Genomic DNA, 144,179 nt, shown 5'->3' with positions numbered 1-144,179 from the left:
GAATAGTGACAGAGGCTGGGAAGCGATGGGTTGGTTGGGGTGTGGAGGGACGACAGGCAGATGGAAGAGGGGAGAGTGGGTTAGTGATTTTAATATGAAGAAAAGAATAGGATAGATGCAGATATGTTTTTTTTTCCTTCTTGTTGTGTATCAAACTGTAGGTCATATAAAATAGCGTTCAATAAGTCTACCCGGAGACATTGGGAGAACCGGAGGAAAGTGGAACTTACTCCACATAGTTGGTTTCTGGGCTTCTTCCCCCTTCCTTTCCAGTCCTGATGAAGGGTCTCAGCCTGAAACAGCCACTGTTTATTCCTCTCCATTGATGCTGCCTGTCTGCTGAGTTCCAGACCTGTGAGTTGCTCTGGATTTCTCCAGCATCTGCAGAACCTCTCATGTTTATGTGGTGTGGAACTTACTGAAACAATGAGTAGTTAAGTCAGAAGGGATAGACAGTGCACCATTAACACAATGAGCTTGCGTAATGCTCAAATAAATGTCCCAAACCCATGACCTCTACAAGGACAAGGACAGCAGTTGTATAGGAACACCACCAATTGCAGGTTTCCCTCGAGGCCACCCACTTGGGTACGGACCCTTGCTAGGAGCTATCTCATTGAAACCTAACTAATATTGATAGACCTAGATAGGATGGATGATGACAAGATGTTTCCTATAATGGGGGAATCTGGGATCAAAAGGCACAGAATCAGAATAGAGAGATGTCCATTTAGAACGGAGATGAAGAGGAATTTCTTTAGCTAGAGCGTGGGGAATTTCATTGCCACAGATGGCTGTGGACGCCAAATTATTGGGTATACTTAAAGAGGAGGTTGATAAATTCTTAATTAGTAAGGATGTTAAGGTTACAGGGAGAAGGTAGTAGAATGGAGTTGAGAGGGATAATAAATCAGCCATGATGGAATGGGGAGAAGACCCAATAGGCTGAATGGTCTAATTTTACTCCTATGTTTTATGGTCTTATGAATCTACAGGTATATAGTGGTTCCCTTCCCTCAAACTGCTGTACCTTCAGCAAGAGGTCTGCAATGGTTCAAGGAGGGATTTCACCACTGGCTTATAGGGGATGGTGAGTCCTGGGTATGTGCAAGAGTCACAAAGGCCCCCCAACTCATGCCATCAGGCCAGAGGTCCAAGCAAGTCCAGAAGTTGAAGCCTGAAAGTCAAACCCACAATTGGCAAATCCAGACATTGCGCAGTTTGGAAGGCAAAGCCAAAGCTCAAAGTCTAGCGCTCAGTGAATCCAGAGGTTGAAGGCTGAAGATAGAATACCAAAGGAGCTACGAGGGTCCGGGTCAGTGGCGTTGGAGGTCCGTGTGAGTCTGGATGTCAAGGGAGTTATGGACCTGGACCCTGAGATCCCCCTGCTCAACAGCAGTGTTAAGTGTCTTGCTATTAACAGCGTGCTGTCTCTTTGCATTTGATCTCCCACAGAGCAATGCTTCAGGTTTGGCCAGGTTAAACTCCATTTGCCATTTCTCCGCCATTATCTGCAACTGATCTATGCTGCCTATCAACACCACCAATATTCATATCGTCTGCAAACATACTAACCAACCCATTAACACTTTCATCCAGGTTTCTTATATGTATCATAAACAGCAGAGGCTCCAGTACGGGTCCCTGCAGAACACCACAAGTCACAGATCTACAGGCAGTAAAAGTCCCATCAGCAACCAGCCTTTGTTTTCTATGGGCAAGCCAATTCTGAACCCAACTCCCAATTCACTATGAATCCCCTGTATCTTAATCTTTAGGGTTAGCCTCCCGTCAGGGACCTTGTCAAAGACCTTACTAAAATCCATGTAGACAACATCCACAGGTCTACCTTCATCAGTAACCTTTGTTACCTCCTTGGAAAACTCAATCAAATTTGTAAGAAACTAATCTCCTGCAACTTCTGCCATCTCCCAAGGGATCCCATCATGTAACACATCTTTATCTCCTTCCTTCCACTTTCCGCAGGGATCGCTTGTCCATTTGTCTCTCCCCAATAATCTCCCTCATGGCACTTATCCTTGCCCATTCACCTCCATTCAGGGCCCCAAACAGTCCTTCCAGGTGAACCAACACTTCACCTACGAATCTGCTGGAGTCTATTGTGTCCGGTGCTCCCGATGCAGCCTACATTGGTGATACCCTCATAAACTGGGGAACTGCATCGTCAAACTCCATTCCCTTTGCCAAAAGCAAAAATTCCTGGTGCTAAATATTTTAATTCAGATTCCCATTCCCATTCCAACATTACAGTGCATAGCCTCCTCTTTTGCCAAGATGAGGCCACTCTCAGGGTGGAGGAGCAACAACTTATATTCCATCTGGGTAGCCTCCAACTTGATGGCATGAATATCCATTTTCCCTTCTGGTAAAAAAAATTTCCTCACCTTCCCCTCTTCTATTCCCCCACTCTGTCCTTTTACTTCTTCTCACCTGCCTATTACCCTAGTGCCCCTCCTCCTTCCCTTTCTCCTATGGTCCACCCTCCTTTCCTATGAGGATCCTTCTACTCCAGACCTTTACCTTTCACTTATCACCTTCCAGTTTTCCTCCCTCCCCTCCCCCCACCTTTTTATTCTGGCAGCTTCCCCCCTTCCTTTCCAGTCCTGAAGAAGGGTCTTGGCCGGAAATGTTGACCATCTATTCATTCCCATAGATGCTCCCTGGCCTGCAGAGTTCCTCCAGCTGTTTGTGTGTGTTGCAGAAAGATATAAATCCCCCACACTAAGCCATGGTAGGCAAACACAGCAGGGATGAGTGCCCCGTTTCATCAACACACTTCTTGCCATTTTGTAGTGTGATTAAGAGGAGGGCAGGACATTCACATATCAGTTTGTAGTCGTTGCAGGCATGAACCATCCATGAGAAACAAAGGGTGAAAAAATCGATCAAGGTTAGTTCAGAATATGCAATTGTGTTAACACTCAGATCAACCATGAACCTGTTGAATGAGAGGAAAAGGTCTGAAACACTAAATGGCCCACTTGTACACCTGGTTCAGACACAAAAACAGGAGTCAACCTGAACTTAGTGAAGGGAAATTATGTCTGAGAATTCCGTGGTAACTTTTAATGTTGAGGCAGATTCAAGGATCCAATGAGTAAAATGAGGACACAGATTACAAATGGGCACATTAACTATATATTTATAAATGAACAGTGAAACACTAAACCAGGTGTCTAGCTAAATAAGTGTTCAACTAAACTACAGTACCCTAGACTACACTGAGCTACAATACCAAACATTCACTCACCCTTTAACTGAACGGGTACCCCATTAAATCTCCCCAAGCTGTAAGACTGAAGAACTACACATACTACAAATGAATAATTATCTAAACAAATGCGGTGGGCCTGTCTATGTCCGAAATGCCCTTTCCCAATGGTCCTTCAGCACTGGTCGCGACCTCAGCCTGAAGATGGCCCTGGAGATAAAGGAAAGAGACCAAGTCTCTCGCATGTGCTATTCTTATACCCCCTGAGGCACTCGGAAGCCAACCGATTGGAAAGTGCGGCCACTACTTTTAAAATGGTCCAATCAACGACAGATGGAGCAGAAGTGATTTTCCACTGGCAAATAAGACAACCACCACCCCCCACATTCTAGCAGAACAGAGGAGGGTGGACTTGTCAATGTGCAGTGGGTCTTCAATGAGAAGCTGAATCAGAAACTGCAGAACAAATGCAGAATGCGCAATACTTGGAGTAATATCTTGGCACTGAGTGAGGCCTCCATCAGTCAGGATCCACTATGGATGTTGCGTCCTAGCTGTGTAGATATGCAAGCCTGGGCAGTACAATATGGAGAGCAAGCTGTTGCCCGTGTAGTAAGCTCCCTCTCTCCAGTCGTCTGATGAAACCAAAGGAACGGCAGACATTGATACAGCTTGGCACCAGCAGCATCGTAGGATTTGCCAGTCAGTGTTGAACTCAATGTAGGGACTCCAGCTCTGGACTTTTCCCTCAGGGTATAACCACAAGGCAGTGGAAGCTTGAGATCAGTGTTTTCCTTCTCGATGATGATGAGCCCCCACCTGCCTGAAGTGACTAGTTTTAAGGCACCAATAATCCATCTTTGCCCCTACTCCTGTCAGCAGCGTATATGGCAATTGCGCTCCTGAATATGCACGCGTCAGCTAATTATTATTTCATTTTGGTAGCATTTAACTCCATTTATTCTGTCTAGCTGGTTCTCTGTAGATCTGTTTAATTTGTTACATGAAAGCTCAGTTTTCTCAGTCTGTACCATGACTTTTATCGAGAGGTTAAAAATACTGGTACTCTCGATAGGGTTACATTACTTGTGTATTTGCACACTCCAGCCAGGGATCAGCTTTTGGAGTAGAATTTAAAATATTAACTTGATTGATGATATGTTCAATCAATTGATAAGCTTGTGTGAAGCGCTCATTTGTTATGAAGACCTGAGTCACTGGACCACAAAGCTGGGAACCTGGGTGCTTGTGACTTGAAAAGCTTGGAATGGATACCGGAGAAACTCAATGTGGACTGGAGAAGCTCAGTAGGTAGACTCAGGGTTCTCAGAATGTAGAGGCAGGAAATGCACTGAGAATAGAAGGCCCCCTTTCCTCAAGCCACCAATGTCAAAATGTCACTGTTCAAACTTCACAGGGTCCATTACTTGCAAAGGTCCTTCTGTCACGATGGAGACAGAAATATGAGTTTGTACATAGGAATTCCAACGGAACATTGTTGCCTCAGTGAATCACTCTGACCAATGAATTTCATGGCCAAGGTCATTCAAGATTATTGAGAAAGTAAGGAGGCATGGGGTCCAAGGGGATGTTGCTTTGTGGATCCAGAACTGGCTTGCCCACAGAAGGCAAAGAGTGGTTGTAGAAGGGTCATATTCTGCATGGAGGTCAGTGACCAGTGGTGTGCCTCAGGGATCTGTTCTGTGACCCCTACTCTTCGTGATTTTTATAAATGACCTGGATGAGGAAGCGGAGGGATGTGTTAGTAAATTTGCTGATGACACAAAGGTTGGGGGTGTTGGGGATTGTGTGGAGGGCTGTCAGAGGTGACAACAGGACATTGATAGGATGCAAAACTGGCTGAGAAGTGGCAGATGGAGTTCAAACCCGGATAAGTGTGAAGTTGTTCATTTTGGTAGGTTAAATATGATGGCAGAATATAGTACTAATGGTAAAACTCTTGGCAATGTGGAGGATCAGTGGGATCTTGGGGTCTGAGTCCATAGGATGCTCAAAGCAGCTGCGCAGGTTGACTCTGTGGTTAACAAGTCATACGGTGTTTTGGCCTTCATCAATCATGGAATTGAATTTAGAAGCCGAGAGGTAATGTTGCAGCTATATAGGACCCTGGTCAGACCCCACTTGGAGTACTGTGCTCAGTTCTGGTCGCCTCACTACAGGAAGGATGTGGAAGCCATAGAAAGGGTGCAGAGGAGATTTACAAGGATGTTGCCTGGATTGGGGAGCATGCCTTATGAGAATAGGTTGAGTGAACTCGGCCTTTTCTCCTTGTAGCGACAGAGGATGAGAGGTGACCTGGTAGAGGTGTATAAGATAATGAGATGCATTGATCGTGTGGATAGTCAGAGGCTTTTTCCCAGGGCTGAAATGGCCAGCATGAAAGGGCACAGTTTTAAGGTGCTTGGAAATAGGTAAAGAGGAGATGTCAGGAGTAAGTTTTTTATGCAGAGAGTGCTGACTGCATGGAATGGGCTGCTGGCGACAGTAATGGAGGCAGATACAATAGGGTCTTTTAAGAGACTCCTGGATAGATACCTGGAGCTTAGAAAAAAAGGCTATGGGTAACTCTAGGTAATTTCTAAGGTAAGGACGTGTTCGGCACAGCTTTGTGGGCCAAAGGGCCTGTACTGTACCGTAGGTTTTCTCTGTTTTTATGTTTCTATGTCAGCTGCTCTCTCTCTCTGCTGGATCCATCTATGTGTTGTCAAGACTTGCTGTCAATGGAGTTCGGACATGGCCCAAGCGCGGAGTGAGGGAGACTGAAGTAGGTCGATAGATCACAGACTTCAATGCGAACAAGTGTTAAAGTGAAAAGAAAACAATAAACGCTAGGCCAAGCAGGGACATTAACTAAAACTCACAAATGGAAAACGAAACCTACACTGCGGCTGAAAAGAACAACTAAGAATAAATGAATACCCCTTGTCTTCAGTCAGTCGACTCAACAGTCCAATTTTGCAGGCCAGGCAGAATGGAAGCAGGCAGCTGTGTCCAAGTCTCAACCAATACTACAGTGGAATGAATGGAGTTAAATACTATTGTTACGTACCCCGTAACTGGGTGTCAGACCAGCAGAGAAAGAAGAATCCGTTGGAGTCTGGTGGTACCAAACTAAAGGTGTTTATTAGTAAACTACACAATACAGTATCAAAAATGCAAATATACATATAAAACAAGTTAGCAGTAATAAACCTAAAAGTGTAGGAATAATAATAATCAATAATAAACAAGCTCTATCGATGTCTAGGGGTAAATGAATTGTCAGAGAAAAGTATATAAGTTCAGTTCATAAATGCTGAGGTGGTTATAGTTGTTGTGTTGAAATCGTTGGAGAGAGAGAGAGAGAGTGAGCGAGAGGTAACAGCTACAGCAAGCAAACCTTCCTTTGCTTTCTTAATCCGTCGTATCGTTGTGGTCATTCAGTTATGACCCCTCCGTCCTTCTGCTAGACCGTTCTCCTGTGGTGGACTCGTCACTCTGGCATGAGTGGACACACACACAAGTCCCCACCGGCCCTGCTGTAACACTGTGAGCTTTACTGACCAATCTCCTGGTTCGGTCTCCGAAGCCCCCACCTTTCTGTGGGTTCCCAACACTCAGTCAGTGTCCACTGGTGTGTCTGAAGGGTGTCTCTCCAGACCTGTCTTTTATCCCCACTCACGGGGTCTCAGCTATCCATCAACTCTGAATGATCGTGTCCATCAAATCAGGCCACTCCTGCTATCTCCTGAGGAATGTTCACGTACAAAGTAAAGTCCTTGTAGTGGAAGGTAAATAATCCAGGAAGAGTCAAAATACAGTAAATCAACAGCCTCTCTCCCCCTCTTATCTGTAGATGTTCTTGCCTGTGTTTCATCTCGCTCTCTCTCATGAGCAGCATAGCAACAGCAATAGTTCATAGTTCTCAGGAGGGGGGTTGGGAATGGTTAACTCTGCACTGCATTGACCATCAGGTCTGTTCATCACTCATAACACCCCCATCCTTCTGGAAATTTTCACCAGAGTGAAAATTAACTAATAAAGCATATTATTGAATTACAGAGTTTAACAAAATACAGAAGTGGTCTTAACTACAAGATACATTTTCAAATTAACATCTAGATAAACAATCAGCAATTACATTGTCACTCCTCTTTACATGTTGTATTTTAATATTGAATTCCTGTAACAACAGACTCCAACTTAATAACCTCCTGTTTTTATTTTTCATGTTAGCCAAGTATACCAAGGGATTGTGTTCTTAGCTTAGGTGTATATTACAAAGTGCGAACCAATACATGTGTGATTATACTGTGGTACATTACAGAAGTTTGTGCAAATACTAATCTCTATTTTAGTTTTAAACTTAACATTCAATCTTCCATGATGTTGTCTTTATTATTCACATGCTTTGTTCAAAAAAAAATCAAATTCCCGTAAAACCAGATCCTGTTATTCAAAGTGGCATTTGGTCAACCCTTGCCTCTCTTCCACTTAACTGTCACGTGGTTAGCTTGCTCACCAGCTTGGAACAGGCCTTCACAGCCTCCTTTCACAGGAGCTATCCTATCACCAGTGTTTTCCAAACTAAGCCCATTTGCTGAACTTCCAAACCACTCATTAATTTTAAGCAGGTCATTAATTTCATCTTCAGGATCTTTAATTCTGTTAGTTTCTCATTTAACATCTGCAGGTGATCCCTCTTGGTCAAAACAACACTTTAAGTTCGTCCTCTCCAAATCACATCCTTGAACAACATCACCAAGTTGTTTATCCTTAAATTCTAAAACAAACTGTAATTGACTCACAGGCACCTTGTTAACAAGCCACTGTTTAGTTAACGGTCCCTTCACTTTTGTCAACAGTTCTGACACCAAACTCGACTTTAAATTTTCTTTATTCAAAAGTTTAGGAACAATACTTTTCCCTTTCCCTTCAATAATATTCACAACACCAACTTTCATCTCATTACTAACTTTTAACACAAGTGACTGAGAATTCTCACTTTCTACCGGTGCCAAGGTTAACCCTTTCTTCACTGAACTAAGTCCATCTGACCCAAAAGAACTGCATTCCTTTTCAACTAAATCAGATACCTCTTTTCAAATAGATCAGACTTTTCCTGAGCTTCAACATAAGGTTCAGTATCCTGTGACTCCACATCCTTCACATCCTGAACACAAGCAAACGGGACATCTGCCTCTCCTAGGCTTTCAATACCAGTCCCTTTTTCAAATTCTAAGTTCCCCTGATCCTCCCAGTTACTCTCTGGGCAACTCCCCTTCAGAGTAAACTCAACCCTGCAGGTTAAAACAACCTCATCTGCTAACCCAGCAGACTCCCTCAAGGTAGCGGCATCCTTTTCATCTAGGACTGTTCTCATATCATCGGGAACACACTTAACTTCTTCAACTGAAAACAGCTCTGTCAAGCCAGACAGATCATCCGTGTCCAACGCTGGACCTTCTAACTGCCCCATCTGTTTCTCATCTTTACTCTGTGCCTCCATAACCTCCTTCCTCACTCCTAAGTGTCCACCTAGGGGTATCTTATGAGCCAGGTTCAAAATTTCATTCCGATAAACCTTCGGAACCACCACCGGGTGTACCACCACCCAGTCCTCATCGACTGGCACCGTGGTCGGCCTCCATTTCCTCATTAACACTCCCTCCTTCAGATAGTATCCCCCTGGTTTCTTATCAATTTCTACTTCAGAAAGGGCTGATTCTTTCAACGCCACAAGCTCCTCATCACGACTCTGTTCCTTTATAAAGTCCCTCCTTGCTAATGGTAGATCTACCTCCTCTCCTTTACTCTCCTTAAACCCACTATCCTCTGTTTTACCATCCTCTAACCCCTCCAGGTACAGGGTCAGTAAAAACGTCTCTGCTATATCAATACTGGACTCATTTAAACTGGTTCCTGTTTCAGCCGTCTTTCTAGACATGCTGCGAGTTATTGCGCATGCGGGATAAATCTTAGAATCTATGGGCGGGTCCTCAGCAATTACAGGCTTACTTGTTAATTTCACTGCTGAATACACGTCACCACCTGCCAGATCGTTACCAAGTAGGACGTCCATGCCGTCCATCGGTAGTTTCGACCACACCCCTATTTCGACTGGTCCAGATACCAGGTCACATTTCAGAAACATCCTGTGCAAAGGTACGGCCTCGGTCCCTTTTCCGATACCTCTTAACACAACCTCCCCAGTCTCAGTCTCAGGACCAAAGTCTAACATCTTGCTTAGAATCAATGACTGATCAGCCCCAGTATCTCTCCAGATCCGCACTGGAACTGGGGTTTCTCCTTCCTTCACAGATACTGTCCCTTCCGAGATAAACTTCTCACGCCCCTCTTGTGCTCTATCTACCTTTGCCTTCCTCATCGATCTGTTGACCGACTCAATGCAACCAGTTGGGACTGCCGTTTTCCCTCTTCCTGTCTCCTTCTTCGGAACAAAGCACTTAGATGCTATATGACCAGCTTTCCCACAATTATAACACGTAAAGTTGGGAACCTTCCTGCCAGCCTGTTTTCCCTCCTCCTTACCTTTTCCACTAGCTCCCGGCTTACTCTCTGTCTTAGCCGGTGGGCTTTCTCTGCCATCCTTACTGCCTCTCTGGTAGCTGTTATTTAGGGAAAACTTGGTCTTGTGGGTTAAAGCATACTCGTCTGCTAATTTGGCAGTTGCAGACAGAATCTCTGTCTCCTTCTCATCCAAATATGTCTTCATACTCTCAGGGATACAACCTTTGAACTGCTCCATCAGTATTAACTGTAATAATTTATCATAATCTCCAACAACCCCTTTTGAGGTGCGCCAACGCTCACAATACGTTTGCATCTCACGGACAAACTCTAAATATGTGTGGTTCCACAGCTTTCTCAAGTTCCGGAACTTCTGCCAGTATGCCTCTGGCACCAACTCGTAACTCCTCAATACAGCCCTTTTTACTTCCTCGTAATCCTTAGACTCATTCATAGACAATGCCAAATACGCTTGTTGAGCCTTTCCCCCTAAGTACGCTCTGTAACAGAACAGCCCATTTCCCCTTAGGCCAGTTCTGATTCACAGCCACTTTCTCAAAATGAAGGAAGAACTTATCGACATCCATCTCCTCGAATGGAGGTACCAACTGGATCTCCTGACCAATCTTGAACCCCTCATTTGGGTTTGCAACCCAGTCTCTTCCCTGCGATGCCTTTAACCTCTCCATTTCCAGCGCAAACTGCCTCTCTTTCTCTCTGTCCTCCCTCTGCCCATCAGCTTCTTCTCTCTGCCTTGCAGCTTCTATCTCCTTTATCTGGAGTATCTGGAGCTCATGCTCCCTTTCCTCCTTCTCCGCAACCAACCTTAATCTTTCTATCTGTATCTGAAGCTCACCCTCGACTAGTTTTTTCTCAGGGAACAGGTCCAATACATCCGACGTGAACACACCCTCGGATACGTAATGCATAGCTATTGCTCTCTGTATATCCAACTTGCTCATCGACGATTTAACTACCGAGAGATTTAATCGTTTTGCAATGCTCACCAATTCCGCCTTCCTGGCATCCTCTATTGCCCCCAAAGTTGGGTCTTTTAAAAATTTGTCAATTTCCATCTCTGCTGGTTTCCCATCTGGTTATCCACACAACCAGATCAGATAAGGGACTTTTATCCCGATTCACTGGTCCCCCAATTTGGTAATCAAATCTCAGATGAGCCCCCAATTTGTTATGTACCCCGTAACTGGGTGTCAGACCAGCAGAGAAAGAAGAATCCATTGGAGTCTGGTGGTACCAAACTAAAGGTGTTTATTAGTAAACTACACAATACAATATCAAAAATGCAAATATACATATAAAACAAGTTAGCAGTAATAAACCTAAAAGTGTAGGAATAATAATAAGCAATAATAAACAAGCTCTATCAATGTCTAGGGGTAAATGAATTGTCATAGAAAAGTATAAAGTTCAGTTCATAAAAGCTGAGGTGGATATGGTTGTTGTGTTAACATCGTTGGAGAGAGGGAGAGAGAGAGAGTGAGCGAGAGGTAACAGCTACAACAAGCAAACCTTCCTTTGCTTTCTTAATCCGTTGTATCATTGTGGTCATTCAGTTATGACCCCTCCGTCCTTCTGCTAGACCGTTCTCCTGTGGTGGACTCATCACTCTGGCATGAGTGGACACACACACAAGTCCCCACCGGCCCTGCTGTAACACTGTGAGCTTTACTGACCGATCTCCTGGTTCGGTCTCCGAAGCCCCCACCTTTCTGTGGGTTCCCAACACTCAGTCAGTGTCCACTGGTGTGTCTGAAGGGTGTCTCTCCAGACCTGTCTTTTATCCCCACTCACGGGGTCTCAGCTATCCATCAACTCTGAATGACCGTGTCCATCAAATCAGGCCATTCCTGCTATCTCCTGAGGAATGTTAACGAGCAAAGTAAAGTCCTTGTAGTGGAAGGTAAATAATCCAGGAAGAGTCAAAATACAGTAAGTCAACAGTCTCTCTCCCCCTCTTATCTGTAGCAGATGTTCTTGCCTGTGTTTCATCTCTCTCTCTCATGAGCAGCATAGCAATAGCAATAGCTCGTAGTTCTCAGGAGGGGGGTTGGGAATGGTTAACTCTGCATCGCATTGACCATCAGGTCTGTTCATCACTCATAACACTATCACAATGAAGTAATAATTAGCTGACACGTGCATATTCACAAGTGCAATTGCTGCTGTGGCTCCCTAATATCTGCTGCGCTTTCGTGGCTGTGACAGGGCCCCCCTCTCCAGGCGCGACCCCTGAGGTGCCACAGACCTGTGTCTGCTGGAAGTCCCAAATGAGGGACTTGTCCAATATGTCCTTCAGTGATGCTGGTAGATAAGTGCCGTGGTGTGCATTGCCAATATCGGAGCTAAAGACCTCCATGTAGAGACAGAAACAAGAACTTTTACAGAGGTAGTTCAACCAAGTGGCACTGTGAGATGGATCATTCTCAAAATGAGGACCCTCCAATTGCAGCTAATCGGGCACCTGCTTCAACAATAAAACTAACACAGAACCCCTCAGCCTATCAAAATAGACTTAACAAGCTGAAACAGAAAGCACCAGGGCTGAGAGGGAGGCTTGGGAGTCCTTGAGATGGGAAGGATATTGAAAAACCCTAAACACATTGAACAAGCCTTGGGAGCATAGAAAAAAAGTCCTCAGGAAAACTTTGAAAACATGAAACTTCAAACCTTGAGAAGGAACCTTTTCAAATCCTGTTTACAGTGTTTATCTTTCACAATTTTCTCGAAGCAATTAGGATATACTCTCAATTTTACAGATCAAGACAGCGTAGACAGGTTTCTTTCATCGCAAAGCTAGCTGGTTTTCTGTAGATCTATTTAATTTGCTACGCGAAAGTTCAGTTTTCCTAGTCTGTACCATGACTTTCATTAAGAGGTTAAAAATACTCTTGATAGGGTTACTTCACTTGTGTATTGGCACACACCAGCCAGCGATCAGCTTTTGGAGTAGGGCTCTTCCAGAATTTACACTGTTGACTTGAATGATGATTTATTGAATCAATTGATAAGTTTGCTTGAAAGGCTCATTTGTTATGCAGACCTGAGTCATGGGACCACAAAGCTGGGAACCTGGGTACTTGTGACTTGAAAAGCTTGGAATGGATACCGGAGAAACTCAATGTGGACTCGGGACTCACGGAATGTAGGGTCAGGACAAGTACTGAGAATAGAAGGCACCCTTTCCTCAAGCCACCAATGTCAAAACATCACTGTTCAAACTTTGCTGAGTCCATTACTTGGCACAATCATTCTGTCACAATGGAGACAGAAAGAAGTGTTTATACAAGAGGAATTCCAACGGAACATTGCTGCCTCGACGAATCACTCTGACCAATGAATCTCATGGCCAAGGTTAGCTGCTCTCTCTCTGCTGGGTCCTTCTTTGTGTGGCTGAAACTTGCTGTCACCAGGTGCGGATATGCCCCAAGTGTAGAGTGAGAGACAGTGAAGCAGGTCAATAGATCACAGACTTTAATACGAACAATGTTAAAAGGAAAACAATAAACGCTAGGCCAAACAGGGCCCTTGACTAAAACTCTCATCTGGAAAACAAAGCCTACACTGCGGCTGAAAAGAACAATGAAGGATAAAACGAATACCGCTAGTCTTCAGTCAATTGACTCGACAGTCCAATTTCGCAGGCAAGGCAGAATGCAAGCGGGCAGCTGTGTCAAAGTCTCAACCAATACTACAACGAAATGAATGGAGTTAAATACTATCACAATGAAATAATAATTAGCTGACACGTGCATATTCACAAGCGCAATTGCCGTATCTGCTGCACTGCCAAATCTGTGGTTGTGACACCCAAGCCTCCCTCTCGGCCCCACCTGAGGTTTCTTGATCTCAGTCTGTTGGGGTCCCCAGATCTTTCAGTCTCTCTGGATCTCCGTCTCCCTGCCTCTCAAGTTCCCCAGGTCTCTCAAGTCATCTCTGGATCTTGAGTTTTCAAGTCTTCCTGGGCCATCCGGTGCCAGCTCTGGGGGGGGGCCTGTAGTGACTTCTTCAGGCCTGTGCAGGGCATCAGAGAGCATTGGGCTCCGAGGTTTTGAGAGCACCTGAATTGGTTAATTATAGCTTAACAACAGTTATTAATGGTTTCAGAGTTCCTTGTGTTTTTCTCGAGCAACTCGCTCTTTGTAATGCGGTTTCCTAGTGCTTTCTGTTTAAGCTTGTTAAGTCTATTTTGATAGGCTCAGAGATTCTCTGTTAGTTTTATTTTTTAAAGCAGATGACTGATTAGCTTCAATCGGAGGGTCCTCATTTTGAGAATGATTCGTCTCACGGTGTCACTTGGTTGAACTACCTCTGTAAAATTTCTTGTTTCTGTCTCTACGTGGAAGTCTTTGGCTCTGATATTGGCAGTGCACACCATGGCACTTATCTACCAGCATCACTGAAGGACATCTTGGACAAGTCCCTCATCTGGGACTTCCAGCGGACACAGGTCTGTAGTGTCTCGGGCTGCACCTAGAGAGGGAGGCCCTGTCACAGCCACAGTTGATACGACAATTGCACTCATGAATATGTGTCAGCAAATTATTATTTAATTGTGATAGTATTTAACTCCATTCATATCATTGTAGTATTTGTCGAGACTTGCTTCGCTACCCGCATTCTGCCTTGCCTGAGAAAATGGCCTGTCGAGTCAACCGACTCGGAAGACTAGCGGTATTCATTTATTCTTTGTAGTTCTTTTCAGCCATAGTGTAGGTTTCGTTTTCCATTTGTGAGTTTTAGTTAATGTCCCTGCTTGGCCTAGCATTTATTGTTTTCTTTTCTCTTTAACACTGTTCGCATTAAAGTCTGTGATCTATCGACCTGCTTCAGTCTCTCTCACTCTGCACTTGGGTCATGTCCAAACCCCATTGACAGCAGCAACTTTCAGAGAAAGTTTCTCCAGTGTATCTTGCTCTAATGGTTATCTCACCATTCGGATACAGTGTAGCTCCCTCTACAATATCCCATCACATACTCCAAGGGTCAGACACAGAGTGAAGGTCCCTCTACACTGTCCCAACACATTCCCAGGGTCAGACACAGAGTGAAGCTCCCTCTCCACTGTCTGATCACAAACTCTGTCAAACACAGAGTGAATTACCCTCTATACTGTCCCATCACACTCTCCCACGGTTAGACATACGAGTTAATCTTCCTCTTCACTATCACATCACACACCCCAAGGTCAGATGCAGAAAAAGCTCCCTCTACACTGTCCCATCACACACTGCCAGGGTCAGATACAGTGAAGTTCCCTCTACACTGTCCCACCACTCACTCACAGGGTCCCACCACACTGTCCCATCACACACTCATATGGTCAGACACAGAGTGAAGCACCCTCCACACTGTCCCATCACACACTCCCATGTCAGATATAGTGATTCTCCCTCTACACTGTCCCATCACACACTCCCAGAGTCAGATATGGAGTGAAACTCCTTCTACACCGTCCCATCACATACTCCCAGGGTCAGATACACAGTGAAACACCCTCTACCCTGTCCCATCACGTACTCCCAGGATCAGATACACAGTGAAACACCCTCTACTCTGTTCCATCACATACTCCCAGGGTCAGATACACAGTGAAACACCCTCTACCCTGTTCCATCACGTACTCCCAGGGTCAGATACACAGTGAAACACCCTCTACCCTGTCCCATCACGTACTCCCAGGATCAGATACACAGTGAAACACCCTCTACTCTGTTCCATCACGTACTCCCAGGGTCAGATACACAGTGAAACACCCTCTACTCTGTTCCATCACGTATTCCCAGGGTCAGATACACAGTGAAACACCCTCTACTCTGTCCCATCACGTACTCCCAGGGTCAGATACACAGTGAAACACCCTCTACTCTGTCCCATCACGTACTCCCAGGATCAGATACACAGTGAAACACCCTCTACTCTGTCCCATCACGTACTCCCAGGGTCAGATACACAGTGAAAGACCCTCTACTCTGTCCCATCACGTACTCCCAGGGTCAGATACACAGTGAAACACCCTCTATCCTGTCCCATCACGTACTCCCAGGGTCAGATACACAGTGAAACACCCTCTACTCTGTTCCATCACGTACTCCCAGGGTCAGATACACAGTGAAACACCCTCTACCCTGTCCCATCACATACTCCCAGGGTCAGATACACAGTGAAACACCCTCTACTCTGTTCCATCATGTACTCCCAGGGTCAGATACACAGTGAAACACCCTCTACCCTGTCCCATCACGTACTCCCAGGGTCAGATACACAGTGAAGCACCCTCTACTCCAAACCCACCAGATACTCCCAGGGTCAGGGAGTAGATGGAGGTACTTACACTCTATGCTGAGTTTGCTCTGCATTCTGTAGAGTCACATTGTACAGTTCCCAAAGGTGGTGCCGAGCACTGTCAATCTCCCCCGAGCCTACCGACCTGCTGGAGCAGGCACCTGGGCACGGCCTGGATGACCAGCCCTCCTTCATCCATTGGACCTCAGCTGCCTCACTGTTTACCTCCACTTCGGAGATTGCGACCTGCAACGCCTCCACCGCCACACTCACCATCTTCTTGATGAACAGGATCTGGGCCTCTGCAGACAGATTGAGACAGACATAAATATGACTTGCATATGCCTACAAACAACACTCAAAGTATTGAACACAGGAGTCGTGATGTTGTGTTGAAGTTGTATAAGACATTGGTGAGGCTTAATTTGAAGTATTGTGTGCAGTTTTGGTCACCTACCTACAGGAAAGATGCCAATAAGATTGAAAGAAGTTAGAGAAAATTTATGAAACCCCTCTTTCCGGGCATCTCTATAGAGGTGACTCATTAGTCCATCGCAAACAGTCACCAGACTCAGGGGTGAGAAAACCATCTTTCTCAGACTCCGTATGTCTAGGGTCAATATGACTTGGGTCCCGCCAAGCCAGTGAGGTTGGGACGTCTCACCCACCCGAACCCCAAGTTATGTGAATACTGTGTAACTTAATGCTCCCATGCAATTTCCTGGTGGCAAGAAATAACAGGCCATACACCGCATACAATTATAAAGAAAGTATATTTATGAATGTTAACTTAAAACAGTTATTAAAAGAAAGAAAGAAAAAAACAAAATGGCTCATCATAATTAAACAGTCAAATGTGCACAGATTAGAGCTGAAATCTTCCAAAAACGATTATGTCCGATGTACTCATGACGCCAACTCATATTCACCAATCCCCAGTAGAATTCCCCTTGGGCTCCATCTGCACACACATTCCTGAATACTACTGCTGATCCTCTCAAGCTTCCTTTTTCTCCCTCTCTTGCTGAAAAAGACCTCAAAACCACTTCAGTGTCCATCACAAAACTGCTCCCCCAGTGTTCTCTAGAACCTATCCCAGTTCCACCCTCCTGATTGGATGACACAACATTCCTAAGCATTCCTTGTCTTTAACAGTAACCCAAACACTACCATCAAAACACACTGCTTCTACAGAACACTATTCCATTAAATACCTTACATTAATAGTAAAACCTGTATCAGGGCATTACATTCCTCCCCCCACTAAAAATAGCCATGTCCTCATGACTTTGAAATTTATCAACCTGTCGTTAATAACACAGTTTTCAAAGAAATGTTGTGATGTCAAGACCTCCAATCCATTTGTAAATGGTACTGACATATCTCGCCAGGGGGATAGATGCAACACTCTGTTCCCCCGGTGCATCATAGGCCAGACTATCTGGTGGTTTCCTGACTCTTTGAGACCTCCTTATCCCATTATCCTCTTCTTCAGCCTCTGACACTCCTTGGGATCTTTCCCATCTACTTGGAGAGACCTCCCCCAATCCATTACTAGTGCCTTCCGGCAACACAGGTCTCCCGGTCATTTAACTGAGCTCAGCTTCATCCCCAGTTACTTGGGAGCCCGGTTTACCCTCACTATCCAGCCGCAAGCCTGCCTGTCCATTGCTAGTTCCCCCTCCCCCCACCCACATCTACATTAGCATGGGGAGGTTTGGGAACCTCTTCATCAATTATTGGGAAGTTTGCAGAAGGTAACATGTAACACAACACCATTTCCTCATCCCCTGAGTCCGTACAGAATTCAGAGGTTAGGTTCCCTTCAGGTTTCTCAACTGATTGTCTTTCTGTTCTTCCACTTCACCGCAGAGTCCTCCTATTAGGTGTAGGGTCCATGACAGACTCTGGGTCAGCACGTACCTTTTTTCCTAAAGGCAAATGTGGTTCTGATGGATAATTTTGACAGGCCCATTCCCGTCTACTGGCTTCACTCAGAAAACTGGCACATTTGGTATCTGGCTCTCCATTACAGAAGGTGTAGCCACCCAGCAGTCAGCAAACTTATGCCTGGTATCCCCAAATTCCTTCTTAGAATTCTGTCTCCAGGCAACAGTTGGGAGATCCTAATCTTTTGATCATATTTCCTCGTTTCCTTGATTCTGCCAGGTAGCAGAGACCTCTGCTAGTTCATAAACCTTTTGCAATTCCTTCCTCACGTCAGACACATGCTTAAGATCGGTCTTCTGTGGCAAGCCTTCCCCAAAACAGAGGTCTGCAGGCAATCTCACTTCACATCCAAACATCAAATAATACGGTGAGTATCCAGTAGCTCATATATGTCAAACTCAAGGCCCGCAGGCCAAATCCGGCCCGCGGTGGAATTATCTTTGGCCCGCGAGATAATATCTAATTACTATTAAAGCTGGCCCCAGTAATCAAAGCGCCTATGGCGTATGATATGGCTAATGCTGAGTTTATTCAGGTACCAGGTTTTCAGGGTTTTTAGTGTTTATTCGGCAGTCTTGCTCGGCAGTCTTCTTCATAAGAAACGGAATTTGTAAAGTGAAACACTTTGTAGTTATAGCAGAGACTGAGACACATGAGAGCAGGCTGAAAAAACAGAGGCAACAAAAGCTGCGTTCGCACGCGTCCGACTGATTCGGCCCGCATGAAGCGGCATTTTGCTCAATCCGGCCCGTGACCTAAAATGAGTTTGACACCCCTGCTGTGTATAGTTGTAGCAGTGGACCAGATGCCCAATATGCTGACTCCATTTGCTCTTCTTGCTGATATCCAGGGTTCGGTTCCAAGCGTGTCAAGCAATGCCTGGTTGAACCTCTCGGGCTGGGGATCACCCTGAGGGTGATAGTGGTAGAGGCAGGTTCAATTTTGTCATTTAAAAAAAAATTAGATAGGTATATGGACAGGAAAGGAATGGAGGGTTATGGGCTGAGAGCAGGTAGGTGGGACTAGGTGAGAGTAAGCGTTCAGCACAGACTAGAAGGGCCGAGATGCCCTGCTTCTGTGCTGTAATTGTTATACGGTTAAGTCTTTGACTTCTTGACTCAAGCACGCTCAGTAGTTCATGTATGAGCCTACTCTCAAAATCCTTTCCCTGATCACCATGTATCCATCTGGAAAGACCATAATGAATGAAATACTTTTCCCACAACACCATGGCCATGGTGGATACCCTTTGTAGGGAAGGCTTGAACATATCTGATACAGTGATCAGTAATAACCAAGACATTCATAGTGTTGCTGGAATCAGGCTCTATGGAGAGGAAATCCAGATGTACTAGATCAAGTGGCCCACACTCTGCAAATGGGATAACAGAATGGCCCTTGTAGGCAGCTTCTTTCTCTGAGTACACTGAATGCATGATTTATAGTACTCTTCGACCTCAGGCTTCATTCGGGGCCAATAGAACAGATCTTGGATCAATCCATAGGCCTTGTCAAAATTACCTCAATCATCATGAAGTGACTTCAACACAATCCTCCAAGGCTTCTCAGGCAAAACCAAATGGGAATGCCAGGGCCTGTCTGGAAGAGATGTGACCCAGATTAGAACCTGGTTCCTCAATTCCAGTTTGTTCCAGTCTCTCAGCAGTAGAAGTATGCAAGGGTGTTTCGTCTTTTCTGCCATATCCCCCTTTGCAACAGCTGACCAAACAGTACCAAGACCAGGGCTATCTCCGGAGCGGAGACCAACTCATATTCACCAATCCCTGGTAGAATTCTCCCTCTTGGGCTTCATTGGAATGCTTATTCCTGCCAGATCAATTCACACGGCCAGTTCTCTTGAGCTTCTTCTGTCTCCATCTCCCACTGAAAAAGATCTCGATCCACCTCGGTCTCACAAATCCTCTCCCCCAGTGTTCTTTAGAACCTTCTCCCAGTTCCACCATCCTGATTGGATGACACAACATTCCTAAGCAACCCTTATCTTTACCAGCAACCCAAACACTACCAGCAGAATATAGTACACTGCTTCTATAGAAATACCCTACTACATTAGCAGTAAAATCTTTACTCGGGCATTACATTTACAAGGATGGTGCCAAGAGATTGTTAGGCAGGTGATTGGGGCTAGGAGGGAAATGGATCAGCTATGGTGAAATGGCTGAACAGTCTCAATGGGCTAAATGGCCTAATTCTGCTCCTATATCTTGTGGCCTTATTGTCAAGGACCTGAGTTATAGGGAAAGATTGAATAAGTTAGGACTTTAGAAGATTGAAGCATAGATTTGATCAAGGTATACAAAATTATGAGGGGTATAGTTAGGGGTAAATGCATGCGGGGTTTTTGCACTGAGGTTGGGTGAGACTAGAACTAGAGGTCATGGGTTAAGGGTGAAAGGTAAAACACTTAAGGCTGTGGTCCCCAACCACCGGGCTGCACACCGGTACTGGTCCGCGGCCCGGTGGTTGGGGACCACTGATTTAAGGGGAACATGAGGGGGAATTTCTTCACTCAGTTGGTGGTGAGAGCATGGAATGAGTGAATGAACTACCACTGGTTGTCCATTGGACTAGTGGTGGACAAGTTTCATTTCAATATTTAAGAGATATTTATATAGGTACATGGACAGGAGGGGAATGGAGAGCTATGGTCCAGGTGCTGGTCATTGGAATTAGGCAGATTAATAGTTTGGTATGGATTAGATGGGCCAAAAGGCCTGCTCCTGTGCTGTAGTGTTCTATGATTCTATGATGTCTCCCCGCCAATCCATGTCTCATTACCACAGTCCCACCAAGCACCCTATAGTTCCTCCCCTTCTTTACAACTTAAGCCACACCCAGTGTTTGACAGGTTTGATTTTATGCCCAGGCTGAGACTTTATTTCTTCCAGTAAACTAATTCTTAATAAAAACTGAATGAGATATTAGAGTGTCTGATACTAGGATGGCTCTGGGCTTGAATTCACTGGAATTCAGAAGAATGAGTTTCTCATTGGAACCAATTGAACATTGAAAGACCTCAATACAGAGTAAGTGGAGAGGATGTTTCCTATAGTGGGAGAGTCTAAGCCCAGAGGACACAGCCTCAGAATAGAGGGGTGTCCTTTTAGAACAGAGATGAAGAGGAATTTCTTTAGTCAGAGAGTGGTGAATCTGTGGAATTCATTGCCACAGGCAGCTGTGGAGGCCAAATCATTGGGTATATTTAAGGCAGAAGTTGATAGATTCTTGATTAGTCAGGGCATGAAGGAATGTGGGGAGAAGGCAGGAGACTGGGGCTGAGAGGGAATATGGATCGGCCATGATGAAATGGCGGAGCAGACTCGTTGGGCCAAAAGGTCTAATTCTGTTTCTATATTTAATGGTCTTACGGTCTATATCATCTGTCCTATCAAGTGGATAATTTTAAAGGATCCTATGGCCACTATTTCAAAGATGTATATTTGGAATGTTGAAGCTAATGTACTTCCACAGTCAAAATAAAAACAGATACTATGGTCACCTAGAAATTTGCGGCGTTTGCTGTACGCATTCTGACAGTGACAACACTTCAACACAACCTCTGTCATTCTCAGAGATTACATCAATAAAATACTTCTGTGGCCACTTTATTAGATACCTTCTATACCTCATAAAGAGGCCACTGAACACATGCTGTGTGCTCGGGGGCAGAAGTGCACGCAATTGCTTATTACTGGGGAGAAGGTGCTTGGGAAGCTGAAAGGTCTGAAGGTGGATACCTGGACCAGATGGACTAGAGTCCTGGGTTCTGAAAAAGGTGTAACACACACAAAATGCTGGAGGAACTCAGCATCTATGGAAAAAAGTAAACAAGGTTTGGGGGGGGGGGGGTAAACAATATTTCAGGTTGATACCCTTCATCAGGACTGGAAAAAAGAGACTATAAGTCAGAATAAGAAGGTGGGGGAGGAGAGGAAGAAGTACAAGGTACAAAGTAGTAGGTGATAGGTGATAGCAGAGGGAGAGGGGTGAAGTAAAGAGCTGGGAAGTTGGAATTCATTGCCACAGACAGCTGCGGCAGCCAAACCATTGGGTATATTTAAAGTGGAGGTTGCTAGGTTCTTGATTAGTCAGGGCATGAAATGTTATGGGGAGAAGGCAGGAGATTTGGGCTGAGCAGAAAAATGGATCAGCCATGTTGAAAAGGTGGGACAGACGATGAGCCAAATGGCCTAATTCTACTTCTACACCTTATGGTCTTATTGTCATATGGACTTCTGCTGCTGCAGCCTATCCACTTCAAAGTTTGATGTGTTGTGCATTCAGAGATGCTCCTATGCAGGCCACTGTTGTAACACGTGGTTATGTGAGTTACTGTTGTCTTCCTGTCAGCTTGGACCAGTCTGGCCATTCTCTTCTGACCTCTCATTAAGAAGGCATTTTCACCCACAGAACTGCCACTCACTAGATTTTTTTTTGTTTTTTGCATCATTCTCTAAACTCTACACACTGTTGTGCATGAAAATCCCAGGAGATCAGCAGTTTCTGAGATTCTCAAATCACCCCATCTGGAACCAACAAATCATTCCACAGTTGAAGTAAATTAGATCACCTTTCTTCCCTATTCTGATATTTCATCTGAACAACCGAACCTCTTGCCCGTGTCTGCAGGCTTTTATGCATTGAGATGCTGGCACATGATTGGCCAATTAGATATTTGCACTAGCAAGCAGGTGTACAGGTGTATATGCCCAGGTTCAGACAAAAACTAAGTGCAGAAGTATGACAAGTACCTAGTAAGGACAACATGGTACCGTAAGGTTAGCATAATGCTCGCCATTACAGCGCCAGTTGTAAGATTGAGGTTCAATTTGCACTGCTGTCTGCAAGGAGTTTGCACGTTCTCTCCATGAGACTCCAAAGTCATATACTTTGCATTAGTCAGTTGAAAGAATTCCATGCTGGCGCCAGAAGTGTGGTAACACTTGCAGGATTCCCCCAGCTGATTTTCGCTGCTCCTCACACATTTGATTTGACTTAAATGATGCATTTCATCATCAACGTTACGTGCCATGTTGTATGGCATAGGTGATCATGGTCTTTCCATGACTGTGATTGCCCTTGGCAAATTTTTCTACAGAAGTAGTTTGCCATTGCCTTCACCTGGGCAGTGTCTAGGTGACCCCACCCGTTATTAACACTCTTCAGAGATTTTCTGCCTGGCATCAGTGGTTGCATAACCGGGACTTGTGATGTGTACCAGCTGCTCATATGACCATCCACCACCTGCTGTCGTGGCTTCACATGACCCGACATAAATAGAGCCAGATTACACAGCGTTACTCTGGGGCCAAGGTGCAAGACACAGTACTAACTGTCACACACAGCACAAAGCACGCATAGCACATAAAGATAGCAAGCACGTATACCAGTAAAATATAACCTTCCAAATAATAACACAGATCTCACAACTGCTGCCTCCAAGGACAAGAGCATCAGAAAGAGGATTGCCACCACTTGTATTTTCTTTGCTAAATTGTGCATTACCCTGACCTATTGTTGTCAGGTCTAAATTCTGGAACTCCCCTCTCAACAGCACTGTGGGAGCACCTTCACCAGAAGGACTATGGCAGTTCATCTTAAGTTGTCTTAAATGATTTAAGGTAATTGTGTCAGGTTCAGGAAAAGCTCCTACAACCTTCAAGTGTTATTTTGGATCAATAAATCATAAACGATTAGATGTACAGAATTCTGGCATGTCAAGCTTAACAGCAAACACTCTTGTTGACACCAACACATCAGATCTTTTTTTAAGGACACTTTCACAAATGCTCCAGATTTAAACTTCAGTTTCATCTGAGATTTGGAATATGACAGCAAATGTCAAAATGACTAAACCAGCTCACACACAAGTTTTCTTTCTCCCTGGCCAAACATACACTCAGTGGCCACTTTATTAGGTACATCTATATACCGGCTGGTTAATGCAAAGAGAATGGTGTGAAAAACAAAAAATAAATCCAGTGAGTGGCAGTTCTGTGAGCAGAAATTCCTTGTATAAAAGCATGTAGACATGGTCAAGTGGTTCAGATGTTAGACATGGAACGGGACTGAGAACGATGAACTCAGATGACAGGGAAACCTAAAGCCCCTCGTGCCCCCTCAACATCTCCCAAAACACCAGCCTCAAAGTGCCCAGAGACATAACCTTCACTCAGCATAACCACGAGATCCTGCAGATGCTGGAAATCCGGACACCACACACAGAAAATGCCGGAGGTCATTTGTTGTCCAGACCAAAATCAGAATGGGGAAGAAATGTGACCTAAATGACTTTTATCATGGCATGATTGTTGGTGCCAGACAGAGTGGATTGAGTATCTCAAAATCTGCTGATCACCTAGGACTTTCACACACAACAGTCTCTGGAGTTTACAGAGAAGGGCGTGAAAAATGGAAAAAAAAACACCCACAGATTGGCAGCTCCGAGAATAAAAATGCCTGGTTAATGAGAGAGGTCAGAGTGGTTCAAGCTGACTGGAAGGTGACTGGAACTCAAATAACCACACATTAGGACAGTGATGTGCAGAAGAGCATCTTGAATGCACATGTTGAACTTTGAATTTGACGGGCTACAGCAGCAGAAGACCACAAACATACACTTAATGGCCTCTTTATTAAATACAGGAAGTAGCTAGTATAGTGGCCACTAAGTCTATGTACCTGAGCACATGACAATAAACTCTGACTGCATATGAGAAGATACACACTTTCTAAACCTTTTCTTCACCAATAAGTTTCAAGGTTCAGAGTAATTTATTGAATGCATGCTGAAGTTTGTCTTCCCCATCGTCACCAAGCAAGGAAACACCAGGGAAGCAAACCATTGAAAAAAATATCAAATGCCCCTCCCCCTCATGCAAAAAAACTCAAACAGCAACAATAAAAGAGCAAAAACACAGAGTCATATTTCAATACATTTCTGCTAAGTGTTCATTATCCCCAGGAAAACTGCCCAAAGGTAGGAACAAACAAGAGTGACCTTAACTAGGAGAACATCATAAACCTAAATTAGACCCGAAATCTACAATCCTTATCGATTACACCTTGTATTTTGCATTTTTTCTATTTAATACCACTAATAAACTTGCAAATCAGGTAATACTTGAATGTATAAATGTGCAGAATGGTCTATAGGTCGCATCCAATGTTGTTTGGTCACCTCCAACCAAATTCAAAGCCCAGACCGTAGCAATATGGCGGCGGTGCGTCGAGCATATGCTTTATCATCTCCGGCAAGGGGCGCGACCCACCATCCAATCAGCTCCGGCCATCGTAACACGTGGTACGCAGCCTGATCACGTGCTCCTTAGGGCCGCGTGGTCCTTCGCCCCGCGCCACGTGGTGGAAGCGGCCGCAGCCCCCGTGTCACGTGGGCGCGTGCACTAGGGTCGGACCATCCGCAAAAGCGGAGGGGGTGTCCGTAATATATTTCTCCTTCTTGACATGAACGCTCACCCTAGCAACTCTGACAAGGAGACATTTGACGCTAATATAAGTAATTATTCTTATTAAAGACTAAAACGGGACGCTCCGGGTACTCTGTGCGGGTAGTAGTACTGAAGGAAACACAGAAACATCCCTCCCCGCTGCGGGTAGATACCTGGGCCCGGCCCGGCGCGTGAGACCCGCCGGGATATTTTTGAATGAACCCATCCATCGGCCGCGTTGCCACCGGAGCCGGTCGCCGCCGCCAACCGACCCAGGTGGGATATGGGAAGGCTACGCCGGGGCGGCGAGCGAGGATGAAGGCTGGCTGGGTGGGGGGGAGGGGGATGGTGGTGGGTGGAGAGAGGCGGAGGTAGTGATCGGGGATGTCGCCCGCAGCGTCGAAGGGAATAGGCCTCAGGCTTAGGGTGCTGGTGGGTGGTATTCGGGGCGGGGGGGTGGCGACCTCTGGGGTTGGGCGATAGCGGTTGATGTCCGGAGCCCCGACCACAGGCTGGAGGTGAGGACGTGCCCCCCCCCCCCCCGATTACCTGGGAGGGTGGTGGGTCCTGGTAGTGAGATCTTGATCACCGATCACAGGTAGGGGTAGGGTAGAGTCGAGGGCTCCGATTTCCTGATCAGAGGATATTGGCGTTTCCTGGGCATGCAATTAAACCCCCTTCCCTCACTAGTTTTCACTTCCCAGCCTTGCCCCCCCCCCCCACCACCAAGGCCGAGGGCAGCGGAGAGGGGGTGGGATGCCACCTCTCTCAGGGTTTCCCTTCAAACCATACAGCACCCCTACCAGGAAACTCGTGACTGGGTCTCTCCTGGTATCTGTGGTCAAATCAGGTCAGGTTTATTGGAATTTAACTAAATACATGTATACCGTTAAAGGATGCAATGTTTCTCCTGAACAGGGTGTAAAGCACTGTAGTTCATATGACACCCATATAACACACAATAACAATTAAATCTACAAATGAATTGCACATAAATAATAAACAAATTAATGTGCATAATTAAATATTGTAGGGTACAGTAAAAATTATCCAGTGCCACTTCAAACTAAATGCTGCAGGGAGTCCAGAAGCCTAATGGCCTGAAGGAAGAAACTGTTTCCCACCCTGACCATTCTTGTCTTTATGGATCAGAGTCTCCTGCCTGATGGTAGATGGTCAAAAATGATGCTGGATGAATGGATGGGATCCTTTATAATGTTAAGGGTCCTGCATACACAGCGCTCCTGATAATGGCTCTTGGTACCACAGCTGTTCAATAAAAGCTGCCCAACCAAGGGACAAGTCAGGAAATAGGAAAACTTGCCCCTTGCTTCGCCTTTACACTTCCCTCCTCTAACCTTATAATCTTGTCTTCTCGTGGTTGACATTTCTACTCTGGGGAAACAATTAAGATTGTCTACCCTATCTATGCCTCTCACGGTTAACCTCATTTCCTTGTTTGAATAAGCAGTTACGAAAGTCCGACTTACGGACAACTCGTACTTACGAATAGAGGAAGGAGAATGCCGTCCGCCATTTTAAGTTGGATTGCTACGCCGTCCACCATTTTAAGTCATTGCCGTTGTCACTGTTGAGTGTTTAACTTTGTATTTGGCTTAAACTTTTCTTAGTAAGACTCACCCTGACCCCGCCCGCCCCCCCCCCCCCCCCTGTTCTGATCGGCTGGAGGCACAGTGAGATCAGCGCCGGGCTGGAGAATGGAGTTTCCCGACTTCGATCTTGTGATAGACTGTTCCAGTGCCAGGTTGATGTTCATCCAGTGACTCCTGTACCATCCGTGCTGCATTGATGTCGAGCTCGCAACTCGACCTCATAAAAAAAAACACTGCCACCTCCGGTTTAAATTCCCACACGGAATATTGTGGAGGATCAAATACCCAAACCCAGCACAGCCCCCACTCGTCCCATTTAACCTGTCTCAGTGCGGTGCTCCTTAGGACCCAGCGGACCTTGGGAGTCGCCGCCCGCAGTGTTTCTGTTCCATTGACGGGAAGCAATCGCGATTGAAAATAAAGTGGAAATAATAAAGCGTTTGGAAAGAGGTGAAATGCCACTGGAAAAGCGTTAGGCTACAGTCAGTCAATGATCGGAACAATTTTAAAGGATAACGGATAAAGTGAGAATAATGGCGTGTGTGAAAGGCCCTGCCCCGATGAAAGCTACAGTTATTACTAAGCAATACAGTGGTTTATTATTGGAATACATAAGTTTCTTAAGTGTTTTATATGCATAGAAAGGTAAAATGTATGCTATATACTAAGACAAACGTTTGACTGACGCTAAATAATACCGGATGTACTTGTTCCGACTTCCGTACAAATCCAACTTAAAGACGGACTCAGGAACAGAACTCGTACGTAACCCGGGGACTGCCTGTAATCATTGAACCCCACACCTTAGCTAGGATGAACACCAGATTTGCTCTTACACTGTCAAACCTTTCCCAAGTTTGTCATTTTTATCAAATGCTGGCCTTGGCATTGAGGTATTTTGCACCTTGGCCTCAGAGGAATGGTGTTTCATTCAGCTGTATACATGTGTATGGTTGAATGACAAGAAACTTGAACTGGAACGTTGAGACATTTTAAATGAACTGGGAAGTTTTAGACTGAAATTAACAGAAACTCATTAAATGAGGGATACAAGATAAGTTTATATTTAATTTCTTTTGTAATATTTGGTATTCTCATGCTGAATTCAGTTAAGTGTCAACCATGTGTAGGATCATAAAGTGACATTTTACCAATCCTGATTTTCAAGTGTTAGATCCTAGAATAACATGAGGACATCTTGTTCTTTGTTCATTGTTATTCCCTATATTTTAATAGAAAATGCTCACACCATCCAAGAATGTGCTCTCATTGAGCCACACCTCCCAGCAATCCATCGATTTTAATCCTAGCCTAATCATTCACAATGACCAATTAACCTATCAACTGATATGTCTTTGGACTATGGGAGGAAACCAGAGCACCCAGAGGAAACCCACACGATCACAGGGAGAACGTACAAACTCCTTTCAGGTAGTAGTGGGAAGTGAGTCTGGGTCACCTGTTCTGTTCCAATAACTACTACACAACCTTACCACCCCCTCTTAACAGTTTTTATGCCCTGGACCCATTTGGCTGTCTGGTGAAGCTTGTGGACCCCTTCTCTGAATAATGTATTTAAATACATAAACTAGTGTATAAAACATAGGATTTCAAAAGAAACCAATTATATTGAAGTACAGTTACCAAAATATTAAAAAAAAACTAGTATTTTGAACCTTAATATATGTGCTTTATTAATGCACAAATAACTACTGTAATTTTGAAGTAATGGTGAGTGTGCTGTAAATGATATTTTAAAATATTTGTAACAGCTGTAATGTGATGAGAAAATATCTGTGATTTCTATTGGTGACAAAGTCACAGGGTCTGTTAATCCTACTGTGGTTTGTTGCCTACATCATTAAAGGATATAAATTTCCGTTAGAAGTTAGTTAAAATAAAGGTCTAATTTTTTCCCATCCTAGTTCATGGATCCCCTGGAATCTATCCACAGACCCCGGTTAAGAACCCCTGATTTAAAATATATATAACTGCATGTAACATATGCCTCTTTCCTCAATAAATCTTTCACCATTCAGCAACAAAGTGAAGCACTGACAAACCATCAATAATAATCCCTATTGTTTTCTAACAAATACAATGGAAGTGAGCACCGAGATTAAATGGACACCAGTAGTACCAATTTCTTGTTAAATTATCAGTTAGGGAGATATACAGCTACATCAGTTATGTCACAATTAGCCTCTAACATGGAAAAGTATAGCACAGGAACAAACCCTTCAATTGACTGTGTCTGCATCAACCGTGATGTTAATCCAGTTAAACCCATCTGCTAACCAGGGGTTCCCAATCTGGTGTCCATGGACCCCTTGCTTAATGGTATTGGTCCAAGGTATAGAACAGGTTGGGAAACCCTGGACTTTCAGCTTCTATTCCCTGCCTGTCAATGTGTCTGTCTAAGTGCATCTTTAAATACATTGAACACAGTAAAAGTTAAACCTTATCCTACTGCCCATTATACCATGGGCGTTTGGGGCAGCAATGGAGGTCCTCCATCTCCAGTGGTGTTCAGAGCTTCCTTCATTGTGTCAGTAGCTTCCTCTTGGTTTTCACTGCTGTCAGTCATGCATGCCTTGCGTAGAGTCTACTGTCGCAGTAGAGGGATTCTTCATTGCTGTTTCTGTAACAATTCTCTTTTACCAGTCAGGGTTGTTAGCCCTGAGCTGAACATCCAAACCTGGAGGACCAGTGGGCCACTCTCAGTCTGGCCTCTACCCTTTGACCTGTTTGGCATGAGTGACCCTACCAAGAGCCAAAGTACAAAGCCCTGACTCCAGCCAGCTACGCTCTCTGGATCATTGAGTCATGCAAACCTCCAAACCACAACAGAGGAAAAGTTAAATGTATCCTTGTAATTTAGTGGGGCATTTTTATGCCATGGATCAATACCGTTAAGCAAGGGGTCTGTGGAGCCCCAGGTTGGGAACCCCTGGTTTGGATTGAAGCTGATGGGGTTGCACATGGAGATACTTAAGGTGAAATGGTGTAAAAATGTAGGTCTTGGTAATCTGAAATTAAAACAAGAAACTGTGAAAGTCAGCCAGCATCTGTGGAAAAGGAAGCAATTAAAGTTTAAGGACCATACATGAGAATCGAAACATTAGAAGTTGCAGAGAATGGAAAGGTAGACAGATGAGAAGGAACATCTGTGGTAAGGTGGAGCTCAAGAGAAACAGAGTGACACCCTGTGAAAGTGATGGTGCTCATTGGGAGGAGATGGTGAAGGTTTGTTAATGCTGCTCTGGAGGAGATTTAAATGGAGGGAGATGGATGAGTACAGAAGGAAGAGATTTAAAAAAAAAGACAATTTTGGACCTGCTAAGATACAAACACAGCAGTTGCTGGAAATCTACACTAATAGAGAATACTGGTTATGCCGTGCAGGCATCAACAGCTGAGCTAGAACTGGCCACTTGTGGTATTGATTACATTTTTATTATATTGTTGCTGAGAACCATAACATGCCTAGCTGGAACTCAAGATGCTTGGGTTTTGTCCATGCTGGAATGAGGTGTCCTGGGGTATCCCTGGTATCTAGTCCCAGTCACCTGGGGTATGATATACCAGCATACACCTGGGAATGCAGGTGTCCCATTCCATTCATTCAGCATACTCCTGGGGAATGCAGATGTCTTGTTCCATTCATCCAGCATACACCTGGGGAATGCAGGTGTCCAGTTACATTCATCCAGCATACACCTGGGAATGCAGGTGTCCCGTTCCATTCATCCAGCATACACCTGGGAATACAGGTGTCCCGTTCCATTCATTCAGCATACACCTGGGAATGCAGGTGTCCCGTTCCATTCATCCAGCATACACCTGGGAATGCAGGTGTCCTGTTCCATTCATCCAGCATACACCTGGGAATGCAGGTGTCCAGTTCCATTCATCCAGCATACACCTGGGAATGCAGGTGTCCTGTTCCATTCATCCAGCATACACCTGGGAATGCAGGTGTCCAGTTCCATTCATTCAGCATACACCTGGGAATGCAGGTGTCCTGTTCCATTCATCCAGCATACACCTGGGAATGCAGGTGTCCCGTTCCATTCATCCAGCATACACCTGGGAATGCAGGTGTCCCGTTCCATTCATCCAGCATACACCTGGGAATGCAGGTGTCCTGTTCCATTCATCCAGCATACACCTGGGAATGCAGGTGTCCCATTCCATTCATTCAGCATACACCTGGGAATGCAGGTGTCTTGTTCCATTCATCCAGCATACACCTGGGAATGCAGATGTCCCGTTCCATTCATCCAGCATACACCTGGGAATGCAGGTGTCCCGTTCCATTCATCCAGCATACACCTGGGGAATGCAGGTGTCCAGTACCATTCATCCAGCATACACCTGGGAATGCAGGTGTCCCATTCCAATCATACATTTGTGTCTGTGTGTAGTCAGTGGATAATCCATTCCAGCAAGGAAATTATGGCCGGATTTGTGTCAACACTTGGGAACCCTGACCAATAGTGTCACAGATCTCTGTGGCTAACCGGATTCTGCTGGTGGCGGAGCTCAGATTTCTGCTGGACTTTGAGGACGTATAGACACTTCAGCAGATTACTTACCTATAGCTAGTAGGAAGTGATTATGACCCTGGGCTATTTGCGTCCCCATCACTGCCGCTCCAGTGTGGCTGTTAACAGTGTTAACAGGCTGGACTGTGTTAGGCTGGGCCATCCAGTGTTGCTTGACCTAACTCTTCAAGGCTCTCAGTGGGTGACCTGGTTGTAGCATGGAGCACTGAGAAGAAGCAATGAGACAAACGATGGTGGGCAAGAAGGGAATCCATATAACAGATTAGTCTGCAACTGTAAATGTGGCCTTGACTGGATCAATTACATTTTTGGCATATTGATATTTCCTGGTTTCGTTTTATGCATTTTGTTGGTCACTAATTGAGGGATGGTTCTCTTGTCTCTAAAGACTCCATTCCCCACTTTGCTCCACTTTGAACTCGTTTTTATACCTGGTCTTCCATTATTGAAACTCAGTCAATCCTGGACCCACTATACAACTGTAATTGCAAAGAAAGCACAATGACACCTCTACTTTCCTAGGAGTCTGCGGAGATACAACATGACATCAAAAACCTTGGCAAACCTCTATCGATGTGTAGTGGAAGGTTTATTGACTGGCTGTGTTACGGCCTGGTATGGGAACAGCAATGCCTTTGAGCAGAAAGTCTTTCAAAAGGTAAAAGATTCATCCCACTACAGCATGTTAAAGCTCCTCCAACCATTGAGCATATCTACATGAAATGCTGTTGCAGGAAAGCAGCATCCATCATCAAAGGTCCTCACCACCCTGGCCATGCTGCCATCAGGCAGAAGGTACAAGAGCCTCAGGGCTCGTACCACCAGGTTGAACAGTTACTACGCCTCAACCATCAGGCTCTTGAACAAAAGAGGATAACTACACTCTTCTATTGAGATGTTCCCACGATAATGATCTCACTTTAAGGACACTATCTTGTTAACTCATGTTCTTGTGATTTATTGTTATTTGTTTATAGTTGCAGTTTAACAGTATGTTTTCGTCTATGCTCTTGATCCTGTTTACAGTTACTGTTATAGATTTGCTGAGTATGCCTGCAGGATAAAGAATCTCAGTGTTGTATGTGATGAAGTGTATGTACTCTGATAATAAATTTTATTTTGAACTTTGAAATCTCAGTGTCTAGCCATCTCTCCAATCCCCGTCTTCACCCTCCTTCACACACCAGTCTTGAAATATGGTCAATTCTACGGTGTTCTCAAGGTGATAGGTAAATAGAGCACTTTACCCATGGTATTCTGAATCAACTGTTAATTTTTTTCTGGCTGGAGTTCATCCCTGTCAGCGTCTGACCTCTGACAGCATTTTATAGGGGTAGATATAATTCTAGGTACTCATCATGTGGGTAATTGTGAATTTGAACATTTTGTTTTAAAGTCTGCAAGTCTGCCAGTGTAATTAGTGGAGTTCTGCAGGGATCTGTGCTGGGACCTCTGCGGTTTGTGATTACCTGGATGAAAATGTAGATGCAACGCACACAAAATGCTGGTGGAGCACAGCAGGCCAGGCAGCATCTATAGGAAGAAGTACAGTCGATGTTTCGGGCCAAGAGAAGGGTCTCGGCCTGAAACGTCAACTGTACTTCTTCCTGTAGATGCTGCCTGGCCTGCTGTGTTTCACCAGTATTTTGTGTGTGTTGCTTGAATTTCTAGCATCTGCAGATTTCCTCATGTTTGTGAAAATGTAGATGAGTGGGTTAGTAAGTTTGTGGATGATTGATGGAGTTCTGAATTGTGTAGAAGGCTGGCAAAGAATACAGTGCAATATAGTGGAAAAGAAATAGCAGTGGAGTTTTAACTCAGATAAATGTGAGGTGTTGCACCTTGGTAGAGAAAATGCAAGAAAACAGTATACTGTTAACTGCAAGACCCTTAACAGTGTTGCTGAGCAAATAGATCTTGGGGGGCCCAAGTTCATAGCTCTTTGAAAGTGGCTACAAAGGTCGATAGGTGGTTAAGAAGGCTTATGGAATGCTTGCTTTTATTAGTCGAGGCATTGAGTTCAAAAGTCAAGAGGTTATGTTGCAACTTTATAAAACTGATAAGGACACAACTGGAGTATTGCATACAGTTCTGGTCACCCCACTACAGGAAGGACTCTGGAGAGGGTGCAGAAGAGGTTTACCAGGATGCTGCCTGGTTTAGGGGGCATGTGCTCTCAGGAGAGGCTGGATAAACTTGGGTTGTTTTCTCTGGAGCAGTGGAGGCTGAGGGGAGATCTGTTTATGAGAGACGTAGATAGAATAGACAGGGAGTATCTGTTTCCCAGGGTTGAATTGAGAGTGGTGGATGCTGGTATGCGCTGCCTGGTATGGAGGTAAAGACAAATACATTAGAGGCTTTTAGGACATGTTTAGATAGGCACATGAATGTGAGGAAGGTGGAGGATATGGATATTGTGTAGGTAGGAGGGATTATTTTTTGGGAGATATTGATTTACTTTTTAGCTAGGTTGGCACAACTTTGGGCCGAAGTCTAAGTACAATGTTTAAATACATTTAGTTCCTGAGTTGTACTGGTCTGTGTTCTCTGTTCTATAAATGATTACTATTATATTCTACAGATTTATTTAAAAGTGTTGTTTCTGGAGATTTAATTAATCAATGAAGTGTACGTTTAGGTGCAATAATTTGAAATTCAAAGCCAATTTTCTAATTATGGTGCCAGATAGGATTATAACTGGTTAATTTTACTAAGTTAGGCAAGACCGTCATCAATAGGATAGAAACATAGAAAACCTACAGCACAATACAGGCCCTACCTTAGAAATTACTAGGCTTACCCATAGCCCTCTATTTTTCTAAGCTCCATGTACCTATCCAAAAGTCTCTTAAAAAGACCCTATCGTATCTGCCTTTACCACCGTTTGCCAGCAGCCCATTCCATGCACTCACCACTCTGAGTAAAAAAACTTACCCCTGACATCTCCTCTGTACCTACTCCCCAGCACCTGAAACCTGTGTCCTCTTGTGGCAGCCATTTCAGCCCTGGGAAAAAGCCTCTGACTATCCACAAGATCAATGCCTCTCATCATCTGGTACACCTCTATCAGATCACCTCTCATCCTCCGTTGCTCCAAGGAGAAAAGGCGAGTTCACTCAACCTATCCTCATAAGACATGCTCCCCAATCCAGGCAACATCCTTGTAAATCTCCTCTGCACCCTTTATATAGTTTCCACATTCTTCCTGTAGTGAGGCGACCAGAACTGAGCACAGTACTCCAAGTGGGGTCTGACCAGGGTCCTATATAGCTGCAACATTACCTCTCGGCTCCTAGATTCAGTTCCACAAATGATGAAGGCCAAGACACCGTATGCCTTCTTAACCACGGAGTCAATCTGTGCAGCTGCTTTGAGCGTTCTATGGACTCGGACCCCAAGATCCCTCTGATCCTCCACACTGCCAAGAGTCTTACCATTAATACTATATTCTACCATCATATTTGACTTACCAAAATGAACCACACTTATCTGAGTTGAACTCCCATCTGCCACTTCTCAGCCCAGTTTTGCATCCTATCAATGCCCCACTGTAACCTCTGACAGCCCTCCACACTATCCACAACACCTCCAACCTTTGTGTCATCAGCAAACTTACCCGCTACTTCCTCATCCAGTTCATTTATGAAAATCATAAAGAGTAAGGGTCCCAGAACAGATCCCTGAGGCACTCCACTGGTGACCGACCTCCATGCAGAATATGACCCGTTTACAACCACTCTTTGCCTTCTGTGGGCAAGCCAATTCTGGATCCACAAAGCAATGTCCCTTTGGATCCCATGCCTCCTTACTTTCTCAATAAGCCTTGCATGGGGTACCTTATCAAATGCCTTGCTGAAACCCATATACACTACATCTACTGCTCTTCCTTCATCAATGTGTTTAGTCACATCCTCAAAAAATTCAATCAGGCTTGTAAGGCACGACCTGCCCTTGACAAAGCCATGCTGACTATTCCTAACCATATACCTCTCCAAATGTTCATAAATCCTGCCTCTCAGGATCTTCTCCATCAGCTTACCAACCACTGAGGTAAGACTCACTGGTCTATAATTTCCTGGGCTATCTCTACTCCCTTTCTTGAATAAGGGAGCAACATTCGCAACCCTCCAATCCTCTGGAACCTCTCCCGTCCTCATTGATGATGCAAAGATCATTGCCAGAGGCTTAGCAATCTCCTCTCTTACCTCCCACTGTAGCCTGGGGTGCATCTCATCTGGTTCCAGCGACTTATTCAACTTGATGCTTTCCAAAAGCTCCAGTACATCCTCTTTCTTAATATCTACATGCTCAAGCTTTTCAGTCTGCTGCAAGTCATCACTACAATCACCAAGATCCTTTTCCAGAGTGAATATTGAAGTAAAGTATTCATTAAGTACCACCGCTGTTTCCTCCAGTTCCATACACACTTTCCCATTGTCACACTTGATAGGTCTTATTATTTCATGTCTTATACTCTTGCTCTTCACATACTTGTAGAATGCCTTGGGATTTTCCTTAATCCTGCCTGCCAAGGCCTTCTCATGGCCCCTTCTGGCTCTCCTAATTTCCTTCTTAAGATCCTTCCTATTAGTCTTATAATCTTCTAACATTACCTAGCTCTCTGAACCTTTTGTAAGCTTTTCTTTTCTTCTTGACTGGATTTATTACAGCCTTTGTACACCACGGTTCCTGTACCCTACCATAACTTCCCTGTCTCATTTTAACGTATCTATGCAGAACTCCACACAAATATTCCCTGAACATTTGCCACATTTCTTCCATACTTTTCCCTGAGAACATCTGTTTCCAATTTAAGATTCCAAATTACTGCCTGATAGCCTCATAATTCCCCTTACTCCAATTTCTAACTTGTCTGTTCCTATCTCTCTCCAACGTTATTGTAAAGGAGATAGAATTATGATCACTCTCTCCAAAATGCTCTCCCACTGAGAGATCTGACACTTGACCAGGTTCATTTCCCAATACCAAATCTCCTCTTTTAGACTTATCTACATATTGTGTCAAGGAACCTTCCTGAACACACCTAACAAACTCTACCCCATCTAAACCCTTGCTCTAGGGAGATGCCAATCAATATTTGGGAAATTAAAATCTCTCATCACGACAACTCTTATTATTACAACTTTCCAGGATCTGTTTCCCTATCTGCTCCTCGATATCCCTGTTACTATTGGGCAGCCTATAAAAAAACACCCAGTAAAATTATTTTTTTTAAAAATTAACTTTTAGAAATTACAAGGAATAAATGTAATAATAAAATAGTAAGAAAAATAATATTGCGCCTCCCCCCTCCCCTTAACCCTCCCCCCCTTAACCCTTATCTAAAGAAAGAAAAAAAAAGAAAGTAGAGAAAGATTGCCTGGATATCGGAGGACCCCACATGCTCCATGGAGTTCAAAATAATTTTGATATTTATTTTTACTTTCCCCAATTACTATAATTTTATTTTCAAAGGACCTGTGTATTTAATCCTATCTTTTGTAAGTATGGGAGCCAAATTTTCAAAAATATATCATATTAATTTCTTAGATTATACATAATTTTTTCAACTAATCTCTCTTTAATTTCTTGTGTTCTGTTTCTGTTAAATGTGTTTCTTGTAAAAAAGCTATATCTCCTTTCATTTTCTTAATATATGTTAAAACTTTTTCTTTTCACAGGTCCATTAATTCCATTAACATTAAAACTTAAAAAAATATGTAAATTAATCATTCATAGTACCTTGGGAATTCTTTAAAATTCTCCATGTTGCTATGAGTTTCTCCCCAATCATCCAGGCAAAGAAGAAGAAAAATAGAAGAAAGATAACTAATATATAAGAAAAAAAACACAAAATACCCCCCCACTAATGTTGCGAATAAAAAGAACACAACATTACCCCCCTCCCCCCCCCATTTTTCGGGTCATGGCAATCGCCATGATTGTACACGTGAAACTCGCAGCTATCGATCAGGAGCTCCTCCAGCTCCCCCCGCAAAAAAAAAGAAGAAAATATATTAATAAAGGAAAAAATAACTAATGTCTCTACTCCCAGTTAATACTCCTCGACCATTTTTTTTTCTCTTATAATTGTCCATCAAGTCCAACCTTGTTCCAGTTTTCATCATTAGTCCATTTCATTTCTATAATTCTTTAGTCCTCTTCATGGACATCAGGTAGTTCTTGTACAAATTTCTCCGCTTTCTGGTAGTCAACGAAGAATCTTCTTTCTCCATTATCCAGGAAAATTATCAATTTTGCTGGATAGCTCAATAAAAATTTATAGCCCTTTTCCCATAAAGATTTTTTCACTGGATTAAATTCCTTCCGCCTCTTCAACAGATCGTAGCTTATGTCTGGATAAAAAAAAACTCTCTTCCCTTCTATTATCAATGGCCCTTTTCTCTTTATAGCACCTTGAGCAGCTGCCTTCAAGATAATTTTTTTTTTATCTTAGTACCTTAAACATTTTATCAAAATTGATCTCGGATTTTGATCTTGTTGCGATCTTGGTCTTAAAGCTCTGTGTGCTCTTTCAATTTCAATTACTTGACTTCCTTCTTTCATTTCCAAAATTTTCGGAATCCATTCTTGAAAGAATTTTATTGGATTTTCTCCCTCTGTACCTTCCATAAGACCAACAATTTTAATATTATTTCGTCTACTAAAGTTCTCAAGTGCATCCATTTTTCTCAACATCCGTTTTCTTTCTGTTGTCCAGGCAAGATTATCGTATTCTACCTTATCTATTCTTTCCGTGTTTTCTTCTATTTTTACTTCCATCTCTTTGACTTTATTATCCATCTTCTTTTGTTTTTCCACCACATTATCAAGTGTATTCTGCATCCTTCTTATATCTGTTCTTATAACTTCAAATTCATTCGTCATATCTGTTTTTATAACTTTTAATTCATTCGTTATATACATCAGGATATCTTTTATGTCTCCTTTAATCTCTTCTTTCTTTTCCTCTTCTTCTTCCTCTGAATTTCCCAAAGAGTCTGTTTCTACTTCCGATCCACTTCCAATTTCACTTCCAGCCGTATTTGAGGTTTGTAGTTTTAATATCTGTTCATGCATACTTTTGCGCATGCGTTGTTCTTGCCATTTCTTCTTAGAGACCGCCAACATTGCTGCAACTTCTTTTCCCGCATCATCAAAAATGCCATGTACTTCATCGGAAGGAGATCCAACTTGAGTCGGGGGCTTCGCCGAGGCGGCTAGGCCTTTTTCCCCGCTGATTTGCGCCGTCTTTGAAGTAGCAGCTTTCTTTTGTTTCAGTTTAGGAGCCATATCAAAAGATAATCCTGAGTTGCTTATAGTTAGTTTCTAATAGATATTTAATAACTCTTCTTCATTTAAACCCTATTTCATTACTTTTTGCGAGGGAGCTGGAATCCCAACGTCTCGACCCTACGTCATTACGTGACGCCCCCCCCCCCCAGTAAAATTATTGACCCCTTCCTGTTCCTAACCTCCACTCACAGAAACTTTGTAGTCAATTCCTCCATGGTGTCCACCTTTACTGCAGCCTATCTCTGATCAACAGTGCCACGCCCCCACCTCTTTTGCCTCCATCCCTGTCCCTTCTGAAACATCTAAAACCTGGCACTTGAAGTAACCATTCCTGTCTCTGAGCTATCCAAGTCTCTAATAGCCCCCATATCATATCCCCAGGTACTGATCCACGCTTTAAGCTCATCTGCTTTGTTCACAACACTCCTTGTGTTAAAATGGTAAAAGGATGATAAAATTATAGCCCTGTTCTTCACATGCTCCACAATTTCACCCATCTTCTCAGCAAACATGGGAGATAGAGCAGAAATAAGGCAGACTTCTGCTTTGCAGGAGGCAGGAAGTTGTGGGGCAGGTGTTGGGTGTTATTGAACTCCCAATTAATACACTGTTAAGTATTTTAAAGTGTGCATTTTGGTTTCTTAGCTGGAGAAAGATTTTATTTCAAGCACAGCATGGACTAGATCCTTCCAGCCCATCGAGGCATGCTGCCCAGCAACCCCGATTTAACCCGAGCCTAATCATGGGACAATTTACAATGGCCAAGTTAGCCTGCTAGTCAGTACATCTTTGGATTATGGAAGGAAAACGGGGCACCTAGAGGAACCCCACACATTCCATGGAGAGGACGTGCAAACTCCTTACAAAAGGCACCAGAATTGAGCTCCTAACTCCCAACACTCCAAGCTGTAATAGTGTTATGCTAACCGTAATGTGGTCCCTGTAGGAATCTGTGTAGAAAATATTAAGTATCTAATGGAGAATTGTAGTTGAAAATTAGAAATTTATTTGTGTATGTAGCACTCTTAATTACCTACAAAGTTTCTGGAAATCCAATCTACCACTAAATTCTCTTGTATTTTAATTTTGCAGCGATACTCCAGGAGTAAAGACGCCTTTGATCAAGATCATACTGTGAAAATTTATTGCTTGCTGCTCACTTCTACAGAGAGTCTTTGGTGCCAAAGCAAGAGCAATGGATTGCTATAGCTTCACTGATGAAAGCTCTCTCCAAACCAAATTGCACCTGCCCTTGCCATCAGACAGTGAGTTGCCCATTGCAAGTAATATCCAGAGACAAGAGTTCATCCCAGAGCCCGATGATATTATTTATGCGGGAATGAGAAATATAGACCTTGATTGTAACCTGGAGGCTGCAGAAATTCCTGGCGATCTGTTTGCTGACAGTTTAGATCTCTCCCTGTATACTGTAGATAAGGGATGTGATTCCCTAAAGATTCCCAGTGACTCCACGGACACAGATTCTCCACCCGTGCTGCTAGGTACTTGAATGTGCATACATAGTTTCTCGTTAAGTCCAGCGGTACTATTTAACTATTATGCTTTTGTTCTGGTTCAAAGGGAACTCCCCAGCCAAAATGACTGTTGCAAAACTTGATGAAATCTCATTAAAATTAATGTTAAGAGCGCCCCGTTGACCTGTTTTAACTATTAGACCCGAGGTTCAGAAGAAGGGAATCAGATGTCAAGTTAGACCCTCACCATCAGGAAAGAGCATTTCTCTAGGCACCATCAAAATGTTTTAGAATGTAAGATACAGGAGCAGAATTGGGCCGATTGGGTCCATTGAGTCAACTCTGCCATTCCATCGTGGCTGATCCATTTCTCTCTTAGTCACAATCTTCTGCCTTCTTCCTTGGCTAATCAAGAATCTATCAATTTCTGCCCTAAATATACCTAATGACTTGTCCTCCACAAATTCATCACTGTGACTAAAGATATTCCTCCTCATTTTTTTAATCCTATTTTGTCTATTTTACTCTCCTAATTTGATTTTTACCAAACCAGGTATTTAAATAATAGGTTTTAATTAATTTTTAGCAACTTAAATGATTTGCCTCACCTTCCTTTAGATCCAGGGTTCCTAACCTTTTTTTAATGCCATGGACCTTTACCATTAATCGAGGGATCCGTTGTCCTAAGTTGGGAACCCCTGCCTTAGAGGAAGCATCTTGTTTAGAGAATGTCATTCTTGGTCTAATATATTTTAAAGCATAGATAGGTCACTTCTCCTGGCCAGGAGTTTCCTGATGGTTTCTTATAATCAGTATGCTGATGCTGAAATTGTTATACTTACTGCCTCTTATGCTGCTGGTATTTAGGGCAGCAGTGAAGGTCCCCTATCTCTGGTGTTGTTCAGGGCTTCCTTCATTTCGTTTGCACGACTGTCAGTCACACAAGTCCCAAATGGAGAGTTAGGAATACCGTCACACTCAGATGTAGAAGGATTCTTTATTGCTGTTTCCATAACAATTTTGTTTGACCAGTCAGGGTTGTTAGACCTAAGCTGAACCCCGGAACCTGGAGGACCAGTGGACCACTCTTAGTCTTGCCTCTACCCTTTGACCTGTTTGGCGTGGGTGACCCTACCGAGAGCCAAAGCATAAAGCCCTGACTCCAACCAACATAGTTCTCTGGGTCATTGAGGCATGCAAGCCTCCAAACCCAACAATGAGTTTGTGGTCCACTTGGAGGTATCCTCCCTACCTCTTGTATTTTTGTTACACAAACAGACAACAGACATTTTGTGGCAGAATTTGTAGTGCCGCTGCTAAACAGTGTGAGAATTTCTTCTTGCTATCGCATGCCCAGCATTTTATAAATACAACTAAAGTATTTGTAGCAAAATCAATGTTCCAGTTAGTGTAACAAAAATAGATACACGGCTCCTAAAGTATGCATGTGGATAATAATTGAATATGATTTGTTAATGCTTTCACAGAACACAGTTTATGCCTTTTCTAGTTCACAAAGTTCATGGCACAAGAGTTAGTTGCTGGTGGGGCTTCACCGATGTTGATTTTCTTTATAAGTTGCTTGTTGGAAGTTCTTTATACTGGACCTAGGTCTGACTCTGTCCCATCTCACGCTGCTGTATCATGGACATAGTGGGTGGCAATCGCTAACTTTTCAATAGAAGCAGGAGAAGGTATGAAGATTAGAAGACATAAGAGCAGAATTAAGCCATTCAACCCACTGAGTCTACTCCACCATTCCATCATGGCTGATTTATTTTCTCTCTCAACTTTGTCTCCTACCTTCTCCCCGTAACCTTTGACACCCTAGCTAATCAAGAATACATTGACCTCTGCTTTAAATATACCCAATGGCTTGACCGCCACATCTGTGACAATGAATTCCACAGATTCACCATTCTCTGGCTAAAGAAATTCCTCTGCAACTCTGTTCTAAATGGATGTCCTTTGATTCTGAGGTTGTGCCATAAGATAACATAACATAAGAGATAGGAGCAGGAGTAGGCCAATCGGCCCCTCAAGCCTGTTCCGCCATTCAACAAGATCATGGCTGATCCAATCTTAACTCTAGTTTTCACCGAATCCCACAAGGCAACAGTGCCAACCAACAGGGCACCATGCCGTCCATTTTATTTTATTATTCATCCCGCCCAAACCCATGTTATCACCCGGGGAAAAAAAAACGAGTTGCCAATTGAGAAAAAATCTGGAAAATTCCTCTCCGACCCATCCAGGCTATGGAAAACTGGTCCAGGAGATCACATGGCTGATCTAAACCTAGCCTCATGTCCACTTACCTGCTCGCTCACCGTATCCCCTAATGCCATTTTTATCCAGGAAAATGTCTTATCTCCGTTTTGAATTTATTGAGTGTAGTAGCTTCCACAGCTCTCTGGGGCAGTAAATTCCACAGCCCCACAACCCTCTGAGTGAAGAAATTTCTCTGCATCTCAGACCTGGAACAGCATCCCCTTATTTTAAGATTATGCCCCCTAGTCCTAGTTTCACCCATCATTGGGAACATTCTCCCCTCATCCACCCGATCAAGCCCCTTCACAACCTTATATTGCCCCTCTGGTCCTAGACTCTCCCACTATTCTAAACAGTCTCTCCACATCCATTCTTATCTAGACCTTTTAATACTTGGTAGGTTTCAATGAGATTCCTTCTAATTCTTCTAGACTCCAGTGAGTACAGGCCCAAAGCCACAAAACACTCCTCACACATTAACCCTTTCATTTCCAGGTAATCCTCCTATACCTCCTCTGTACCCTCTCCAGTACCAGTGTATCCTTTCTTAGATAAGGGGCCCAAAATTGCTTACAATACTCCAAATGTGGTCGGCTCAATGCCTTATGAAGCCTCAGCATTATATCCTTACTTTTCTATTCTGATCCTCTCAAAATGAATGCTAACATTGCATTTGCCTTCCTTACCAGTGACTCAACTTGCAAGTCTCACTGCACTTTTGATTTCTAATTCAATCCCCATTTAGAAAATTGTCTAGAACTCTATTCCTTACACCTGCCACTTCTTTGTCTATTTTTCTAATCTGTTCAAGTGCTGAAAATTAAAGTTTTAGGAACAGCTTCTTCCCCTTTGCCATCAGATTTCTGAATGGACGATGAACCCATGAACACCACCTCACTATTCTCCCCCCCCCCCCTCTTTTTGTAGTACTTACTTAATTTCGTATTTAATATATACTTAGTGTAATTTATAGTTTTTTCTTCTTATGTATTGCAATGTCCTACGGCCACAATACAACAAATTTCACAACATATGCCAGTGATATTAAACCTGATTTTGATTCCTTCTGCAGACACCCTGCATTGTTCAAAACTACTTGCTCCTCCACCTAGCTTTGTATCATCTGCAAACTTGGTCACAAAGCCATCAATTCCATCAACCAGGTCATTAACATATGTAACCCCCTGGGTCGCCTCAGGCTCGCTCAGCTCATTCTCGTCTAGGGGGAGCAGGCTTCGGCCCCGCCAAACTGGGTAATCAGCCCCGCCTCGCCCAAAAACAGACAGTACACCATATGCGATTAAATGAGTACTATAAAGGTTACTATAACTAAGTGATTAATAACGATACAGTGTATATGAAGGAAAAAAAATAAAGAAAAGGCGCCAAACTTATCAAAGTCCAAACCACTTCGTGCACAACCGTTGGAGCTCAATTACTGAAGTCTTCTGGCCACCATTCGATCCCCTCCGAACTTCTCGACCCGCCGCCTGGGACCAACCATGGTGGTCAACCAGACGCTCCACACGAATCTGTCTTCGTCTTCTCTCCTCACCGAAAACCTTGGGCCTCGGACCCCCACTTGGGGTCCGTTCCGTCGCCCAGCTTCCAGCATCACGTCCTCTCTCTCTCACCCCCTCGCGCCGACTCCCCAAAATGCCCGCCAACAATCAGTTTACAGACCCACAAGAAAGAATAACATTAATCCCAATTGGTTAACAAACAAATACAATTCACGATCAGTAATTTTAACCCAAACAAACTTCCAGCACTTATAACAAAGAAGCATTCCTACTTTTAACAAAACAAAGATGCCATTTTGATTACATACACAGTAACAAAGAAAAAGAAGAAACCCCCTTTACACATATAACGTGAAAAGAGCCGGGCCCAACACCGACTCCCACAGAACACCACTAGTCACCAGCAGCCAACCAAAAATCACCTCCCCTTTATTCCCATTCTTTGCTTCCTGCTAGTTGGTTAATCTTCTATCCATGCTGGTATATTTTCTGCAATACAATGGGCTTGTTAAGCAGCCTTATGTGCAGCACCTTGGCAAAGGCCTTCTGAAAATCCAAATAAACAACATCCACTGACTCCCCTTTGTTTATCCTGCCTGATCTTTCCTCAAAGAAATCCTGCAGATTTCTTAGATAAGATTTCCCTTAAGAAAACCATGCTAACTTTGGTCTATCTAATCATGTGCTCCTAAGTACCCCCGAAACCTCATCCTTAATAAAGGACTCTAGCATCTTCCCAACCACTGAAGTCAGGCTAACTGGCCTATGATTTCCTGTCTTTTGCCTGCCTCCCCTTTTAAAAGTGGAGCGACGTTTGCAATTTTCCAATCCTCTGGAACCATTCCATAATTTAGTAATTCTTGAAAGAACATTATTAATGCCTGCTCAATCTATTCAGCTATCTCCTACACTTGGGGTGTAGACCATGAGGTCCAGGTGACTTATCTACCTTCAGGTCTTTCAGCTTCCCAAGCACCTTCTCCTTAGTAATAGCAATGACTCTCACTTCTGCCCTCTGACACTTGAATTTCTGGCATTCTGCTTGTCTTCCACAGTGAAGGTTGACACAGAATACTTAATAAGTTTGTCTGCCATTTCTTCCTCTAAGTTATTTCCCCATTACTGCCATTATTGTCATTTTGCAGTATATTGGTTGTGTCTCTCACAGCTACGTTGCTCAATAAAACCACGTAATGGGCAGTCCAGCATCAATAAGGATGGGAATTTTGGATTTCTCCCCTCCTTCCTCTAACCCCCCACCACCACCAGAGCTCTTGAAATTGGGCAAAGTTTGAAAAGTACATTTTGGTGAAAAAATAATGTTTAAAAAGATGGCTCATGTTTCCATGGCATTGATTACACTGAATGATGCTGTCCCAAGCCCAGGGTTTGTTTGTTTATTTATTTATTTATTGAGATTCAGCGTGGAATAGGCCCTTTGAGCCAGCAACCCAGCAACCCCCTGATTATTTTTAACCCTACCATAATCACAGGACAATTTACAATGACTAATTAACCTATCAGTCTTTGGACTGTGGGAGGAAACTGGAGCACCTGGTCGCAGAAGAATGTACAAACTCCTAACAGGCAGTGGCAGAAATCAAACCCAGGTTGCTGGTACCATACATTGTTGTGCTAACCACTGTGTTATCATGCAGCCCCAAATCTGTGACCCCTGGACTAAACCGGCTGATTGGATGCAATCTATAGAACTCTGTCTGTTAAACTCAAAAACTAAGAGCAAATCCCACAAAAGTTGGCAAAGGGGGTGAACAAACAGCTGCCAAACATGACATCCAATCCCAGCCACTGCAAGAGTTCAGTTCGAATGCATAACCTTCATTGTGTGTTCCCTGATTGGTCACAGATGCTGCCGTGTCTGCCAGACTGATCAGCTTGTACCTTGGGACCATGCAAGTTCAAGTTTAATATCATTCACCCATACAGCTAAATGAAACAGCGTTCCTCCAGGGCTGCTGTTTTGATACATTATTGATCTGAAATAGTCAGTCGGTGGTGTAGTCACATCAGCACCGGACTGTGAGGCTTGTTGTCCCAGGTTCGAATCTGGACAGCTCTTTCTGCGCTTTCCATCCATGCTGAGTTGAGTGTCAAGTTAGCAACTCAGATTGGTAAAAAAACAGACAGCATGCTAAAGAAACGACAAAGAATTCACCACAAGGCATGGAGAGGAATAACAACATTGATTTGAAAGGGTTGTGGGGAGGAGGTGCACAAAGAGAGAGCGAGAGGAATCACTCAAGTACAGAGGCCTTCTTCCAACAGCAGCACACACAGCCTGCTCTTTCGATGTTTCAGTGTCCTACAGTTGGTGAAATCAGCAAGGAAATGGGTCGTCTAAGGGGCTGCTACTCAAAGGTGCATGTCTTGCAGGTCATTCCTGGAGATAGTGAAGCACCAGGCTGCACAGCTTGTCCGAAAACCGTAGTTTGGACTGTAGATCATGGACTTCGACAGAATCCCGACCACCTAGAAAAGAAAAGGAAGCCTTAAGAAGAATAAGCTGCTTCATGGACAAGCTGGAAGAAGTCACCTGGGTCTACAAAAACCGCTGGCACTATTTTTCCTATCTCCTCCTCCATTTCCTAGTACCATTTCTTTGTAAATATTGCACAATGCAAAATTAGTGTGGTAGCCAAGTGTGCTGGGGTTTCACCTTGGAGGACTATCTGTTCTCATCCTCCAGACTCCAAAAATGATATCATTAGTGAGCGCTGGGAGTCTATTTTCTGAGTCCCAGTATTTGTCAATTCCTGGAGCATTGGGCAGAGGAAATAAGATTTACAAGCTGACACATATATCCTGGTTGGGATATTCCAACTAGTAACAGATGAGAGCATTAAACACCACTCCTGCTCTTCTGGGGATTCTGCAGAAGCCTACTTGGAAAACATTCCATGCAAAATGTGGATTAAAGGTTACAGAGCTTCCACTTTTTTTGATATTTCTTCATGGCATTTCAGTCCACAGAGAATCTGGAACAGGTTTAATATCATCGGCATATGTCATGAAATTTGTTAGCTTTGCGACAGCAACATGATGCAATATATGATAATAATTTAGACAGATGAGCTGAGGTGTAATGAAAATATATACACAAGTATATATAAAATAGTGAAAATTAAATAAAAGAGTAGTGAGGTAGTGTTCATGGGTTCAATGTCCATTCAGAAATTGGATGGCAGAGGAGAAGAAGCTGTTCCTGAATTATCGAGTATGTGTCTTTAGGCTTCTGTACCACCTTCCTGATAGTAACAACGAGAACAAGGCCTGACCTGGTTGATAGGGCTCCTTAATGATGGATGTTGGCACCGCTCCTTGAAGATATCCTGGATACTGTGGAGGCGAGTTCCCATGATGGAGCTGACTAAGTTCCCCCCCCCCCCCCCCCCATACCAGATGGTGATGCAGCCAGTTAGTAAGCTGGGAACTGGGGTTGAGGAGGAGATTTTAAAAAAAGGATCAGCCATGATTGAATGGTGGGGCAGACTCGATGGACCAGATAGCCTAATTCTGCTCCTCTGTCTTACAGTCTTGTGTCACCTAAAACACTGTACATCTGGAGAAATTTGCTAGTGTTTTAGGTGACATAAGACCATAAAACATAGAAGCAGAATTAGGCCATCTGGCCCATCGAATCTGCTCCACCATTCAATCATGGCTGATCCTTTTTTTAAATCTCCTCCTTAACCCCAGTTTCCAGCCTTCTCCCCGTAACCCTTGATGCTGTGTCCAGTCAAGAACCTATCAGTCTCTGCCTTAAATACACCCAATGACCTAGGCTCCGCAGCTGCATGTGGTAACAAATTCCACAAATTCATCACCCTTTGGCTAAAGAAATTCTCCGCATCTTTGTTTTGAAACGGCTCCCCTCTATCCTGAGGCTGTGCTCTCTTGTCCTGGACTCTCCCACCATGAGAAACATCCTTTCCACATCTACTCTGTCTAGGCCTTTCAACATTTGAAAGGTTTCAATGAGGTCCCCCCCTCATCCTTCTGAATTCCAGCGAGTACAGACCCAGAGCCATCAATTGTGCTTCATATGATAACCCTTTCATTCCTGGAATCATCTTTGTGAACCTCCTCTGGACCTTCTCCAATACCAGCACATCTTTTCTAAGATGGGGGGCTCAAAACTGTTCATAATTCTCAAGGTGAAGCCTCACCAGTGCCTTATAATGCCTTAGCATCACATCCTTGCTCTTGTATTCTAGACTTCTTGAAATGAATGCTAACATGGCATTTGCCTTCCTCACCACCAACTCAACCTGCAAGTTAACCTTCACGGTGTTCTGCACAAGGACTCCCAAGTCACTCTGCATCTCAGATTCCTGGATTTTCTCCCCATTTAGAAAATAGTCCTCAAATTTATTTCTACTACCAAAGTGCATGACCATGCATTTTCCAATATTGTATTTAATTTGCCACTTCCTTGCCTATTCTCCTAATCTGTCTAAGTTCTTCTGCATCCTACCTGTTTCCTCAACACTACCTGCCCCTCCACCAATCTTTGTATCATCTGCAAACTTGGCACCAAAGCCATCTATTCCATTATCTAAGTCATTTATATACAGCATAAAAAGAAGCGGTCCCAACACCAACCCCCGCGGAACAGCCATGTCACTGGCAGCCAACCAGAAAAGGATCCTTTTATTCCTACTCTCTGCCTCCTACCAATTAGCCAATGCTCTAACAATGTTAGTAACTTTCTTAACTTGGTAAGCAGCCTCATGTGTGGTACCTTGTCAAAGGCCTTCTGAAAGTCCAAATATACAACATCTACCACATCCCCTTTATTTATCCTACTTGTAATTTCCTCAAAGAATATCAACAGGCTTGTCAGGTAGGATTTTCCCTTAAGGAACCCATGCTGACTTTGTCCTATGTCACCAAGTACTCCATCACCTCATCCTTGACAATTGACTCTTAACATCTTCCCAACCACTGAGGTCAGGCTAACTGGTCTATAATTTCCTTTCTGCTGCCTTCCTCCTTTCTTAAAAAGTGGAGTAACATTTGCAATTTTCCAATCCTCTGGCACCATGCCAGAGTCCAATGATTTTTGAAAGATAATTTTTAATGCCATCACAATCTCTAACACTACCTCTTTCAGAACCCTAGGGTGTAGTTCCTCTGGTCTGGGTGACTGATGTACCCTCAGGTCTTTCAGCTTTTTGAGCACCTTCTCTTTTGTAACAGTAACTGCACCCATTTCTCTTCCCTCACACACTACAACATCAGGCATACTGCTGGTGTTTTCCACAGTGAAGACTGACGCAAAATACTCATTTAGTTCATCAGCCAAGTCCTTGTCCCCCATTATTATTTCTCCAGCCAGGTCGTCTCAAACTCCTAATGCTGTTGTGCCTTCTTTGTAACTGCATCAACATGTTGGGTCCAGGACAGATCCTCAGAGATATTAACACCCAGGAACTTGAAATTGCTCGCTCTTTCCACTTCTGATCTCTCTATGAGTTCTGGTGTGTGTTCCCTCATCTTACCCTTTCTGAAGTCCACAATCAACTCTGGTCATATTGATGTTGAGTACATGGTTGCTGCTGTGACACCACTCAATCTCTCTCCTATAACACTAGACAACAAATGTTTTCAAAAGTGTTGCTTCCTCAGAATGTTTTTGTTTATGATAGGTGGCTTGAAGATGAACACAAATATAATTTCAGACTATTTGTATCACATAGGAATTTGGAGAAACAACAAATTAACTTATTGACTATAATGTGTTTAATTGCATAATGGTGCTGGTGCTTTGCAATAGTTCAACTAAGTTAAAAATATTTTGTTAATGATTTTCATTTGTACTCAGTATCTCAGGCTTCTCGCTTACGTGTCCAACAATAATTCATTGATGGATTCTAGTTGCCCTGGTGTCTTTTCTCCATGACCGCAATGTCCTGGTGAAACCTTTCACCGTGCTCGTCACTAACAGCACCAAGATTTGCAGGGAAAGAAGTCTAAATGGGAATGCAGAAAATGAATCTTTAGTGACATGTTGCATTTCATGGTTTTAAATGCTTGAAGCATGCTTTCAACCAGCTGCACATAGTTTGGTGCTCTGTAGATGCCAAGAAAATTTTCAGCAACCTGCTTGAATGCCTTCCATGTGATTTTCTCCGGTCCCACTAGAAACTCTTCAAATTGCCTGTCATTGATAACCTGTTTGATTTGTGGACCAACAAAAATACCTTCCTTAATCTTGGCATCAGTTATTCTGGGAAGCATCTGTCTCAAATATCAAAATCCTTTATAGAAATTTTTGTGCCTGGTAATAGCAAATTCTATCCTTACAGTCCTGAACCCAATAATTATTACTAAAACTTGTCCTGCCATGCAGCAGCCACGCAGCCTAAGCATGTCCAAGCATGCCTGGACAAGATAGGAAACTTTCCAGTTTACGTTGTAGGCAACATTTTAATTGACTTGAATTATGAATTGAAATAATAAACGTAAGTTTATTAAAAATGGCGTGCAATAGGGAAATTTCATGGCGATTTTCATGATGAGTAGCCCAAAATACATAAGATGCACCTAAAGGTATTCAGGAAGCAAAATCTTTGTTGTCCAGTGTTATCCCTCTGGTCACCATCTATGAAATTTGCCAACAATGGTTGTATCATCAGCAAAGTTATGGATGGCATTTGAATTCTACCCAGCCTCACAATCGTGGGTGTAGAGAGTAGAGCAGAGGTCTGAATTCACATCTCTTGAGGTGTGCCAGTGTAGATTGTCAGCGAGGTGGAGATGTTATTTCCAATTCGAACAGATTGTGGAAATCCCATTATCCCACTAACTCTGTTCGCCACAAATTCCCATCAGCTCCCCCCCCCCCCCCCCCCCACTTCCCCGATTCTATCACTCACCTGCACACTAGGGACAATTTTCAGTGGCCAATTAACCTACTACCCATGGACCTGGTGTTACAGAGAAAATGTGTGAACTTCATACACTCACCACTAGAGGTCAGCATTGACCCTGGGTCACTGGATGTGTGAGACACCAGTTCTTCTGGCTGTGTTCACCATGCGTTATAGTTGAAGCTTGGACTCCTCAGGCAAGATGAACCTCTCTTGCATACAGCAGTGTGCTAAGTATATAGCTCGGGTGCCTGAGACCTTTGCACTGTACTGTATTTATCAACATGAAGCGGAGAGCAAGTTTGTAAATCTGGCTGTGATGTTTGGAATAATGAGGGTGGATTGCTACAAGAGTAGTGGCAGAGAAAGAGTGCCTGGGGCAGTGGGAGGGTGTCGCGGGTACAGACACACCCAGCCCTCAGACACCAGGCAAGGTCACTTGATTGGTTTATTGATCATTACAGAATGTGCTTCCCGCTCCCTCCCTCTCCCTTCTCATTTTCCTAACCTTGATTCCCCTCTCCCTGCCCCCCTTCCCACTTTCAGTCCACGATAGAGACCCATATCAGAAACCGGTTTATCATCACTACATGTGTCATGAAATTTGTTTTTTTTTTTGTGGCAGCAGTACAGTGCAATACATAAAATTGCTACAGTACTGTGCAAAAGTCCTGGCATTCTATATATATATATATATATTTATACCTAAAACTTGCACAAGACTGTACTCTTGGTTGCACAGCAGGCTTGGCTGTCATCAGACTTTCTATCTGATTCAATGAAGTGACACAGCCTGACAGTGCGGGGGGAACAAAGCTCAGCCCTGAGATACCGTGTCTGACAATTAAGCCAGGTGATAAAGGACTTTTCCATGCAAGAAATGTATCATGAAACTCAGAATTTCATGGAGTATTCAGCACCACACAGACTGACTAGTGTGTGCTGGCTTTATACATCTAAAAGCACTTCTCAACTGAAATAAACTGAACATTTTACTGGTATTTTTTTTACCAATATTTTGTAGGTGTTAGTCCTCTCCCACAGAAAAGCACTCCTGAGAAAAGTACTACAAAAATTGAAAGGAAATGTGGAGGTTTACAGAAAAGAAGACGTCTGTCTACAAGGCATTCTCCACAGCGAGTGTTCCAGGTTAGCACGTAGGACTTGTTATCCCAGTACATGTGGTTTGAAAACTCAATACAAATTGGTAAATTGGTTTATTATTGTCACATGTACCTGTAACGCGTTGTAAGGTTTCACCGTTGATGTAATGGCCTCTCTGTGATGTTTCAGTCCTAAGGTAATGATTTCTCGGTAGCAGCAATGTTTGGGTTATGACTCGCGACAAATGAACAGAACTGTGAGCTCCAGCGTTGTGCATTAGACTGTTTCATGAGAATGGGTCCTTTTTTGGTTTCTTTACTAAACATACAGTCAAATTAAGAATGATAAAGCTCAATCGTTCAATCACATATTGTGTATTGTTTATTATTTCATGGTATTGATTTGTAACGGGACACATCATGCAGCATCCACCCAAACAAAGTTTCTTAAGTTTAGCCGTGCCGGAGGCTGTCTTCCCCTAGATTAAGCCGCTAGCCGAACCGAGAATTACATACCTGTTTAAGATGGTGCTGGTGAATCTCAATGACTTCTGGCTGGTAGCTAATGAAACAATGAAGACAACTACTGTAAATACTTTGCTAATCACTTTTTTTTCTGTCAAATAATCATCACAAGCAGTAGACTGTCACTTCTCTTTGAACTGGGAGGTAATTTGATGTGCAGAACCAAGGCGAGGCAGCAGGCCTCCCACTGAGAGTGCAGAAGACCCGAGATTCGATCGATTTAAGCATGGGCTTAAGCGGAAAGGGCGGATGGGGCCGTGCTTTCTTCATAATTGGGACCAGGACTGGTCCTCTGAAATGATAACACTGAAGAATTTAAAATTGCTGATCCTCTTCACCTCTGATTTCCCCGATAAGGACCGATCAAATGTTACTGTAAAATTCTGTGTGAAGCAGTCTATAATCCAGAGTATGCCTGACTAACTGAATTTGTAAGAAAACCGATCAGAAGCTTCTTCTTGTTTAGTAGTTTGAGATTTGGCTAGAGATTAGAGGGAGAGATTAGCTTTATTTGTCACATGTACATTGAAACACGTCATGAAATGCATCGTTTGTATCAAACCAGATCAGCGAGGGTTGTACTGGGAGCAGCCAGTAAGTGTCGCCACACTTCTGGCGCTAACGTAGGATGGCCACGACTCTCTAACCCTAACCCTTACTAACCTGTATGTCTTTGGAAAGTGTGAGGAAACCAGAGCACCTAAAGGAAACCCATTTGGTCACGTGAGAGCGTACAGACTCCTTACAGGCTGCAGCAGGAATCGAACCCCAATTGGTATCAGTGGCTTGTAAGGTAACCACACTAACTGTTACACTACCATGGCACCCTACGAGGATGAGAAATCTTCTCAACTTTTAGAATCCAGAGCGACACGATAGACCTTTGTCTTTTCTCTGATAAACTTTCAAAAGTAATTACACTATATGGGTATGTACTGATTTCTTTGCAGAAAAACTTAGATACAATTTAGATACATCTCCAAGAAATTATAAATAATCCAGAGAGAGATAAGGAATCAGAATCAGTGGCTCAACCTAACATTAGAGAATGTATGCAATATACAACCTTGTATAGAATATACAATTCTTACTCTTCACAGACATCCACGAAACAGGAAAAAACCCCAAAGAAAAGATGACAGAAAAACATTAGAACTGCAAACCCTCCCCTCCTGCTCCCATGCACAAGCGGCAGCAAAAGAATCAACCCTCCCCCTCCCCTGACCCCGCCACTTGCTCCAGCAAAAACACCGACAACCTCCCCCCATGCAAGCAATAGCAAAGCCCCCAAAGAGACAATGATCTAGAATCCATAAAAAACATTGTTCATCCCAACACTTCAACATCGCAGACAGGCTCTCTCACCAGTGGTGGGGGAGAGAGAGAGATAACACTCCTGCAACAAATGAGAGCAGGGGACCAGCAGCTTGCTGCTTTTGATGTTACAATCTTTGTGCCGCTTCTCCAAGCCCCCAATAAAACTCACCACCTTATCGAGCTCCTACCACTTATGATTTATTCCCGCTGACTTACAGCAAATCTGTTGATTAGCAGCAGTACAATGCATAGACTAAAACTTGCTGAAAATTATTCAAAAATAAATAAATAGTGCCAACTTAATATTCACAAGTTCATGGACCTTTCAGGAATCTGATGGTGAAGGGGCAGAAGCTGTTTCTGAATTACTGATTGTGGGTCTTCAGGCTCCTGTACCACCTCCCTAATGATTGTAACTAGAAGAAGGCATGTCCTGGATGGAGAGGGTTCTTAGTCATATATACTGCTGTCATGAGGCATTGCCTGTTAAAGATCCCCTTGACGGTGAGGGGCTTGCACCCACAATGAAGCTGGCTGAGACTATACCCGCCTTTAGAATTCAGCATGTACCATGAAAGAAATGTGCTCAGGATGCGGCACCTAGGTGACGGTTCTGTTAATCCCTACTAATAAAGGTGGGTGAGGAGGTGAAGATACGTCTCTACCAAAGGAAGTGTAAGGCGCTCATCCCTCCGCTGGCATGCAGGTTATGCTTGGGCAAGATGTAGCACCTGCTTAGCCCCCTTCTCCCCCACCCCGGGATCAGGGTCACTTGAAGCCATGATAGCAGGTGGTGGATGGTCAAATGACCAGCTGGTTTATATCACAAGTCTTGGTTATGTGACCACTGATGCCAGGCAGACAATCTCTGAAGAGTATTGATAATGGCTGACACTGCCCAGAAGAAGGCTACGGCAAACCACTTCTGTAGAAAAATATGCCAAGAACAATCAAGGTCCTGGAGATCACAATCACCCACGTCTTAGAACATGGCACACGATGGTGTTGGTGACTAATAAAGGACCGCAGGGTAGCGTAGTAGTTAACGTAACGCTTTGTAGGACCAGCAAATGAAAGTTCTGGATTGAATTCTCGCCACTGTCTGTAATGACTTTGTATGTTCTCCCCATGACCTTGTGGGTTTCCTCTAGGTTCCCTGGTTTCCTCCCATAGTCCAAAAAGACATACAGGTTAGTGTTAGGAAGTTATGGGCATGCTGTGTTGAAGCGGGCAGTGCAGCAATACCTGCAGGGTGCCCTCAACACATTGAAAATTCATGGTGCAAAATGATGCATTTCACGGTATGTTTTGATGTACATGTGACAAATAAAGCTAAGTCTTTAATCCCTCCTTAGGAAACAGCAATGTTTGTTTGAATGAAATGGTATAATTGAAGTTTTCAGTTTGAGTAATAACTTATTTTCTCTGCTTTGTTATTAAGGAGTGCAGCCAGTGTGGGAAGTCGTTCAGCAGCGCTAGTGCCCTGAGCAAACATTACCTGACGCATAGTCACGAACGCCGGCATATCTGCACCATCTGCAGTAAAGCCTTTAAGAGACAAGACCATTTGTATGTGAACATTGCTTAATTTAGGAATTCAAGTTAGTTAAAAGCAAAGTACACGTCCTGTGTCTGCACTGAATGACACTAAATACATAAGTTATCCCTATAGGATGTATTTTAACTTTGATGTTTGCGACATTAGTCATGTTATCCTGTGAGAGAAACAGTGTTTGTACCAGCACGTGCACATACACATAAACACACACATGCACACAAATATGCACATTCAGACATGCACACACACACACGCACATTCAGACATGCACACAAATATGCACATTCAGACATGCACACACACACACACACACATACACTCAAAACCCACACACAAACACACTTGCATGTACACACACATGCACACACACATGCACATACACAAACCCACACGCAAACACACATTTACACACACACTCACACATACACATAAACACATATGCTCATGCACACACACACACACACACCTACACGTGCACGCACACGCACACACAAGCAAAGATCTAAGCTATCAGGACCTGACAGGTTCATGGATGATAGAAAAATGGAGAGATATGTGGGAGGGAAGGGTTAGAGTGGTCTTAGAGTAAGTTATGTCAGCACAATATTGTGGGTAGACAGGTCTGCATGGTGCTGTACTGTTCTATGTTCTATATTTTGCGCACATTTAGAAGGATGGGAGATGATCTTGTTAAAATGTACAACCTTCCCCTCACAGGGCTCAACAGGAAAAGTGTGGATTTGAACATACATTAAAAACAGGAGTAGGTCACTTGGTCCCTCAACCACAAGATGTAGGAGCAGAATTAGGCCATTTGGCCCATCGCATCTGCTCCGTCATACCATCATGGCTGACTTATTATCCCTCTCAACCCCATTTCTGTGCCTTCTCCTCATAACCTTTGCCACTCTGACTAATCAAGAACTTACCCACCTCCGCTTTCAATATACCCAATGACTTGGCCTCCACAGCCATCTGTGGCAATGAATTCCACAGATGCACCATGCTCTGGCAAAATAAATTTCTTCTCATCTCTGTTCTAAAGGGATGTCCTTGTATTCTGAGGCTGTGCCCTCTGGTCTTAGATACCGCCATAATAGAAAACATCCTCTGCATGTACATTCTAGTTACACCTATCAACATTCAATTGGTTTCAATGAGCTCTGCCCTCATTCTTCTAAACTGCAAGCTATCAAATGCAAATCATGTTAACTCTTTCATTCCTGTAATTCTCGTGAACCCCCTCTGAACCTTCTCCAGTGCCAGCACATCTTATTCCACTATTGATTAACATAATGGTTCATGTGACTGTAACCTACGCTCTGCATTAGTTTATCAGTGGTAACCTTTCACCTCTTTCCTTACAAGAACCTGTCTGCCATTGGGGAAGAGTTCCAAAGCCTAGTATTTCCCTTAGAGAAAGAATCTGAAACTCAGCTCTGTGAAATAGACAACTTGTTAATTTTAAACAATGACTTCTTGTTCTAGATTCTCTCCTAAGAGGAATCACCAACTTGTTAAGACTACTTAGTATCTGGTAGAGTCACCCATGCTAAACAGGTCAAAGGATTGAGGGGAGATTAATAGTTGTCCACTGGTTCAGGTGTTCAGCTGAAGGTTAACAACCTTGACTGGTAAAACAGAACTGTTCCGGAAAGAACAATGAAGAATCCTTTACATCTGAGTGCAACTGTATTCCTGAGTTTCCACCCAGGACTTGCATGACTGACAGTAGTGAATAGTGAGAGGAAACTACTGACACGATGAAGGGTGCCCTGAATACCACCGGAGACGAAGGACCTTCATTGCTGTCCTAAACGCCAGTGGTGTAACAGGCACAACAGAGAGAGAGAGACTCCTGTGCCTGGGATCACTTTCTGAAAGTGTGTGTGTGTGTGTGTGTGTGTGTGTGTGTGTGTGTGTGTGTGTGTGTGTGTGTGTGTGTGTGTGTGTGTGTGTGTGTGTGTGTGTGTGTGTGTGTGTGTGTGTGTGTGTGTGTAAAAGCTATTTATAGTTACTGTCTTTTTATTATTTTTTTTTATCAGTTTTGTGCTGCATCGGATTTAGAGTAATAATTATTTCATCTTCCTTTACACTTGTGTACTGGAAATGACATTAAACAACCTTGAACCTGGAAATTTTTATAAAATGCTGAGGGACACTGCTGAGGTAAATGGTTGCAGTCTTCTATTCCCAGATGGGGGAGTCTAAAACTAGGTGAGGGAAAGATTGAAAGGGGACCTGAGGGATATGCTTTTCATACAGAGCTTAAATGGAATGAGCTGCCAAATGTAATGGTAGAGGCAGGCTCATTTACTTTTGAACAAAAGCGTAGATAGGAAAGGTTTAGACAATTGGCTAAGTGCAGGCAAAAGGGATTAACAGAGATAGACATCTTGGTCAGTATAGATGAGCTGGGCTGAGCGGCCTGCTTCTCAGCTGTATAACTCTGACTCTTGCCACAAATCAGTAATTTGCAGTAGCTACCACCATGTCTTTGGGGAGGTACAGATTTAACCTCTTCAATCTTTCCTTTTAAGACAACTTACTTATCCAATCTATATATCTCCTCTAAACTGCCTTCCAATGTTTAACATCTTTCCTTTGATAAGGAGACCAGCATCCAATCCGTACTTACCGCCCGTTATCCTGCTGGCGTTTAGGGCCGCAACAAAGGCGTTCCATGTCTGTATAGGAAGATTCTTCATTGCTGTTTCTGTAACAGTCTTGTTTTACCAGACAGGGTTGTTAGCCCTGAACCTGGAGGACCGATGGACTACTTTTAGTCTGGCTTCCACTCTTTGACCTGTTTGACATGGGTGACCCTACCAAGAGTCAAAGAACAAGGCCCTGACCAGCCAACATTGTTCTCTGGGTCATTGAGTGAAGCCATCAAACCCTATGACAAGGTTGTGGTCCTCTTGGAGGATTATGGACGGTAAGGACCCAGATATGTTCTCACCAATGTCCTATATAACCAACACATAATCTGATTGCCTTTTATTGACTTTGCCCAGCTTCGTACAACAGTTAGTTTTCCTAATTGCTTGCTGTGAATCATGTATTAGAACAGCCAGATCCCTCTGCATCTCAGAAATCTACCACTTCACCCCACATTGACTACGTGGTCTATCATTTTGTCCACCAAGATGGACATTTTCACACTTAATATTTCACCTTGCTGGAGTATCTTCAACTGTGTATCAGAGTCTCAGAACATTGAATAGTAATGCAGAGGAACAGGTCCTATGGTCGTACCAAACTAATTAAATTAGTCATGAACTGCCCAACTAAACTAATCACGTCTGTCAAAATCAGAATCAGGTTTATTATTACTGGCATGAGTTGTGAAATTTGTTAACTTAGCGGTAGCAGTTCAATGCAATACGTAATATAGAAGAAGAAAAAAATGAAATAATAATAATAAATCAATTACAGTGTATGTATATTGAATAGATTAAAAATTTGTACAAAAATCAGAAATAATATTAAAAAAGTGAGGTAGTGTTCACGGGTTCAATGCCCATTTAGGAATTAGACTGGATGGCCAAGGGAAAGAAACTGTTCCTGAATCGCTGAGTGTGTGCCTTCAGGCTTCTGTACCTCCTACCTGATGGTAACAGTGAAGAAAGGGCATGCCCTAGATGCTGGAGGTCCTTAATAATGAATGCTGTCTTTCAGAGACACTGTGCCTTGTATCCAAGATGGAGCCAACTAAATTTACAACCCTGCAGCTTCTTTTGGTCCCGTGTAGTAGCCCCCCCCCCCCACCCCCGCCATACCAGACAGTGATGCAACCTGTCAGAATGTTCTCCACGATACGTCTATAGAAGTTTTTGAGTGTATTTGTTGACATACCAAATCTCTTCAAGCTCCTAATGAAGTATATAGTCACTGTCTTGCCTTCTTTATAACTGCATCGATATGTTGGGACCAGTTTAAGTCCTCAGAGATCTTGACACCTAGGAACTTGAAACTGCTCACTCTCTCCACTTCTGATCCCTCTATGAAGATTGGTATGTGTTCCTTTGTCTTACCCTTCCTGAAGTCCACAGTCAAATCTTTCGTCTTACTGACGTTGAGTGCAATGTCCCTATCCTTCCATTTCCTATCTATCTGAGAACTGATTGAATGCTTCTATCATATATGCCTTCACTACCAAGCAGTGTATTCTAGGCACCCAGAAATCTGTGTAAAAAAAAAACTTGAACTAATTCCTACGCCCCACTTCCTCTATTCCCACTCTGAGTTTTTACTTCTCACCTGCCTATCACTTCCCCTTGGGCCCCCTCATCCTTCCCTTTCTCCTATGGTCCACTCTCCTCTCCTGTCACCTTCCTTCTTCACCAGCCCTTGACCTTTCCACCCACCTGACTTCACTTATCACCTTCCAGCAAGTCTCCTTCCCCTCTCCCCCACTGTTTATTCTGGCACTTCCCCCTTCCTTCTCAGTCCTGAGGAAGGGTCTTGGCTCAGAGCTTCAACTGTTTATTCATTTCCATAGATGCTGCCTGACCTACTGAGTTCCTCCAACATTTTGTGTGTGTTGCTCTGGATTTCCAGAATCTACAGACTTTCTGGTGTTTGCCTTTGAACTTATCCCATCTCACTTTAAATGCACACTCTCTGGTATTAGGCATTTCAACTCTGGCTGTCGTAATCTTATAAACCTCTATCAGATGTTCCCTCAGCCTCTGCTGCTCCTGAAGAAAAAATAGTTCATACAGCACATGCCTCCTAATCCAGGCAGCATCTTGGTAAGCCTCTTTTGCACCCTCTCCAAAGCCTTGACATCCTTCCTATCATGTGGCGACCAGAGCTATATGCAGTGCTCCAGATGCAGCCTAACTTGAGTTTCATAAAACTGCAACATGACTTCTCAACTCTTGATCTCTTGAACTTAATTCCTCGACTAGGCAAGCGTGCCATACACCTCTTTTACCATCCAATTAACTTGTGTAGCCACTTTCAGGGAGCTATGAAGTCCACACACAGCTTGTGTTCAGCTACATGAGTTTTGCTTGATTAAAAATGAACTTACCTGGACGTGCCCCATGTGGGTGGCAGGATGGAGATATGTCCCTACCAAAGGAGATGTAAGGTGCTCCTTCCCTTCGCTAGCCTACAGGTCACCCTCGGGCAAAGTGCAGCACTTGCTTAGCACCCCTTCCCCGATCAGGGTCAAGTGAAGCCACGGGAGCAGGTGGTGGATGGTCGTTTGAGCAGTCGGTGCAGATCACACATCCTGGTTATGCGACCACTGACTCCAGTCATACAATGTCTGAAGAGTATTGATAATGGCTGGAGTCACCCGTCTTGCAAAGACGCTGCTCCAGAAGAAGGCAATGGCTAACCACTTCTGTAGAAAAAATTGCCAAGAACAATCATGGTCATAGAGAGTCCTTGATCACCCACGTCATACGGCATGGTATGTGACAAATGACCATGCTCCATAACACCAGAAGATATTGGAGAAAATTAGAGTTCAGCCCATCATGGCCCCTCCCCAATGCAAAAAAAATGTGCAAGGATAGTGTGGTAATAAGTTGCATGAGAGAAATAGTGTTAATATTGCTTCCTTGTAAAAGATTTACTATTGCTTACACTTAAAGGAGATGAAGCTGTTAAGTTGCTGTTATTGGTAAGCATTTATCTATGAATCATATCCTTTAGTTTATTTTTTAAATACTGGTTTTAAGTTACTCAACCAAAGGCCAATACTCTGGAATGTCAATAAAAAGGATACTGATTGAACTCCTGACAGGTTAGCATCATAGCACAGAAGCAGGCCCTTCAGCCCATCTAGTTAATGTTGAACCATTTAAGCTACCTACACCGGGACCATAACCCTCCATACCCCTATCATCTATATACCTACCTAAACTTCTCTTAAACATTGAAATCGAGCTCATATCCACCACTTACACTGGCAGATCATTCCACTCTCTCACCACCCTCTGAATGAAGAGGTCATGCTCCCTTAAATTTTTCACCTTTCACCCTTAATCGATGACCTGTAGTTGTAGACTCACCCAACCTCAATTGATAAATATTGATTGCACTGATGCTGAGAAGGCACTGGGACACATCATTAGTGGTGCAACCTGGGTCATAGGGTGTTCTGGGTCTTTCAGCATCGGACAACCTCACCCAGGGTTGATCAGGCTCCGATTGTGTCCCAGCAGCAGTGGTCCATTGGTCGCACCTCTTGATCCATGTGACGATGCTGGTGGCTCTTTTCTTTGTCATCCCCATGCTATCAAGGAAAGAATAGGCTATGCAGAGTGAGCAGCCAGAAAAATCTCTATACCCCAACCTCTGTAGGCTCACATTGTGCCCTCCTCCATCTCTGGCACTGCTCTACCAGCTCCTGGCATTTGGCTTTCTTATGGTCGGTCTTCTCAAGGAACTGTCAGTTCTACCATCACGAGGTTTCTGACAGAATGACCACTGCAGGCCTCAGGGATGGAGATGTGATGGTCAGGAAGCCTTAATTGCTTGCCAAATTCGACTTTCAGTTGCCAGTCAAATACCATATAGTATTGTTACAGAATCACACACAAGTTCCTACAGTTCTGGTCACCCCACTATAGGAAGGCTGTTGAGGCTTTGGAGAGGGTGCAGAAGAGGTTTATCATGATGTTGTCTGGTTTAGAGGGCATGTGCTCTCATGAGAGGCTGGATAAACGTGGGTTGTTTTATCTGGAGTAGCAGAGGCTGAGGGGAGAACTGATAGAGATTTATATGATTATGAGAGGCATAGATAGAGTAGACAGGGAGTCCTTTTCCTGGGGTAGAAGAGTCTTAATACCAGAGGGCGTGCATTGAAGGTGAGAGGGGGTAGGTTAAGGGGGTTGTGAAGGTAAGTTTTTTGTATTTGGAGAGTGGTGGATGCCCAGAAAGTGCTGCTTGGTGTGGTGGTAGTGCAAATACATTAGAGGCTTTTAAGAGATGTTTTGATAGGAGTTCTTTGATTTGCCTTTTAGCTGGTTAGGCACAGCATTGTGGGCTGAAGGGCCTGTTCCTGTGCTGTACTCTTCTGTGTTCCAATAGTGCACCACTTGTGCTTGTACCTAATTCTGAATTTAAGAACAGTGCCAACCCCGCCTCCTAATTGCTTTAAGCCTATTTCAAGTAGAATTCTATGACTATGGTCACTTATTGGAGAGACATTGAAATTAAATCAAAAAGAGAATGGGTGACTGGCAGCTTTTACCAAAGGCCAGTTAGCTGTAGTATTACTTATTGTCAGGATGAGCGTGGAGAATGCTTGCTTACTTACTGCTCATTACACTGCTAACATTTAGGGTTAGGGTGTAATGTTACCCTAACCCCAACATTAGGGTAACATCCTTGGTGGTGATCAGGGCTTCCTTCATCATGAAGTAGCTTCCTGTCAGTTTTCACTACTGGCAGTCACGCAAGTCCCGGGTGGAGACTCGGGAATACCGTCACACTCAGATGTAGAAGGGTTCTTCATTGCTCATTCGGTAACCATTTTGTTTTACCAGTCAGGGTTGCTAGCGCTGAGCTGAATCCCCAAACCTGGAGGACTGATGGACTGCTCTTGGTCTGGCTTCTACCCTTTGACCTGTTTGGCATGGGTGACCCTACCAAGAGCCAAAGCATAAAGCCCTGACTCCAGCCAATATGGCTCTCTGGGTCTTAGAGGAATGCAAACCTCCAAACCCTATGACAAGATTGTGGTCCTCTTGGAGGCAAGCTGAGAAATTAGTTGTGATCCCATCTGGAAACATGTAGGTTATTTGCATAAAGATAATGGAAATTTTTGTAATTTTTTTACTTAATTAGTGAAAGAAGTAGTACTTTTGGTAAATATTGTTCTGCCTCCTTAGATCTGGGCATCTGCTAACACACCAAAAAAATAAACCCTATGTCTGTATGGAGCATGGATGCAATAAAAGCTATTGTGACTCGAGGTCCTTGCGTCGTCACTATGAAGTCCAGCATGGCTCGTACAGTCAGAGGGAGCCCTTCCCCGATAACAGCTCAAAAGGGGTGGATTCAGCAGAGAGCTTGCTGTACCTGCAGCCCGGCCACACGCAGGCCCTTTGGTGTGACGTAGGAGCAGGGCAGAGGCCGGCAGCCCCAATCGAATCTTTTCCACAGAGATCCACTTTGCCAAGCAGAGAACTGAGTAACGTATGCCAGAAAGTGCCAGCTGAAACTGGAGCGCCTGAAAGCAGTGTTACGTTGCACTATCCCACACAAACCCATGCGGCAGCAAATGTGCTTGCCAGCCCAACCGTTTGTTTCTCAGAGAGATCAGATACTGTCAGACAAACCAAATATCGACTATTGCAAAGAGAGCAGTCTTCTGGTATAAGTAGTAATGCAACCGATCCATATAACAAAGTAAACTCCACCCATTTTCCTGTAACAAACCCCAACGTATCTTGTTTAGAAAGTTTAGATTCTTACGTGATGGACTCAGTAATTCCCAGTAGAGCTTCACAGCCTGCACGATATACACTAGAGCCGTCAAGACCTGCAAGTTGGCCACAGACGGTGAGCACAAATCATACACTCTCAAGGAGTGAAACGGCTTCCAACAGGCAACAAGCAAATCAGGACCTTGTGTGGACCAACAACTTGGCAACCTACAGTGGCAGCAAAGGGACTTACTCCTACATCGTTCCCAACTCCCAACCTTCTGAGGAGGTTTCCACTACTTTTTCAAGTGGAGCTTTGCATAAACTTGACTCATTTGCCCAGGCCTTCACGAGACAGAATTTGGAGATTCAGTCCGGTCCTTCTGGAGCAAATACCCCAGGTGAAAGTTCATCAGGTTCTGAATTTGATGTTCGTGGAAACGTTCTCAGACAGATTCTGAGTTATAAAGCAAATTTAAATCAGTGGCAGGCATTTCCTGAGCAGAAATACCAGATAGTGCAAGAGCAATACTCTCTACACCAGCAACATCAACAACAGATAGCAACTTCCCTCTTCACGCAAGTCTACATGGGTGATCAGGAGGGCTCCACTGCCCAGAACCAAGACCAGTTGCAAAACCACATGCTCCAGTTGATCTCAGATTCCCAGTGCAATCTGTCTGAATCCCAGAATTCAGTAAATCAGTCACAAGTTATAGTTACCCAGTCCCAGCATATGCTTTCTCAGAAGATCTCACCCCAGATCCAGAATAGCTCATCACCGTTGCATCAGCCTTCAGAACTAGACCAAGACTTTCAGCATTCCTTCAGACAGGAAAACAGTTCTTTTTTACAATTTCAAACAACAAATCCTTGCCAACTCTCCAAAAGCATCCTCCCCTGCTATCCGCAGCCAGCAGAAAGTACCGAGCAGCAGGGGGGAGCAGATTTGCAGCCTGCTTTCCGAGGCATCTCAGAAAGCCACAGGAAGTCCAAGAAGAGCTCGTTCAAGGCACAGCATCCTTCTCAGTCAGTGTGTGAAGAAGAGTTGGTTCAGTCAAAGCAATTAGAGGGTTGGTCATTTCCACTGCACCACAAGAAAGGCAGAATGTCTAACAAGAATGTGTGTGTAAAACATTTCACTCTTACAGGTAAATCCAGTAAGAATGTGTCAGTCTCTCGAAAGGAACGACAGAAGTTAAATACCAACTGCACAGCTCCTCCAAGTCAGGTGGCTATGAATTCCTTCTCTGTCAAGAATTCTATGAGGAGTACGGAACACCATCTACAAAAAGAACATTTTCATGAGAGGGTCCAGGTAATTACCTCAATTCATCTTGATAGTGTCATAGAACACTATAGTACAGATACAGTCCTTTTGGCTCATCTAGTCTGTGCCAAATGGTTATTCTGTCTAGTCCCGTGAACCTGCACCCGGACCATAGCCCTCCATTCCCATCCCATCCATGTGCTAATCCAAACCTCTGCAGTCAAACCCCATCCTTCACGTCCGCTGGCAGCTTGTTCTACACTCTCCCACCCTCTGAGCGAAGAATTTCCCCCTCAGGCTTCTTTTAGATATTTCACTTCTCACCCTTATCCATGACCTCTAATGATAGTCATTGTATCCTGTTCTTTTATCAGATCTCCCCTCATTCCCCTATGCTTCACTGTGGCACCAAATTAAAATAGTCAAAGACTCACATCTGTGATTATAGGGATATCAGGAGGAAGTTTTGGTGGAGTGTCTATGTAAGACCATAAGACATAAGAACAGAATTAGGCCATTCAACCCATTGAGTCTGCTCCACTATTACATCATGACTGATATAGAGTCATAGAGAAGTACAGCACAGAAACAGGCTTTTTGACCCATCGAGTCCCTGCCAAAACTAGTTAAACTCCTATTCCCATTGACCTGCATCGGAATCATAGCCTTCCATATCCCTACTGTCCATGTACCTATCCAAACTTGCACGCACCACTTGTGCTGGCAGCTCATTCCACATTCTTACAGCCCTCTGAGTGAAGAAGTTTCCCCTCATGTTGCCCTTTTTTTAGACTTCCTTTTAACCCCTCTTCTCATTGTTACCGTGCCTGAAGACACACATTCAGCAATTCAGGAGCAGCTTCTTCCCCTCTGCAGTCTGATTCCTAAATGGACATTGAACCCATAAACACCTCCTCAATTTTTCTCATATATATTATTTTCTGTTTTTGTCCTATTCATTTAATTATTTAATATACCCTATACAGTATGTACTTAGAGTAATCAATTTTACTTTTTTCCTGTATTTTCTTGTATTGCATTGTACTACCGCTGGTAAGTTAACAAATCTCATGACACACTGTGCCAGTGATATTAAACCTGATTCTGATTTTCCTGCCTTCTCTCTGTAACCTTTGATGCCCTGACTAATCAGTTTTAAATACACCCAGTGGATGGCCTCCACACCTGTCTGTGGCATTGATTTCCACAGATTCACTACCCTCTAGCTAAAGATCTTCCTCCTTATCTCTGTTCTAAAGAGACCTCCTTCTTTTCTGTGTCTGTGCCCTCTGACCCTAGACTCCCCCACTATAGGAAACATGCTCTCCAACGCATTATAAAGCTGGAAACAATTGAAGTTTCCCAGTGTGTGATCAGCAAGGCTATAGGGAAAGCTTTCTAATGTTGGTTGTATAAGTAACTGGAACTGGAATAAAGAGACTTTTCTCTTTGGAGTGGACTATAAGAGGTGACTTTATAGAGGTGTACAAGATGTTAAGAGGCATAGATCGAGTGGACAGCCAGAGACTTTTTTCCCAGGGTGGAAATGGCTAATACAAGAGGGCATAATTTTAAGGTGATCAGAGGAACGTTTGGGGGGGGGGGGGGGAATGTCAGAGGTGGGCATTTTTACACGGAGAATGGTGGGTGCATGGAACGCCCTACCGGGCTGGTGGTAGAGGCAGGTACATTAGGGACATTAAGAGATTCTTAGATAAGGACACAGATGTGAGAAATTGAAGGTTATGAAAGAGGGAGCCGTTAGATTGATCTTAAGAGTAGGTTAAAAGAACAGCACAATATTGTGGGCCAAAGGGCCTGTGCTGTAATATGTTCTAAAAGCTGTGAATGCATACAATATAGAAAAATGTAGTGGGAAAGTTTTTAAAAACCAACAGAAAGCAACTAAAACAATTATAAAGAGAGAAAAGATGCTAGTGAGGCCCAAAAGAGGAAGATGATACAGTTTAACACATGGCTAAGGAGCTGGTGTAGAAGGGAGGGAGGCAGATATTTGGATCATTCAGCTCTCTTCCAGGGAAGGTGGAACCTTTACAGAAGAGATAGTTTGCACCTGAACTGGAGAAGGACTAATATCCTAGCAGAAATGTTTGCTAGTGCAACACCGAGGTGGCGGGGATGGGGGTGCTTCCAACTGGAGACGCAGGGAGATAGGAAACAGAGTTTCAGAACAGATAGTGGAGAGGTTGTGGAGACAAATGTTGACCGCAGACAAAATCAGAAATGAAAAGGTTGAGCATGGTACGACTAATGTTCTGAGCTGTGTTTATTTCAATGCAGTAAGTATTGTAGATAAGATGAGTTCAGGGCTGGATCAAAACTTGGAATTATGATATTGTAGCCATTAGTCAGCCTTAGATGCAGGAGGGGTGATCTGATTCCGGGGTTCCATTGTTTTACATGCGACGGAGCGGAAGGGATCAAAGATGGAACGTGGTTGTACTAGGGAAAATGTCGCGGCAGTGCTCAGTCAGGACAGACTGGAGAACTCATAGCAACACACACAAAATGCTGAAGGAACTCAGCAGGCCAGGCAGCATCTATGAAAAAAAAGTACAGTCAACATTTCAGGCTGAAACCCTTTGGCAGGACTCGTATAGTGAGGCTTTATGGGTGGAAGTGAGGAATAGAAAAAGGTATGACCACATTAATGGAGCTATATTACGAAACACCCAACAGGCCATGGGATTCAGAGGAATAAATCTGTAAAGGCATCGCAGGCTGTTGCAAGGAACATAAGGTTTATAGTAGGTGATTTTAACTTTCCACATATTGACTGGTACTCCCATACCCTTAAAGGATAGAGTTTATTAAATGTGTTCAGGAAAGTTTCCTTAATCAGGACATCGAAGTCCCAAAGAGAGAGTGTGCAATACTTGATCTGTTATCTGGGAATCAGACAGAGTAGGTGACAGAAGTTAATATAGGGGAACACTTTTAATCTGATAATCATAATCAAAGTAAACGTGGAAAAGGATTGCTCTGGTCTGCGGGTTGAGATTCTGAATTGGAGAAAAGCCAATTCTGATGGTATCAGGATCTGGCAAGTGTGGATTAGGATGGGCTGTTTTCTGGCAAAGTTGTACATGTTAAGTGAGATGCCTTCAAGAGTGAAATTTTGAGAATGCAAAGCTTGTATGTGCTTGTCATAATAAAAAGTAAAGATAACAGGCTTAGGAACCTTGGTTTTCAAGAGATGTTGAGGCCCAGGTTATGAAAAAATAGGAGATGCATAGCAGGTATAGACGGGTAGGAACAAATGAAGTACTTGTGTAGTATAAGAAATGCAAGAGAACACTTAAGAAAGAAATCAGGACTAAAAGAAGGCATGAAGTTGCTCTAGCAGACAAGGTGAAGGAGAATCCTAAGGGATTCTACAGATATGTTAAGAGTAAAAGGATTGCAAGGGTCAAAATTGGTCCTCTGGAAGATCAGAACTGTAATCTATGCGTGGAGCTGAAAGAGATGAGGGAGACCTTAAATGGATTTTTTGCATCTGTATTTACTCAGGAGACTGACACAGAGTCTACGGAAGTGAGGCAAAGCAGCAACAAGGTCATGGACCCTGTACAGATTACAGATGAGGAGGTTTTTGCTGTTTTCAGGCAAAATGGAGTGGATAAATCTCCAGGCCTGGGAAGGTGTTCCCTCAGACCCTTTAGGAGGCAAGTGCAGAAATTGCAGGGGCTCTATAGCAGAGATATTTAAATCATCTTTAGTGACAGGTGAGATACCGGGGGATTGGAGGATAGCTAATGTTCCGGTGTTTAAGAAAGGCTGTAAAAATAAACCAGGAAATGATAGGCTGGTAAGCCCGACATCAGTAGTGAGAAAGTTATTGGAGGGTATTCTAAGGGACCATATATGTAAGTTTTTGGATAGACGGACTGATTAGGGATAGTCAGCACGGCTTTGTGCGTGGTAGGTCATGTCTAACCAATCTTACAGAGTTTTTTCAAGGAAGTTACAGGGAAAGTTGATGAAGGCAAGGCAATGGATGTTGTATGCATGGACTTTAGCAAGGTATTTGACAAGGTCCCGCATGGGACGTTGGTCAAGAAGGTTCAGTTGTTCAGCATTCAAGATGAGGTAGTAAATTAGTTTAGATGTTGGCTTGGTAGGAGAAGCCAGAGAATGAAAGTAAATGATTGCTTCTCTGACTGGAGGCTAGTGGAGTGCTGCTGGGATCGGTGCTGGTTCCGTTGTGAGTCCATTGTTGTTTGTCATTAATTAGTATCAACAATCAAGATGATAATGTGGTTAAGTGGATCAGCACATTTGCAGATGACACCAGGATTGGGGATGTAGAGGACAGCAAGGAAAACTATTAGAGCTTGCAGTAGGTTCTGTGCTTCTCTGTGGATTGTCACCTTGTCGTCGTGGAGAAGCTTGTGTGCTCCTGAGATCCCGAGAACAATGCTGTCTGGAGCTATGCTCCTGGTAGGTTCACCCATGGTTGGAAGGTCAAGGGTGAGGTCCCTGACAAAAAACAATCCAACCGAGACCTCAACGGTGGAACAGGGGGACGAAGTTACTTTGAACTCAACGGCTGTGAAGGCAGATGAAGGCTGCAACAAATCCATCAGCTGCAATCATCGTGGTTTCCATGCCATTGGAATCGGTTGGTTGATTTGTGAAGTATCGTGTGCTTCTTGGAGTGCAACATCAAGTACATGTTAAACAAATACATGCACAGGCGTCTTTGCTCTGTGGAAATGGAATGAAGACCATCATCCTCGACCTCGAGGGATAGCCATGACGATGAGGTTCTGGACCAGCTGAAAAAATGGGCTGGAAAATGGGAGATGGAATTTAATTCAGACAAGCACAAGGTGTTGCACTTTGGTGGGAGCAACCAGGGTAGGTCTTACACAGTGAACGGTAGGACACTGAGGTGTGTGTTAGAACAAAGGGATCTAGGACTACAGGTCCATAATTCATTGTAAGTGGCGGTAGGGTCATAGGAAAGCTTTTGGCACATTGGCCTTTATAAATCAAAGTATTGAGTACATGGAGATGGGATGTTATGTTGGAAGTTGTATAAGATATTGATGAGGCCTAATTTGGAGTATTGTGTGCAGTTTTGGTCACCTATTTACATACTGGAGCACCTGAGCTATAAGGAAAGATTGAATAGGTTAGAACTTTAATCCTAGGAACACAAGTCTGAGAGGAGATTTGATAGAGGTATACAAAATAAAGAGGGATATAGATAGGGTAAATGAAAACAGGCTTTTTCCACCAAGGTTGGGTGGGACTACAACCCATGGGTTAAGGGTGAAAGGTGAGAAATTTAAGGGGAACATAGAGGAAATGTGCTTCCGGCACAGGTAGTATATGCAGGCACAATTCCAATGTTTAAGGAAAGTTTGGATTGGTGCATAGTTAGTGGGGGTATGGAGGGCTATGGCCCAGGGTGCATTTCCATCAAAGGATAAATGGTTTGGCATGGACTAGATGGGCTGAAGGGCCTGTTTCTGTGCTGTACATTTTATGACTATGATATGAAGGTAAGCTCACCAATAATATAAAAGAAAATACAAAAATATTTTTCATATACTGTATATAAGGAGTAAAAGACTGAGAAGAGTGAACATTGGACCGCTTGAAAATGATGCTGGAGAGGTAGTAATGGAAGACAAAGAAATGGTGGATGAACTTAATAAGTATTTTTGCATCAGTTATCACTGTGGAAGGCAGCAGCAGAATGCCAGACATGCAAGAGTCTCAGGGGGGCAGAAGTGAGTGTAGTTGCTATTCCTACAGAGCTGCTTTGGAAGCTGAAAAGTCTGAAGGTTGATAATTCACCTGGACCAGATGCTGTGAAAGAGGTAGCTGAAGAGATTGTGGAGGCATTAGTTGTGATCTTTCAAGAATCACTAGATTGTGGCATAGTATCAGAGGACTAAAAATTGCAAATGTCACTCCACTCTTTAAGAAGAGAGAGAGGCAGAAGAAAGTAAATTATAGGCCAGTTAACCTGACTTCAGTGGTTAGGAAGATGTTGGAGTCTATTATTAAGGATGAGGTTTCACGGTACTTGGAGGCACATGATAAAGTAGACTGAAGGGGAAATCTTGCCTGACAAATCTGTTGGAATTCTTTGAGGAAATAACAGGCAGGATAGGCAAAGGAGAGTAAGTGGATGTTGTTTACTCGGATTTCATAAGGCCTTTGACAAAGTGCCACTCATGAGGCTGGTTAACAAAGTAAGAGCCTATGGTATTACAGGAAAGGTACTAGAATGGATAGAGGATTGGCTGACTGGCAGGAGGCAAAGAGTGGGATAAAAGGGACTTTTCTGGTTCGCTGCCCTTGACAGGTGGTGTGCCGCAGAGGTTGGTGTTGGGACTGTTTCTTTTCACTTTGTATGTCAGTGATTTGGATGAAGGAATTAATGGCTTTGTTTTCAGACGATACAAAGGGGCAAGTAGTGTTGAGGAAACATGGTTGTGTCAGAAGGACTTGAACAGATTAGTGGAATTGTTAAAGAAATGGCAGTTGGAATATAATGAGGGAAATCTGTGGTCATGTATTTTGGTTGAAAATTCAAAAAATGAGAGAGACAGAGAATCTTGGTGTCCTTGTGCATAATTCCCTAAAGGTTAACTTGCATATTCAGTCGGTGGTAAGGAAGGCAAATGTAATGTTAGCATTTACTTTGAGAGGACCAGAATAGAGAAGTAAAGCGGTAACGCTAAGTCTTTATAAGACGATGGTGAGGCCTCACTTGGAGTATTGTGAGTATGTCTGCACCCTTTATCTAAAAAAGGATGTACTGGCATTGTAGAGTCCAGAGGAGGTACGTAGCAATGATCCCAAGAATGAAAGGGTTATCATATGAGCAGCTATTAAAAACTCTGGGCCTGTACACACTGGAATTTAGAAGAATGAGGGGAGTTTTCATTGAAACTTATCGAATATTGAAAGGTCTAGATAAAGTGGATGTGAAGAGGATGTTTCCTATTGTGGGAGAGTTTTAGACCAGAGGGCACAGCATCAGAATACAAGGAAGTCCCTTTAGAATGGAGATGAAGAGAAATTCCTTTATCTAGAGGATGGTGGATCTGTGGAATTCATTGCCATAGACGGCTATGGCGGTCAAATTATTGTGTATATTTAAGGTGGAGGTTGATAGGTTCTTGATTAGTCAGGGCGTCAAAGATTACAGGGAGAAGGCAAGAGAATGGGGTTGAGGTGGATATTAAGTCATCCATATTGGAATGGCAGAGCAGACTCAATGGGACGAATGGCCTAATTCTGCTCCTGAGTGTTACGGTTCACTTCAATGTATTGAACTGTGGCTTTTCTGGGTGAAGATATTTGAATGTATTGAACTGAGTATAGAACTGACTTTTCAGGGTGAAGATAGTTACAGCCTTTGCAGCGTGCCGGAAGAGGAAGATGGACCTTCATCAGTGCTGTGGTATGAAACGTCCCTTTGTACAAGTTCAAGTTTAATTGTCTTTCAACCATGTATAGCCAAATGAAACAGCGTTCCTCTTGGGCCAAGGTGTAAAACACACTACCAACAGTCACACACAGCACGTATAATTACGATAGTATAAAAACATATAGTTACAAAAATATATATAAAATAATAATGATATAGCCTAGGTTCCTGAGTGTCATGTCCTGTAGACTAATGGTGCGCGGATGTTGACCTGGAGCCACATACCTGCAAGAACAAGCCCGCAGCAATTCCTCATCTCACATAGATGCAGCTGCAGATGAATGCAGTCCAGCTTGTCTTCCCAGGACAATGGAGGGGGCTAGTCCCCAGCCCAGTATGGAATCCAGTGGCACACAGCCAACTCCGGCATCTCCTTCCCTGGTGGCCAAAGCAGCTGATCCTGGGGCATGAGGGCCTGGTCCACGCCACAACCAAGGCCATGCAGCACCCCTGCCATGTAGGAATATTTTGGGAGATTGTGTACCTGTTGCTGACAGTTGATTTAATGGGGAGTAAAGTGCCTCTACTTTCCTAAAGGTTCAAGTTTGTTTAATGTCCTTTCCAGCGCAGAGGTGAAAAGGAGAACAAAGTAATTGTTACCTCAGAATTGTTGCACCATATAAAAAACAGAGACAAAGAACACACTAATAAAAAGCGATAAATTTAAATACTTAGGATAGCTATGTACATTGATTGAATATGTGTATATCAAGTGATGTGTGGCACAGGAGTGTTTGCACGTAAGGTGACTGATAAAATAGTAGTGATGGGGGGGTGTGGTGAGTTAGCTTAGTGGATGGAGCTGTTGATCTGAAGTTTGCATAGATTTGGCATGTTATCTAAAACTTTGACAAACATCTTTAGATACACAGTGGAGAGTATCCTGACTGGTTACCTCATGGCCTAGTATGGAAACACCAATGTCCAGGAATAGAAAAGTTTACAGCAGGGGTTCCCAACTTTTTTACGCCATGGATTCCTACCATTAACCGAAGGGTTCATGAATCTGGGTTGGGAACCCCTGGCCTACAGACAGTAGTGGATACGGCCCAGTCCATCACAGGCAAAGCCCTCCCCACCACTGAGCACATTTACAAGGAGTGCTGCCTCAAGAAAGCAGCATCCATCACCAAGGATCCCCACCACCTAGGCCATGCTCTCTTCTGGCTACAACCATCGTGCAGGAGATACAATGAGCCTCAGGACCCACACCACCAGGTTCAGGAACAGTTATTATCCCACAACCATCAGGCTCCTGAACCAGTGTGGATAACTTCACTCACCACAATGAGCCTCAGGTCCCACACCACCAGGTTCATGAACAGTTATTACCCCACAACCATCAGGCTCCTGAACCAGTGTGGATAACTTCACTCACCACAATGAGCCTCAGGTCCCACACCACCAGGTTCATGAACAGTTATTATCCAACAACCATCAGGCTCCTGAACCAGTGTGGATAACTTCACTCACCACAATGAGCCTCTGGTCCCACACCACTAGGTTCAGGAACAGTTATTACCCCACAACCATCAGGCTCCTGAACCAGTGTGGATAACTTCACTCACCACAATGAGCCTCTGGTCCCACACCAGCAGGTTCATGAACAGTTATTACCCCACAACCATCAGGCTCCTGAACCAGTGTGGATAACTTCACTCACCACAATGAGCCTCAGGTCCCACACCACCAGGTTCAGGAACAGTTATTACCCCACAACCATCAGGCTCCTGAACCAGTGTGGATAACTTCACTCACCACAATGAGCCTCAGGTCCCACACCACCAGGTTCAGGAACAGTTATTACCCCACAACCATCAGGCTCCTGAACCAGTGTGGATAACTTCACTCACCACAATGAGCCTCAGGTCCCACACCACCAGGTTCAGGAACAGTTATTACCCCACAACCATCAGGCTCTGAACCAGCGTGGATAGCTTCACTCACCACAATCTCAGGTCCCACACCACCAGGTTCTTGAACAAGCATGGACAACTGCATTCACACCAACTCTGAAATGATTCAATAATTAACACACTCACTTTCAAGGACTTTACAACTCATGTTCTCAATATTATTTATTTTTAATTTGCATTTTGGAACACTTACTCTTTGTTTATGTATACTTTTCATAAATTCTATTGTATTCCATCTGGGTACTTTCCAAACTGATGACACGAATATCGATTCCTCATTCCAGTAAAAAGAAATGTGCCAGTGTGCCAAAAGCTTCCTTTACAACCATATCTGTGGCACTACCTTCAATGAATTATGGACCTGTTTTCCCAGATCTCTCTGTTCTACCACATTCTTGCCACTCACTGGGTAAGACCTACCCTGGTTGGTCCTACCAAAGTGAAACACCTCACACTTGTCTGCATTACATTCCATCTGGTACAGATCCCGCTGCAAGCCATGATAGTCTTCCTCACGTGCTCGACTAATAATCTATTTCTAAAGTATTAGATATGACTGCGGTGTGCCTGTGTGCAGTCCAGGTGAGCAGACACTGGAGGCAGTGTAGCCTGGCATCTGTACTCAATTGGGGGCTGGCCTCTGCTGTTGGTGCTGGCTCCAGTGTTCAGCCAGTGGAATGACAGGCTGGATTGCCACGAGCTGCACCATCAATTTGCATACCGCTTAGGGTCTTGGACTACACATGTTTTCATGAGTAACAATGTGTGTTTTTTCCTTCAAGATTCAAAGATTGAAGATCCAAGGTACATTTAATATCAAAGAATGTATAAACTATACAACCTTAGGGATTTGTTTGCTCACAGATAGCCACAAAGCAAGAAACCCGAAAGAACCAAATTAAAGAAAAAAAAATTAAAAGACCAACACCCAATCCAATGTGCAAGAAAATAGAAAAGAAGCACAAGTCATGCAAACAACAACATTCCGAACCAAATTGCGTCCTCAGATCAGCAGCTGGAGTAAACCCAAAGCCTCACTTATCAGTTTGTCATTTTAGCAGACATGGAGCACAACAGCTGGAGCAGTCTTCATAACCTCAGCGCCATGGAGAGAGAAGTGACCATCACAGGAATGAGTGAAATTGGCTCGTGCCTTGGGTCCCGACACCATCTTTTCAGGGTGTCTCTCGCGATTTTGAATGTATGTTATGCACCTTGGCCCAAGAGGAACACTGTCTCCTTCCTGTATCCCTATATAGTTCGAGTGATAATTAAACTTGATTCGATTTGAAATTATTGGGTCAATAATCTAAAAGACTGAACACATATAACCATAACCATATAACAATTACAGCACGAGAACAGGCCATCTTGGCCCTTCTAGTCCGTGCCGAACGCTTACTCTCAGCTAGTCCCACCTACCTACACTCAGCCCATAACCCTCCATTCCTTTCCTGTCCATATACCTATCCAATTTTTTTAAAATGACAAAATCGAATCTGCCTCTACCACTTCTACTGGAAGCTCGTTCCACACAGCTACCACTCTGAGTAAAGAAGTTCCCCCTCGTGTTACCCCTTAACTCTCAACTCATGTCCTCTTGTTTGAATCTCCCCTACTCTCAATGGAAAAAGCCTATCCACGTCAACTCTGTCTATCTCCCTCATAATTTTAAATACCTCTATCAAGTCCCCCCTCAACCTTCTACGCTCCAAAGAATAAAGACCTAATTTGTTCAGCCTTTCTCTGTAACTTAGGTGCTGAAACCCAGGTAACATCCTAGTAAATCTCCTCTGTACTCTCTCTAATTTGTTGACATCTTTCCTATAATTCGGTGACCAGAACTGTACACAATACTGCAAATTTGGCCTCACCAATGCCTTGTACAATTTTAACATTACATCCCAACTCCTGTACTCAACACTCTGATTTATAAAGGCCAGCATACCAAAAGCTTTCTTCACCACCCTATCCACATGAGATTCCACCTTCAGGGAACTATGCACCATTATTCCTAGATCACTCTGTTCTACTGCATTCCTCAATGCCCTACCATTTACCATGTATGTTCTATTTTGATTAGTCCTACCAAAATTTAGCACCTCACACTTATCAGCATTAAGCTCCATCTCACATATTGTGAGTACTCTCACAATATTGAATTATCTAGATGATCACTCAATGCTAGTGATTAAAATTCAGTTATACATTGGCATAGACATCACACGTCTTGGTAATGACTTAATTCCAAATTATGCAATTTTGTTCCTTCCTTTTCTGGGTATTACCAAGAGCTGTATTAGGAGCTCATGCCCCAGAAATGCATTAGTGCAGTGAAGCACTGCAAACTACTGCACTAAACTAAAAAGCAAATGTACGTCTGTAATATTTTACAATTAATCCTTCATCATACTTAGCGTTTACTTATTTGAAAATAAATAAGCATTGCCCTGTTCTGTATTTCAAATGTTGTACTTTAGAATTTCTCCAATAATGATTTTTCCTTTTTTTGTTATGATGGAATTATCGAATGAAAAGCAAGGATCTGGCAAGTGGCAACGCTGCGGAAAATTTGGAAGAAAACGTAGAAAGCTTCCGGTGTGAGCAATGTCAAGGTGTCTTCCACTTTCTGAAGGGATTAAATTGCCACAGTTGCCCAGGAGAAGGTGAAGGAAAACAACATTCATTAGAGGATGCTGTTAACTCTCAGGAGGTTAGAAAAATTATAAATGGCTTTGAATTTAAAAAAAGGGCCATTGTGGAATATTGCGTACATGGTGCTGTCTGGTTTTTGTATTTAGGTCACTTTGATTTCAGAAGGATTTGGCTGCAGCTATGAATTTCTCACATAGTTATATTTGAATAAGAATACTTACTTCCTGCCTATTACGCCATTGAGGCTTAGGGCAGCAATGAAGATCCTCCATCTCTGTCTGTTTGAGTAAGAGCCCCACGATGCTTTTGCAGGTCAGGTATCAGAGTTCACAGTTCAGCCCTGGCATCCGCCTAGCAAGTTTTTGTATGTCCCTTCCCGAGTGCGCGTAGGTTTCCTCTGGGTGCCCCAGTTGCTCCCAGAGAGGTGCCGATTGGTAGGGTAATTGGTCAGTGTAAATTGTCCTGTGATTAGGCTGGGGTTGAAATTAGTGGATTGTTGGCCGGTGTGGAGGGAGAGAGAGACATCCCTTCTGGGAGATTGATAGATAGATAGATACTTTATTCATCCCCATGGGGAAATTCAACTTTTTTTTCCAATGTCCCATACACTTGTTGTAGCAAAACTAATTACATACAATACTTAACTCAGTAAAAAATATGATATGCATCTAAATCACTATCTCAAAAAGCATTAATAATAGCTTTTAAAAAGTTCTTAAGTCCTGGCGGTTGAATTGTAAATCCTAATGGCATTGGGGAGTATTGACCTCTTCATCCTGTCTGAGAAGCATTGCATCGATAGTAACCTGTCGCTGAAACTGCTTCTCTGTTTCTGGATGGTGCTATGTAGAGGATGTTCAGAGTTTTCCATAATTGACCGTAGCCTACTCAGCGCCCTTCGCTCAGCTACCGATGTTAAACTCTCCAGTACTTTGCCCACGACAGAGCCCGCCTTCCTTACCAGCTTATTAAGATGTGAGGCGTCCCTCTTCTTAATGCTTCCTCCCCAACACGCCACCACGAAGAAGAGGGCGCTCTCCACAACTGACCTATAGAACATCTTCAGCATCTCACTACAGACATTGAATGACGCCAACCTTCTAAGGAAGTACGGTCGACTCTGTGCCTTCCTGCACAAGGCATCTGTGTTGGCAGTCCAGTCTAGCTTCTCGTCTAACTGTACTCCCAGATACTTGTAGGTCTTAACCTGCTCCACACATTCTCCATTAATGATCACTGGCTCCATATGAGGCCTAGATCTCCTAAAGTCCACCACCATCTCCTTGGTCTTGGTGATATTGATGTCACAGTCTAAAGATTACAGTAATAGACTATAGACATATATGTATATTTTGGTTGACTGTATTTTACCTATATCCTATGCGATTTTGCTGACGAGGCTTCAAGCTGTGGTGTTGCCTGTTTACAGCTTCCAGGGAGAGGTGTTGGGGCCAGTGCTACAGGGCACGGCATCCAGACTGGAGTTGGTGCTGCCCTCTCCCGCCCCCGCACTCTGCACTTGCTTGACAGCAGAAACTTTGTTGTGGTCATCTGTGTATTTCAGCAGCGTTGGGTGGTTGCATTTTGGGTCTCTTTTATTGACTGGCTGTATCTTTCTGTCTTATCGTACAAAGCGTACTTTGTGCTGTGTGTGACTGTTGGTATTGTGTTTTGCACCTTGGCCCCTGTCTCGTTTGGCTGTATTCATGGGTATTTGTGTATGGTTGAATGACAATTAAACTTGATTAACCCGAAGGCAGGTATTCTTGGAGATGACATGAAGGTGGCATCCTTAATTTGCACTTGGAGCCTTGAACAAAGCAAACCAAGTGTTTTTGTTTCTGTTTTTTTCTGTGACTTTTTCTTTCAACTATGATTCTCCTACTATTGGAACCTGTGATTTACATTTTGATGGTGTATTATTGGGCCGATTGAGTGATCCGATGCTTTGCTGTCTCGAGGGAATTTGGTAAGCTTTCAAGTAGAGCGTGGGGCCTGGAGTCATGACTTGAGCCCATGAACAGCTCAATTTTTTGCCGATTAAAGCTTCAAGTGAGATTGAAATCAATACGATGAGAGTGGTAGGCGAGCGGTGTTCAGTGCCATCTGCCTACGTTTGACTGGTCTCCCTGTCAGTTGCTCACTGCTGCTGGAGGAAGGTGGTTGTGTTTGACCGGGCTCTCTCTCTCTCCCTCTTCCTCAATGATATTGGGGTCTTGGTCTTGGGCAAGGTTTAATCGACGTGGTTTGTGGAGTGGACTCTAGTTCATTTTATGATTTGTTTCTGGAGTCTGGTTACTCATTTTTTATGGCTATTTTGTGCGATTTCGATCAGGGAAAACTGGTTCTGTGGCCTTCAGTCAACCAACAGCCCAGTGTTGAATTGAACTGAACATTCCTGGGCTGTTTTGATGACCTTGTGGTTTGATGTTTTATTTTGTGTTTTCTGTTGGATTTTTGCCACTTGTGTGATTTGTTTTTGTGTGTGTGTTGGGGGTTTGATGTTTTCTTTAAATGGGTACCATGGCGTTTCTTTGTTTTATGGGAAGACAGGTTTCACACTTTGATAATAAACATATCTGAATCTCTGACTGGACCTGCAGTTCTGGAGGCAAAACCCACCCACAACCAACTCTCTTCATTGGCTTAGGTGCTGAAACAGTCAATGGTCCTCAGCTTCTCCTCACTTTGGTGTATCAGTTCTTTGAAATATTTGGACGAGTACACACAAATACACATGGGCAGCTCTGCATTTATTGCAGTATATAAGATTAGCTTTATTTGTCACAAGTACATCAAAACATCTAGGGTGGCAGGGTGGAGTTAGGTCTCCTACCAAAGCAGGTGTAAAATGCTCCTTCCCTCCACTACCCTGCAGGTCACCCTTGGGCAAGGTGAAGCACCTGCTTAGCCCCCCCTACCCCCGATCAGGGTTACATGAAGCTGTGGGAGCAGGTAGTGGATGGTCGTATGAGCAGCCGGTGCATATCACAGGTCCTGGTTATGTGACCACTGATGCCAGGCAGACCATCTCTGAAGAGTATTGATAATGGTTGGGGTCACCCATCCTGTAAAGACACTGCCCAGAAGAAGGCAATGGCAAACCACTTCTGTAGAAAAACTTGCCAAGAACAATCATGGTCATGGAAAGACCAGGATCGCCCACATCACGGCACAACATATGATGAACAAACAAAACATTCAGTGAAGTGAAAACCAGAGGAACTCTGCAGATGCTGGAAATCTAACCAGGCCAGGCAGCATCTATGAAAAGAGTACAGTTGACATTTCATGCCAAGACCCTTCAACAAGAATGCCCCACTGAACTTGTATCTATGCCTGTCCAGACAGACCCATTGTTTCAGCTTGTTCCTGCGCCACTGAACTCACTCCGTAAAGTGCGTAGTCAATGACCAACGCAGTATGCAGATGTCAGGATGCTTCCACGCCAACATTGCATGCCCACGTTCACTAACCCGAATCCTTACATCTGACGTGGCCATGGGGAGAATGTACAAACTCCGTGCAGACAACAGCAAGAATAGAATCCATGTCACTGGCGTTGTAGCCACTACACTATTTGCTTCCCCATTATTTTCACACCAACCATTGTATGATATTTGTGCTAACAGATAATATTTTGTAATTGTTGGAAGTAACAGTTACTATTTTGACTTCATGTGATTGATAACAGTACTGCAAAAATGGATCATGTGGGTTGTTTTTTGTTTCAGTACCTAGAGGATAAACTTAGTGAACTTCTGCTGAAGAAGCCAATAGAGGAAAGTGTAGCAATGCCTTTGGTGATCCCAGTCTCAATACCTGTGAAAATCACTGGCCTTGCAAAAGATAGCAAAGCAGAGGATTCACCAATTACACCAAAGAAGTTACCTGCTACAAGACCGACCTCAAACGACAGCCCTGTCCAGGTGAGACAGTCCCTGCAACAATAAAAGAGGTGCTATTATATGTGACTGATATGACCATCAATTGACACTTATCTCTGATGCACAGTAAAGGCTCATACAGATTAGAAGCAGACCCTTCTGCCCAACTGGTCCATATCCTGATGAAGGGTCTCGACCCAAAACATTGACTGTTTATTTCCCTCCATAGAAGCTGCCCAACCTGCTGAATTCCTCCAACATTTTGTGGGTGTTGCTCAGGATTTCCAGCATCTGCAGATTCTCTTATGTTTATGGACTATGCAAACTAAGCTGCTCCTCCAAGCTAGTCCCATTTGCCCAAGTTTACCCCACAACCTTCTAAACCTTTCCCATCCATGTACCTGTCCAACTGTCCTCTAAACGCTGTTATTGTTACTGCCTCAACATCTTCCTCTGGCAATTCAGTCAAATTGGGCATCACTGCCTGGGCTTACATAAAAAGTTGCCCCTCAAGTTCCTACTAAATCTTTCCCCTTTCATCTTAAACCTTTGCAACACACAACAAAATGCTGGAAGAACTCAACAGTTCAGGCAGCATATATGTAGATTAGTGGTCGCCAACCCGTCGATCACGATTGACTAGTCGATCTTTGAGACTTTCCTAGTAGATCTTGAAAAAAAATGAAAAATAAATGTTCAAATACTGTTGAGAGATTGTTTCCGGGTTGTAGGTTTTAGTTCCGTTCTTTCTGCCCAGTGCGCATGCGTGTAGCTCCCCTGCCACACACTACACAGTGTACTTCAGTGGTCCCCAACTACTGGGCCATGAGGAAACGATATGAGTCAGCTGCACCTTTCCTCATTCCTTGTCAGCCCACTGTTGAACTTGAACCCATGGGAGGTCATCAGTCACCGAAACGCCGTGATACCCTCGTGCAAGGGATCACTGATTGGCCTCGGGCGTCTGGCGGGAAGCACCGTTGCTACTGGCCCGCAGCGCTGCCTCGAAACCTGTTTACCACACAGAAAACTAATTTGCAGAATAGACTGGACATTAGGAACCTGCTTCAAGTATCGCTGTACTGTATTCCCGTCGTGTTTAACACCTCCCCCCCCCCACCCCGCCACCCCGTCGGCCAGTCTGCAAGAATATTGTCAATATTAAACTGGTCCGTGGTGCAAAAAAAGGGTGGGTACCCCTGATGTTTATACATTATTTCTACTTACGGGTTGCGGGGTTTTACTTCAGGTCTTTACTGCCCCGGTGCTCATGCATGTAACTAATCGATCTGGGGTTGATCTTGCCTTTTAGTAAGGCCGAGGTAGGGGATTTTGGGCTTAAAAAGGTTGGTGACCACTAATGTAGTTGAATAAACAGTCGACGTTTTAGGCGGACATTGTTCATCAGGACTGAGAAGGAAGGGGGAAGACGCCTGCCCAGAAGTTCAGGATGGCCTCTGGATTGGAGTGCATGTCTTAGGAGGATAGGTTGAGTGAGCTGGGGCTTTTTTCTCTGGAGTGAAGGAGGATGAGAGGTGACGATAGAGTGTACAGGATGACAAAAGGCATAGATCAATGGACAGCTGGAGATTTTTTCCCAGGGCGGAAATGGTAAATACCAGGTGCATGATTTTAAGGTGATTGAAGGAAAGTATGGGGGGGGGGGGGGATGTCAAAAGTAAGTTTTTTTTTTACAGGAGACTGGTGAGTGCATGGAACACCCTGCCGGGGTGGTGGTAGAGACAAATACATTAAGGACATTTAAGAAGCTCTTAGGTAGGCATATGGATGATAGAAAAATGGATGGTTTTTAGGGAGAGAAGGGTTAGATTGATCTTAGAGTAGATTAAAAGGTCAACACAATATTCTGGGCCAAAGGACTGCATTCTCTATTCCAAAGTGGTGAATGGTTCATGCATCTTGCAGAAATGGGCTTTACAGAATCAGGTGTAATATCATAGGATATATTGTGAAATTGTAGCAACACACAAATGCTGGTGGAACGCAGCAGGCCAGGCAGCATCTATAGGGAGAAGCACCATCGACGTTTTGGGCCGAGACCCTTCGTGTTTGTGTTTGTATGTTGCTTGAATTTCCAGCATCTGCTGATTTCCTCGTGTTTGCCTTGTTGTGAAATTGTGTTGTTTTATGGTAGTAGTACAGTGCAATACATAAAAACTACGAATTACAATGAGAACTGTAAATATAAAATTAAATTAAATAAGAAGTGCAAAACAGAGAAGAAAACTTAGCGAGGCAATGTTCATTGGTTCATTGTCCATTTAGGATTCTGATGGCAGAGGGGAAGAAGATGTTCCTGAATCATTGAGTGTGTATCTTCAGTCCAATGTACCTACTTCCTGATGGCAGCAATGACAAGAGGGCATGTCCTGGGTGATGGAGGTCCTTAATGCTGGATATCGCCTTCTTGAGGCATTGCTCTTTGAAGATGGCCTGGATGCTGGGGAGGCTAGTGCCCATGATGGAGCTGACTGAGTTTACAGCTCTGCAGCTTTTTCTAATCCTGTGCAATGGCCCCTCAATACCAGATGGTGATGCAACCTTCTTGCATGTTATTAAAGTAACTACTATAATTGTTTAGCTGTTTATATTTTCATTGTAGCTTCATACACAGATGGTGAAGAGTGCTACAAGTTAAGCGAATGAAAGTTAAGTGTATTCAGCGACATAACACAGGAATATATGGCTGTTAATGTATGTACAGTCAAAGCTCCCACATCTGTATTACGATCTATCAGTATAGAAAATAGAACATTACAGCACAGAACCAAGCCCTTCGGCCTATCTAGTCCTTGCTAAACTATTAATCTGCCTCAACTCAGTGATCTGCGCGCAGAAAATAACCCTCCAAACCACTCCCACCCATGTTCCTATCCAAATTTCTCTTAAACATTGACATCAAACCTGCACCGACCACCCTCTGAGTGAAGAAGTTTCTCCTCATGTTCTCCTGAAACATTTCACCTTTTCACCCTTAATTCGTGACCTCTTGTTCGAGTCTCACCCGACCTCAGTAGAAAATTTCCATTCAGATATCTAATGACAGAGGGGAAGAAGCTGTTCCCGAAACTTTGAGTGTGTGTCTTAAGGCTCCTTGGTAGCAGCTATGAGAAGAGGGCATGTCCTGTGGTCCTTAATCTTTGAGCTTTGCCTTTTGAAGATGTTCTCAGTATTGAGGAGGCTGATGCTATGATGGAGCTGTCTGTGTTTACAACTTTTTCCTGTCCTGTGCCCCTCCATAATTTTGGAGGAGTATACCTGGGGATAATACTTCTTTTAGCACTTCCTCACATTGCAGCACTCCTTGGGGACATGATTTCAGACATTGTGACTCCTCTCTGCACCTTGTGGTGTATTGGGCAGCAACCTTGCTGTTTCTTTGGCATCTAATCTGAGTTTTACAAGACCAAGATGCTAATGCTCAGGTCAGCACGAATGGAAAGCATGTGAAGACCCAGCCAGATTTTAAATCCCGAGACCACTCACCTCAAAGTTTACAGATTTCATAATATCACCAGCCATATAGTTATTTGGAGCACATTTGGGCCCCTCGTCTAAGAAAGGATGTTCTGACATTGGAGAGGGTTTGTAAAAGGTTTATGAGATTGGTCGCACAAATGAGGGGTTTAACAGGAGTGTTTGATAGTTGTGGGCTTGTAATCAATGGAGATTAGAAAAATGAGAGAGGATCAATCTAATATTGAAAGCCTAGAGAGAGTGCATTTGCAGGGGATTCTTCTAATAGTGTGAGAGTCTAGGACCAGAGGGCACAGCCTCAGAATGCAAGGACGTCCCTCTAAGAACAGATGAGGAGGAATTTCTTTAGCCAGAGGGTGGTGAATCTGTGGAATTCATTGCTACAGACAATGTGGCAATGAAAGTGGTGAAGGCCAAGTCATTGGGTATTTTTCAAATGGAGATTGATGCAATGGTGACATTACGGGGAGAAGGCTGGAGACTGGGTTTCAGGGATATAAAGATACGTGACTTCAGAGACTGATACTTTGAAATGAATATTAATTTGACATTGTATATCTCGCAGGTCCTTGAAACTGGCAGAGCAGCAAGTGTAAACTGCCAAGGCTTCTCCAAAAAGCAGCGGAGGAAGCGATGTCGTGCGGAGCCGTTGTTTATCCCATCCCCATCTTCTGGTCAGACTGGAGTCCAGCCAGGGATGGCACTGTACCAGAGTCACATGCGCTCTCCAGTTTGCTTAGCTGGTCACCTTTTGGACAACTTCCAACCTCCTCCTTACACGCCACCGCCAATGTTGAGCCCCATACGTCACGGCTCCGGACTTTACTTCAACAGGATCTGTGCTCAGCCCGGGAGCAGGTCGCCTTATAGTGCATTCACTCCTAAAGGTAGTGTTGTACGTAGGATTTATTAATTTTTCTTTACAAGAAAATTATGCTGGGTATACAAAATTATGAAGGGTATAGATAGGTAAATGTAAACACATTTTTCCCACTGAGGTGGGTGAAACCAAAACTAGAGGTCATGGGTTACGTGCAAAAGGTGAAATGCCTAAGTCAGGGGTTCCCAACCTGGGATCCTCAGAGCCCTTGGTTAATGGTAGGGATCCATGGTTCATTGGTTCAATTTAATATCAGAGAATGTATGCAGTATACAACCTGAAATTCTTATTCTTCACAGACATTCACAAAACAGAAAAAAAAACCTGAAGAATGAATGACAGAAAAAGTTAGAACCCCAAAGCCACCCCTCCCTTCTCCCACCCCCAATGCATCAGCCCCCAGAGACCATCCCAGCACTTTGACTTCTCAGACAGGCTCTCTTTCTCACTGATGAGGGAAAGAGAGATATCGCTCCTGCCACACCAAGAGGGGAGACCAACAGCTCGCTGTTTCAATGTTACAATCTGCCACATCACTTGTCCGAGTTCCCCTGACTCAAAGACCAATAGATGATTAAGAAAAGAGAGAGAGAGAGAGAGATTGCTTGAGTGCAGGGGCCTTCCAACAGCAGCGGACAGTGTCTGCTGTCTCGATGTCTCAATCTCCCGTGTTACTTCAGTTGGCAACATTAGCGAGGAACCAGATCCTCCACAGGGTCGCATTCTGAAAGTACATGTTTTCCACGCCAGGATACAAGGCAAGTCTGAGATTGAGAACCCAACACCGGTGAAATAAAACATCGTTTTAGCATAAAAAAGGTTGGGAACCTCTGGTTTAAGGAAAACTTGAGGGGAAATTACTTCACTTAGGGTGGAGCGCATGTGGAACAAGTGTGGATGTGAGTTCAGTTTCAATATTTAAGAGAAATTTGGATAACCGCATGAATAGGAGAGCTATCAGGGTGGCATAGATAGATAGATACTTTATTCATCCCCATGGGGAAATTCAACTTTTTTCCAATGTCCCATACACTTGTTGTAGCAAAACTAATTACATACAATACTTAACTCAGTAAAAAATATGATATGCATCTAAATCACTATCTCAAAAAGCATTAATAATAGCTTTTAAAAAGTTCTTAAGTCCTGGCGGTAGAATTGTAAAGCCTAATGGCATTGGGGAGTATTGACCTCTTCATCCTGTCTGAGGAGCATTGCATCGATAGTAACCTGTCGCTGATAGTAGCGTAGTGGTTAGCACAACGCTTTACAGTACCAGTGACCCAGATTCATTTCCCATCGCTGCCTGTAAGGAGTTTGTACGTTCTCACTGTGAATGTGTGGGTTTCGCCCGGGTGCTCGGGTTTCCTCCCACTGACCAAAGATGGTAGGTTTTGTAGGTTAATTGGTCATTGTAAGTTATCCCATGATTAGGCCAGGGTTAAGTTGAGGGGATTGCTTAGTGACATGGCCCAAAGGGCCAGAAGTGTCTACTCAGTGCTGTTCTGAATCTCAATCAATCAATAAATTAACAATCCATGTGTGTGTCGTTGGTACTAGACAGAATAATAGTTAAGCACAGACTAGATGGACCAAAGGGCCTGTGTCTGTGCTGTAGTGTTCTATAACAATAAGAAATTTGAAGTTGTCCTCTCACCAATTTATTTTTACTGCAGTAACTTTAGGTACTGTTAAAGTTTTTTCATGCAAAATTGATGATTGAGTTTTTAACTTATTAAGTTGAATGATAATGGTATTAACATTCAGAATCACAATCAAGTTTAATATCACTAGCAAATATCACGAAATTTGTTTTTGCAGCAGCAGTAGAATGCAATACATGATAATATGTATGTGTGTGTGTTTAATATGTAGTGTGAGAAATAGAAATAGAAAAAGAAGTGAGGCAGCGCTCATGAGTTCAATGTCCGTTTGGAAATTAGATGGCAGAGAGGAAGACACTGTCCCTGAGTGTGTATCTTCAGGCTTCTGTCCCTCCTTTCTGATGGCAGCAATGAGAACAAGTCATGACCTAGCTAATCTAATGTGGGGTCCTTAATGATGGATGCCACTTTTTGAGTCATTGTTCTTGAAGATGTCCTGGATACTACAGAGCATGGTGCTCAGGATGGAGCTGACTATGTTTACAATCTCTGCATTTTGCTTTGATCATATGCAGTAGCCCTCACACCACCCCCCCCCCCCACCCCCATACCGGACAGTGATGCAGCCAGTTCGGATGCTCTCCATAGTACATCTGTAGAAATTTCCAGGTGTTTTGGTGATATACCAAAACTCCTATTGAAAGACAGCTGCTGTCATGCCTTCATCGTAGCTGCATCAATATGTTGGGTCTAGGTTAGATCTTCAGAGATATTGACACCCAGGAATTTCTAATCCCTCAAGGACAATGTGTGTTCCCTCATCTTACCCCTTTCTGAAGTCCACAGTCGTTTCTTTGATCTTACTGAAGTTGAGTGCAAGGTATTTGGCTGCAACACCACAATTGAACTAAACCAGGGCACAAAGGAGCATGTGAAAATGGTACCTACTAGAGTCTTATGTCATTAGCTGCTTCTCTGAGAGGTCTATGCAATACTGTGTAGGAAAACAGGAGTCCAAAGTATTACCCTTTAACATCTTGTAGAAATGAAGTACAAGAAATGTCAGTAGAAGAACTAAGACTCTCTTCACAGGGTCCATCTTCCGGTTTAGGATGCCACTACTGATGTCGGGTGATAGCTTGCTGGTGATTAGTAAGGCAAGAAATACAACTAATATTTTATTAATAACATTTTCTTTGTGTTATATTTTGATAAACTATCACTGCAACCAATGAAGAGACAGGTAAATGGGAGGCTGACTTGAGGGTGGAACTGTGCAGTTGTGATGCAAAGTTGAGGAGAAGCTAGGTCGAGGCATGGTCAAGTCGTAGATGGAGTTGGAGCGAGCGAATCAGAGGGGAGTTGATATGGAGGAGTTTTGGAGCCTGTTCACCTAAACCAGGAGCGAGGTTGGATTGATATTAGCACTGAGTTGATTTGGAAAGGTCGAGGATACCCTCGAGCTACAGGCCAAGTGTATATCACTGCGGTGGAGCCTGGGTCCTAGTGTGGGGGACAACTTGGTGTTTGGATGATTTAAAGACTAAATGATTTGTCTTCACATGATTTAAAGACAAATAGGATGTTGGGACCAGAGGCAAGGATCAGGCCAATTCCACGTGCTCTTTTACAATGCTTATGCCTCTCTCCATGGCGCTGAGGCTGTGGGCCTACTTAGGCTGCTCTGGGATTTGTGCCTATGGACACAATTTGGTTTAGAATGCTGTTGCTTGTGTTCCCTGTTTGTGTGATTTGTGTTTTTTCTCTTCCTCTGCACATTGGGTGTTGTTTTTAATTGGGTTTTTTCGGGTTTCTTGCTTTGTGGCTGCCTTTAAGCAGACAAATCTCAAGGTTGAATAATGTATACATACTCTGATAATAAATAATCCTTTGAAGAGGTATTTGCTATGGTGGAGTCTTTATAACCCAGATGCTGTGGACACTCTGTGGTGAGAGCTAGGAAAGGATAATTCTTTTGGAATTAACTGATGATGCCACTTACCACAACAGGGTGGAGTAATATACCAGTCACTGCTCCAGTGCTCTAAAGGGGAGAAGTGTTGTCCTGTACACTGGAAGCAGCACTCTAGTTCCATATTATTCATCATTATTATGTGTTGTGTTGTATGACATGGGCGATTGTGGTCTTTGACCATGATTGCTCTTGGCAGATTTTGCTATGGAAGTGGTTTGCCATTGCCTTCTGGGCAGTGTCTTTACAAGACGGGTGACTCCAGCCATTATCAATACTCTTCAGAGATTGTCTGCCTGGTGTCAGTGGTCACATAACCAGGACTTGTGATCTGCGCTGTCTGCTCATATGACCATCCACCACCTGCTCCCATGGCTTCACTCAGAGTGGGGTGGGGTGGGGGGGGGGGGGGGGAGGGAGGGACTAAGCAGGTGCTACATGTTGCCACCTTGCCCAAGGGTGCCCTGCAGGCTACTGGAGGGAAGGGGTACCTTACACCTCATTTGGCAAGAGACATATTCACCCTGCCACCAGAAAGTAATTGGGATTACGGGGGGGTAGGTACAAGAGTAGGGTTGAGTGGGAATATAAATCAGCCGTGTTAAAATACTGACCTCTGCAAGCCTCACAAAATGTCAGAATTCCAGTGGTACCATTGACCCAGGCTATTGTTCTTAATTTATGGGAAATATTTTGTGACAGATTACAGTGTTGGACCACACAGTCTAATGTCATCCTCATTCTTGGCAGTTTCTCCCAAGAGACTCAAGTAACCTTTGTTGATAAAGTGGCCAAAATGAAATTAAGTTTTGCAGACTTAGACCATAAGACGTATGAACAGAATTGGGCCATTTGGCCCATAGAGTCTGCTCCACCACTCAGTCATGGCTGATCCATTCTCTCCCTCCTCAAAACCATTCCCCAGCCTTCTCCCAGTAACCTTTGATGCTGAGTCCTATCAAGCTCTGCCGTAAGTACACCCAATAACCTAGCCTCCACAGCTGCATGTGGTAACAAATTCCACAAATTCACCACCCTCTGGCTGAAGAAATTTCTCTGCATCTGTTTTAAATGGATGTCCCTCTATCCTGAGGCTGTGCCCTCTTGTCCTAGACTCTCACACCATGGGAAATGTCCTTTTCACATCTACTCTGTCTAGGCCTTTCAACATTCGAAAGATTTCAGTGAGATCCCCCCCCCCCCCCCAATCCTTCTAATTTCCTGTTAGTACAGAGACCCAGAACCATCAAATGTTCCTCATATGATAACTCTTTCATTCCCAGAATCATCCTTGTAAACCGCCTCTGGACCTTCTCCAGTGCCAGCACATATTTTCTTAGATGAGAACCCCAAAACTGTTCGCAATACTCAAGGTGAGGCCTTACCAGTGCCTTATAAAGTCTCAGCATCACTTCTCTGCTCTTGTATTCAACACCTCTTAAATTGAAAACAAACATTGCATTTGCCTTCCTTACCACTGATTCAATCTGCAAGTTAACCTTTAGGATGTTCTGCTCCCTTTGCATCTCAGATTTTTGGATTTTCTCCCCATTTAGAAAATAGTCTGTACATTAACTTCTACTACCAAAGTGCATGACCATGAATTTTCCAACATTGTATTTCATTTGCCACTTCCTTGCCCATTCTGCTAATCTGTCTAATTCCTTCTGCAGCCTACCTGTTTCCTCAACACTACCTGATCCTCCACCAATCTTCATATCGTCTGTAAACTTGGCAACAAAGCCATCTATCCCATCATCTAAATCATTTATATACAGCATAAAAAGAAGCGGTTCCAACACCGACCCCTGCAGAACATCACTAGTTGCTGCCTCCTACCAATCAGCCAATGCTTTAACCCTGCCAGTAACTATCCTGTAATACCATGGTCTCTTAACTTGTTCAGCAGCCTCATATGTGGCACCTTGTCAAAGGCCTTCTGAAAGTCCAAATATACAACATCCACTGCATCCCCTTTATCTATCCTATTTGTAATCTCCTTAAAGAATTTCAACAAGTTTGTCAGGCAAGATTTTCCCTTAAGGAAACCACGTTGACTTTGTCCTATCTTATCCTATGTCACCAAGTATTCCATAACCTCATCCTTAACAATTGACTTCAACATCTTTCAAACCATGAGGTCAGGTTAACTGGTCTATAATTTCCTTTCTGCTGCCTTCTTCCTTCCTTAAAGTGTGGAGTAACATTTGCAATTTTCCAGTCCTCTGGCACCATGCCAGAGTCCAATGAATTTTGAAAGATTGCTAATGCCTCCACAACCTCTAATACTAACTCTTTCAGAACATTAGGGTGCAGTTCGTCTAGTCCGGGTGACTTATGTACCCTTAGGTCTTTCAGCTTTTTGAGCACCTTCTCCCTTGTAATTAATAGTAACTGCACCCACTTCTCTTCCTTCACACACTACAACATCTGGCACACTGCTAGTATCTTCCACAGTGAAAACTGATGCAAAATACACATTTACTTTATCTGCCATCTCTTTGTCCCCCGTTATTATTTCTCCTGTCTCATTTTCTAGCAGACCTATATCCACTTTTATCTCTCTTTTAATTTTTACATACTTGAGAAAGCTTTTATTATCCACTTTGATTTTGTGTGCTAGTTTGCTTTCATATTTCATCTTTTCCGTTCTCATGATTTTTTTAGTTGGTCTCTTGTAGGTTTTTAAAAACTTCTCAATCCTCCATCTTCCCAGTTCTTCTTGCTTTATTGCATGCCCTCCCTCTTGTTTACTCATTCGTTTTGACTTCCCTTCTCAGCCACGGTGGTACTATTTTACCATTTGAGTATTTCTTCATTTTTGGAATACTTTCCTCATTTTTCCCAGAAACTCATGCCATTGCTGCTCTGCTGTTATCCCTGCCAGCATCTCCTTCCAATTTACTTTGGCCAATTTCTCTCTCATACCACTGTTATTTACTTTCCTCCACTGTAATACTGCTCCATCAGACTTTACTTTCTCCCTGTCAAATTTCATGTTGAACTCAATCATATTGTGATCACTGGCTCCTAAGAGCTCTTTTGTCTACATTACATAATGGTTCATTACATAACACCCAATCCAGTATAGCTGATTCCCTAGTAGGCTCAATGACAAACCTCTAAAAAGCCATCTCATAGGCATCCAACAAACTCACTTTCTTGAGATCCATTACCAAATTGATTTTCCCAATCAACCTGCATGTTCAAATCTCCCATGACTACCATCACATTGCCCCTTTGACACATTACTTCTATTCCTGTTGTAATCTGTGGTCCACCTCCCAGCTACTGTTGGGAGGCCTGTATATAACTTCTATCAGAATCCTGCTTCTCAGCTCTCTGCCTCCCTCTCTATCTCTTCAAGACCTCATTTCTTTTCCTTCCTATGTCATTGGTACCAATATGTATCATGACATCTGGCTGCTCTCTCTCCCTCTCTAAAATGCTGTGGATGCGATCCAAAATGTCCCTGATCCTGGCACCTGGGAGGTAACATACCATCCAGATGTCCCGTTCACATCCACAGAATTTCCTGTCTGTTCCTCTGACAATTGAGCCCCCTTTCACTACTGCTCCACTCTTCTCCCTTTTTACCTTTTGCACTATGGACCCATGCTCAGTGCCAATATCACAGTCACATTCCCCTGGGAAGTCATCCCCCACAACAAAACAGTATACGTATCGTGCAGGGGAATGGCCACAGTGTGCTATGTGCAAACTGCCTTTTGACATTTCCATTTCTCCTGACAGTTGCCCAGCTACTCGCCTCCTGCAACTTCAGGGTTCAATTCCCACTGCATTTGCCCATGATTCTATAGTGACAGAAACTCAAGTTTATTGTCATTCAACTATATACATGTAGACTGAAAACTGAAACAACATTTCTCCAGACCAGGGCATAAAGCACAGTAAGTACACGTAACACACATATGACACACAATAGCTTAAGAAAGTGAGAATTAAATCTATAAGTGAATTATGCATAAATGCACAAAGTAAAATGCATAAATTAAATACTGTAGGGTACAGAACTAATTATCTGGTAACACTTTGAATGCAATGTGGCAGGGAGTTAAGAAGTCTGTGGGAAGTAAATGTTCCCCGTCCTGACTGTTCTTGTTTTTATGCATCGGAGTCTCCTGCCTGTTGGTAGAAAGTCAAAGAGGATGCTGGATGGATGGGTGGGATCCTTGATAATAATAAGGGCCCTGCATATGTAGCGCTCCAATTAAATGTCCCTGATGGATGGTAGGGAGACCCCCATGATCCACTCGGCCATTCTCACAGACCTTTGTAGGGACTTCCAGTCTGATGCTCAGCTGCTCCCAGACCAGATGGAGATGCAACTTGTCAGGATGCTCTCAACGGTGCTCCTGTAAAATGCAGTTAGGATGGTGGGGGGAGGAGAGCCTCACTTACCTCAGTCTCTTTGGGAAGTGCAGGCACTGCTGTGCCTTCTTGTTCAAGAAGGTGATACTAAGGGAGCAGGTGAGGTTGTTTGTGATGTGAACTCCTAGGACCTTGATGTACTTAACTCTCTACATGAGTCATGTATGTGCAGACAGGGAAGGTTCATCTACACCTTCCTGAAGTTGATGCTGATTTCCTTGGTCACAAGTCTCGTACGCCTTTGTCCACAGTTCTACAGTGATAGAAGCTCCACAATACCATTATACTTGCTCACAATTTACAGTGACAGAAGCCGCACATTCCCTTTACACTTGTCCACAATTCCATAGTGACAAAAGCCGTATGTTCCCATTACACTTGTCCACAATTCTACAGTGACAGAAGCCAAATGTTCCCATTACACTTGTCCACAACTCTACAGTGACAGAAGCCGTATGTTCCCATTACACTTGTCCACAACTCTACAGTGACAGAAGCCGTATGTTCCCATTACACTTGTCCACAATTCCACAGTGACAGAAGCTGTATGGTCCCATTACACTTGTCCACAACTCTACAGTGACAGAAGCCGTATGTTCCCATTACACTTGTCCACAATTCTACAGTGACAGAAGCCGTATGTTCCCATTACACTTGTCCACAATTCTACAGTGACAGAAGCCGTGTGTTCCCATTACACTTGTCCACAACTCTACAGTGACAGAAGCCGTATGTTCCCATTACACTTGTCCACAATTCCACAGTGACAGAAGCCGTATGGTCCCATTACACTTGTCCACAACTCTACAGTGACAGAAGCCGTATGTTCCCATTACACTTGTCCACAATTCTACAGTGACAGAAGCCGTATGTTCCCATTACACTTGTCCACAATTCTACAGTGACAGAAGCCGTGTGTTCCCATTACACTTGTCCACAACTCTACAGTGACAGAAGCCGTATGTTCCCATTACACTTGTCCACAACTCTACAGTGACAGAAGCAGTATGTTCCCATTACACTTGTCCACAATTCTACAGTGACAGAAGCAGTATGTTCCCATTACACTTGTCCACAACTCTACAGTGACAGAAGCAGTATGTTCCCATTACACTTGTCCACAACTCTACAGTGACAGAAGCCGTATGTTCCCATTACACTTGTCCACAATTCTAGTGACAGAAGCCGTGTGTTCCCATTACACTTGTCCACAATTCTAGTGACAGAAGCAGTATGTTCCCATTACACTTGTCCACAATTCCATAGTGACAGAAGCAGTGTTCCCATTACACTTGTCCACAATTCTAGTGACAGAAGCCGTGTGTTCCCATTACACTTGTCCACAATTCCATAGTGACAGAAGCCGTATGTTCCCATTACACTTGTCCACAATTCTACAGTGACAGAAGCTGTATGTTCCCATTACACTTGTCCACAATTCTACAGTGACAGAAGCCGTATGTTCCCATTACACTTGTCCACAATTCTACAGTGACAGAAGCCGTATGTTCCCATTACACTTGTCCACAATTCTACAGTGACAGAAGCCGTATGTTCCCATTACACTTGTCCACAATTCTACAGTGACAGAAGCCATATATTCCCATTACACTTGTCCACAATTCTACAGTGACAGAAGCCGTATGTTCCCATTACACTTGTCCACAATTCTACAGTGACAGAAGCCGTATGTTCCCATTACACTTGTCCACAATTCTACAGTGACAGAAGCCGTATGTTTCCATTACACTTGTCCACAATTCTACAGTGACAGAAGCCGTATGTTCCCATTACACTTGTCCACAATTCCACAGTGACAGAAGCCGTGTGTTCCCATTACACTTGTCCACAATTCTACAGTGACAGAAGCCGTGTGTTCCCATTACACTTGTCCACAACTCTACAGTGACAGAAGCCGTATGTTCCCATTACACTTGTCCACAATTCTACAGTGACAGAAGCCGTATGTTCCCATTACACTTGTCCACAATTCTACAGTGACAGAAGCCGTATGTTCCCATTACACTTGTCCACAATTCCATAGTGACAGAAGCCGTATGTTCCCATTACACTTGTCCACAATTCTACAGTGACAGAAGCCGCACATTGTGTAAATTGCTAAAGTATTAGACTACTGCAAACTAGGTGGCAGCTAATGGGTCTGTGGCTGAAAGTGCTTCTCTTGCCTGGAGAGCGAGAACTTTGTGCCAATGTTCCTTAAAGCGGCACTGTAGTGGAGTGGTCAGCATAACGCTGTCACAGCACTAGCGACTCAGGTTCAATTTCCACTGCTACCGTTCAGAAATCTGTACACCCTCCCCGTGACTTTGTGGATTTCCTCTGGGTACTTCGTTTCCTTCCAGATGCCAGCAATGTACAGGTTGGTAGGTTTATTGGTGACATGAGTGTAATTGGGTGGTGTGGTCTCATTGGGTTGTTACTGTGCTGTATAAATATAAATAAAATTACCTCATCAAATCTCCAGAAACTTGATGCATGATGTTCTAAATACAAATTAACTGCATTCAATAAAACTGACAAATCTGCACAAAATGATAACTTTTAGAAAATGATTGGGCAGGATGATAATGCATATGTTAGATATCAGGAGCAGAAGTCGGTCCTCTTGTTGAATGTCATTGGGTATAGGAATATGTTTTCTACAGCTGTTCACACAAATCTGTCCTTTCTAGATGGTGTCAATGGAATTTGTGTTCTCTCTCTGGTTAAAGATGACTCTATAATCATCATCGAACCGTGAGTCAATCAGTTTCCTTCTGTTAGCATTAATTATCCTAATTTGATTTTTACCTTTGGAATATGGACTTCCATTGTGCAGAAATGCATTTGTTATCTGTAATGGAAGCGGAAAAAGTGGCTGTGGTTTTCTATTTTAAATACACCCAAATTGCTGAAGTAAGTCAGCAGGTCAGGAGGGGAATGAACAGTCCATGTTTCAGCCCAAGGCCCTTATTCAGGGTCAGAGGCTCTCAGCCTGAGGCATCAACTGTTTATTCCTCTCCATAGACACTGCTTGACCTGTTGAGTTCCTCCAGCATTTTGGGTGTGCTGTTCTGGATTTCCAACGTCTACACAATTGGCCAAAATGACAGAATCTCTTGTCATTTTCTTGATTATGTTTATCACAAACAAGAGAAAATCTGCAGATGCTGGAAATCCAAGCAACACACACAAAGTGCTGGAGGAACTCAGCAGGCCAGGCAGTGTCTTCAGAAAAGAGTAAAACAGTCCACGTTTCGGGTGGAGAACCTTCATCAGGACTGGAGAAAAAAAAAGATGAGATGGTGGTGGGAGGGAATGAAGAATTACAAGGTTGTAGGCGATAGGTGAAACCAGGAGAGGGAGACAGGTGAATTGAAGGACTGGGAAGTTGATTTGTGAAAGAGATAAAGGGTTGGAGAAGGGAAAATCTGGTAGGAAAGGACAGAAGACCATGGAAGAAAAGGAAGGGGGAGGAGCACCAGAGAGAGGTTTGAAGGGCAGGTAAGGGGATAAGGTGAGAGGGAAATGGGAATGGGGATGGTGAAGGTGATGGTGACAGTTACCAGAAATTCATGAAATTGATGTTCATGCCATCAGATTGGAGGTTACCCAAACAGAATAGAAGGTGTTGCACCTCCAACCTCAGTGTGGCCTCATTGTGACCGTTGAAGAGGCCAGGGACTGACCACAAGACCATAAGATATAGGAGCCAAATTAGGCCATTCAGCCCATCGAGTCTGCTCTGCCATTCCATCTTGGCTGATCCCAGATCCCACTCAACCCCATACACCTGTCTTCTCGCCATATCCTTTGATGCCCTGACTGATCAGGAAACGATCAACTTTCACCTTAAATATACCCATGGGCTTGGGCCTCCACTGCAGTCTATGGCAGTGCATTCACAGATTTATTATTCTCTGGCTGAAAAATTCCTCTACTGTTCTAAAGGGTTGCCCTTCAATTTTGAGGCTGTGCCCCCTATAACCCCACCATAGGAAACAGCCTCTCCACATTTACCTTATCTAGTCCTTTCAACATTCAGTAGATTTGAATGAGATCCCCCCCCCCCGCATTCTCCAAAATTCCAGTGAGTACAGGCCCAAAGCTACCAAACACTCCTCATATGTTAACCCTTTCATTCCCAAAATCACCTCGTGAACCTCTTCTGAACTCTCTCCAATGACAGCAGATTCTTACTGAGAAATGGGGCCCAAAACTATTGACAATACTCCAAATGTGGCTTGATTAGGGTCTTATAAAGGCTCAGTATTATCTCCTTGCTTTTATATTCTATTCATTGCTGAAGGTCCCCATTACAAACGTGTCATTACCCTTATTACATGCCTTTGCAATCTCAACCCCACATCTTGGCTACTATTTGGAGGCCTATGTATGATTCCTATAATGGATTTTTACCTTTACAGCTTCTTCACCCACAAAGATTCAACAGTCTCTGACCCTATGTCATCTCTTTCTAAAGATGTAGTTCCATCTCTTACCACAGAACCACACCATCGCCTATGCCTTTTTGCCTGTCCTTTCAGTACAAAGTACATCCTTTGATGTTAAGCTCCCAGCTATGGCCTTCTTTCAGCCCCGACTCAGTTTTGCCCACAGCGTCAGACTGACCAATCTCTGACATATCGGAATGGGAATGGGAAGTAGAACTAAAATGGGTGGCCACTGGGAGATCCCGTTTTTTCTGGCAGACGGACCATAGGTGCTCAGCAAAGTGGTCTCCAAATCTATGTTGGATCTCACCAATATAAAGTAGGCCACACCAAGTGCACCTGATACAGTAGATGACTCCCAACAGACTCACAGGTGAAGTGTCGCCTCACTTGGAAGGACTGTTTCAGGCCCTGTGTGTGTTAGTGAGGGAGGAGGTGTAGAGGCAGGTGCTGTATAGGACACCTTCGAAGTGCCTATTGTGCAACCTTCAACCACGACTCCAGCCTGGACCTTGACTAACAGCACTTCCAGGCTGAGGCTTTAAGCGCTGCCACTGAAGCCCCCGTCTCCCCTTCCCCCACCCCACTGCAATCCCGCGTCTCTCAGGTCCCACAGCCAGCTCTTGGGTCCTCAGAGACTCAATATTCCCCTCATCCCACCTTCCCCAAACACCGCAACTCTCCCCTCTCCTCAGGCTGGAGACACACAACATGGCACATAATGATGGTGATGTCAGAAGGTATGCAGATTAATGGTCTTATTTACCATCTCTACCTACTATGTTGACAAAGTTGGATGGGAGAACCAGTGAGATGGTGAGTTCCCCAACAGTGGTGCTGTTCATCTTTAACTGGACAATCTTCGACAAGCTGCAGCGGGACTGGGAAAGTCTGGGGCGAGAGAAAGACAGCATTCAACTGAGACATAAGCAGAAGATAACTTTGCACGTTGATTAACAATGTTAAATATTTGTTTCTCTTCACCAGCAAAATTAGTACCCAGCTAACATAATCACAAGATCTAAGTTAACAAGAGAAACTCTGATTTTTTTTCTTACCTTGCCATGCCTGCTCAGTTGAGGTTGGGAATTCTGTGCATAAGGAATTTGAGAGATTGTACACTGAATACCTTGTATTGAGCTATGACCCGTGAGCATTATCTGTGATTTGATTTAGGCACATTAACATTGGGAGCCGATTCCAGGCTGAGATTCCACCGCTGCAAGACAAGTCGTTGGTTGAAGAGAGTGTCCACCAAGCAGACTTGGTCTGGAAACCTTGGAATGACATCGAAACCAATAAAGTCACACAAGCAAGAGGTAAATTTGTTTATGGGGATTATCTTGTACCATTATTGCATCAGTGTGCCAGTGCAAGTGATGGATGCAGGTTCGATTTCCAACAGTTGATAGAAATTTGTATAGGTCCAATAGTGGGAGGGGTATGGAGGGCTATGGTCCAAGTGCAGGTTTACAAGGCAGAATAATAATTTAACAGGAATTAGATGGGCTGAAGGGCCTATTTCTGTGCTGTAGGGCTCTATGAATAATTTTCTTAAATATTTGCAGAGAATAGAAAAATTGGAAGGAAAAAAATCATTCAGAACATAATTGTATGGAAGCTTGAACTAGCCCGACTGGACAACTAGTGTTGTTCTTTCCAACATCGCTCATTGTAATTGAATTACTCAGGGCAAAACCTGTGGGTGTGTCAGAGCTGGTCACATTTCTATTCTGTGAGTGCCTATTTCTGCCATCAACAGTATTAAACTTACTGTATAATTCCACAGAATTCCAAACAGGGTGTGCCATTATAAGAGATTAAGAATAGTTAGTGTGTCATGATAAAATAACATTGATAAAGATTCACTCATGCCTCAGGACACTATGGTAAAATGTTCTCCTATAGTGTTGTAGAACAGCCTCGCGTGCTGGAGAAGATGAGGCACAGATAGTGGATTGCCAGCACGTTTTCCATGGGTGGGGAGGGTGTAGGGTAGCCAATGACTAATACCAGAGGACATCTTTTCAAAGTTCAAAGTAAATTTATTATCACAGTACTGTGCAAAGTTTTTGGGCACATGTATACATACAGCTAGGGTGCCTATGACTTTTTCAAAGTACTGTATTTGCCAACATGGAGCATAGAGCAAAGTTGTAAATCTAGTGGGAGCAATGAATGTTGGGAATGGTGAGGGTGGAGCACCATGGGATGGGTGTGGGACAGGTGGCAAGGAGAGCCAGGGGCAGGGGGTGGCGTGGGTACAGACACACCCAGCCCTGAGACACCAGGCAAGGTCATTTGATTCCAAACAATTAGTTTATTGATCATTACAGAAGGTGTCATTGGTGCTTCTCGCTTTTCCCAACCACAATTCCCCTCTCCCTGCCCCATTCCCACTCTCAGTCCACAATAGAGACCCATATCAGAATCAGGTTTACCATCACTCACATATGTCATGAAATTTGATTTTTTTGCAGCAGCAGCAGTAGTACAGTGCAATACGTAAAATTACTACAGTATGTACAAATGTCTGAGGCACCCCAGATAATATATGTGCCTAAGACTTTTACACAGTACTCTATACCATGAACAATCCTGAGATTCATCTTGCAGGCAACCACAAATCAAAGAAATACAATAGAATCCATGAAAACCTCCACACAAATAAGACCGACTGATGTCATGGGTAGATTATTTACAAGAAGGGTGGTAGGTGTGTGGAACAGACTGCCAGGGATGGTGGTAGAGGCAGATACATTAGAGACGTAGAACACTACAGCACAGGAACAGGCCATTCAGTGCACTATGTTGTGCCGAATCAGCTGAAAAACAAATCCAAAAATAACCATACACTAATCCCTCCTACCTACACCATGTCCATATCTCTCCATCTTCCTTACCTCCATGTGCCTATCCAAACGTCTCTTGAAAGCCTCTAATGTATTTGCCTCTGCCACCACACCAGGCAGCACATTCCAGGCATCCACCACTCTCTGAGTAAAAAACTTACCCCTCACATACCCACTTTCACCTTTAATGGTATTAGGCATTTCAACTCTGGGGAAAAAAGATGCACTCTGTCTACTCTTTCTGTGTCTCTCATAATCTAAAAACCTCTATCAGATCTCCTTTCAGCCTCTGACGCTCCAGAGAAAAGAAGCTGAGTTTATCCAGCCTCGTGATCCAGGCAGCATCCTGGTAAACCTCTCCAAAGCTTCAACATCCTTCTTGCAGTGAGGTGATCAGAACTGTATGCAACACTCTAGATGTGGCCTAAACTGAGCTTTATAAAGTTGCAACATAACCTTTTGACTTTTGAACTCAATGTCTCGACTAATAAAAACAAGCATTCCATAAGCCTTCTTATCGACTTGTGTAGCCATTTTCAAGGAGCTATGAACTTGGATCCCAGGATCTCTCTGTTCATCAACACTGTTAAGGACCATGCCCTTAACAATGTACTGTCTCCTTGCATTTGCCCTACTAAGGTGCAACACCTCGTGTTTATCTGGGTTAAACTCTTAGCCCATAGTTGCAAATGATCTACATTGTGCTGTATTCTTTGCCAGTCTTCTACACTATCCACAACTCCAGCAACCATCATCTGCAAACATATTAACCCACCCATCTACCTTTTCATCCAGGTCATTATGTACATCACAAACAGCAGAAGTCCCAGCACAGATCCCTGTGGAACTTCACTAATTACAGACCTCCAGCTCAAATAAAGCCCCTTCAACCACTACCCTCTGTTACCTATTGACAAGCCAGTTGTGAATCCAAACAGCCAATTTGCCACAGACCCCTTGCATCTGAATTTTCAGGATTAGCCTCCCATGAGGGACTTTGTCAAATGCCTTACTAAAATCCACATAGACATCCACTGCCCTAACCTCATCAATCTCTCTCGTCACCTTGTCAAAACACTCAAGCAAGTTGGTAAAGCATGACCTGCCATGCACAAAGTCATGTTGACTCTCCCTAATTAGGCCATGGGTTTCCAAATGCTCATATATCCTATCCCTAAGAATTTTCTCCAGGAATTTGCCACCAGTCTGTACTTCCCAGGATTTTCCGTTTTCCCCTACTTAAGTAGAGGTACAACATCATCAGTCCTCTGGAACCTTGCCTGTAGCTAGAGAGGACACAATGGTACTAGTTCAGGGCTCAGCAGTCTTGTCTCTTGCCTTCTTCAATAACCTGGGATTAATCCCATTAGGCCCTGGGGATTTATCCACCTTAATAGTCATTAGGAGGCCCAACACTTCCTCCTCCTTGACCTATAAATGCTCTAACATGTTTATACACTTATCACTGATCTCCTGATTCTCCATATCCTTGGTAAGTACTGAAGCAAAGTACACGTTAAGTACTTCACTCACATTCTCTGCATCCAGGCAAGTTTTCCCTCCTCTATTCTTGAGTGGTCCCTCCCTCTCCCTAGTTATCCTCTTGCTCTTGATGTATATATTGAATGCCTTAGGACTCACATTGATCCTACTCACCAAGGTCTTTTCATGGCTCATCTTAATTTTCCTAATTCCTTCTTTAGTTCTTTTCTGGCTTCTTTATACTCCTCACATGCTTCATTTGATCCTGACTTCCGAAGTTTTACGTACTTTTCCTTTTCCTTCTTGACTGAATTTAAGAGGCCCTTAGAAAAAGGATGAAAGGAAAATGGAGGGCTATGGGCTGTGTAAGAAGGAGGGTTAGATTGATCTTAGACTCAATTAAAAGGCTGGCACAACACTCTGGGCTGAAGTGCTTGTACTGTGTTATAGTGTTCTACTTTCCATGAAAACCACCATCTAATGTTTGCACAGAAAAAGATTGGAGGAAAGTGAATTGAGAATTTTTCTTTCTCCCCATCCATTTTGTTTCGCTGGGATTGATGCCTCAATTCAAAAGTTCAAAATTAATTTTATTATCAAATTATGTATATGTTCACCCTATATAACCTGGAGATTAATTTTCTTGCTGGTATACTCAGCAAATCTATAGAATAGTAACTCTTAACAGAATCAATGAAAGATCAACTAAAGGGCAGAAGACAGCAAACTCTGCAAATGCAAATATAAATGAATAACGAGAACGTGAGATAATAAGATAAAGAGCCTTAAAGTGAGATCATTGGTTTGGGAAAATCTGAATAGTTGGGGAAGTGAGTGTAGTTATGCCTTTTCTTCAAGGCCTGATGGTTGTGGGGTAGGAACTGTTCTTGAACCTGGTGGTCGGAGGTAGGTGTGTGTGTGTGTGTGTGTGTGTGTGTGTGTGTGTGTGTGTGTGTGTGTGTGTGTGTGTGTGTGTGTGTGTGTGTGTGTGTGTGTGTGTGTGTGTGTGTGTGTGTGTGTGTGTGTGTGTGTGTGTGTGTGTGTGTGTGTGTGTGTGTGTACGTACTAAAATTGCAACGTCCTTACTTCAGTTCTCTATCTTCCTGCAGTGACGGACCTTCTGAATTTGGCTTGTTCCAGTGTGCTGCCAGAGGGAGGGACCAATCTGGAACTGGCCCTGCATTGTCTGCATGACACCTGTGGAGATATTTTGGTAACTGGTCATTGTGTTTTCAAAGCACAATGTTTATTCTGAAGTCTTGTTGCATACCTGGTTATACCTGGAACGGTCCACATGGACCTCCCAATAAGCTCATTAGAATAGATCGTGTATGGCAGGGCAGAAAACTAACACTCCACACTGAATCTTTATTCACTGGAGAATGAGGGGTGACCTCAGAAATGTATCAAATCATGATGGTGATGAGTCCTAAAACTAGAGGGCAGATATAAGATAAAACAAAAGATATATGATAAGATTTTAAAGAGATTTGAGAAAAAGCACCTTTACATAGAGGATAGTGAATACCTGAACTGAGCAATCACAGGGAGTTGTCAAGGCAAGTGCATCTGTGACTTTTAGGAGACATTTGGATCTGTCATGTTCCAGTCCGTGTAGTCTGCGTTCTGACTCACGGTCCGGTCCGTGGACTCCAGACTCTGGGTCTTCCGGCGTGCCCTTGTCTCATTTGGGCTTAATCGTAGGCACCTGATTCTCATCTTGGGGCCAGGAATATAAGTGGCCCTGGGTTTGAGGCTGGTTGCTGGTTTGTCTTGTCAGTATCCTGTCCTTGTCTCTGTGGGGTTTGTCTTGTCAGTATCATGTCCTTGCCTCTGTGTGGGTTTGTCCTGTCGGTATCCTGTCCTTGCCTGCGTTGGGTAAGTCAGGCCGTCATTGCTGTTACCCTGAGGCTGGACTGTTCCCTTCCTTCCCTCCAAAGCCCTGCCTGCAACCTGTGTTGGAAGCCTTGTCCCACAACCTACCCCTGAAGCCTTGCCCTACAACCTGTGTTGGAAGCCTTGTCCCACAACCTACGCCTGAAGCCTTGCCCTGCAACCTGTGTTGGAAGCCTTGTCCCACAACCTACGCCTGAAGCCTTGCCCTGCAACCTGTGTTGGAAGCCTTGCCCCACAACGTACGCCTGAAGCCTTGCCCTGCAACCTGTGTTGGAAGCCTTGTCCCACAACCTACACCTGAAGCCTTGCCCTGCAACCTGTGTTGGAAGCCTTGTCCCACAACCTACGCCTGAAGCCTTGCCCTGCAACCTGTGTTGGAAGCCTTGTCCCGCAACCTACGCCTGAAGCCTTGCCCTGCAACCTGTGTTGGAAGCCTTGTCCCACAACCTACGCCTGAAGCCTTGCCCTGCAACCTGAGTTGGAAGCCTTGTCCCACAACCTACGCCTGAAGCCTTGCCCTGCAACCTGTGTTGGAAGCCTTGTCCCACAACCTACGCCTGAAGCCTTGCCCTGCAACCTGTGTTGGCGGGCTTGTCCCACAACCTACACCTGAAGCCTTGCCCTGCAACCTGAGTTGGAAGCCTTGTCCCACAACCTACGCCTGAAGCCTTGCCCTGCAACCTGTGTTGGAAGCCTTGTCCCACAACCTACGCCTGAAGCCTTGCCCTGCAACCTGAGTTGGAAGCCTTGTCCCACAACCTACGCCTGAAGCCTTGCCCTGCAACCTGTGTTGGAAGCCTTGTCCCACAACCTACGCCTGAAGCCTTGCCCTGCAACCTGTGTTGGCGGGCTTGTCCCACAACCTACACCTGAAGCCTTGCCCCACAACCTGTGTTGGAAGCCTGGTCCCACAACCTACACCTGAAGCCTTGCCCCACAACCTGTGTTGGAAGCCTTGTCCCACAACCTACACCTGAAGCCTTGCCCCACAACCTGTGTTGGAAGCCTTGTCCCACAACGTACGCCTGAAGCCTTGCCCTGCAACCTGTGTTGGAAGCCTTGTCCCACAACCTACGCCTGAAGCCTTGCCCTGCAACCTGTGTTGGCGGGCTTGTCCCACAACCTACACCTGAAGCCTTGCCCCACAACCTGTGTTGGAAGCCTGGTCCCACAACCTACGCCTGAAGCCTTGCCCTGCAACCTGTGTTGGCGGGCTTGTCCCACAACCTACACCTGAAGCCTTGCCCCACAACCTGTGTTGGAAGCCTTGCCCTGCAACCTACGCATGAAGCCTTGCCCTGCAACCTACGCCTGAAGCCTTGCCCTGCAACCTGTGTTGGAAGCCTTGCCCCACAACGTACGCCTGAAGCCTTGCCCTGCAACCTGTGTTGGAAGCCTTGTCCCACAACCTACACCTGAAGCCTTGCCCTGCAACCTGTGTTGGAAGCCTTGTCCCACAACCTACGCCTGAAGCCTTGCCCTGCAACCTGTGTTGGAAGCCTTGTCCCACAACCTACGCCTGAAGCCTTGCCCTGCAACCTGTGTTGGAAGCCTTGCCCCACAACGTACGCCTGAAGCCTTGCCCTGCAACCTGTGTTGGAAGCCTTGTCCCACAACCTACACCTGAAGCCTTGCCCTGCAACCTGTGTTGGAAGCCTTGTCCCACAACCTACGCCTGAAGCCTTGCCCTGCAACCTGTGTTGGAAGCCTTGTCCCACAACCTACGCCTGAAGCCTTGCCCTGCAACCTGTGTTGGAAGCCTTGTCCCACAACCTACGCCTGAAGCCTTGCCCTGCAACCTGAGTTGGAAGCCTTGTCCCACAACCTACGCCTGAAGCCTTGCCCTGCAACCTGTGTTGGAAGCCTTGTCCCACAACCTACGCCTGAAGCCTTGCCCTGCAACCTGTGTTGGCGGGCTTGTCCCACAACCTACACCTGAAGCCTTGCCCCACAACCTGTGTTGGAAGCCTGGTCCCACAACCTACACCTGAAGCCTTGCCCCACAACCTGTGTTGGAAGCCTTGTCCCACAACCTACACCTGAAGCCTTGCCCCACAACCTGTGTTGGAAGCCTTGTCCCACAACGTACGCCTGAAGCCTTGCCCTGCAACCTGTGTTGGAAGCCTTGTCCCACAACCTACGCCTGAAGCCTTGCCCTGCAACCTGTGTTGGCGGGCTTGTCCCACAACCTACACCTGAAGCCTTGCCCCACAACCTGTGTTGGAAGCCTGGTCCCACAACCTACGCCTGAAGCCTTGCCCTGCAACCTGTGTTGGCGGGCTTGTCCCACAACCTACACCTGAAGCCTTGCCCCACAACCTGTGTTGGAAGCCTTGCCCTGCAACCTACGCATGAAGCCTTGCCCTGCAACCTACGCCTGAAGCCTTGCCCTGCAACCTGTGTTGGAAGCCTTGTCCCACAACCTACGCCTGAAGCCTTGCCCTGCAACCTGTGTTGGCGGGCTTGTCCCACAACCTACACCTGAAGCCTTGCCCCACAACCTGTGTTGGAAGCCTGGTCCCACAACCTACGCCTGAAGCCTTGCCCTGCAACCTGTGTTGGCGGGCTTGTCCCACAACCTACACCTGAAGCCTTGCCCCACAACCTGTGTTGGAAGCCTTGCCCTGCAACCTACGCATGAAGCCTTGCCCTGCAACCTGTGTTGGAAGCCTTGTCCCACAACCTACGCCTGAAGACTTGCCCTGCAACCTGTGTTGGAAGCCTTGTCCCACAACCTACGCCTGAAGCCTTGCCCTGCAACCTGTGTTGGCGGGCTTGTCCCACAACCTACACCTGAAGCCTTGCCCCACAACCTGTGTTGGAAGCCTTGTCCCACAACCTACGCCTGAAGCCTTGCCCTGCAACCTGTGTTAGCGGGCTTGTCCCACAACCTACACCTGAAGCCTTGCCCCACAACCTGTGTTGGAAGCCTTGCCCTGCAACCTACGCATGAAGCCTTGCCCTGCAACCTGTGTTGGAAGCCTTGTCCCACAACCTATGCCTGAAGCCTTGCCCTGCAACCTGTGTTGGAAGCCTTGTCCCACAACCTACGCCTGAAGCCTTGCCCTGCAACCTGTGTTGGAAGCCTTGTCCCACAACCTACGCCTGAAGACTTGCCCTGCAACCTGTGTTGGAAGCCTTGCCCTGCAACCTACGCATGAAGCCTTGCCCTGCAACCTGTGTTGGAAGCCTTGTCCCACAACCTACGCCTGAAGCCTTGCCCCACAACCTGTGTTGGAAGCCTTGCCCTGCAACCTACGCATGAAGCCTTGCCCTGCAACCTGTGTTGGAAGCCTTGTCCCACAACCTATGCCTGAAGCCTTGCCCTGCAACCTGTGTTGGAAGCCTTGTCCCACAACCTACGCCTGAAGCCTTGCCCTGCAACCTGTGTTGGAAGCCTTGTCCCACAACCTACGCCTGAAGACTTGCCCTGCAACCTGTGTTGGAAGCCTTGTCCCACAACCTACACCTGAAGCCTTGCCCTGCAACCTGTGTTGGAAGCCTTGTCCCACAACCTACGCCTGAAGCCTTGCCCTACAACCTGTGTTGGAAGCCTTGTCCCACAACCTACGCCTGAAGCCTTGCCCTGCAACCTGTGTTGGAAGCCTTGTCCCACAACCTACGCCTGAAGCCTTGCCCTGCAACCTACACCTGAAGCCTTGCCCTGCAACCTGTGTTGGAGGCCTTGCCCTGCAACCTCTGTCTGGGGCCCCGCCTCGCCTGTGTCTGGAGCCTTGCCCTGTTTGGAACTGTCTCTGTCCATGTCCATGCTTTTGCTAGGTAGGTCTGGCTGTTTTGCCACTACCTAGCGTTGGGAACTGTCTCGTTGTGTTCTGTGTAATGAGTCCCGGCCCTACGTCCTGTACCCAAGGAGGGATCCTGGCTAACCTGGGTTAACCTGGATCTTCCCTTCATTGTGGAGGTAGACACCTCAGACATTGGGGTTGGTGCCGTCTTGTCTCAATGATCACCTTTGGACAGTGAACTGCACACAGGTGCATTCTTCTCCAGGCGCCTCTCCCCGGCAGAGAGAAACTATGACATCAGGAACCAGGAGCTTCTTGCTAAGTTAGCTTTGGAGGAATGATGTCACTGGCTGGAGGGGGCCAAGAACCCTTTTATCATTTGGACTGACCATGAGAACCTGGCCTATATTCAGGAGGCCAACCAAGGGGAGATTCCTGAGAATGGTCCCTGGGCCAGCTGTTTGTCCAGTCCCAGGTACTCCAATGGGAACATTCATCAAGAATGATCATACACACAGGGATTGCTAGGACCCTCGGTTTTATCAAGATGAGGTATTGGTGGCCTGGAATGACGGGAGAAGTTCGGCAGTATGTTCAGGCATGCAAGATGTGCACCCCATACAAGGAGCCCCGTCCTCAACCTCCACCCCCTTACCATTCCGACAAAACTTTGAGCATACATCTCCATGGACTTTGTCTTAGGTCTCCCACCATCCAGGGGGAAACCTGTCATCACAGTGGTTGTTGATGGGTTTTTGAAAGCCTGCAAGTTCATTCCCTTGGAAAAGCTACCTTCCACAGTGGAGATGGCTGAAATTGTCCTGGACCAGGTCTTCAGATTGCTGGTGGACAATTTCTCAGATCGTGGTCCAAAATTCTCATCACCTTCTGGAAGACTTTCTGTAAACTGATAGGGACATCAGCAATCCTTTCCTCCAGGTTTCACCCACAGTCCAATGGCCAGATGGGGCGGACTAACCAAGATGTAGAATCTGGCCTCAGAAAGACTATTGGATGTGGGCAGAGATCACCCACAACACCTTACAGCAGTCAGCACATGGAATGTCACCGTTCAAGTGAGTTTGGTTATCCTCTGGCTCTTTATGGAACAAGAAGCCGAGGTTGGGGTTCCTGTGGCAGAAGATCTTGTCCAATGCTGTAAGTTGGATAAGGGCAAGAACGATTTTGCTGAGCTCAATCTGGAGAGCAGAGACCGAGGCAAACCATAGGAGAAGTTTGGGACCCGCGTTATAGCCTGGCAACAGGTCTCGCAGTCTACTCATGATTTGCCTCTCTGAATGGCATCTAGAAAGTTGGCACCCAAGTTCATTGGCCCCTTTAAGATGCTGAGGATTGTGAATCTGGTGCCTTACACATTATAACTCCCCAAGACCCTAAAGATCAACACTACCTTACACATCTCTAAATTAAAACCTGTCTGCACCAGCCCCTTAGCCCCACCACCATCAGTCCCACTGCCACCCAGGTTTATTGATGGGGATCAGGTCTTCATGATGAAAGGACTTCTGGATTTGTGTGCTGTTCAAGGTGTTCGGCAATACCTGGTGGATTGGGAGAGATTCAGGCTGGAGATAAGGTGCTGGATGCCAGAAAGAGACATCTTGGATGAGCCCAACTCTCATCCACAGTAACCATCACTGCCTCTCCGAGTAACAAGGGCCATCAGGAGTCACCCATGGGGGTGGGGTGGGGGAGCAGGTGGTCCTAGTACAAGATGCTCCCTACCATGCCAGCTTCCAAAGAGTTAAATGCTCTAACTCTCTGGAGTAGCATAGCTGGTGCGCTCTCTCTAAGAGCTCAGGACACTCCTGATTTGGGCGACAACAATAAAGTATTTAAGGAACATCTGAACATAGGTTCAGTGCTCAATTGTAAGCCTACATTGATTTCGTCTAGCGTTTTGTGCTCAGTTTCTTGATCCCACCTGGGACCATGTCTTGATCCCAGCCTCGGATACTCCAGCATTTGAGTCCAAGCCATCCACATCAAGGACTCCCGTCATAATTATGGTCAGCGTGGGGATTCTGGGACTCATAGAGAGGATATTGTTGTCGAAATGGGGAACCAGAGACTAGCAGAGAGGATACCTTGATCAGCATGGACATTCTGGGACTAGTAGCAAGGTTACTGTGGTTGGCATAGGGAGTCTGGGATTAGTAGTAAGGTTACTGTGGTTGGCATAGGGAGTCTGGGATTAGTAGCGAGGTTACTGTGGTTGGCATAGGGAGTCTGGGATTAGTAGTGAGGTTACTGTGGTTGGCATAGGGAGTCTGGGATTAGTAGCGAGGTTACTGTGGTTGGCATAGGGAGTCTGGGATTAGTAGCGAGGTTACTGTGGTTGGCATAGGGAGTCTGGGATTAGTAGCGAGGTTACTGTGGTTGGCATAGGGAGTCTGGGATTAGTAGCGAGGTTACTGTGGTTGGCATAGTGAGTCTGGGATTAGTAGCGAGGTTACTGTGGTTGGCATAGGGAGTCTGGGATTAGTAGCGAGGTTACTGTGGTTGGCATAGGGAGTCTGGGACTAGTAGCGAGGTTACTGTGGTTGGCATAGGGAGTCTGGGATTAGTAGCGAGGTTACTGTGGTTGGCATGGGGAGTCTGGGATTAGTAGCGAGGTTACTGTGGTTGGCATAGGGAGTCTGGGATTAGTAGCGAGGTTACTGTGGTTGGCATGGGGAGTCTGGGATTAGTAGCGAGGTTACTGTGGTTTGCATGGGGAGTGTAGGACTAGTACTGAGGTTACGGTGGTTGGCATAGGGAGTCTGGGACTAGTACTGAGGTTTCTATGGTTGGCACAGGGAGCGTGGAACTAGTATTGAGGTTGCTATGGTTGGCATGGGGAGTCTGGGACTAGTACTGAGGTTTCTGTGGTTGGCACAGGGAGCGTGGAACTAGTACTGAGGTTACTGTGGTTGGCATGGGGAGTCTGGGACTAGTAGCAAGGTTACTGTGGTTGGCATGGGGAGTCTGGGACTAGTACTGAGGTTTCTGTGGTTGGCACAGGGAGCGTGGAACTAGTACTGAGGTTACTGTGGTTGGCATGGTGAGTCTGGGACTAGTAGCAAGGTTACTGTGGTTTGCATGGGGAGTGTAGGACTAGTACTGAGGTTACGGTGGTTGGCATAGGGAGTCTGGGACTAGTACTGAGGTTGCTGTGGTTGGCATGGGGAGTCTGGGACTAGTAGCGAGGTTACTGTGGTTGGCATGGGGAGTCTGGGACTAGTACTGAGGTTTCTGTGGTTGGCACAGGGAGCGTGGAACTAGTACTGAGGTTACTGTGGTTGGCATGGGGAGTCTGGGACAAGTACTGAGGTTACTGTGGTTGGCATGGGGAGTCTGGGAGTAGTACTGAGATTACTGTGGTTGGCATGGGCATTCTGGGACTAGTAGCAAGGTTACTGTGGTTTGCATGGGGAGCGTAGGACTAGTACTGAGGTTACGGTGGTTGGCATAGGGAGTCTGGGACTTGTACTGAGGTTTCTGTGGTTGGCACAGGGAGCATGGAACTAGTACTGAGGTTGCTGTGGTTGGCATGGGGAGTCTGGGACTAGTAGCGAGGTTACTGTGGTTGGCATGGGGAGTCTGGGACTAGTACTGAGGTTTCTGTGGTTGGCACAGGGAGCGTGGAACTAGTACTGAGGTTACTGTGGTTGGCATGGGGAGTCTGGGACAAGTACTGAGGTTACTGTGGTTGGCATGGGGAGTCTGGGAGTAGTACTGAGATTACTGTGGTTGGCATGGGCATTCTGGGACTAGTAGCAAGGTTACTGTGGTTTGCATGGGGAGCGTAGGACTAGTACTGAGGTTACGGTGGTTGGCATAGGGAGTCTGGGACTTGTACTGAGGTTTCTGTGGTTGGGACAGGGAGCGTGGAACTAGTACTGAGGTTGCTGTGGTTGGCATGGGGAGTCTGGGACTAGTAGCGAGGTTACTGTGGTTGGCATGGGGAGTCTGGGACTAGTACTGAGGTTTCTGTGGTTGGCACGGAGCGTGGAACTAGTACTGAGGTTGCTGTGGTTGGCATGGGCAGTCTGGGACTAGTACTGAGGTTACAGTGGTTGGCATGGGGAGCGTGGGACTAGTACTGTGGTTGGCATGGGGAGTCTGGGACTAGTACCGAGGTTTCTGTGGTTGGCACAGGGAGCGTGGAACTAGTACTGAGGTTGCTGTGGTTGGCATGGGCAGTCTGGGACTAGTACTGAGGTTATGGTGGTTGGCATGGGGAGTCTGAGTCTAGTACTGAGGTTACGGTGGTTGGCATGGGGAGTCTGGGACTAGTACCAAGGTTACAGTGGTTGGCATAGGGAGTCTGGGACTAGTAGTGAGGTTTCTGTGGTTGGCATAGGGAGCGTGGGACTAGTACTGTGGTTACTGTGGTTGGCATGGGGAGTCTGGGACTGGTACCAAGGTTACGGTGGTTGGCATAGGGAGTCTGGGCCTAGTAGTGAGGTTTCTGTGGTTGGCATAGGGAGCGTGGGACTAGTACTGAGATTACTGTGGTTGGCATAGGGAGTCTAGGACTAGTACTGAGGTTATTGTGGTTGGCATGGGGAGTCTGGGACTAGTACTGAGATTACTGTGGTTGGCATGAGGAGCCTGGGACTAGTACTGAGGTTATTGTGGTTGGCATGGGGAGTCTGGGACTAGTACTGAGGTTACTGTGGTTGGCATGGGGAGTCTGGGACTAGTACTGAGATTACTGTGGTTGGCATGAGGAGTCTGGGACTAGTACTGAGGTTATTGTGGTTGGCATGGGGAGTCTGGAACTAGTACTGAGGTTGCTGTGGTTGGCATGGGCAGTCTGGGACTAGTACTGAGGTTATGGTGGTTGGCATGGGGAGTCTGAGTCTAGTACTGAGGTTACGGTGGTTGGCATGGGGAGTCTGGGACTAGTACCAAGGTTACAGTGGTTGGCATAGGGAGTCTGGGACTAGTAGTGAGGTTTCTGTGGTTGGCATAGGGAGCGTGGGACTAGTACTGTGGTTACTGTGGTTGGCATGGGGAGTCTGGGACTGGTACCAAGGTTACGGTGGTTGGCATAGGGAGTCTGGGCCTAGTAGTGAGGTTTCTGTGGTTGGCATAGGGAGTGTGGGACTAGTACTAAGATTACTGTGGTTGGCGTAGGGAGTCTAGGACTAGTACTGAGGTTATTGTGGTTGGCATGGGGAGTCTGGGACTAGTACTGAGGTTACTGTGGTTGGCATGGGGAGTCTGGGACTAGTACTGAGGTTACAGTGGTTGGCATGGGGAGTCTGGGACTAGCCAAGAGGATATTATGGTTGGCATGGACTCTGCTGCGCTGAAGGGCCTGGTACATGTTATATGTCTCTACGACCTAATGCACAGCAAAAGACTTCCTGAGATCATTATCGTCATCATTCTGTGCTGTGTTGTGTGACGTGGGTGATCATGGTCTTTCCGTGGCTATGATAGTTGTTGGCAAATTTTTCTACAGAAGTGGTTTGCCATTGCCTTCTTCTGGGCAGTGTCTTTACCAGACGGGTGAACCACTGTAACCATTATCAGTACTCTTCCGAGATTGTCTGCCCCATGTCAGTGGCTGCATAACAAGGCCTGTGATATGCACCATCTGCTCATAGGACCATCGCCTCCCGTTCCTATGGCGCTTGACATGACCCTGATCGGGGGTGGGGGGGAGTGGCGCTATGCAGGTGCTGCACCTTGCCCAGGGGTGACCTGCAGGCTAGCGGAGTGAAGAAGTGCCTTACACCTCCTTTGGTGGAGACATTCCTCCACCCTGCCGTCCACCTTCAAGTATATTTATTTAAAATGTAGATGCAAGAGTATCCTGAAATAAATAAATTTGAAGGCAAAAATCTGTAATGAATAAGAGATGGTAGACCCCTCTAACTTTGGGTCTTTTGTTTGTGCCATTGGAATAACACTGGAGCACAATTTTTTTCCACAACTGCTGCTTCCTCAGTATTTTTGATTGTTTATGATAGACTTATTGAAGCTGAACACAAATACAATTTCAGACTACCTGTACCACGTCGGAGTTTGGAGAAACAAATTAACTTTTATTGAATAGAATGTGCTTAATTGCATAAGTGTTGACACTTTGTAATAGTTTAACTAAGCTAAAAATGTTTTGTTGATGATTTTCATTTGTACTCAGTGTCTGAGGCTTCTCATTTAAGTGTCCAACAATAATCAGCCAGTATTGATGGATTCCAGTTGCCCTGATACCATTTCTCCATGACCGCAATGTCCTGGTGGAATCTTTCACCGTGCTCGTCACTGACAGCGTCAAGATTTGCAAAATCCATAAAATACGCACAAAATTATTCAAGAAGCAAAATCTTTGTTGTCCAGTATTATTGCACCATGAGTCAGCTTCTATAAAACTCTGGTTAGACCGCACTTGGAATATTGTGTTTAGTTCTGGTTGCCTCATTATTGGAAAGATGTGGAAGCTTTAGAGAGGGTGCTAAGGAGATTTACCAGGAGGCTGCCTGGATTAGAGGGCATGCCTCATGAGGAAAGGTTGAGTGAGTTTGGGCTTTTCTCTTTGGAATGAAAGAGGATGAGGGGTGATTTGGTAGAGGTATACGAAATGACTCGAGGCATTGATTGCTCCTTTTTCCTGGGGTGGAAATGGCTAATATGAATCTCTCCATTGGTCAGGATTGACCATGGATATTGCGTCCTAGCTGTCTAGACATGCAAACCATGGCAATACAATATGTAGAGCAAGTCATTACCCATGTAGCAAGCTCCCCCTCTCCATGCATCTGATGAACCCAAAAGAACGGCAGAGACTGAGACAGTTTGGTACCAGCAGCGTCAGAGGAGTGCCAGTCAGTGGTGAACTCAATGTAGGACTGCCTCAGGGACTGCAGCTCGAAACTTGTCCCTCAATGTTTACTCAAAGGTATTATCGTAATTTCCAATACTGAAATTATTTTCTGAGTAACCATGAAACCAAGAAAGAGGAAGGCAGCACGATCATCAAACCCCCAAATCCACTCTCCCCACACAAAGAAAAGAACAAGAACAACATATACACCAACCCCCAAATCCCTCGTGCTGTACAAAGGAATGAAAAAAACATAACAGGCACATCAACCCCCAAATCCCACCTCCTGCACCAAAAAATGAACAAAAATGTAACAGACACATTGACCCTCATATCCTCCTTCCCATACAAAAAAGACAAGAAATATCAGGCGAGAGAAAACAGAATATTATAAAGTATAAGACAAAAAAAGGTTTATAATCCAAGTCCACATTCAAAATGCAGTAAACCTGGGCAACACTCTCCGGGCACAGCGACAGGCTCTTCCCTCTCCGGTGCAGAGCGATCAAAAGGCAGGCAGCTGGCACTCACCCTCCACACTCGCCTTGGTGTTTCAATCTCCCTCAGTGCTTTAATCTGTGAAATGAAACATTGGTTCACACCCCATCCTGCAGCCTGCCTGCTACGAAGTTCACTCACACTGCTTCTGCCTCCCAGAATCTTCTCGGAGACTGCAGAGTGCCAAATGATCTCCAAACTGTAAATTACAGGCACCAACAGTTCCAGAATCACACCCAAGAAGAAAAAGCAAATGTAAAAGACATAAAAGAAGTGAAAAATATGGTTTCATGATCTATCCAGAAGATGGCAACCGAAGGAGAGTCATACGCAGGTGCCATCTCTCCCAAAGCTCTCCCCACGAGTGGGTATAGCACAAGGCAGTGGAGGTTTGCGATCCGAATTTTCCTTCCCTTAGGTGAACTGCCAGCCACAGCTGATGAGCGCCATATTCCTGAAGCAATTGGTTTCAAGGTGCCAGTAACCTGCCTTTACCTGTCAATAGAAATAGTTCTGCCAAGCTTAGTTGCTAAGTCACATATGAAGCCCAGGAGCTGGACTTGGTTGTCAGAGGCTATTTGAAGCACATGCCATTGGGAGCATTTAATTGATAGTGAGAGCTTGTCCCCATTACCACCCCTGGCTATGACAACCTTCAAGAACAGGTTTGTATACGAACGCATAAGGTGATTGGAGAAAATGTAAGGAGGTAGATTTTTTAAAAAACACAAAGAGATAGAATGCACTGTCAGTGGAGGCAGTAGAGGCAGATATATTAGAACAGGAACTCACAGCGTTTTTATACCATGGACCCCTACCCCAGGTTAGGAACCCCTGCATTAGAGAGATTTAAAAGACTCACAGGCGGGCATATGGATGAAAGGAAGGTTAAGATTGAACTTACTTTCCATTACCCTGCTGGTGTTCAGGGCAGCAATGAAGGTCCTCCATCTCTGGCGGTGTTCAGGGCTTCCTTCATCGTGTCAGTAGCTTCCTCTCGGTTTTCACTTCTGTCAGTCCCAGGTGAAGACTGCGGAATACCATCGCACTCAGATGTAGAAGGACTCTTCATTGTTGTTTCCGTAACAATTTTGTTTGATCAGTCAGGGTTGTTAGCCCTGAGCGCTTGCAACGCTGTGTGTCAGACAGAGTGGTCAGCAGCACTGGGGCTCCACAGGGGACTGTCCTGTCTCCCTTTCTCTTCACCATCTACACCTCGGACTTCAACTACTGCACAGAGTCTTGCCATCTTCAGAAGTTTTCTGACGACTCTGCCATAGTTGGACGCATCAGCAAGGGAGATGAGGCTGAGTACAGGGCTACGGTGGGAAACTTTGTCACATGGTGCAAGCAGAATCATCTGCAGCTTAATGTGAAAAAGACTAAGGAGCTGGTGGTGGACCTGAGGAGGGCCAAGGCACCGGTGACCCCTGTTTCCATCCAAGAGGTCAGTGTGGACATGGTGGAGGATTACAAATACCTGGGGATACGAACTGACAATAAACTGGACTGGTCAAAGAACACTGAGGCTGTCTACAAGAAGGGTCAGAGCCATCTCTATTTCCTGAGGAGACTGAGGTCCTTTAACATCTGCCGGATGATGCTGAGGATGTTCTACGAGTCTGTGGTGGCCAGTGCTATCATGTTTGCTTGTGTGCTGGGGCAGCAGGCTGAGGGCAGCAGACACCAACAGAATCAACAAACTCATTCGTAAGGCCAGTGATGTTGTGAGGGTGGAACTGGACTCTCTGACGGTGGTGTCTGAAAAGAGGATGCTGTCCAAGTTGCATGCCATCTTGGACAATGTCTCCCATCCACTTCATAATGTACTGGTTAGGCACAGGAGTACATTCAGCCAGAGACTCATTCCACCGAGATGTAACACTGAGCGTCATAGGAAGTCATTCCTGCCTGTGGCCATCAAACTTTACGACTCCTCCCTCGGAGTGTCAGACAGCCTGAGTCAATAGGCTGGTCCTGGACTTATTTCCACTTGGCATAATTCACTTATTATTATTTAATTATTTATGGTTTTATATTGCTATATTTCTACACTATTCTTGGTTGGTGCGACTGTAATGAACCCAATTTCCCTCGAATCAATAAAGTATGTCTGTCTGTCTGAACCCCCGACCCTGGAGGACCAGTGGACTATTTATTAATTTCCATAGAGGCTGCTGGACCTGCTGAGTTCTTGCAGCATTTTGTGCATGTGTAGTCCACCCTCTACCCATCACCTGGTTTGGCATGAGTGACCCTACCAAGAGCCAAAGCATAAAGCACTGACTCCAGCCAGCATAGCTCTCTGGGACATTGAGGTATGCAAATCTACAAACCAAACATTATGGTTATCTTGGAAGAGATTGGCCTTAGAATGGGTTAATAGAACGGCACAGTATTGCGGGCTGAAAGTCCTCTTCTGTGCTATGAGTCACAATCATATCCTAACTAATTTCTAACTCGGCATGCTTCAGGAAGCAAGTCCCACCTCCCTTCTGATGGCTGCAACCACCTGTTTTTCAGCAGAATGAATGGACATAGCACGATACAGTCATTACTGCTTTGAAATTGCCTGGTATTATTTCTGAAGAGGCTCGAGTCAGTTGAAGCAAATTCCTTCATCTGATACTTTCATGGTGGACTTAACTTTTTCAAAATAATTATGGAGTAACTGGTATCAGATGAATGAATACACCGTAGTTTCCAGCTTCACGTTACTCTCTTGCAGGCTGCTCTGGATATGTTGCTAATGAAGGATGCGAGAAGGGATCCTACACATCCTCTGGGAAATTACCACTATACAGGTAAAACCACAAACAATGACAACAGTTGTAGTATTAAAATGGTTCACTGCTCCAGTGCTGATATAAAGAGGGTCATATATTTTGATAATATATTTTTTTATCTTATTGAAATACAGCACAGAATAGGCCCTTTTGGCCCAGCAATCCCCCAATTTAACCCTAGCCTAATCATGGGACAGTTTACAATGACTAATTAACCTACCAACCAGTTGGTCTTTGGACCGTGTGAGGAAACTGGAGCACCCAGAGGAAACTCACATGGTCACGTAAAACCCCTTACAGGCTGTGGTGGGAATGGAACTTGGGTTGCCTGTACTGTAAGGTGTTGTGCTAACCACTACGCTCCATGCCACCCCAATTTAATATCTAAAAAAACCTCTGGGAATTTAATTTGATATGAGTCAGAGGTGGTAAGAGAAAAGCCCTTCAACCTTCAGCTGAAAATAATTGTTATTTACTGTGGGTCTGTTGGGAAGGCATATGCATAAGCTGTGGTCCTTGTGCCAGAAGTGGCCTGTGGTTTCTCTTGGCCTGGCTCTCTGAAGGGAGGCTCTGCTGTTGTACTGTACACAGAACCTAAGGTATCATAGTGCATAGACTCTCTGGGTCTGTCCCCTGCAACCATCCTTCCCATGAAGGGTGCAGAGATAGAGTTGGGAAGAAGATAGGAGATGGCAAGCGTTTGCTGATCAATAGTAAGGATTTTTTTTTTAAAAAGGAACCTACCGAGAAGAGCACAGATTTTTGTTCACTCTTTGACAGTAATCTCATTTGGTCAGACCAAATTTACTGAGTGTCAGAGAAGATCTCACCCCTTGGGTAACAGTTCACCTGCAAAATCTGCTGAGGTCGTCTGTTGTGTCCAATGTGGCCTGCTCTACATTGGTGAGACCCATTGTAGATTGGGGGACTGCTTCATCAATCACCTCCCCCAAAAGCGAAACTTCCCAGTGGCCAAACATTTTAATTCCCGTTCCCTTTCCCGATATGACATGTTTGTCCTTGGCCTTCTCTTGTGCTAGGATGGAGAAGCAACACCTTATATTCCATCTGGGTAGCCTCCAACCTGAGGGCATGAATATTAATTTCTCCTTCCAATAAATAAAAATTCCCTCCCCTTCCCCTTTTCTATATTCCTCACTCTGGCCTCTTTCCTCTTCTCACCTACCTATCACCTCCCTCTAGGTCCCCTCCTCTTTCCTTTCTCCTGTTGTCCACTCTCCTGTCCTACAGATTCCTTCTTCTTCAGCCCTTTACCTTTCCCACCCACCTGGCTTCATCTATCACCTTCTAGCTATCCTCCTTCCGCTCCCCCCACATTTTTTATTCTGGGGTCCTCCCCATTCCTTCTCAGTCCTGAAGAAGGGTCTCGACCTGAAACACTGTCCATTTATTCATTTCCATAGAGGCTGCTGGACCTGCTGAGTTCCTCAAGCATTTTATGTGTGTTGTCTTGGGGTTAGGTCCTGTTTTAATGTCATTAAGAGCCTGTTTTTTTTTTAATCTTGAAGGAAGCAGTATGGTAACAGGCCCCTCCAGCCCAGCGAACTGTAGGAGTAAAATTCTGTAAGTGAATGTTGTGCATGGGTTTAATGCAGAATCCTGCCCAAACACCCCCCATACGCTAAAATGAAGTGTTGACAACTGTTCTACTCAGCCATGACAAACCAGTGAACAAAGACACAGTGCACATCTTCTTTCTGGTAGATCTTCCATACTGTTTCTGATAAAAGTTTAATAGTGGATCAGAAAGGGTGGGTTTTTTATCAAACTATGTGCAAGAACTCAACAGGAAGAAACAGACGGGAAGGTGCTTGTAAGGAATCCACTGTGGAAGGGCCTGGTAGCTCATTCAGTGAAGCATGAGACTTTGAGGATTCATTTTCTTATGGTCTTTTCAGGATTTGAAAGGTTCTTGATTAGTCATCATCATCATCATCGTTATGTGCCATGTCGTTTGACATTGACGATCATGGTCCCATGACCATGATTGTTCTTGACAAATTTTGCTACAGAAGTAGTTTGCCATTGCCTTCTTCTGGCCAGTGTCTTTACAGGATGAGTGATTGCCCTGCCCCCCCCCCCCCCCCCGCCCACCACATAACCATCATCAATACTCTTCAGATATTGTCTGCTTGGCATCAGCGGTCACATAACCAGGACTTGTGATGTGCACCAGCTACTCATATGACCAACCCCACATTCTGCCAAGGCTTCACGTGACCCTGATCTGGGTGGGGGGGATGGCTAAGCAGGTGCTACACCTTGCCCAAGGATGACCTGCAGGCTGGCGGAGGGAAGGAGTGCTTTACACATGCTTCGGTAGAAATGTATCTCCACCCTGCCACTTGATTGCAAGTATGGGAGTCAGTAGTTATGGGGGTAGGGCCACCATTGTAGCATGACGTTAATGCAACTCAAGGCGTCAGAGTTCAATGTTTGTATGTTCTTTCCATCGCTGCATAGGTTTCCTCTGGGTGTTCCAGTTTCCTCCCACAGTACAAAGACATGCGGGTTAGTAAGTTAATTGGTCATTGTAAATTGTCCCATGATAGGCTAGGGTTAAATCAGTGGGTTGATAGGCTGGAATGGCCTGTTCCCACACTGTACCTCTAAATGAACAAGTAAGATGGGGTTGAGAGGGATGTGATGGAATGACAGCAGACTCAATGGACAGAATGGCCTAATTCTGCTCCTGTGCCATACAGAAGTAGCACAGTGAATCAGTCTGAGTGAGATTTTCTAAGCGCCTTGGATAGACTGATGATGCCACTTCTCATAACAGTATGCAGTAATTTATCCAGAATTCTAAAGGGGAGTGGTATTGCCCTCTGCACTAGAGGCAGCACTCCAGTTCCACATGGTTATGGGGAGTAATAGGGTCATGGGAAGAAGACAGTGGAATGGGGTTGAGAAAAGTTTATACAGCCCATTATGCTGCTGGCATTTAGGACAGCAATGAAGGTCCTCCATCTCCGGTGGTGTTCAGGGCTTCCTTCATCGTGTCAGTAACTTCCTCTCACTATTCACTACTGTCAGTCACTTAAGTCCCGGGTGAAGACTCCAGAATACCATCATACTCAGATGTAGAAGGATTCTTCATTGCTGTTTCCATAACAGTTTTGTTTTACCAGCCAGTGTTGTTGTCCCTGAGCTGAACTCCTGAACCTGGAGGACTGATGGACCACTCTTAGTCTGGTCTCTACCCTTTGACCTGTTTGGCATGGGTGACCCGAAGAACCAAAGCACAAGGCCCTGACTCCAGCCAACATAGCCCCCCATGTCACTGAGGCACACAAGCCTCCAAACTATGACAAGGTTGTGGTCCTCTTGGAGGAATGGGGTTGAGAGTGAAAATAAATCAGCCATAAATGGTAAGACTCTTGAAAGTGTGGAGGATCAGAGGGATCTTGGGGTCCAAGTCCACAGGACACTCAAAGCTGCTGCACAGGTTGACTCTGTGGTTAACAAGGCATATGGTGGATTGGCCTTCATCAACCATGGGATTGAGTTTAAGAGCCAAGAGGTAATGTTACAGCTATATAGGACCCTGGTCAGACCCCACTTGGAGTACTGTGCTCAGTTCTGGTCACCTCACTACAGGAAGGATGTGGAAACTATAGAAAGGGTGCAGAGGAGTTTTACGAGGATGTTGCCTGGATTGGGGAGCATGCCTTATGAGAATAGGTTGAGTGAACTCGGCCTTTTCTCTTTGGAGCGGTGAAGGATGAGAGGTGACCTGATAGAGGTGTATAATGAGAGGCATTGATTGTGTGGATAGTCAGAGGCTTTTTCCTAGGGCTGAAGTAGCAAAAACAAGGGGTCACAGGTTTAAGGTGCTTGAAATAGGTACAAAGGAGATGTCGGGGTAAGTTTTTTTACACAGAGAGTGGTGAGTGTCTGGAATGGGCTGCCAGCAACAGTGGTGGAGGCGGATACAATAGGGTCTTTTAAGAAACTCCTGGATAAGTACATGGAGCTTAGAAAAATAGAGGGTTGTGAGTAATCCTAGGTAGTTTCTAAAGTAAGTACATGTTCAGCTCAGCATTGTGGGCCAAAGAGCCTATATTGTGCTGTAGGTTTCCTGTGTTTCTATAATCGAATGGTGGAGCAGGCTTGATGGGCTAAATGCCCGATTTTGCTCCTGTGTCTTAAAGTCTAGTTGTACATATAATTTTTGTGATGTTGTGAGTTTTTCAGCATGCATCTTCAATCTAGGGACTGAGAAGTGGACTGCAGCAGAGAAAAAGATGTTCAGTAAAGCAATTTGCCTTCATAAGAAGGACTTCTTCCTGATGCAGAAGATGGTAAGTGATAGGTAGCAGGGCCATGATTAAAAACAGTTAAAAATTCTGTAACTTTGACCAAAATAAGTGCTGTGTATAGTATTCTGAATCAGGTTTATAATGTCATGCCATTTGGAATTTGTAGCAGCAGTACCGTGCAAGAAATAAAGGTTAAAGTTCATTTATTATCCAAGTGTACAACTCTGAAATTCTTCTCCAGAGAGAAATGAACGGCAGCACAATCATCAACCCCCAAATCACTTCTCTCTGCACAAAGAACGAACAAAAATAAAACAGGCATATCAACCCCCAAATCCCTCTCCCTCACACCCTAGAAAACTGGGAAAGATTGGACAAAAAACAAATATAACTATGTCTGAGAAAAAAGTCTATAGTCCAAGTCCATATCCCAAATGCAGAAAACTTGGGTAACGTTCTCCGGTTTTGCATCCCAGCAGCGATCAAAAGGCAGTCTCCTCTCTCCATAGCAGAGCAATCCTATCAGTGTTGAAAAGGTTTGGCTTATTGATTTCTCTGCACAGTGACATCCCAGCGCTGCAGAACTCCCTCAGTAATTCCTGGGCAGAGGAGAGCAGCCTGTCATAGATCGGGCTCCATATCTAATTCCTCTTACTGTTTTTCATTATCCTCAGTTGTGATCAGTGCAACAGATACATGGTCAACAAATTTTTTCCAAACTGTCCCTTCCTCAGAATTTTTTTTTGTTTATAATAGACTGCTTGAAGTTGAACGCAAACATAATTTCAGAGTACTTGTATCACATAAGAATTTGGAGAAACAAGAAATTAACTTTTATTGAATATAGAAGAGAATCAGAATCAGGTTTATTATCACTGACATGTGACATGAAATTTGTTAATTTAGCAGCAGCAGTTCAGTGCAGAGAGAGAAAAAATAATGATAAATAAAATAAAACATAATAAATAAACAAGTAAATCAATTACGTGTATTGAATAGGTTTTAAAAAATGTGCAAAAAACAGAAATACTGTATATTAAAAGTGAGGTAGTGTCCGAAGCTTCAATGTCCATTTAGGAATCGGATGGCAGAGGGGAAGAAGCTGTTCCTGAATCACTGAGTGTGTGCCTTCAGGCTTCTGTATCTCCTCCCTGATGGTAATAGTGAGAAAAGGGCATGCCCTGGGTGCTGGAGGTCCTTAATAATGGACGCTGCCTTTCTGAGACACCACTCCCTAAAGATGTCCTGGGTACTTTGTAGACTAGTGCCCAAGATGGAGCTGATTAGATTTACAACCTTCTGCAGCTTCTTTCGTTCCTGTGCAGTAGCCCCTCCATACCAGACAGTGATGCAGCCTGTCAGAATACTCTCCACAGTACAACTATAGAGGTTTTTGAGTGTATTTAATTACATAACGGTGCTGACACTTTGCAATACTTCAACTAAGCTAAAAATGTTTTGTTGATCATTTTCATTTGTACTCAGTGTCTGAGGCTTCTTGCTTAAATGTCCAACAATAATCAGTCAGCATTGATGGATTCCATTTGCCCTGATACCGTTTCTCCATGACCGCGATATCCTGGTGAAATCTTTCACCATACTTGTCACTGACAGCACCGGAATTTGTAGGGAAGAAGTCTAAGTGGGAATGTAGAAAATGTATCTTCAGTGAAATGTTGCACTTCCTGGTTTTGTATGCTTGAAACATGTTGTCAACCAGCTTCATGTAGTTTGATGCTCTGTAGTTGCCAAGAAAACTTTCAACAACATTGGAAGTGAAGGATAGGCTTTTATTAGCAGCAAAAAGGGAGCACGACATCTCGGAGACTGAGGGAGGAGCAGTGCCCCAATCGCCTTTATACAGGGGTCTGTGGGAGGAGCCACAGGAGCAGTCAGCAGAGGGGCGTGTCCAGACAGGTATACATAGTTTACCACATTCACCCCCCCTTTGTTTTAAAAGAGAGTCCCCACGGGGCGAAGTTTCTCACAAGTATATTTACAGGTCAAGTCTATCAGGTGGTCGAGTCTGTCGCTGCGATCTACGTAGCACCGGTGGTGATTGCACCGGTGACGGTGGTTGTGCTGGCTCCGGCCTGACTTGAGGAGCCAGCCCGTTAGGCATCAATAATCCCTCATGCGTGTGCGTGGTGCCCAGTATGGGAGTGTCGTGAGGAGTCTGTGTAGGGCTTGGGCTTGGCATGCGCGGTGTCTCATGGGTATATACATTGGTGGGTACGGGGTTCATAGTCACCATGGAGTTTTCGGGGTAGGGGTCTGCTGCTCCTGCGGGTGCCAGGTCGCGGACGGAGACCGTGTCCTCCCGCCCATCAGATAAGACCTCGTAGGCATACTGGGGGTTCGCATGAAGTAGGTGAACCCTCTCGACCATTGGGAAGTATTTATTGCTCCTCGCATGTTTCCAGAGCAGCGCTGGCCCTGGGGACGTCAGCCAAGCCGGTAGGGTGGTCCCAGTGGCAGACTATCTGGGAAAAGAAAAGAGTCACTCGTGAGGGGTGGCATTGGTGGACGTACATAACAGGGAGCGGATGGAGTGGAGTGCCTCGGGGAGGACCTCCTGCCAGCGAGAGACCGGCAATCCCTTTGACCTAAGGGCTCGGCAGAGAGGGGAAATGTGGTAGACTTGACCAGGAGGCGGGCCTTGTCTGTGTAATGGGGGACCCATTGGGCGTAATAGGAAAAGAAGCCCAGGCACCGGCTCAGGCACCGTCTGGTGGGAAGAGGGAGTTCCAACAGGGGGCGCATACGGTCGGGGTCAGGGCCAATGACTCCGTTCTCCATGACATACCCAAGGATAGCAAGTCGGGTGGTTCCGAACACACACTTGTCCCTGTTATAGGTGAGGTTAAGAGCTTTGGCCACTTGGAAAAATCGTTGGAAGTTGGTGTCGTGATCCTGCCAGTCGTGACCGCAGATGGTGATGTTATCCAGATATGGGAATGTGGCCTTCAGTTGGCACTGGTCCACCATCCGGTCCATTTCCCTCTGGAAGACAGAGACACCATTCGTGACACCAAAAGGGACGCGCAGGAAGTGATAGAGCCTGCTGCCTGCCTCAGAGGCAGTGTAGGGGCGGTCCTCCGGGCGGATGGGGAGCCGATGGTAAGCGGATTTTAGGTCTATGGTTGAGTACACCTTGTACTGAGCTATCTGATTGACCATATCCGCGATGCGGGGTAGGGGGTACGCGTCAAGCTGCGTGAACCTATTGATGGTCTGGCTATAGTCCACGACCATCCTATTTTTCTGCCCGGTCCAAACAACGACCATTTTGGCCCTCCAAGGACTTGTGCTTGGCTCAATGATCCCCTCCCTGAGTAGCTGCTGCACCTTCGACTTAATGAAGGCCTTGTCCCCCGCGCTGAACCTCCTGCTTTTAGTTGCCACAGGTTTACAGTCGGGGGTCAGGTTGGCGAACAGCGGTTGGAGAGGGATCTTGAGGGTGGAGAGGCTGCAAGTGGTGTCTGTAGCGTGGCTGTGGGCATGGTGCTGGGTGGGATGTACAGGTCGGTGTGTGTGTGTGGTCAGTAGCAGGGTATGTGACAAAGTCCCACAGAACTGAGGATTTCTGACAGTGATTGGTGGGAGGGGCCCATCATACTCCATTGTCACACTTTTCAGGTGGCTCTGGAAGTTGAGCCCCAATAGCACAGGGGCACACAGTTGAGGCATGACCAGTAACGCAAAGTCCCGATATTCTGTGCCCTGCACCACCAGTGTCGTTACACAACACCCCCCCCCCCCCCCCCCCCGATGTCTGTGGAATGCGATCCAGAAGCCATGGTGACCCTCTGGCTTACCGGCCGTGTCACGAGTCCGCAGCGTTGCACCGTGTCCGGGTGAATAAAACTCTCAGTGCTGTCCATGTCAAACAGGCAGCTAGTCCTGTGCCCCTCCACCAGGATGTCCATCATTGACCTTGCGAGCTGGTGTGGAGCGCTTTGGTCGAGGGTCACAGAGGCCAGAGTTGAATCACCGTCTTGGTGCCCAGTAAGCACCCGTGGGTCGGAGGCGGGGCGAGGTGGCGCCGACAAAGATGGCCACCCCCATGCCTCCCGCTGCGGGCAGGCAAGATGGCGGTGACCAAGATGGCGACCCCCATGCCTCGCACGCGGCGCTGCTCGACTGCACTCATGGTTTGGACTTACAGGCCTTGGCGAAGTGGCCCTTCTTTCCACAGCTGGAGCAGGTAGCTTCTCGGACCGGGCAGCGTTTTCGGGGGTGTTTTTCAAGTCCGCAGAAGTAACACAGTGCGGACTCGCGACTGGCAGCAGCCGAGGTCAATTCACCGGTGGGTTGCGGGGTCTGCAGTGTCCACAGGGCCGGTGGGAGATCGCGTGCCTGGAGAGCATCAGCGTTGTGCAGAGCGGCCTCCAGTGTGTCGGCCAGCTCGATCGCCAAATGTAAGGTAAGATCAGCGTGTTCCAGCAGCCGCTGGCGCACGTACACTGACCTGATCCCCATAACGAAGGCGTCTCTTACTAGCAGCTCCGCATGCTGTTCCGCCGTCAGTCCCCTGCAGTCGCAGGCCTGCACAAGTGCCTGTAGGGCCCGGACAAACTCAGCGCTCGACTCTCCGGCCCGCTGCCGCCGTGTCGCTAAGCGATGTCTTACGTAGACGGTGTTCACCGGCCGCAGGTACTGTCTTTTGAGGGCATCCATCGCACCCCGGTAGTCCGTTTGGTCGCTGATCATGGAGTAGACCCTTGGACTGACCCTGGAGAGGAGAACCCTGCACATCGTGGCAGGATCGGTCACATGAATCTCCTCCAGGTACGATTCGAAGCATGCTAGCCAGAGTTCGAAAGCGTCGCTGGCTTCCTGGGATTGAGGGTCGAGATCCAATCTGTCGGGTCGTAAAATGCTCTCCATGTTTTAAAATTGCTGCTAATAAAATTGCACTCTCGGAGACTGGAAGTGAAGGATAGGCTTTTATTAGCAGCAAAAAGGGAGCACGACATCTCGGAGACTGAGGGAGGAGCAGTGCCCCAATCGCCTTTATACAGGGGTCTGTGGGAGGAGCCACAGGAGCAGTCAGCAGAGGGGCGTGTCCAGACAGGTATACATAGTTTACCACAATGCTTGAAACGTTGTCAACCAGCTTCATGTAGTTTGGTGCTCTGTAGTTGCCAAGAAAACTTTCAACAACATCCTTGAATGCATTCCATACAATTTTCTCTGGTCCCATGAGAAGTTCTTTGAATTGCCTGTCATTGATGACCTGTTTGATTTGTGGATCAACAAAAATGCCTTCCTTAATCTTGGCATCAGTTATTCTGACTTGAATTATGAATTAAAATAACAAATATAGGTGATTTTTAATAAAAATGGTGCATTATAGGGAAATTTCATGGTGATTTTCATGATCAGTAGCCCAAAATCCATAAAATAACACACAGAAGTATTCAGGAAGCAAAATATTTGTTGTTCAGTGTTATCAAAGTAATTTAAGTTAGATCCTTCTGCATTCACATTGGTAATAAATCAGATTAGTGGTGCTAGGCAGATGGAAAATTGGGTGGAGTTTAATGGATGGAATTTAATTCCAATAAATGTGAGGCAGTGCCTTTTAAGAAGTTCAATAGGGGTAGAACATTTACAGTAAATGGTAGGAATGCTAATGAACAGAGGCCCATGATTCCTTAAAGTGGCAGCACAGATCAATAAGGTGCTGAAGAAGGCATATGGCATGTTTGTCTTCCTAGGTTAGGGTTAGAAAAGTTTTGATCGGGGCGGGCTGGCTGTGCAGCCTGCAGTCAACAAATGATACAGCGTGAGATTGAACTGGACAGTTTGATGTTTTATATTCTGTGTTTTTTCATCTTTTGCACTGTTTTTGCACATTGGGGGTTTGAACGGGTTCCATGGTCTTCTTTGTTTCCTAGCTGTCTGTGGAAAGATGAAAGTCAGGGTTGTAACCATACTTTGATAATAAATGTACGTTGACTTTGACACTTGGAGCACAGTGTATGTTCTGGCCACGCGCAGGGTAAGGACATGAGTGCACTGGAGAGGAGATTCTCTCTGATAAAAGCTGGGACACAAATTCACTAGTTAGACCACACTTGGAGTACTGTTTGCAGCTCTGGTCAGTACACAGTGGGAAGGATGTGAGTGTGTTTGAGAGAGAGGAGAGGAGATTCACTTGCAAGGGTTCCCAACATTTTTAATTCCATGAACCCCTACCATTAACGGAGGGGTCTGTGGACACCATGTTGGGAATCCCAGCACAAGAGTCTTGCCTGATTTGGAGGTCTAGTTGTGGGAAAGATTGAATTAAAGATAAGTTTTATTTGTCTAATCAACATCAAATTAGGCTGGGTTTGTATTTTCTGGAGTGGGGGTGGTGTTACCTGTTACAGGTATGCAGAATTATAGGAGGCACTGATGGGGTTGATTGGAATCTTTTCCCCATGTTACATTGTAGAGGCATTAAAAACACAAGAGCATTGGTTAATGTGAGAAGGGGATATAAGGAGAAAGGCTTTTTTTATACACTAGAAGTGGTTGATAGCAGGAACTTGAAGCCATAAGAGGTGGTGGAGACAGAGGCAGTTACTATGTTTACGACACATTTAGACAGGTACTTCAGGTACTTGGGCATAGAGCGGTGGTTCCCAACCTGGTGTTCATGAACTCCTTGCTTAATGGTATTGGACCATGGCATTAAAAAATGCCGAACATTGAAGGATATGGCCCTAGTGTGGGATAATGAGATTATTATAGATGGGTGGAAAGGTGAAGATTGACATGGCAGACTGGAGGGCCAATTTATGTGTGCTCTGACTGTGCTGATCCTATCAATATTGACAAGATGAAAGCCTCACACCTAGGAGAGAGAATCTTCTCTGATTGATGAACACTGCCAGTCCCTGCTGGCCCCAACACTAGTTTAATAAATTGCCAGTGTGAATTCTGTCTAGAACAGGATGCTGCAATCTGAAGTTTGCCTGGAAATTTGTTCCCAGAGAATATATAATAGAGCAGCCCTGTGTTGTGCTTCTGAAATTCATTTCATTAGCATTATACGTAGACACTGGATGTGTCAGATGGCACAATCTATGGGTGACAGTTATACTCAAAGTGTCTTTGGCCATGAGCACTAAACGGGTCAGCGCTGGCTGTGCTTCACAACTATTCTTTCTTTGGAAACCCATAAAACTGAGAACATGCAACGTGCATCTGTATAAGATTTATTTATTTAGTGCAGAGCAGTCCCTTCCGGACCTTTGAGCCACGCTGCTCAAGTGATCCCCAACAAGCTCAATTAACACTAACCTAATCACAGGACAATTTACAATGACCAGATAACCTACTGGTTGGCTCTTTGGACTGTGGGAGGGAAACTGGAGCACCCAGGGAAAACCCACGCACTCCACGGGGAGGACATACAGGCTCCTACACAATGGCGCTGGAATTGAACTCTGAACTCTAGATTGACCCAAGTTAAAATAGCGTTGCACTACTCTCCTAGTGCAAGTCAACAGAGATTGCAAATCTGGAACAAAAACAGAACTCTGGAAGAACACAGTAGGTCAAATAGCATGAAATAGAAGGCAAAATGTGTCAGTTAATGTTTGAGGTTGAGACCTTTCATCAGAAAGTTGGGTGGTATGGTAGTGTAGCAGTTAGCACAATGCTTTACAGTACAGGAAACGGGTTCAGTTCCTGCTGCTGCCTGTAAGGAATTTGTTTGTTCTCCCCATGACCACATAGGTTCCCTCTGGGTGCTCTGGGTTCCTCCACAGTCCAAAGACGTACTGATTGGTAGGTTAATTGGTCATTGTAAATTGTCCCATGATTAAGCTAGGATTAAATTTGGGGATTGCTGGCCTCAAAGGGCTGGAAGGGCCCCATTCCGCACTGAATCTCAATAAATATATACAGTGCGAACATATGTACCAAGGTGCAACAAGAAAGATTACAGAGCCGCATCAGACTAGCAACTAACGTGACTGCCTTCCCAAGTCGGGAAACTTATCCGGAGAATTTTGTCCTTGAACCGTTTGTGGGAAGGAAAATTTTGCATTTTATTTCAGGATCAGGTTTTGTTATCACCAGCATCTGTCCTGAAACTAACTTTCTTACTGCGGCAGGCAGTCACATTAGTTGTTGGTCTGATGCAGCTCTCTCAGTTTACTGAGGAGTGCCTTCATGTTAAGATATGATTTACTGCTACCACCTAGTGCCCAAAGGGAGCAGCACTGAAGTGATGGGAACACAAGAGATGCTGGAAATCCAGAGTAGCACACACAGCATTTTTTGCAGTGATGGGAGTATCAGGAACGTACACAGTGACTACATCTGCGAAACGTTGGACTTGGAAGTATTGATAGTCTGCACACAAAACAGATCCAGATGTCGTTTGGATTGCAGTATTCTTCTAAATATGCCAGCTTTCTCATTCCAAGGGGTAGCTGGTTCTTAAATAAACTTTATCCCCTGACCTCTTTCCAATAACTGAAAGATCCTGAATAAATCAGAATCGGGTTTACTATCAGTAATATATGTCATGTTGTTTTGTGACAGCAGCACAAGACCTTAAAAAGTCACAAAATAAGTAAGTAAATAGTACTTTACTTACTTGGGCTCTTATCTCCCAGTGAAGCACAGGCAATCGATGACCTCCCGTCTCCATGATGCTCAGGTCAATGGTATGGTTAGAGTTCTTCATCAAACTTCTGCCACCTATTGTATCCACTGTACAGGGGATTGGCCTATACCACTTCTCCAGAGCCCTGTTGGTCGGCCTTGCCCATTTCCACCTCTCATGACTTTGAGTGGTCTCAAGTTGGACTTTAAGAGGCTTAAGTTAATAGCGCAAAAGAAGAATTGCAAGATAGTGTTCATGGATTTGTGGATCGTTCAGAAATCTGATGGCAGAGGGGAAGATAATGATCCTAAAACATTGAGTGTGTGTCTTCAAGCTCCTGTTTCTCTTCCCTGATGGTAGTAGTAAGAAAAGAGCATGTCCTGGTTGTGAAGGTCCTCTATGAAGGATGTTGCCTTCTTGAAGCATCCATATTGGTGGGAAGGGTAGTGCTGTGATGGAGATGGCTGAGTCTACAACCTTCTGCAGCTTTTCCAGTGCTTTGCTCTGGAGCCTCAATACCAGGCATAATGTAACCAGTCAGAATGCTTTCTCCCATGCATCCATAGAAATTTGTTAGAGTCTTTGATGACATATCAAATCTCCTCAGACTCCTAATCAAGTACAGTTGTGGCCTTTTTCATGATTACTTCAATGTGTTGGGCCCAGGAACTTAAAGCTGCACACCCTGACCTCCCCTTCCTGAAGTCCAGAATCAGTTCCTTGGTCTTGCTAACATTGAGTGTAAGGTGGTTGTTGTGACACCACTCAACCAGCTGATCTACCTCAGTCCTGAAAGCATCCTCATCACCATCTGAGATTTTGCCAACAACTGGTGAATTTATTGATGTGTCTTTGAGCTGTCTAGCCACACAGTCATGAGCAGAAAGTGGAGCAGTGGACTAAGAACATGTCCTTGAGGTGCACCTGTGTTGATTGTCAGTGAGGACTATACGTATTTACTGACGGTGGGCTCCCGATATTGAAGTCGAGTACCCAGTTGTAGAGAGGGGTACAGAGGCCCGGGTTTTGAAGCTTATCGATTATTATTGAGAGGATGGTGGTGTTGAACATTGAGCTGTAATAGGTATTGCTGTTGTGTAGATGGCCCAAAGCCAAGTGGAGTGCCAGTCAAAGTACATGCTATAAAGGGAAGATGGCAGCGCGTGCGGCCACTCCAGGAATGAATATCTGTTATCTGTTAAGTAGGGGCCGTGCACAATCCTGATTTGATGGGGACGGACTTGAGAAGCACGGAGGATCATCTGGTGAAACTTCTGACATGCCTGTTACGCTGCCGCTGCTACCGTGCAATAGAAAAATCTCCAGCGAGGAGGCCCCGAATCCTCGGCTTTGCCTGTTGCTTGGCAGCCAGGTTTGAAGCATTCGGCAGAGATGGTGCTCGGTGCTCGGTGTTGGAGGGCTGGTCGGAGGCTCAAAGTTTTTGGACGGACTCAGAGTTGGCTGTGGTCAGATGCTTCCAGAGGCTGCATCAGGAAGTTTTGCGGCGCTGGAGGTTCATGGCAGGAAGAGTTTTTCTTCCTTCTGCCGTCTGCGTGAGATGATGGGCTGTCGGGAACTTTGAGACTTTTTTTTTACTGTGTCCATGGTCTGCCCTTATCAAATTACGGCATTGCTTTGCACTGTTGTAACTATATGTTATAATTATGTGGTTTTTGTCAGTTAGTCTTGGTCTGTCTTGTGTTTATGTGATATCGTACTGGAGGAACATTGTATCATTTCTTAATGCATGCATTACTAAATGACAATAAACGAGGACTGAGTGTCCTCACAATCTAATCTATCTACTTGCAACAGGGTCCTGACAGAGATCACTGTCACCAGACACTGGGGATTCCCACAGAGAGAATTGTGTAATTCTTCCTCTCAGAGTGTGCATAAAAGGTGTAGAGCTCATGGGAAATTGAAGCATCACAGTCATTTATGCTGTTAAGGTCTTGTCTTACAGGAAATAATGACAAGCAAACCCTGCCACAGCCATTGTACATCCATTGTACCTTTAACTTCACATGGAATTGTCTTTTCACTCTTACCTTGGCCTTCCGTAGGTTGTATGTGGCCTTGCTCTGGTTGTGGATCACCATCTTGAACCCGCAGACCTTGCCCTCAGCATACTGTTTATCCACGACTTCCGATTTGGGTATGTCCAGTATGTTCTCCAAGGTGCTCACTCATCCACAGTGATGACTGCAGCATTTACATTCCAATCTAAAGATAAATCCCAAAATATGGTCCACTCCACCAATTCTAAGCAGTCCTGTAAGCACTCCTTCACCTCTCTTGCCTATACATTCACGGTCCTCGCCACTAGTGCTACAGTCCTTAATCTCTACGTCTCTGTCAGGAGTAGAAGTTCAAGGGGGTCTGTGAGTCCGTGATCTGCAGCTGCAGTTCCTCACTGGGTTCCCGCTCTCGGAGCTCGCTGATATCTCCAGAAGAAGCTTGCAAAATGTGCGCTTCAGGGAGACCTCTCTCCCTCTCCCTGGTTAGTGTGAGAGAGCCCAACTGTTGGGTGAACAGTGGTATTTGATGGTGCTAGATCATGGTCTCTCTGAGGGCTTTGCTGTTGCTCGCTTGCCGGGCGGTGGAGGGTTGATGTTTTGCTGCTGCTTGTGCATGGGAGGGTCCTAACATTTTCTTGTCATTCATTCCTTGGCTGCTGTTTCTTCTGTTTCATGGATGTCTGTAAAGAACAAGAATTACAGGTTGTATACATTCTCTGAAATGAAATGGAACATTGAGGTGATTAGATTTGCCAAAGGATGGCATGTCACGCATTCCTGATAGTGGAATAACAGTGGTCAAGTGTGTTGGCTCCTCTGGTTCCTCAAGTGATATGTTGGTGGTAGTTGGTTGGAGACTTCCTCAAGCTGGCCTGGTTGAAATTCCCCGCAATGATAGGGAAAGTGTCAAAGAGCACTGACACACGACTGCTAACCACAGTGCTCAGCTCCTCCAGTGCCAGCCTGACACTGACCAGGGCTCAAATATACATCGTGACCAGGATGACGGCTGAATAGAATGGGATAGAATGGACAACCCTTGACTGCCAGATGTTTGAGGTCAGGGGAGCAGGACAGGGACAATCACAGCAGGACTGTGTACCACAATGAGGTAATCATGAAGCAAGTGTAGGCAACTCGTGTTTACCCAGCAACGTAGTCTGGTCTGTGTGGTGGATGGTGAAGCACTTGGGCTGGAGTGCTGTGTCAGGACGGAGTCAATAACTAATTGCCCCAGTTTCTGTGACTAGCAACTCCAAGTGTGCCAAGAGGTACAGATGTAGGGTGGAGAGTATTCTGACTGGCTGCATCACCACTCAGTATGGAGGATGGTACAGGGTCGATAAGAGCTCCAGAGGGTTATAGACTCAGCCATCAGAGGCTCTAGCCTTCCCTCCCCACCATCAAGGACATCTTCAAGAGGAGGTGCCTCAGGGTGACATCCATCAGTAAAGACTCAATCTCAAGGACATGCCCTCTGCTCTTACTGCCATCAGAGAGGATATATGGGAGCATGGAGATGCAATGATTTAGAGGGCATATGATATCATGAGAGGCAGGATAAAATTGAGTTGTTTTCACTGGAGTGTTGGAGGCTGAGGGGAGATCTGATGGAGGTTTACAAGATTGTGAGAGGCATAGAGAGAGTAGATAGGGAGTATCTGTTTCCCAGGGTAGAAATGTCTAATATCAGAGGGCGTGCATTGGTGGTAAATGGGGTAGAATCAAAGAGAATTTGAGGAGCAAGTTTTTTACTCAGAGAGTGGTGGATGCCTGGAATGTGTTGCCTGGTATGATGGTAGAGGCAAATACATTAGAGGCTTTTAAGAGACGTTTGATAGGCAGACTGATGTGAGGAAGATGGGGGGATATGGACATGGTGTAGGTAGGGGAGAATAGTCTTTGGGTGTTTTTTTTAGTTGGTTTGGCACAACATTGTTGGCCGAATGGCCTGTTCCTGTGCTGTGCTGTACTGTTCTATGTTATGGTTCATGAACACTATTTTTGTTCTTTTTGCACTACTTAGAGACTGTTGTGCGTGAAAACCCCCATAGATCAGCAGTTTCTGAACCCACTCCGTCTGGCACAAACGATCATTCCATGGTCAAAGTCACAGATCACATTTCTGATGTCTGGTCTGAAAAATCACTGAAACTCTTGACCATGTCTGCATGCTTTTATGCATTGAGTTGCTGCCATATGATTGGCTGATCAGATATTTTTATGAATGGGCATCTCATAGAGTGGCCACTGAGCGTATGGAGTTACGTAAAATCACAAGGGGTGAAGGAACACTGTCCTTTTCCCCAGGCTGCAAATCAAAGATTGGAGGGGAAAACTTTAAGGGGGAGGGGAAGTGAGGAATTTTTTCATCTGGAGTTGAGAGAGGCTGAGGGAGATATATTAGCGACATTTAAAAGACACTTCAACATACACATGGATAGGAAAGGCTTAGAACGATACCAGTCAAGCACTGGCAAATGTGACAGGCTTGGCTGGGCTTTGGGTTGGCATGGAGCAGAAGGGCTGAAGGGCCTTTATCTGTGATGTGTGACACACAAAATGCTGGAGGAACTCAGCAGGTCAGGCAGTGTCTACAGAACTGAACAAGCACAGGAAATTGTGTAGATGCTGGAAATCCAGAGCAACACACACAAAAGTCAAGAGGTGATGTTGCAACTTTGTAAAACTCTGGTTAGGCCGCATCTGCGGTATTGTGTTTAGTTCTGGCCGCCCCACAACAGGAAGGATGTCGAGGTTTTGGAGAGGGTGCAGGAGAGGTTTACCAGGATACTGCCTGGTTTAGAGGGCATGTGCTATCATGAGAGGCTGTTTTTTTTTTCTGGACTGCTAGAAGCTGAGGGAGGCTAATAGGAATATGAGAGGCATAGACAGAGTAGACGGAGAGTATCTTTTTCCCAGGGTTGAAATTTCTGCTACCAGAAGGCATGCATTGAAGGTGAGAGGGGGTATGTTCAAGGGGGATGTGAGGGGGTAAGTTTTTTACTCAGAGAGTGTTAGATGTCTAGAATGCGCTGCCTGATAAGGTGGTAGAGGCAAATACATCAAAGGCTTTTACAAGACAATTGGATAGACACATGGATGTGAGGAAGATGAAGGGATATGGACATGGTGTAGGGAGGAGGGATCAGTGTTTCGGTGTGTTTTGATTTGTTTTTCAGCTGGTTCAGCACAACATTGTTCATATGCTGTACTGTACTATGTTCTATGTTAATAAATGTTTTAGGAACAGCTTCTTCCTTTCTGTCATCAGATTTCTAAATGATCCATGAACACTGCCTCACTATTTTGTTCTCTTTTTTTAGATATATTTCTTAACTGTAACCTTCAGTAACATTTTATGTATTGCACTGTGCTGCTAATACAAAACAATAACAAATATTAATACGATTCTGATTCCGAAATACACATCGATGTTCTTAAAGCAGTTCTTAGGTGGGCTGATACCAAGAAATCATTCCAGGTTGATGTTTGGAGCTTGGGCGACAGAATGGTGTAGGTGCAATTTAGTCTACATCCTCGACTCTTCCATTTCCTGTACAACCACGCTCATCCCACCTTCCTGCCACCTTAACAGTGACAGAATTCCTCGTGTCCTTACCTACCACCCCATGAGCTTCTGCATCCAACATGTCATCCTCTGCAACTTCCGCCATCCTCGAAGGTAGCTTAACACTAAGCATGCCTTTACTTCCCACACCCTCACCCCCAACTTTATGCAGCGATCACTTCCTCTAATTCCCTTGTCCATTCATCACTAATCTCCCTCCCAGCACTTAACCCTGCAAGCGGCCCAGGTGCTACACCTGCCCATTCGCCTCCTCCCTCACCTCCACTCTGGCCCTTCCAGCTGAGGCAACACTTCACCTGTGAATCTGCTGAGGCCGTTTACTGTGTCCGGTGCTCCCAGTGTGGCCTCCTCTACACTGGTGAGGCCCATCGTAAACCGGGGACTGCTTCATCGTGCACCTCCACTTCTTCCATCATAGGTGAAACTTCCCAGCAGCCAAACATTTTAATTCTGATTCCCATTCCCATTCTGACATGTCAGTCCACGGCCTCTTCTTGTGCCAAGACGAGGCCTCCCTCAGGATGAGGAGCAGCACCTTACATTTTATTTGATTAGCCTTCAACCTGATGGCATAAATATTGATTTTTTCCTTCTGCTAACTAAATTTCTCCTCCCTCACTCCTCTCTATTCCCCACTCTGGACTTTTACCTTTTCTCACCTATGAATCACTTCCCCCTGTGTCCCTCCTGCTCCCCTATCAGATTCCTTCCTCTCCAGCCCCTGATCTTTCCCACCCACCTGGCTTCACCGACCGCATTCTGGCTAGCCTCCTTTCCCCCCCATCTTTATTCAGGCATCTTCCCCCTTCTCAGTCCTGATGAAAAGTCTCAGCCTGAATCGTCACTGTTTATTTCTTTCCATTGATGCTGCCTGACCTGTCTGTGTTGTTTTAATTCTACATGTAACAATTTTGAAAGTGGGAGTCAAGAAGTCCCTCATGGTGTTCAGATCAAGCAGACAGAGTGTGGGCTGTGGTGAGTTGTCGCGGGGCTGTGCAGCAGCATGCTTATTAAAGACCCTGTCTGGGTGGAGTTTGCACGTTCTTGTGACTGCGGGGGTTTTCTTGGGTGCTCTGGTTTCCTCCCACATCTGAAAGATGTGAAGGTGGGGGCAGAATTGGGGAGGAGTTAATAGGAATGCATTTGAAAGGGATTATTGTGGGGTTAGTGAAAATGGGTAGTTCACTGTGGACTGAAGAGTCTGCCTCTCTAAGACTAATTACAAACTAGGGCGACATGGTAGCGTAGTGGTTAGCACAGCGCTTTACGGTAAAGGCAATCTGGGTTCAATTCCCACTGCTGACTGTAAGGAGTTTGTACATTCTGCCCATGCGTTTCCTCCAGATGCTCCGAATTCCTCCCACAGTCCAAAGACAAACAGGTTACTAGGTCATTGTAAATTGTCCCGTGATTAGGCTGGGATTAAATTGGGAGATCTCTGAGTGGACCGATTCTCTGCTGTATTTAAATAAATAAACAGAGAAATAGATAGATAGATAAACAAATAAGTAAATAACTGTTACATCAAGCCTTGATCTGAAGAGCTAACACTTTTTATTTTCAAGGTAATATTAAATGCTGATAAGTGATTTTAGGGGCAACTTTCTTCATCACCACCATCATTAGGGATCGCCCATTGCATAAATCAGGAAACACAGCGTTTGAATTGGAAATAGGGCCATTACTGTCTCTATCTTCATCCCCAGATGGTTCATCAGAAAATCAGCCCTGCCAAGTCAAAAGTTCTTATGTTCATGGAAATTGCTGTTTTACAGATAAAGCACAAGACTGTGGCTCAGTGTGTAGAATATTACTACACCTGGAAGAAACAACTGAAGTTTGAATGGAAAAGGACACTGCTGCTTGAGGAAGACGAGGAGGAGATAAAGCGTGAAGTCGACGGTGCTGGAGTCGGAAAAGAATTTAAAAATCTGGTTAGAAGTACAGTTACTTACCTAGAAATGCTTGTGGGAGAGCTAGATCAACCTTCCAAACAAACTGCTGGAATTAACATAGGAGCATTTGATGTATCTGGGCTTGAACTCCTAGAGTTTAAAAGAATGAGGTGGGATCTCATTCAAACCTACTGAATTTTGAAAAGCCTGGGCAGAATGGATATATAGAGGTTTCAAAGATTAACTTTACTGTCAAGAGTATACATGTACAAAACATCTCTGATATTTGAGGATGTTTCCTATAGTGAAGGAGTCTAGGACCAGAGGACACAGCTTCAGAATAGAGGAGAGGAGAAATTTCTTTAGCTAGAGGGTGGTGAATCTGTGGAGTTTTATTGCCACAGGTGGCTGTAGAGGACAAGACATTGAGTATATTTAAAGCAGAGATTGATAGATTCACTCAAAAGTACAGCACAGAAACAGGCCCTTTGGCCATCTAGTCCGTGCCAAGCAATTTAAACTGCCTGCTTGCGCTTACCCAATCTATACCCAAGGTTCTTGGTTAGTCAGGGCATTAAAATTTACGGGGAGAAAGCAAGAGAATGGAGTTGAGAGGGATAATAAATCAGCCATGATGGCTCGATGGGCCGAGCAGCCTAAGTCTGCTCCCATGTCTTTTGGTCTAAGTATACCGAAGGTCAGTCAGCTTCTGGAAACATAGAGTGCTATTCCTCAGCTAAAAAACAAACGGATGCATTTTCTGTGTGTTTAAAAGCATCTTTAATTATAATTTCCAAAATGGTTCTTTTGGTCACAGCAGCACTCTCTGTGTAAACAACTTATCCTTCAATCCTCTGTGAAATTACCCCTTCTCACCTCAACTGGTATTAGATGTTTCAACCCCTAGTGTCTGTCTACTTCATCTATGGCTCTCATAAGATTATAAAGTATCCTTAAAATAATATGAATTAAACAAGTAATTTGAGGGATGATGTGTATGGTGGGACTGTCAGGATAGACACTGTACTTTTCCATTTCTCATACATGAAAGTAGCTGTAGTGGTGTTGATAATTAGTGGTAATGTTTTTATCTGAAAAGCATAGAAAGATTCTTTCACCTGTTTTTCCCACCTTCTGTCATTCTTTGCTTCATAGAACGTGAGTGTTCCCTCCCAGAGCAGTGCGAACCGGGAAAACCTTAAGAAGAAAGTGATCCGAAGCAAGTCCAGCTCCTCACCCTCCGTTCAGTGTCAGGAAGGAGACCTGAGGAGCGAGAAGAATCTCAATATGTGCTATTACCCGTGTAAAGAATGCACCAAGTAGGTTGAAGTGTGAGTGGTGGATGGGCAGTGCATGGCTTCAATCCCCACAGCAGATTTAATTTTATGACTAATTGTCGGAGAAATAATTTAATTACAAACAAGCTTTCATGATCTCGGGAACCCCCAGAATATTTTACAGTCATTGAAGTGATTCTGAAATGTCCTCACTATTAGAACAGCCAGTTTGTGTACAGCAACATTCTGCATATATCCTTCTCTTCAGACGAGAACAGCACCAGTGACCTGGGTTCCATTCCCACCGCTGTCTGGAAGGAATTTGTTTCCTCCAGGTGCTCTAGTTTCCACCCACAGGTCAGTAGGTTAATTGGCCATATGGGTGTAATTGGGCCTCTTAGAAAGATTCAAAGTACGTTTGTTATCAAAGTATGTATGCAGTATACAACCCTGAGATTCATCTTCCCCACAGACAGTCATGAAACAAAACCATGGAACCCATTCAAAGAAAAACATCAAGCCAACCCTCCACTGCGCAGAACAAAAACAAAAATTGCTGGATACTCAGGACTCTGGCACCATCCTCCAACAGCATCATGAGGGGGGGAGAGAGAGAACGTTCGAATGCAGGGAGCTTCCTCTCTGAGCAGCCAGTGAGAGGCTGATAGACGGTGCTGAACACCCGCTCGCAATCCACTCTCACCTCAATGATTTCAATCTTCCTCGACGCTTTGATTGGCCAGAAATGCAGTCAGTCGTGAGCTCACGCCCCGCCTCCAGGCTGCTGAAAACTTCACTGATGACCATTCAATCAAACACACAACCAAAACGTCAGTCTCAGGCTCCAACAGTAATGGAAACACATTTGAAAGAAAAAGAAGTAGTTTCATGGACCGTTTGAAGTACATCGCCCTTGGCCTCATTATTCACTGGTGCCATCTTCATGCTGTAGTTAAATAAAATAACCCCCTCAGTTTGGGCCCCACTTCAAGATATGGGCAACACCCTGTTTAATCTGTGCTCCAAAATGCTAGTATGTGTTCACCCACTTCTCCACTTTTGTTCTCCTCTGTTGCCACCTCTCGCATCCCCCACTTGCTGGAAGCTGCAAGTGAACGTAGACCGAGAGGGAATTCACAGGTGTCTCATTGAGCACATCCCAGAGAACCTGCAAGAAACTGGGCTCAGGCAAGTTGGCCATCGGAACATCTCATCTAGAAATGAAGAATCACAGCCATTCACGATTGTTACGTTTTGCTTTGTAGGAAGTAATGGCTTAAAAATACTGCCAGAGCTGATGTGCATCTGATCCCGTCTTTAATCTCAATTGGAATTGTTTTCTCGCTCTTAAAATAGCCTTCTGTAGGTCGTACCCGGACTTCTTGTATAGTTCTGGATCACTAGTCATGAATGATCTGGTTCATCCACGGCTTTTGATTTGGGTATTTCCAGTACGTTCTTATGGCATACAGTCACCCACACAGCTCTTGATAAAGTTGGTAACAACCATAGTATATTCATTCAGATTCAAAAATCAATCCCTGAATATTGTCCAGTCCACTGACTCAAAGTCCTCCTCCACCTCCCTTGACATACTCTTGTGGTCCTCACTGTTGCTGCTTTGGTTTTTAGTCTCTGCCTATACGCCAGGTAGAAGTACAGCCAGGTTACCGGATTTTTCAAAGTGCGGGCTTGGGGTGGCACAGGAAGTGTTCTTGATGGTGGTACAACAGTGGTCAAGTGTGTTGGTTTCTCTGTTTCCTTAGATATGTTGGTGGTAAGTTGGTCAGAGACTTCCTCAAGCTGGCCTGGTTGAAATCCCCCCCCCCCCCCACAATTATCAGGTTCCCCTCAAGTTCCCCTTAAATATTTCACCCTTAACCCATGACCCCTGGTTGTAGTCCCACCCAACTTCAGTGGAAAAAGCCTGCTTGCATTTACCCTGTCTTTACCCCTAATAATTTTGTATCTATCAAGTCTCCCCGCAATCTTCTAATTTCCAGGAAATAAATCTGTTCAATTTTATAACTCAGGCCCTCCAGACCCTGCAACATCCTTATAAATTTCCTCTGTACCCTCTCTTATTTACATCTTTCCTGTAGGCAGGTGACCAAAACTACATAAAATACTCCAAATTAGGCCTCACCAACATCTTATACATCTTCAATATAACATCCCAAAGTACTCAGTACTTTGATTTATGAAGGCCAGTGTGCCACAAGCTTTATCACTCTGGTTATTTTGATGTTGCAATAAACCAACAACAACCCTGATGACACATGGCTATCTTATTTTACCTATTTCAGAGTGTTTGAAAAAGTGAAGAGTCGAAACGCCCACATGAAATGTCACAGACAACAGGAGGAACAAGAAAGGCAGGAGAAGATGAAACGATCGAGAATTCGGTTGAAAGTTGAGATAAAGGAGGAACCAGAGGAGGCGGCTGTAGTCTTCGATGCAAACAATCTGCCTGACATCACCAAAGCATAGGGAGCTCAGCACTAGCTGGCAAAGGTAAACCCAGAACAGTAGGGTGGTGTGGCACAGTTGCTTGTGCTGTACCTGCAGACACTGTGGACTGAAGATGTTCTTTGGGATATAAATATCTGCTTCCAGGTACTTTTAACTCAAAGTTAGGGATGACGTCCATTGTTGCTGAGTATTGATATGTTGAGTCCAGACTGCACCAATGTCCTCAGCCCAACATGTTCCAGCCAGTCTAGACACCAGAAATTAAAGCCAATTCTTTTGCTCTTTTTAGTCAGAGGTACTGTGCACAAATCTAGCATTCCAGTTTAACCTGGCTAGAAAAATTCTTTACTTAGTTACCTCTGTTTTTCTAGTTTTTTAAAACAAGTGTTTTTGACAGATTGCTATTTTCATTGTTTTACCCGTGGGTAATGAGAATTGCTGGCGTCACTCATTTGAACCTTTTGATAGAGTGTTTTAAGATTTTTAAAATTGTTTAAGTTTGAATTGTTTTAAACAGCAAGCGGGGCCTGGCCAGTGAAGGCACTCCCGCTGTCCCTCAACTTCTATATTGCCTCAGACGCTTTTAACCAAGGACAATCACAAAGATTCCTTGGCCAAATCTCTGTTGGGTTTTGCATACTATTTTAAAGTGTATAAGGGTAGCCTAGCATGAGATCTGCAGTTAGCAGACGAACCAGCTAAAACCTCTTATATGTGAAGAACAGCACAGCTGTGTGTATAACAGTAAACCAAGTGCGAGCAAGGAAAAAATCAGACACGGAGCATTTTAACTATTGATTTTACAGTGAGGAGCTTAAAAATATTGTGCTTATCTTCACAGAAGTCCAACAGCATCCTGTCCTGTGGTTTCCTTACCCTTCTGTTTAATTCTGAGAAACTATAGAGAATTCACTGATTTACAGAGCCTACTAACCATAGGAACAAGCCCCATCATCTAAATCTGAACTCATCAAAATACAGTTGAACAGTGAAAATCTGAAATTATACCAATCCATGCTGAAGTTAGAACCAGTCAGCCTCTGACCATTAAATGGTGATATGCATGCCTCTATGACTCTCTCTCTCTCTCTCTGGCTATCCATCCCATAGGATGATGATGGTTCCTTTCAGTCAGTTGGGGGGGGGGGGTGCATACCTCTATGACACTAACCCTTCAGCTGCTGCCGAGATGGTGTGCAGATCCAGTGACCCTCCAATCAAGGGCGCAGATTAGCGTTTCAGTACTCCACAGTGGCTTTAGGGCTAAAGCGGCAAGACTAGAAATGCATTTAGACACCAGAGCAGCTACACACACTCTCCAGCTCATTTGATTGTAGTAAAATATAGATACCTGTTACACAGGCTAAAAAGCACCAGGTGCAGCAAGTATCAAACTTCAGTTCAAAAAGTCTTTGATCACAAATTCACCCAATAAACCACAGCTTCCTAACAAATTTAAAGCTGTAAGTGTTTTATGCACCAATCATCTTACTTTTCTATTTGTACATTGTGGTATAATTTAACTGCAAAAGGTAATTCATCAGTTTCCAGAAACTTCCAGTGAGAATGGACTTCTTTTTCCCCTTTTTTGCCACTAAATTCAGCTTTCATTTTGTGTACGAGTGTTTACACTGTGAGTTTGTATGCTTACTTTAGAGAATTGTAATACAAAGGCAGTTGAGGTCTCTCTCTGATCCATTTGGTTATCTCGGTTCTGCCTCAAAGCAATGTACAAGAGTTAAGAGCATTGACATATTACAATTTTACAGAGTTGTTTTGTTTGTGGGTAAAAACACTTTAAAACAATCATTCACATGAAAACCCATGGATGCTGTAAATCACAAAACCCTGGGGTTAACTTTCTTTCAAGGTGTGCAAGATTGTTTCAATAAATACAATGTTGAC

General features: G+C 44.7%; 1 protein-coding gene across 1 annotated transcript; it reads left to right on the top strand.

Moving 5' to 3' along the window:
• Positions 1-25,665: 25,665 nt before the first annotated feature.
• On the top strand, positions 25,666-142,292 carry LOC140736645 (zinc finger protein 541-like). Its single transcript, XM_073062456.1, has 16 exons — positions 25,666-25,761; positions 40,055-40,464; positions 52,149-52,282; positions 55,511-55,638; positions 63,484-63,702; positions 64,204-65,338; positions 81,070-81,264; positions 85,286-85,607; positions 96,262-96,325; positions 99,199-99,341; positions 103,466-103,569; positions 118,066-118,141; positions 122,360-122,448; positions 138,406-138,564; positions 139,681-139,844; positions 142,109-142,292. The coding sequence occupies exons 2-16, from the start codon at positions 40,158-40,160 to the stop codon at positions 142,290-142,292; spliced, it is 3,423 nt and encodes a 1,140-aa protein (XP_072918557.1). The 5' UTR covers positions 25,666-25,761; positions 40,055-40,157.
• Positions 142,293-144,179: the final 1,887 nt, after the last annotated feature.

The sequence above is a fragment of the Hemitrygon akajei genome, chromosome 12 (genome assembly GCF_048418815.1).
Source record: "Hemitrygon akajei chromosome 12, sHemAka1.3, whole genome shotgun sequence".
In the NCBI taxonomy this organism is placed as follows: domain Eukaryota; kingdom Metazoa; phylum Chordata; class Chondrichthyes; order Myliobatiformes; family Dasyatidae; genus Hemitrygon; species Hemitrygon akajei.
This window is presented reverse-complemented; position numbering and strand designations above follow the sequence as displayed.

Excerpts from the sequence above, each read along its gene's own strand:
- LOC140736645 (XM_073062456.1), top strand. The coding sequence starts at position 40,158 with ATGGATTGCTATAGCTTCACTGATGAAAGCTCTCTCCAAACCAAATTG. Across the intron at positions 63,703-64,203 it reads GGCCACACGCAGGCCCTTTG|GCAACAAGCAAATCAGGACC; the intron begins GTGTGACGTAGG and ends GGCTTCCAACAG. Across the intron at positions 139,845-142,108 it reads CCGTGTAAAGAATGCACCAA|AGTGTTTGAAAAAGTGAAGA; the intron begins GTAGGTTGAAGT and ends TACCTATTTCAG.